Genomic DNA, 144,179 nt, shown 5'->3' with positions numbered 1-144,179 from the left:
AGACACTACAGGAATAAGGTTTTTCTCCTTTGTGTATGCGCATGTGCACGGTAAGGATATCACTACGACTGAATGATTTAAAGCATATTTTACATGAGTAAGGCCTATCTCCTGTGTGGGTATGCATATGGGTGTTGAGGGTGCCACTCTGAGAGAAAGACTTACTGCAGATGCTGCATTTATGAGGCTTCTCTCCTGTGTGTAAACGCACGTGCTGGGTAAGGTGGTCACTACGACTAAATGATTTAAAGCATATTTTACATGAGTAAGGCCTATCTCCTGTGTGGGTATGCATATGGGAGTTGAGGGTGCCACTCTGAGAGAAAGACTTACTGCAGATGCTGCATTTATGAGGCTTCTCTCCTGTGTGTAAACGCATATGCACAGTAAGGTTACTACTATGACTGAATGATTTAAAGCATATTTTACATGAATAAGGCCTCTCTCCAGTGTGGGTATGCATATGGGTGTTGAGGGTGCTACTCTGAGAGAAAGACTTATTGCATACACTACAGGAATAATGCTTTTCCCCTGTGTGTATATGCATGTGATTGGTGAGAGTAGAAGATTTAGTAAAACACTTATTACACACACTACATGAATAAGGCATCTCTCTTGCACTTGAACACTTTCCCTTTCTGATGTCTCTAGTACAAGAGGAGGAATTCGAGGACACACTTTCTACACATGGTTTAGCTTCTTTAATTGATCGTCTCCCTTTCCTAGCCTTTCCTTTCTCAGGTATTCCTTCAGCTATTTCCTTAAGAGACCCATTTCCTTTTCGCCTCAGCCCTTGTCTTTTTCTATTTGCACCTTTTATATCTGGCACATCGGATGACTCATCATCCACGACTAAATTGCTGGCACCAAAATGAGTTTCAAGGTGTTTGATGAGCTTCCTTTTGCTGCTGTATCCACTGGTACAGTGGTAGCAATTATATGAAGTTTCGTTTGAAATTTGTCCATTTACAGCAGTTTTCCTCTCACAATTACTAAACTCATCTTTGCTCCCCATGACTGCCTCTACACAACTGCTCCTCTTTTTACTTATTCTAATCATCCTGAGGGCATTAGGGATAATTGGTGCATCACAATCACTACCACACCTCGCAACAGACCTTGTGACTCTGCCTCCACTGATTTTGGATGTCTGTTTGTCCAGTATAAGGAATTGAGCAAGATATTAACTTATCAGCAAGAACAGTTCCACGATTTTCCTTATCTTCATTAATCACATTTCTTCATTCCCCTGCATGAGATGCTCCACTCTCAGATTAAATGACGGTCAGTGAGGCTGAGGCAGGAATACTTAGATGTTTCCCTAAACTTCCTTCCACCAGCTGGGAGCCCTAGAAAAGAATTTTTATGGTTCAATCACATAAATAGTTATGCTGGTCTAATTTATAATAGCACTTTGGTTAATAACCAAAGCCATTAGATAGAAGGCAATATACCTGCCTCAAAGAATCAACATGGGCCACCCCTTTTATTATGTACGCATCTTTAATTTGCTCTAACAATAAGACATTATGTCTATCAACTACAATCAAACAAAAATATGAAGCCAATGCTCGTTAAAATTGATAGCACAAACAATGAAATACATAAATAATGGTAATACAATGGGCATAGATGAGCTTCCTATTGAATTATTTACGTGCTTAGAAGGTCAACAAGAAGTAGTAGAATTGTGTAACAACACATTTAATATCGGCATACGTCCAGGGGACTATCAGAAGACGTAGGGGTACCATAGACACTATTGCACAGCTAAGAACATCGGAGGAAAATACTGGGGAAGAGGAAAAGATGTTAATTTTGGCTTTATGGATCTGGAAAAAGCATTTGACAGGATAAAATGGGATAAGCTATTGGATATTCTTAAGATAAAGAATGTAGACTGGAAGGATGGTAGGCTGATTAGGGAATTGTACAAAACCAGACAGTAGCTATGAAATTGGATGTATGAATCTGTGCCGGGCAGTAAGCCAGGGCTACTGCTTTTCACTCACAATACTTGACATATACATGGAGGAGATGGCCAGAAAAACCACGAAGAATGTAAAATGAGAAGGGAATGTAGGATGCAATGAAAAATGCATCAGGTTTGCCGATGACATGGAGATTCTGGCCAATGACAATCAGAAGCTTCAAATAATGAGAAATAGTTCAGAGGAAGGAATGAAAGAAAATGGGATGAAAGCATATGTAGTGAAAACGAAAGTTAGGAGGTTATGACGATGGAAACGTGACTGTTATCATCAATGTGGAAAAGATAAGGCAAGTTAGAAGGTATAGATATTCAGGAAGCGTGCTGATGTAAGACTGGAGAAGTGAGGCAGAGATAAAAGCAAAATACTATGGGAAGGGTAGCTACGCAATAAATTATTTTACGAAGTCGAGAAACATGTGTTAATAGATGAAAAAGGGAACGGCAACTGAATCCCGAAGGCCAGTCACAGGACTGCATCATTATAATGCTATTGTAATTGCTCGATGGTTGTACTGGGAATTGAAAATTGCATTGGGAATTGCTGATGATAAGTTGCAGATGCATTATATTGGCATCCCTGACCTCAAATTTGAAGATGCAATTAAGCAAAGCAAGGTAAAGGAATATAGCTGGGAGCAGTCTACAGCAGTGATGGCTGCCTGAGAGATGAAGAGAACCTACCAGGATTATCAAAGTATTGTGTATCTTGCTGGTTTGTTTGTGCTAAGTGAAACGACCGTGCTCATGTATAAACATTAATGGCAAGTTTCTGCAGTGAAACATACAGATATGGTTGGCTTAATGCTGAATCGGAATTATTTTCATAAGTCACGTAAAGAAGTATTTCCTTCATAAAGGCATCTGAAATATTTTCTAGTGTTGTGGTTTTTCTGTTAGTCACAGAAAAATTTGTGCTCTTCGATAATTCAAGATTGCAAAATCTGATGTAAGTTATTGTTCAGGTGCAGTGATTGTTCTGTTACTCGTGGCAAAACCTGTGCCTTTCGATAACTCTTCAAGAACTGATAAACAATTTGGAAAAGCACAATTACTTTGTCAAACTCTCCTTCAAATGAGATTTCACTGTGAATTCCATGTTTCCCAAAATTATTTCTAATGCATGAAATTGAGTTTTAAGTGCACTCTGCCTCATAAATTTGCCAAATTAGATGACTATGTATTTACATTAAGTTTTTTTCGTTAGGCTGTATTTTGTAAACTTTTTTTTCTGCTGAATCTACATCCAGATTGATGATAGAGATGTGGTATGTGAAGTTAGAAACATTGATTGAGTGCAGCTCTGTGAAACTTGGAATTGGCGGAAATAACAGGTCGCATGAGGTGAAAATCGAATCCCAAGCAAGATTCAGATTGGTATCACCATGGAAAACAGATTTGAAATAGTTAAAACTGGGAAACCAGATTCAAATCTGTTGAACAGTGGAAACCAGAGTCAAAAAACACTCATGGAAATGAGTAGGAAAACAGCCGCCATGTTGGACCTTTACAACTGATTTCCAGCTGTTTCAATCTTCAAAAAGATTCTAAGGAGTATGAAATCAGTGCGTCAAACCTGTTGGAAATCAGTGTCAAATCTGATGGAAATCTGTTTTTCTTTGCTGGGTTCAGAGTTAATTCCAGAGTAATAATAAAATGGAAAAGGTAATGAGTAAAAATGTGATGAAATCTATCAAAGGATATTGTAATGCACAGCAAGGCATCAAACAATGGCTTTTGAGGTCCATATTTTCATAATATTTATTCTGTTGATAATGTTTCAATAATAATTACCCCATATGCATCCGTTTTTACTTTTGTATTTAATTTGTTACAATTTATACTTATTATACAAAATGAATTGGTTACGGTGGGTAAGTAAATTTTTTAAGTACAAAAAAAAATTAATTAATATCAACAATTATTTTAAAATTAGGACTTTATATATGATAACATATTCAAGAATATACAGTGCAACCTCGATATAACGACACCCCACGGTGCACTAATAAACACTCGCTATAGCGAATTGTCGCTTTACCGGAGGTGGAGCAAATAATAGCCAATATACCTGTTGCGAACAGATATACAGGAACAGGAGTGGTGCGGCGACAGATAAACATCTATCCGATAAACGTAAGCATAAATCCAGACGAAAGGCGATGTTTTTTTGCATCACTAAATTTCCTTACTCAAATAACGATTAACTATTCAAACAATTCATAAGCGCTGCACTGAATAAAAATCATGCAAAGCATTGTTTCGTCAATCATTATATTTATCGAACGACAGTTTAATACATAAATTCGAGACTGAGCACTCCATTAACTTCATTCCTAACAGATCGCAAGCAGTTACAGAGGTCAAGGAGTCTCGATGAAAGTCTTCCGGCGGTGAAACCCTCGCTATGGCGAGAGCCAACACCGAAAGGGTCTCGTAAAAACGAATTTTTTAACACGCTTATTATGGGGTCAATTGACGGTGCATCGGCTATCTCTCGTTATAGCGGGGGTCTCGCTATAGCCCGTACTCGCTTTAACGAGGTTCCACTGTATTTGGTTGTTTCCCCAATTCAAGTTTTTTAACCATATATATGTAAATACTGTAATCATATCATTTTGTTTAAAACCTTCCTCCTACAAAACACTGTGAAAACATTGAGAGACATAAGTCATCAGTGAAATTCGAACACTCCAATATTCGTGACATATTCAATTGGATTATCAAATAAACTAGGCTCAGTCCTTTTATTTTCCAAAAATGCTGTTAATTTGTATACGTTTTTTGCGCTCAAACGCTCATATTCAGAAATTGAGATTTTACAATCATAGGGTAAGGGCTAAAATATGAAAAATTGGCATCATTTCACAAGTCCATCAGACATTAATTTTTTCAACAATCACCCCACTCCACCTCTGCTGCTAATTATTGCACCCTTAATTGTCCTCCTATTATGCATTGTCACACCAACTCCAACTCAAAATTAGGTGTTACAATACCAGCGTAGAATATTGTGTGTGTGTGTGTGTGTGCACGTAGTGTGATTAGGGCAATAGATAACATAATCTCAAACAAGCTTCAAATTTTTAGATTAAAATTAGAGAAACATAATGCGAAAATTAAGTGCTAAGCAGGTGATTGCTTGGTCATGGTCAAATTTGATAATGTCAAATATTGCTGTCCATAGTTAAAAATTGGAGTTAGGATTTAATTTAATGACTCTAAACCGGTGTAGAATATAGTGATTAAGGCTATTGATCATTTGCAGGAGAATTGTCTTAGCAACACTAATTTGAAACTTGGAAATGGAGGGCAATGGAAGTGTCGGGAGCATGCAAGAGCAGTGACTGCTAGTAAATCAAACATCGCACCCATCAAGAGGATTACAAAAATAGAGGACACACACATCTGCTTCCATTGCCACTGATTATGCTAAATCAATGAATGATGGGGTGCTTTTGAAAGTGGACAGTGTTCAGAGAAAAATCAAGTGTAATAATAAAATGGAAAAGGTGATGAGTAAAAATATGATGAATTTGCCTTGTTTGGCTAAAAAATTTAGTGGTAAATATATGAAAGGAGCTTGTAATGCTTTCGGGAAACTATGATTTAAGTGCAATAAGTTGAACCGTATTGGCTTTCTTATGAAAGATTTTATTTATGAAGGATGAATTGAGTTGCTTTGGCATCTCTGAAATTGTTTTTGCTGACAATAATCCCTTTGGTTCCTAAGAATTCAAAATGCTTCTATATGGTTGGACATTCGTAACAAATTCACCAAACTACCCTTGATCATACGGCAGGTGGAAAGAACTGTCCAAACTGCTCATAAAAAATAATTAAAATGTGTAGAGAAGCTAACAAAGAAGTGCATTACTTGAACACTGTAACACTATATTGCGTGAAACATACTGAACCTCCCAATTTTTACTGAATAGAAGATTTAGGACAACACTACCAACTCTAGACATCTATTAGCACCTCAAATCCCTGAAACAAGGTAGAATAAAAAATAGAGAAGTACTGACAAAGAGACTTAGAATTAAAATTATAGTGAATGAGCAAGAGGATGTGTTCGAAAAGATAAAGAAGGTTTGGGAAATAGGAATTTCAGTGGGCATTGCTGATACTCCCAGGTCAAACTTCCGACAGTGCAAAATTAAAGAGTCGTACACAGAATAAGCTACCACCTTTTGGATAGTAGGAATTACTGATACCTTCAGACCATACTTGTTTTAGATGTGTAAGAATGATAGAGATGTACTTAGATTAGGTGCTTTACGCTTCTCCCACCAGCCCATTTTGGTGGGGATGTACGAAGACTGCCTAGACTATTTTCCGGAATTACCAACATTTCAGATTTAAAAATTTTTAAGCTACTTTATTTTATTAAATAGGTCTAGATTTCCCCAATTCCTAAGATACACTTACATCTCATAACCATAGATAGATTATGGGGGTTTACATAAATTACAGCCGATGATAAGGCCACAATTACAAAAAATGTGAAATAATTTGGGTCGATAAATCAGCCCCTGGGGGGAAGTTTTTGCTTAACCGGTGAGGGTCAATATACCGGCGCGGTGGCAGTACAAGGGTAAAGGATGGAAAATAAAAAGTCTCTTTCAGCAATAAAAAAGCATGTTTAAAGGCAGAAAATGATCACGCCAAACAAAGCAGTTGCCATGAATACCCCCTAATAATGAACACTTAACCAATCATTATGAACAAAAATGGAAACAGTTATCTCCAGAATAGAAATTGAAAGATTGTCTATCAGCTCTCAAGAAGCATAATCAATAGTAAACAATGATCAAGCATATTCACAGCAGTTGCCATGATCATTCCCCAAAAATCAACACTAAAAGAAGCATTACAAAACTTGGAAATCGAATCATCGGAAGCACAAAATAATCAGGCAGCTTCAAGGCAAATGTCACCAGCATTGCACAAGTCTCAGTATTAAAATAAGCAAAATAAAAATTTTGAAATTGGCACTTCACGTGAGCAATTAAAAAGAGCATCCTTAAAAACTTGGAAAGTCAATTCATCATTGAAAATATTCAGGCTTCTTTAAAGGAAATATCATGAGCACTCCTAGTACATAACCCAGCACTTAAAGAATTTTTTAAGAACCATTGGAAAATTAAGGCACTTCAGAATGACATTTAAAAGAGCCCCTATGAGCACTAAAAAGGCTTGTTCTATAATAGAAAATGTTCTAGCAACTAAAAAAGAAGGAATGCACTGAGGGTGCCCAATTCCATCCCATTGTATTCCATTCTATTACCACTCTGGTCACATTTTAATCGACTCTAAAAAATGTTTGCTGTGATGAGCACATAGCAATCCAATTTTCCCTGATATTTTGCACAATGGAAATAGCAATTGCAAGAAACAACACTGAAGATCTACTTGATAAATAACATCATCCTGAATAGAAATTTCGGTTGACACCCCTCATTACACCTTATTTCCCCTACTTGGTGGAACTTGGTGACAGGAAACATAATGAAGACACACTTTTGTATGTTCCACAGGAGTTTTAATTACCGACCCAGGTTTCGACAGTACACTATGTCCACTATGTACTGAGAAATCTTTTGTTTGCCTACAACACTTGATAACGACATAGTGTACTGTCGAAACCTGGGTCGGTAATTAAAACTCCTGTGGGACATAAAAAATTCTATCTTCATTATGTTTACTCTGTACTATATAGAGCAACAAAGAAAAGACAACACTGACATCATGATGGCAATTAAAAAGAGTACCCAACAGCACTAATAAGGCACCTTCTAATTCTACAAAATGATCATGCAGGTTAAAAGCAATGCCATGAGCATCCCCCAAAAATCAGCACTAAAATAAATATTAAGATCAAACGAAAATAGAATCCCTATGATGGCAATAAAAGGAACGTCAATCAGAGCTCCTAAAACATATTCAATAGAACAAAATCATCAGGCAGTCAAAAGCAAATGTCGTTAGAATACCCAATACTCAACACTAATATTGCATTATGAACAAATGGAAATAGATACTTCGTGATGGCAATTAGAAAGAGCATCAACCACCACTAGAAGAAGTAAGGTCACAAGCATAAAGTAATAAGGGGCAGCTTTAAAGCAAATGTCATGGCGATAACACAAAACTCATCATTAAAAGAAGCATTGTAAACAATGGGAAATACGCACTTCATGAGGGCAACTGAAAAGAAACTCTCAAATAATTTGCCAGGAATAAACAGGCATCCTAATGCATGAAACATAGAATCGAGTCAACCATAAATTGTTTTTAATAAACAAACTTATGCACTTACCAATTACGTCATCTCTCTTTGTTATATGTTAATTGATATAAAGTCACCCATACTTTTAAACAGAATATACTATGGAACCCCAATGCTCTCCATATAAAGCATCTCGATACATTAAACCGAATATAGAAAGCTTATATTTCCATGAATTATACTCAGACTTATGCACTTAGTCGTCCTAAACCATGTCACTCATAAAAATGTCGAGGTTAAAACCAAATTTTCGGAGAAACAGATATCAACGTTCACAACAAACTCGAATTATATTTTATGATGTGACACCCCTAAACAGATCCTACGTTCTTACAAACCTCTATGCAATAAACAAAAGATGCAGATCTGAAACTTCTCATAGATAACTACGCCTCTAATCAATTATATTTGCTGAAGTTAGAGATTTCCGGTTTAGAATTTCATGCTTCCGCTACTTTTCCCAAGGATATTACAAAGCAAATATATACAAATATATTAGGTTTTAAAGCCTTAAATTGGGAGAGTTTAAATATATCCACAACAATGACAGAGGAGCATGTGACACATGAATCGCCAGGTGAGGATTTTACACACCGTATTCCTACCAAAAATGTTATTTAATGACACAAATGATGATAGGACAAAACCGTATTATAGCATCATGAAGTACATACCTGCGAACATTTAGAACACATAATATCATTACGACAGGGCCAAAAAACTCCGAAATGCATATAACATTACCTAGAAGACGCAATACTTGCTATCACACCAAGAAAGCAATCTTGATAAATGAGAGCCCACTTGCATGATGTTACTATGCGGTGTTGTCATGAAATTAAGCATTTCTAATGAGATCCATAAACAACAAAACACACTAGCAAGTCGAGCAGTGTTCCTCACCATAAATATGGATATGATGAAGAACCCTGCGTGAAGGGTTCTTGGTTATGATACATGAATAAGGAGTCGGTGACGATTTCATTAAATTACTTGATTATCTAACAATATCTACAAATATTAACAAAAACGACTGAAACAGCACCACCTCAATATCTATTTTGCTAATAAGTCGGATATACTAAGTTCTCCTTTTTAAAGACAAAATAAACACACGAATAGAATTATGCTAACGTCTAACATCTTTACCCACAAAAACAACTAACATCGACTTGAAGGAAGTCCTAAACCAATGGCTGTGTCTAATTATGAGAACACTACATCTATAATGCACACCAAAAAAACAGAGTTTGTTCTTCTCCGGAATACACAATGCTACTTCATGTTACCTTTCATAGCGTAATCGAACCGTCGCTGAATGTTTATATCGTACCCATACATATACTACAGAAACTTCCTATTCACACCAAGCAAAATAATCTTTGTACAAGATTAATTGTACACTTGACATTACTATGAGGTTCTTACATGAAATTGTATATTGTTAGAGGCCCATCATCACTCAAACACACTAGCAAATCGCACATTGCTCTCCGCCAACAATATGGATATTATGCACGAATACAAATTCAGGCCGAGGGCCTCACAGTAAAAAAATTATCCAATAATATTCTAAACTTACTTGACAGGAAACAAAGGATCCAGCAGAACTTAAAACCTATTTAGCAAATAAGCAGGTTAACGTCTTTAGTTTAGGGACAACAACAACACAATGTAGGTACTTACATTGCTTAACCACTAACTTCTTACAAACAAAAAACTACTAACCTCGACAAGAAATATTTCCGGAATCAAAATAAATCCAAAAGGAATGTTTAATAGCGAGAATACTACCTCTCAAAGCACACAAAATTGAGAGTTGTCTACTTTCCGTCATCAACACAATCTTCCGGCATGCTCCCGCTCATCAACTAATCGATTGGCAACTCGACTCAAAAGACGAATTCAAATCGCATCGACACATCGATATTAGAATTCGTGCGGCGGTTATTTCAGAATGGATATACATTGCAGCTCCAAAACAAACTAAAGATAGCCTGGGTTCTAGTATCTGTTATTACAAAACCTTCGGTTAATTCAACAATTATTTGTTTCATAAATTTCAAGACCTATGTATTTGACGGAGATTATACATTTTAATAACTTATGGTTACTTTTCACACCCGTCGTATTTAGATATTCGAAGCTTACCATACATTCGTAAAAGTTTTTAAGGTGGTTTAAAATCATTATTATTTGCTTGATGAATGCTCAATCATTCTGGGACAATAGGATCAAGCCCTGGTAAGTAATGAGAATTTCCTTCTTCAGAAACATGTAATACGTATCTTGCAAAACTTTCCCCATAGGAAATCATGCAGTCGCCACTTCATTAAAAAATTTCATGGCATCAACTTTTACCTATATCCTATACTTGGTACTCTTAATGTAGCTATACTTCTACTATGCTCATTCATACACCATCTCCAAGATCATTACACCTACATTTGTGACCATATTAATTAGAACCATCATCTCAACATTAATTAATCCTTTAGCCATTGGTATTTCATTGAGTATTTAACATTCTCTGTTGCCCTCAAGTCATCAAAAGAACATCATGAATTTAACATTAACTCACAGATTCTTTTCATTAAATGTACTCAAATGGTTGGATGAATTCAATAGCTGTAACTCAATGTATTGAACAATGCCAATATAATTTGACATTTTCTCCATCAGCTTTTCAACTTAACAAATGTCTAAAATTATCATATTAATTTTTTTTTGCATGAATATTTATCATTACATTAGTTCTACTATTACCATGTCTCTACAATTTACCTCTGCTAATTGCTGCAAAAATAAAATTACAGCTAATGAACGTTTACGTCATAATCATATAGCATTGATGATAACCATCTCAGTACTGATCTAGGGCATTTTGGTTAGATACCTTAACTGTGCCTACATGATCCATAGTGATTTTTTTGCATCTTTAACACCATTCTCATCGGATTATCGGCAGCTTTAAAATCCAACATGAACCCATGATAACCGTTTGATATAAACTATGAAAAATAGCTCCTGTAGATTAATGAGATCCACCAGAAAGTTCAACTAATACTTATATGCTCTTCGGTGGTTATTCATCCACTAAAAGGTGAAGAAGCGACTATGATAATTTCTTAAAGCGGTATATCACTTTGTCTTAAGGAAGATGAGTTTTTTTAATGATAAAAAAGAGCCAGGAGAAGTTCACATTATGATTGAGGGAGTGAAGAGAGAGCTGTTGTTTCCTTGAAAGGAGGCAAATTGAGAAGGAGCAGCAGGAGATGACACAAGTAGACACAGGAAAGGAGTTCATTCGTGGCACAGGTGGAAGGGCCGAGGCATAAATAGAACAGTGCAGATGTTCATCTTAACCCTCCGCCAGGCACAAAGGATCTGACAGGCACAGCGACACTTTGTTTTTGTTTTTCCACGAGACTAGATGGCATAGACCATTGACGCTTACAGTAGCTTTTTTTTAATCGCCCTTTGCAGCCTATTACTTCTCGAAGCTGACAGAAAAGCCTGAGGTGCCGACTCCGTGGGACCTGAGCCCCCTCAAAACTTCATTATGTGTGCGAGGAAATGTGTCAGGGTCGTTGATTTTCCCCGTAGTGACCAGATATCGATATTCAAGCTATCCAAGTGCTAACGTTGATCATATGACTCTTCCAAAATGCTTAAAAAGACTTTAAACTCACTACTTATAAAATTTCTTGGGGCAAGATTGGGCCCCCGTTTGGGCCCCCCCAATATTTTTTGTAAGTCAGCATCCTCGAGAAAGGCTGCATAATTTTCAGCATTACAAAGCTAAGTAATAGCACAATAAAACAAAATTAAAGAATTATTTGATAAATTACATAGAAAATGAAGAAACACTGATCTTGTATGCTTAATTACATTACACAAAATAAAAAATTATAGCCAAAACACCACATCAAATCGCACCTTGCTGGATCAGTCCGGGGCTATATGACTGTGTCTGAAGGGGTATTTACAAAGTAGATAAGGCATAAATTAAGTGTTTCTTTGCACTAATAATGGTGCATTACACTTACCTTGAAGGCATACCACTGAGCCATGCCATGAGTTAATGTTTTTTTGCTTCCGTCAGGCACACTGCACCTGACGGAAGGTAAAATAAGGAAAGCCGAATAGCCGTGTAAGTAGGCAGGGTCGTTTCTTTTGCTGCTTGTGCACGCAGTTGGTTCCAGATTGGCAATAGAGCAGATATGTGAATAGGACACCACCAAAATGTGAGCAAAAGGGTTGGGAAAGTATTGGGTTAACAGTGAGAAGGTCATGAGTTCATGCTGATAAACAACCACATGTATTCCCCTATGAAAAATTTGAAACAGGGTTATACAATTTTTTCATAGGGGTTAGTTTTCCTAGTGTTTCACTTTTGGACAAAAACTTTTTAAAGAACTATCAACAATGGTGGTTACTCTGAGCTACTCTTGGGCATCGTCAAATTATTTTTATTTACTATACTTATGAACCCTGCAAACGTTCAGCTGGTAGGGAAAGCCAAATAGCCGTGGTAGTTGGCTGGGTTAAATTGTACTCCCTAGCAGTTTGCTCTCATAGATGATTCTGATTTCACGACACAGAAGGAGGTGTATATATGAAACCACAACAGCTTATGCAGCTGAACAGCTAGCCACAGGTCTTATACGCTTGAGCAATGCACTGGCATTTCTTCACTGAGGTGTCCCCACAGATGGATTGTACTGCTCAATATTGACTCCCATGAGGCATTAGTTGCTTTTGGCTTTCTATGTATACTCCTCCATAGATTTCATTTTTTTCTGGAAGAATGGAAGATTTCTTGTGATAGGTGGCTTATGATGGGGTGCATGTCCATATTTTACCCAGTGGTTGGGGTAAGGGATGGGCACCTAGTTGAATTCAAGTCCCAAATCTGAGGGACGAAAATAACAGGGTAACTTCACCCTAAAGAAGAAGTCAGCACAGAGAGGTTTAAATCATTTTAATTCCACTCGTAGCACAGAGAATGTCTAGCTATTGTAGGCACTGGCAAGAAAGGCTTAATAATAAGTTGTTATTATTGGTGGAGGGAAGATATGACATCTTTTTTAAGGCCTTAGAAGCATGCAAAATCAAATGATGTACTGGATAGACGAAGATAGGCTTCGACTTATGCATGGAAACAATATAAGAGTACAAATTACTCTACAACAGTCTTTAAAATAACTGTCCCCACAGTTGGATATGCATTAGTTATCCTGTTTGAAATGTGTACCCTCCTACCTTTTATTTCACGCTATTAAATGTATATGAGCTGAAGGAGAATTAATCTTTAAAGTAACTTTATGATCAATGGCTACATCCAAGTTGAATTCCTTGTAATCATAGGTCACTACCAGTAGACAAGCGGAACAAGTGCAGAAACATATACCGTAAATGTCTGAATATAGGCCCCCCTTTTTTTCCAAAAAATGTCCATGGTAAAAGTAGCTTTTTAACTTTTCCCGAAACTAAACCTCAACATTAGGGGGGGGACTATATTCGGAGAAATACAGTATCTTGAAGTATTGAAGGGGGTAATTGCATTTCGGTGGAGAAGAGTGGCATGTTTTCAAGTTTCATGCTTGTTAGAGGGACTTTGTTCATACAGCCAGGGTTAAGTTACATCTGCAGAGTTGGAAATTCATAAATTTTGTAAAGGTTTGAATCTTGATTTACAAGAGAGCTGGATGGTCTTGCAGATTATTTGCCAATGTGGTTTCTCGTATACGAGGAAGCTGACGCATTTTTTGGGGAGTTTTATTTTCCGTGGTTTATTTCTTGTGTGTGTGCTTTCGCTGACGTAAGCCAAACTGCTTATTTGCAAGTCGGAAGAGGTTTCAGTGGTTGCCCCTTTTGGACTGGCAATGCAAAAAGTCCTTTAGCAGATATGTACTTGAAAATGGTGGCCAGAAACAAAAGACTTAAAACGGGAGTTACATTGCTCGTAGTGAAGGCAACATCATATATCTCAGAGGTTCTTCAAGTGTAATATGTTGTGAAGTTAGATCAACTGCATTACTAATATTACTTTGCAATGAAAAGGAATTCCCTTTAAGAAACAGTCATCATTGAAGCTCCCCAGAAGATGTGCTTTGGATTAAAGTCAACTCTGTTAAAGGAACACTCACCAAACATTAAAAATCTTCAATGCTGATTTGATATCGTCGGTGGCATATGGAGCAGACATGTTGGTCTCAAATCCTCATTGCATTAGCCCATACAAAATCCTTAACTTCGAGATCTGGATGCAGCAGTTGGGTGTAGCGAAGAGAGGTTTTGGTCAATGCAAGTATGCCATGGCTGCCTTCTCCTGTGTATCTCATCAAAACTGCTTTTATCCAGGGTTATAGATGTTTTGGGATGAGGTTAGCATAGTGCTCTGAATTTAAATAATAACCATTACATGTTTATGAAAATGATTTTAGTTGTTAATTAGTTAAGAAAATGTTTGCATGCCTTCCCGTGGCTCTCCGTCATTAACAAGTATTGAAGTGACTATGATGATTTCTTAAACTACTATTTCTCTTTATATGAAGACAAAATATTTATTTAATGAGAAAGGGGAGCCAGGAAAAGTTTATACTATGACTGAGGGAGGGAACAAATAGCTGTCTTTCCTTGAATGGAGGCAAGTTGAGAAGAAGCAGCAGATGGTACAAGTTGACACAGGAGGGAGGCAGTGGATTCAAAACCTGAAGCTGTCTGAAGCAATAAGCTTATCACCTCTGCACCACAGAAGGGAGTGGACAGGCAGGAAAAAGGACGGAGGCGCTGCCACAATAGGAGCACGAGGACGCCCCCTGGGACGGGATAGGGAAGGAAGGGATGGGATGAGGAATCCTGCACGGTCACAAAGGCGAGAGGGTCCTACCACTAGCGAAACCAGGAAAACCAAGGGTATCCAATTTACTAAGACACAAGGGCCACATTCCAAGTTCCGATTCGCCCCACGATTAAATTTGCCGATTACTGAAGTATACGATATTCTATACTTGAAACGAGTGTGCAGACCACATTTTGGAGAACCCTGATTTAAACCATTGTGGTGACAGCGATTTTAGAAGATTACTCTGGGAGGATCAAATCGCTAGATACAGGAGGGAGACAAAGGCTTAGAGGGTTCTGGGCGAACCCTCTCTCGGGATACAACACACCGGGGCCCGGAACCAAGCCCGAGGCTTATACACCAGGACACCCGGGGAGGGGGCGGAGAGGAAGGAAAAAGGATAGAGACGCCGTCGCGATCGGAGCCCGCCGGCGCCTCCAGGGAAAGGAAAGGGTTGGAAGAGGGATAAAACACTCCAGTGCTATGGAAGCAAAGGAGGCCCAATCTAGCGAAACCAAGCGATGCTATTTCTCTGCCACCATCCCGGGGAGATTCTTCTATAAGGAAGAAAAATCCCAATATAGGGACAGTGGGAAACAGGAGGGAGGCAGTGGAGTCAATGCGTGGCACAAGAGGAATATCCAAGAAACAATGTTATCTGTGCAAACGTTCAGCTGTATCTAAAAGTAGTGTAAGCCAAAAATCCACAGAAGTAGGCTGGGTCATTTCCTTTACAGTTTGTGCATGCTAATGGTTCTAATAAGACGATGCAGAAGGTGGTGTACGTACAAAACCACAACAGCGTACACATCTGCACAGCAAGCCACAGGTCATATTTGTTTGAGCAATGCACTGGCATTTAGCTAGTCCTCTATACTCCGTGGTGGGTAAGGGAAGAGGACAATCCTTCATGTACCCTTCCTGGGAACTCCTTCCCTTAACATTCGTCTATCCTTCTTCCAACATCTATTAAGTGTAAGGCAAGGGTAGGTCTATACTTCATCTACCCTTCCTCGGAACTACTTTGCTTACCATTCTTATATCCTTCGTCCAACATCTATTAAGGGTAAGGGATGGGTAGGCCTATAATTCATCTACCCTTCCTGGGAATGACTTTTCTTACCGTTTGTCTATCCTTTGTCCAACATCAGATTTGCATAATTGTCCAGTTAGTGGTTCAATGAGACGTGACCGATTTGAAACAATATTATCAAATTTGCATTTTGTTGACAATTCTAACGTTAACCACATGGACAAGTTTTCCAAGCTGCGGCCATTAATTGAGCATCTGAATGACCGATCTATGAAATTAGTATCAAATGAAATATACTTCAGCTTTGATGAGGCCATGATTACCTATTTCGGTGGTCACAGGTGGCTGGTGGGAAAGGGAGACCACCTATGAATGGTGAACTTGGCCCATGTCATGACGGCATTAATCTATTAGATTGTAAAGCAGGGATAGCAGACTTGCTGTGTCCAGTGTCACAAAAAAACAAGTTTTCAATGTTAAAATTGAAATGTATCCTTGCATGTTAAGTGTTCACCTGGATATCATTCTTAGAAGTGTGTCAATAAAAGCCTTATTCAAATTCTTTGCATGTTATCAATGAGTAAGTCATAGTAGAGGATTTGCCTAGTGTTCCATTTTTGGAACACCTCGTAATTATTAATTGACAAGAAAAACGTTGTTATTTCTTCCGGATATGTTTTATATGTATTTTTATCTATGATATGTAAAAAACAGAATAAAATTAGCATTTTTCGAACCTTTGGAATAAATGGGTTAAAGGGCTTAAATTTGTCATTTAATTCCAACGACAGATGGTGGATGAAGTCTTTTTTCTTCTTTGTTTCCCTTGGCTTTCCTCAGGTGGCATGATGCCTGCTTCAACCACTCTCCAGCAAAATCTTGGAAAACACACCTACCGACATTGGTGTAAATAGTGCGACACCACAGAGCCTCTGTACAGAAAAATGAACAGAAAACAGCATTTCCCACTTAAAGGAAACTACTTAGGAACCATCGTACTTATATAACCTCTAAATGGTGATTATTCTCCTCTTTCATGAATTGTTTACTATCATTCACCTGCAAATTGTAGAATTTACAGGTGTCAAACTTAGAAAAGAAGTAGTAGCAGGTGATATGTATATTGCATCTAAAGTGTAAAAAATTATGAGCCACAAAACATTTTATCAAGTGTACACACATTGCTGTTAAATATCTACAGTTCTAATGAATATTTCTCAGGTTGGCAGCCAGGTTAATGTTTTTTATCCTATCTATATACAGCCGGCGTGGTGACTGACTGACTCATGGATACAAATTCCCAGCCAATTCCAGAAGTGCTGGAGAGCTGAAATTTGGCACGCGTGCGGGGATCCCGAAATGATCCGGAGGAAAAATCCGAAAACCGGAAGTTTCCGCCACGTGTCGTCGCTAGGTCGACAAAATGGCCGAAATCGCGCCTTTTCCGGGGGCCGTCTTTCGGTTTTTATTTTACTGCGCGGGAACCGTGCGTGCCACCCGAATCAATAATGCATTTTTTAAAAGCTGATAAACGTGGCCATGTGACTGTGTAATGTTCTTAGTTTCATTTTAAGAAAATTGCAGCCAAAATGGCGTCCAAAAAGTGGTTTTTCGAAAATATTTTCATAACTTCCGCTCCCCTCGACTTAATTTCAGGTGTAAGATAACGAAAATGATTATTATATATGGTCATAACATCGTTTACGAAATTATGTTAATAATTCTTTTTCATCGTCCTTGGTTACTGAGAAAAAAATTAAAATATTCCGAAAATCACCGAAAATTACGATTTCTAAAAGATCAACACAACATTTTGTCTATTTCAACCTAACCGATTTCTTTCAAACTTTGTAGTTACATACAACTATGCATTGTCTTTCAGAAAACATAAACATTTGATAAATAATTCAATGTAGTTAACCGCGAAAAATTAAAAATGGCGGACACTACTCACTTTTTTCAGGGACTGGTTTGCATTTTTATTGTATTACTCTCGAAATATGGTTGTCATAGGGCACACTTCTTTTAGACATGACAGTAAATTAATGTCACCATATAGTATCGTCATCTTTAAACCCCCTGAAACCCCTTAAAAAATTAAAATTTCCATATAAGTAGCCTTTTCGGGTACTCTTCGTCCCAATTCCGCCGCTTTTCCAATCCTTACCACTCATCGCTACGGAATTGATGTGGACGATTGATGACCGCTGGCAGTAAAAACTATAAACCCCCTGTAAACCCACATACACCCCCCACCCCCAAAAAATAAAATTTTGCATATAAGTCTACTTTTTGGGTACTTTTCGTGACTATTCCACCGCCCCACACGACTCATCCCCACGGAACTTATGTGAACGGATGGTGACCGCCAGGAGTACACACTTTAAAACCCCCGGTATCCCCCTGAAATCCCCCCCCAAATGTAAAATGTGTCATTTAGCCTCCTATTGGGGAACTTCTCGAAAACATTACGCCGCACTACCCGTCCTCTCTGAGCTCTAGATCCGGAATATTTGGTGAGAGCAAGCCACCGTAAACCATACAGGAAAAATACCAGAAAACCCCCGATCACCTCCTGGAACATCGCCGAAAAAAAAAATTTTTAAGTCGCCTTTCCGAATAGTTTTCGTCACAATTTAACCGGTGCCCCTACCACCTATTAAAACCCCCGATAACCCCGTGAAACCTCCCAAAATAAATCGCCGCTCTAGGTAAAAGAATCGTCAGACCACTGTTCCGGACCCCTAGGACATATCGGCACGGAATTTATGAGAACGATTTGTGACCACTGGTTTAACACAAGTATAAAACCCCCGGTATTCCGTTGGAACCCCCCGCAAAAAATGAAAAACTTGCCATTAAGTCTTCTTCTATGGGTACTTGTCGCTACTATCACTCCGCATTGCACTACCCTTTACAATCATCGCTACGTGATCACTGTGGACGATTAGTGACCGCATGCATAACACATTAAAACCCCCGAATCCCCCTGGGCACCCCTCTCGGTGGAGAAGAGCATTAATGAGGACTAAGCGGAGCAGCCGCGGGGGGCTCCTCAACCCCAAGGCGGCGAAGCCGCCCCGGTGTTCAAGCGGCGCAGCCGCTGTAGTGTCCCCCATCTCAACTCACATTCAACCCCTGGGCGGCGAAGCCGCCCTTCAGCGAGGAACGGCGAAGCCGTTTCGAGGAATGAGTGGGGCGCCTCCCTACCCCTAGGCCGGCGTAGCCGGCCCCTAGCTGAGGTGAGATTATTCGAACTTTAAAAGTCTTCGAGCGACCACAAATGTAGACGGCGAAGCCGGAACCGGGGTTTTTAAGGGGCGGAGCCCCTTAACGAGCGCGCGGAGCGTGCGAGTCTCTATTATATACAGCCCTTGAGGTAACTGACTCACTCATGGATACAAATTCCCGACCACTTCCAGAAGTGCTGGAGAGCTGAAATTTGGCACGCGTGCGGGGAACCCGAAATGATCCGGAGGAAAAATCCGAAAACCGGAAGTTTCCGCCACGTGTCGTCGCCAGGACGACAAAATGGCCGAAATCGGGCTTTTTCCGGGGACCGTCTTTCGGTTTTTATTTTACTGCGCGTGAACCGTTCGTGCCACATGGATGTTTAATGCATTTTTTGAAAGCTGATAAACGTAGGCACGTAAATATGTAATTTTGTTAGTTTCAATTCAAGAAAATTGCAGCCAAAATGGCGCCCAAAAATTGGTTTTTCGAAAATAATTTCATCCCTTCTGCTCCCCTCGACTTAATTTCAAGGGTATGATAACAAAAATGATTATTATATATGCTCACTTGATTCTCCATTTAATTTAGGCAGCAATATTTTTTGTCACCATTGGCTGCCGAGGAAAAAATTAAAATATGCCGAAAATCGCCAAAAAGTACAATTTCCAAAAGATTAACACGACATTTCGTCCAGTTTTGCACGACCGATATCGTTTAGACTTAGTATATGCATAAAAATATTCATTTTGTATTAGATAATTTAAACATTTTTACAATTTTACCATCGATAAACCAGCAAAAAATTAAAAATGGCGGACACTTCCCATTTTTTCCCGGGAGTCCGTTTACTATTTATCGTTATACAGGCGATACATTTCTGTTACACGAACCGTTGATGCATATTATGAAAGCCAATAAATGTTGCCTCCTACTTATGTAATTTTTTAAGTTAATTTCCAAGTTAAACGCTTTCAAAATGGCGTCAAAAATTGATTTCTCGGAAAATATTTCATACTTTCCACTGCCGTCGGCCTTATTTTGTGAGTTGGGCAACGAAAATGATTATTTTATATGTTCATTACATCCTCTACGAAATAAAGGTAACAATTTTCTTTCGTCGTTCTTGGTTACTCGGAAAAAAATTCAAAGATTCCGAAAATCACCAAAAATTACGATTTCCAAAAGATGAACACAGGATTTGTCAACTTTTACATCTCCGATTTCTTTGAAATTTAATAGTTATATACACCTATGCATTATCTTTTAGAAAGCATAAATATTTAATAAATGATTTAATTAATATAACCGCGAAAAGATAGAAATGGCGGGCACTACTAATTTTTTCCGGGGAGAGATTTACTTTTTATTGTATTACTCTCGAAGTATGGATGTCATAGGGGCAACTTCTCTTAGATATGATAGTAAATGAATGTGACCATATAATGTTGTCATCTTTAAACCCCCTGAAAACCCCTAAAAAATTAAAATTTGCATATATGTAGCCTTTTCGGGTACTTTTCGTCAGAATTCCGCCGCATTTCCAAGCCTTACCACTCATCGCTACGGAATTGATGTAGACGATTGATGACCCCTGGCTGTACAAACCTATAAACCCCCGGTAAACCCACATACACCCCCCAAAAAATAAAATCTTTCATATAAGTCTACTTTTTGTGTACTTTCCGTGACTATTCCACCGCTGGTTCTTACCCCAACGACTAATACCTACGGAATTTATGTGAACGGATGGTGACCGCCAGGAGTACACTCATATAAACCCCCGGTATCCCCCTAAAATCCCCCCAAATGTAAAATGTGCCATTAAATCTCCTATTTGGGAACTTCTCGCAAAGATTAAATTAAAATTTTTAAAGTCGCCATTCCGAATAGTTTTCCTCCCATTTTAGCCGGTGCCACTACTACTTATTAAAACCCCCGATAACCCCGTGAAACCTCCCAAAATTTTAATATCCCCTCTCCAAGTAAAAGAATCGTCAGAATTCCGCCTCTATTTTAGACCCCTAGGACTTATCGGCACAGAATTTATGAGAACAATTTGTGACCATTGGTTTAACGCCAGAATGAAACCCCCGGTATTCCGTTGGAACCCCCCGCAAAAAAATGAAAAAGTTGCCATTAAGTCTTCATTTATGGGTACTTGTCACCACTATTACGCCGCATTGCCCTACCCTTTACAATCATCTTTACCTTCATAATCACTGTGGAGGATTGGTGACCGCATGCATAACACATTAAAACCCCGAATCCCCCGGGGCACCCCTCTCGGTGGAGAAGACCATTTATGAGGACTAAGCGGAGCAGCCGCGGGGGGCTCTTCATCCCCAAGGCGGCGAAACCATTCCGAGGAGTAACTGCCGTAGGCGAGGGGAAGCTTCAGTAACCCCCGGGCGGCGAAGCCGCCCCGATGTTTAAAGCGGCGCAGCCGCTGTGGGCTCCCTCCGCCCTTTGGCGGCGAAGCCGCCCCTTAATCGAATACCGGTGAAACAGTTCCGAAATGCCCTTGCCCTCTGGGCGGCTATGCAGACGCCAGACGATGAACGGCGAAGTACTTTTTGGGTAATTTTCGTGACTATTCCACTGCTGGTTCTTACCCCAACGACTCATCCCCACGGAGTTTATGTGAACGAATGGTGAGCGCCAGGAGTACACACTTATAAACCCCCGGTATCCCCCTGAAATCCCATCCCTGAAATGCCATTAAGTCTACTATTTGAGAACTTAAAACGAGCATTACGCCGCACTACCCGTCCCCTCTGAGATCTTGATCCGGAATATTTGGTGAGGGCGAGCCACCGTAAACCATACGGGAAAAATACCAGAAAACTTATGAAACCTACTTGAACATCGCCGAAAATAAAATTATAGTCGCCTTTCCGAGTAGTTTTCGTCATAATTTAACCGATGCCCCTACCACTTATTAAAACCTCGGTAACCCCGTGAAACCTCCCAAAAACATTTCTAATAAATCGCCTCTCCAGGTAAAAGAATCGTCAGACCACTGTTCCGGACCCCTAGGACTTGTCGTCACAGAATTTATGAGAACGATTTGTGACCACTGGTTTGTCACAAGTAAAAAACCCCGGTATTCCGGTGGGAACCTCCCGCAAAAAAATGAAAAACATGCCATTAAGTCCTCTTTTATGGGTTCTTGTAGCTACTATTATTCCGCATTGCACTACCCTTTACAATCGTCGCTACGTAATCACTGTGGACGACTGGTGATCGCATGCATAACACATTAAAACCCCCGAATCCCCCTGGGCACCCCTCTCGGTGGATAAGACCATTTATGAGGAATAAGCGGAGCAGCCGCGGGGGGGCTCCTCAACCCCAAGCCGGCGAAGCCGCCCCACAACGAGAAACGGCGAAGCCGTTCCGAGGAGTAACTGGCGAAGGCGAGGTGGAGCTTCAATAACCCCCGGGCGGCGATGCCGCCCCGACGTTCAAGCGGCGCAGCCGCTGTGGGCTCCCCCCACCTCTTGGCAGCGAAGCCGCCCCTTAAACGAATAACGGTGAAACAGTTCCGAAATGCCCTCGCCCTCTGGACGGCTATGCCGACCCCAGACGAGGAACGGCGAAGCCGTTCCGAAGAAGGAGTGCGGCGTTTTCCTACCCCCTGGCCGGCGAAGCCGGCCCCTAGCTTAGGTGAAATTATTTGAAATAAAATTCTTCGAACGACCACAAATGTAGACGGCGAAGCCGGAACCGGGGTTTTAAGGGGCGGAGCCCCTTAACGAGCGCGCGCAGCGCAGCGAGTTGGCTTGTATAAAACCAATAACCTGGCTGAAAACCCGAGAAAGATTTGTGAGAGGTATTCACCAGGAAAAATCTAAATCTATATCTAGAGTTCTATTTTGTATTTAATAGTATATCATCATTATGGAGTCATTATGATGCCAAATGCCTATAAAATTCATATAATCCATACTTAGGTACTTAATGAACATTGCAGAACATAATTGGGTGGAACAGAATCCATTTTTATCCTTTTTCAGTCCATTAAAAGTGAACGTAGACCCCACATCATCTGTCATTCAGAAGTTCAGCATATTGTACAGACTTCCCCACACTGTTTAGCTTTTGCACCTGAAATTTTTGGATTTCAAGAAGCTGACTTTCAAGGTGGACACTAGTTCATTCAACAAGCATAAAATAATAAAATAAAAACCTACCACTTTTTTCAAAAATTCCGGATCACTTCCCAGGGAACATTCCAGTTTTTCAAAATCCAAATAACAGTTTTCAATGGGAAGGTCTAGCTTGATCACCCACTTGCTTGTTTGTAATAGTAAATCATTATTATAGAGATATTGTGATGCAAAATGCCTATGAAATACATATATTCCATACTTAGTTACTTAATGAACATTGCAGAACCTAATTGGGTGGAAAAAAAATCCCTTTTTATCCTTTTTCAGTCCATTAAAAGTGAACTTAGACCCCAGATCATCCGTCGTACAGAAGTACAGCATATTGTACACTGACTTCCCCACACTGTTTAGCTTTTGTACCCGAAATTTTTGGATTTCAAGAAGCTGACTTTCAAGGTGGACACTAGTTAATTCAACAAGCATAAAATAAAAAAATAAAAACCAACCACTTTTTTCAAAAATTCTGGATCACTTCCCAGGGAACATTACAGTTTTTCAAAATCCTTAACAGTTTTCAATGGGAAGGTCTAGCTTGATCACCCACTTGCTTGTTTGTAATAGTAAATCATTATTATAGAGTTATTATGATGCAAAATGCCTATATAACACATATATTCCATACTTAGTTACTTAATGAACATTGCAGAACCTAATTGGGTGGAACAAAATCCCTTTCTCCAGCCCCTTTAATGTGAACATAGACCCCACGCCATTTGTCACCCAAAAGTACAGCATATTATACACTGCCTTCCCCATGCTGTTTAGCTTTTGTACCTGAAATTTTTGGATTTCAAGCTGACTTTCAAGGTGGACACTAGTTATTTCAATAAGCATAAAATAAAAAAATACCACTTTCGAAAATGGATTAAGCCTTTTCCTGCTCTTCGTTTCCCTTGGCTTTCCTCAGTAGGTATGATGCCTGCCTCAGCCACTCCCCAGCAAAGTCTTGAAAGACACATTTATCGACACTTGCGAACATGGCGTGATACCGCAGAGACTCTGTACATGAAAATCAACAGAAAAAAACATCATACACTAAAAGGAAACTAAACTGTGGTACTTAATTAACCTATAAATGGCGATGATTCTCCTATTTCATGAATTGCTTATGATCATTTACTTGCAAAATGTAAAATTTGCAGTGTCAAAATTAGAAAAGGAGTAATATGTAGCAGGGGATGTATTGCATCTTAAGTGGAAAAATTTTGAGCCACAATTCATTTTATCATGTGTACATACTGTGGCATTTTTTAGTGTTCCCCACCAAAAATTTCTGTTTAGCTTTTGTACCTGAAATTTTACCCCCCCCCCCCAAGAAATTCCTCGAACTTCCTCCGAACTTATCCGTAGAACTTCTCCCGCTAAGGACTTTTCGCGCTAAGGTTTTTCGCACAATGGATTTTCACGCAAAAGGCCCCGTCTCGCAAAATCCTGTCACTGGAAACCCTGCCTCTGGAAACTCAGCCTCTGGAAACAGCCTCTGAAACAGCCCCGAACCAGCCTACCTGCAATCCAAGACTTATATAGGACTACTGCGGAGGAATACTTACTTCTTGGCAAGCAAGGGGAAATCGGTGCTAAGGCCTTAGTATTGCACTTTGGAGTGAGAAGTTTTACCATTGTCCTATCACAACTCTCTCTCCCTCCAACACCTCACCCCAGTATCTCCTTCCCCTCCATGTGTTCCAATGAATTATCCCTCTGATTCGACTGATGTCTCAAACCCAGAAGTTGAGGGGAAAATTCTGGGTGGTATGCTGTTGACTCAAAACCAGGGAATGATGTTTTGCGGAGCGGCCGTTCTACAGGGGCAGTGACGCAGTAGTTGAATTCGCCTGGAGTACCCCCTCCGCCGCTTGGAAAAACCCCTCCCCTCAAATCCTGTCTCGTCTTGCATAGGCAAGCTCTCTTCTGCTCGTGGCCTGGTCGGGGACACATGTCTAGTAGGACATGGCAAATTTAGACCAATTGTTCTGCGGGTATTTAGCTGGTAATGTTTCCTTTGGGATCATGAAATACTATCATTGTTTTCTGTAATACTTGTGATTTTGAATACTCTACTTTTGAATAGATATCGAACGATAATAACTCGTAAATTGTTTTTTGGAATTTTTTTTCTTGTTAGCTGATTTTCTTGTTTGTGGAGTCTTTCCCTGATCCAGCTTGTGACTGACGGTTGGAGTGTTTCCCTATGTCTGGGCTTACGTGAACAATCAACTAGATTTACGACGTAACGCCACAATACATTGATGTTAAATATCTATAGCTCTAATATATTTGTAATAGTAAATCATCATTACAGTTGTTTTGATGCCAAATGTCTATAAAATACATATATATTCCATACTAAGGTACTTACTGAAAATTGCTGAGCATAATTGGGTCGAACAAAATTCCTTTTTCTCCTTCTTCAGCCCCTTAGAAGAGAAGTTTGACCCCACACCATCCGTCATACAGAAGTACAGCATATTGTACACTGCCTTCCCCACGCTGTTTAGCCTTTGCACCTGAAATTTTTGGATTTCAGGAAGGTGACTTTCAAGGTGGACACTAGTTAATTGAACAAGCATAAAATAAAAAAAGCAAAAACTACCCCTTTTTCCAAAATTTCTGGATGCATTCTAAGGGAACATTCCAGTTCTTCGAACAGCTTCACATTTTTCAATGGGAAGGTCTTCTCGATGGAATGGGTTATCTAAAGTAGTGAATTACCACCCTCCTTTGTCAGCAATGCTAGCAAGCTAGCTTGCTCACCCATCTGCAGTTCCATTTTCACCAGTTTGCCTATAAGAGGTAACAGGCTATTGATGAATTTGAGGAATATTTTCAGTGATTTAAAGGGATTATTAAGGGCACTATTTCACAAATTTCCAGACTTAGTAGATTTTTCTGGGAAGTGCATATTACGAAACACTAATATTTCAGTAAAGTGTCTCCACATTGCTGATTGATTAGCATGAGAAACATACAATCATACAGTCAACTGAAAGACTACAACATGTTTCTTTACTCATCATTATTCATATCAATTTCTCAAGTAAAATGTCATATTAATTGCTAATACTGAGAATAGCATTTAATTTTCATTTTTTCAGAGTTCATTTTTCATGGCTGACTCCTAATTCACTCCAAACAGCTAACTGATCCAAAATATGTTCATTCCTTCTGGCCTCTAATTCATCCTCATTGCTGGACGGCAAAGGAACATTACAATCTGAAGTGGGACATATGGAGGAGAGATTCAATTCCTCATGTTTGCTGGAGACACTGTGAAATTGTCGTCGAGGCTTAATAGAGCACTTAGGATGAATGATCACACTCCATTACAGATTTTGGTGAATTATCTTTAGTGGCAACTAGGGTAGTGGAAGAACTAACAATAGTACGAGCCATGCACACTTCTTGAGCCTTCTCAATTCGTATCCTATGCCTTTTCTGCCTCGTTCCCACATCTGAGAGTAATGCAACTCTTCAACCACCATTCCAAGCGTGACTACTCATATTTGCTGTTGGCATTTTAATTGCGATAATTATTCACAAAATAATTCATACATTACACTGTAAATTGATACCTTGAAAGAGAAGGCAGAACATTTATTAGAATTGATAAAATTAACAGTGTTATCAAATTTTTATAGCCTTGTTTCAATTTCAGTAAGAACCGTTACGAGCTTATAGAATGAACTCGAGGCCTGGCTACACGATAATTTAACAAGTACGATTTTAAGGCTAAAGGCCTGTTTACACATTACATTATATACATGTAAAAGTAAATAGATGAATGCATGAACATGAGAATTAGCGAGAAAATTCACCGTGCAACTAGGAAGTAAGATCTGATTCTTTCCAGGCGAATATAATGAAAGAAGGCTATTTGGGCTTCCAGCCGGGTGGTCGCACCCTATTCTGCCGATGTTTCGGGACTCAAGTCGTGGGAAATTGAGCGTTGGCAGAATGAAGAGAGAACTCCCGGCAGGAAGCCCGAATAGCCTTCTTTCACCGTGTAACCACCCCAAAATTTGGATGCATGAACGCGTGATGTTGACCAGTAGTAAAGGCCTGTTTACACGATACATTAACACGTATGAGTTCATATCCGTTTGCACATATGATTTTAGTCAAACGGAACATGTTCGAATGCATGAACCATATTGGAACAGGTTCCACTTCACGTTCATGCTTTCGCACAAGAAATGCATTCGGAAAACAGAACCTGTTCCAGTTTGGTTCATATATTCGTACAAGTTCTTTTCCGGTCCACAAAAGTAGTCCACAAACTGACTAACATGGACGTGTAACCAGACCCTCAGAAATGAAATGCAAACAGGCTCCAGATTCTTCATTTAACATATTAGCACTTATTCAGCTTCATGTATATTATATGTACGATCAGTTCATTAGAAGCAATTACACGAGAACTTCTACGAAATACCACACAATAAAAGTACTAATCCTTATGTCAAATATTAATAAACATATCTACTTACCTTCAGTGTGTGTGTGATACTTACCTTCAGAGTGATACCTTCATCCTTCGATGTTCTGGCAACAGTTCAACACAACTCTCGTTCTTTCTTTCTCACCCCATGTACAGTCACTGAACTCAAAACCATAATACTTCGGTTGGGCTCTAATCACAGTCCTGGTAATGATGGTATTCCTGGTAGAATCATTTCAGCATCCTATCCTTATATTCTGGACCCCTTGTTGTTCCTAGTCAATGAATCCCTTCGATTAGGTATATTTCCAAAGGCACTAAAAGAATCTTAAGTCATTCCAATCTTCAAACGGAAGGGTAATACCAATGATTTGAGTAACTATTGCCCAATTTCTCTGCAGTCACTGTTTGCCAAAATATTTGAGAAAGTTTTCTATGCTAGACTTGTGTCATTTCTAGAATCACATAATCTAATCTCGTCAAGCCAGCATGGTTTTAGAAAAAATAGATCCACCTCAACAGCTGTGCATTTCATACTTGCATCACTAGATAACAAATGAGATACCGTGGGCTTATTTATTGACTTCTCACAGGCCTTTAACAATGTTAACCATCACTTACTGTTAAAGAAACTGGTAAAGTTAGGCATTCGTGGTATACCAAATAACTGGATGCAATCCTATTTATTTGATAGATCTCAAAGAGTTAGTTTGAATGTTGAAGGTTCTGTGTACAACTCCATGCCTAAAGATATTTATTGTGGAGTCCCTCAGGGATCTATTTTGGCCCCTATATTATTCCTGATATATATTAATGATCTCCTTCATAATCTACAAACAGACTGTTCAAAGATTGTCCTTTATGCTGATGATACTAACATTCCAGTTTCATCCACATCACTACGGTGCACAATTGAGAAAAGTGAAATACTTCTTCAGCAGTTGAGCGACTGGTGTTCTTTAAATTGCTTAGATATAAATGTTGATAAATCCCTAGCCATGCACTTTAATCTCAGGAGAAAACATGGTGTTGACCTTAATCTTGCCCATGATGGTCAATTCATGCGCCAAGCTCAAGATGTTAAATTCCTATAGGACTTATCATCTTGTCAAATCTATCTTGGGAAGAACATATCTGTTATCTACTTAAAATTCTATGCTCCACTTGTTTTCTTATACGTTTCATTAGATTTTCTGTTAGTTCTGAAGTGCTGTTAACACTTTATTATGGCCAATTTTACTCTCGCATCATTACTAGCATTATTTACTGGGGATCAACACATGCTTCAGTTAAGCTTTTTAGGCTGCAAAAGAAAATTGCACGACTTATGGTCTTTGCTCCTTATAATGCCCCATGCCGACCTATGTTTAAAAGACTCAATATTCTCTCACTCCCATGTGTGTATATTCTTTCTGTCCTCATGTTTATCAAAACTAATTTCTATGAGTTCCCTAAAAACTGTGATGTCCATGATTATTACACAAGAGGTCATGATACCATTCATTATAATTATGTCAGGAATAAATCAGCAATTCTAGGCCCAAAACCTATAGAGTTACGCCTGTACAATAAATTACCATCCAGATTAAAAAATTGTAAAACTTCTGGTTCATTTAAAATACAAGCTAAACGCTTTTTACTAGAAAAATTATATTATTCTGTAGATGAATTTCTTCAGGGTAATAGTGTATAATTATTTGTCTATTATATTTTTTTATGTACCTGTGTTATATTTTTTATGTACCTGTGTTATATATTTTATGTACCTGACGACTCCTATATCAGTGTAATCTGGTCTTCGGATAATAAAATATATACTATACTATATACTTACATTTCTGTTATATTGTTGATTCCCAGGTATCTAGGCTCTTTTCTGATGTATGATTTTTTTCCAAACGTAAAACAATATAAGTTGTTAATGGCTATGACCTGGAACCGACGTAACAATGTATCTTAATGTGTGACCAGAAATACACAATACAATGCGAGCTAAATCAACAGGTTTAGCAGCAGGAGAACAATAATTCAAAATAAGGGTATATTAATAGCATACACTTACCTATTAAAAGTTCCTGCAAAAGCTGGCAGTGGAGTCCAGCAAATGTGATACACAAAATGAACACGTGTCTGCAGTAGAATGAAATTCAACCGTTAAAACCAAAGTGAATATAACTCACGAAAAACAAATGTGAAAATCACACACAGCAATTCACGAATACGTAAATGAAATTAGAGATGAAACGTGACCGATGGAAATGAAAAATGCAGATGGAAGTGGAATCAAATTGAAGGCAAAAAACATGAAGTTTGATGAGAGTGAATGAATGTTTGATAAGTGAGTAATGAAATAAATGAGTAAAGGATGATAATATGATAATGAATTATGAGAGTTCTTATGAGAACTGATTATATATTCAGTGAATGGTAACCACTACTACACCACGAAGATGTCTGAGCAGGAAGGCAGAGAAACAAAAGGTGACAATGCGCTTAAGATTGCGGCCCATACTCCTATAGTATTAGCGGCAAGGCGACCAATCAGGGAGAACATACACCACACGGCTGCATGTATAATTGTGGCCAGAACACGGCATAATCACTTCCACCTGAAGACGCCTGCTGGAATACTGGAGAAACTGCTGTCTCCCACACAACCACGACGTGGTGAAACCCAGAAAATGCAGCCTACATTACCAGCGCACCGCGCAAGCCTTCCATAATCTCCATAATAATTCTAATTAAGCTTATAATTAACCTACCTACCAAATGATTATAGGTCAGCTATTGCAGATTACTCTAAAATATACTGAATATGCTCAGAAAATACGAATATGCTCCAAATATTCTACATGACATGACTGTGCTTGTACGAGGCCTATCGTATCATGCATGTTTTGAGAATGATGCAGTGAACGTGATGAAGGAAGTACATATCATTGAAAAAAAGGTACATATCATCCTGAATGTATGCCCTCAATAAGTCGTAAAAAAAAATTCTGAACACATTTTTCACATATTCCCTTGAAAATATGCTCAACATATTTCTCTGAGCACAAGTTGAGCAAATTTCGATGAAAATATGCATACATGAAATAAATTACATTTATGCCAAACACACTCAAATAGTCAAAAAAGGAAAGGGTAGGAATTGGGACAAGTGCTACTCATAAATGATAATTAGCGCTGCCGTTACAATACAGAATCTTATTTTCAGTTGATTAACAAGGATAGTAGCATCATTAAAGTAATGTACAATTCATCCAAAAACACAACAATGACTAAGCTAATGAGAAGCATATAGTAGCAGCAACCATAAAGCACATCCATAAGTCAAGTGCCTGAGGTTTCACACTTCGTCAATCCTAATCTACCATCAAATTGATCTAAAATGAGAAAAATATTCTGAAGATAGTTTGGAAAATTTAAATGACAGGCATACAAAGGATTGATTATATTTAAATTATTACGATGAGGCAAAAGATAAATTTTTGCAGTAATAGAAAATTGTGACATTAGTGTGACAATATTTATCAATAGAAAATGATATTTTACGATTAAAAAATTGGCAGAGCAAACATATTTGAAAATCATATTAATAATTTCTTTTAATACAACACATCTATTCATTAATGTCACTATATCTTTTTCTGCTATGGACACAATTTCCACGATTTCAACCCATCAAACCTTGTATTCATAATAAATCAACATTGAGACATATTAAGGATATGATAAAGGAAATTACACCTTAAAGAAGACAATATTGAGTAATAGTTACTCGCATACTGCCTTTATTCAGAGTGTGGCAGTGGGTGGCCTTGCACTTTATTGCTAAATATCAGAGTAAAATTGCAAATCAGAAATGCACCACTACTTTGAGCATTCATTACACTGTGTTGCAATCCATATACATGGAATTTAGTCATCACAATAAAACACTACTTGCAAAAGTGAGAATTAATTATGCGGGTCCTCAATAGTGATTTTCTTAAGGTAAAATTAGAACAATCATGAAATCTATAAGACCTTTCCTTCCTGCAAATATGCATGATGCGTGCATATAAGCAATGAATCTGGGTTTACCCATCATACAACTGGAAGAATAATGTCCCTCACATGTGTGTTCGGAAATGTCTCACGAGGTTGCCTTTCTGAGAGAAAGATTTCCCACAATCGCTGCATGAAAAGGGTTTCTCCCCTGTATGGGCACGAAAGTGAAGGTCAAGGGTGGACTTGCGAGAATAGGACTTGCTGCAGACATTGCATGCATACGGTCTGTCTCCATTGTGGGTACGCATGTGTACAGTGAGGGAGGAACTAAGAGGGAAAGATTTGCAGCAAATGTCACATGAATAGGCTTTCCTTCCTGTATGTGTTACCATATGGTTGTTGAGGTGGCCACTCTGAGAGAAAGACTTACTGCAGACACTACAGGAATAAGGTTTTTCTCCTTTGTGTATGCGCATGTGCACGGTAAGGTGATAACTACGACTGAATGATTTAAAGCATATTTTACATGAGTAAGGCCTCTCTCCTGTGTGGGTAAGGATATGTTTGTTGAGGTTGCTACTATGAGAGAAAGACTTACTGCAGACACTACAGGAATAAGGCCTCTCTCCTGTGTGTAAACGCACGTGCTGGGTAAGGTGGTCACTACGACTAAATGATTTACAGCATATTATACATGTATAAGGGTTCTCTCCTGTATGTGTAAGCATGTGGGTGTTGAGGTTGCAACTCTGAGAGAAAGACTTATTGCAGACACTACAGGAATAAGGTCTATCCCCCGTGTGTAAACGCATATGCACAGTAAGGTTACTACTATGACTGAATGATTTACAGCATATTTTACATGAATAAGGCCTCCCTCCTGTGTGCTTACGCATATGAGTGTTGAGGGTACCACTCTGAGAGAAAGACTTATTGCATACACTACAGGAATAAGGCTTTTCCCCTGTGTGTATTTGCATGTGATTGTTGAGAGTAGAACTAAGAGTGAAACACTTATTACACACACTACATGAATAAGGCCTCTCTCTTGCACTTGAACACTTTCCCTTTTTGATGTCTTTAGTGCAAGGGGGGGAATTTGAGGAGACACCTACACATGGGTCAGCTCCTACAGCATATCTTCTCCCTATCCTACCCTTTCTTTTCTCCTGAGTCCCTCCGGATATTTCCTTTAGATGCCCATTTCCTTTTCGCCTCAGCCCTTGTCTTTTACTGTTTGCACCTTTTATATGTAGCACATCACATGACTCTGCAGAAACGTCCAAATTGCTGTCACCAACATGAGTTTCGAGGTGTTTGATGAGCTCACTTTTGGTGCTGAATCCACTTGTGCAGTGGTAGCAATTATATAAAGTTTCGTTTGAAATTTGTCCCTTTACAGCAGTTTTCCTCTCACAATTACTAAACTCATCTTTGTTACCCATTACTGCCTCTGTGCAACTCCTCTTTTTACTGACTCTAATCATCCTGAGGGCATTAGGGATAATTGGTGCATCACAACCACTTCCACCCATCACCTCACACATTGTGACTCTGCCTCCACTGATTTTGGATCCTTCTTTGTCCATCATAAGGAATTCAGAAAGATGTTAACTTATCAGCAAGAACAGTTTGACGTTTTTCGAAGACTTCATTCATCACATTCCTTCATTCCCCTGCATGAGATGCTCCACCCTCACGTTAAATGACAGTCAGTGAGGCTGAGGAAGGAATAGTCACCAGATAGATGTGTCCATAAAGTTCCGTCCACCACCTGGGAGCCCTAGAAAAGAATTTTTATGTTTCAATCATAAAAATAGTTATGCTGGTCTAATTTATAATAGCACTTTGGTTAATAACCAAAGCCATTAGATAGAAGGCAATATACCTGCCTCAAAGAATCAACATGGGCCACCCCTTTTGTTATGTATGCATCTTTAATTTGCTCTAACAATAAGACATTATGTCTATCAACTACAATCAAACAAAAATATGAAGCCAATGCTCGTTAAAATTGATAGCACAAACAATGAAGTACATAAATAATGGTAATACAATGGGCATAGATGAGCTTCCTATTGAATTATTTACGTGCTTAGAAGAAGGTCAACAAGAAGTAGTAGAATTGTGTAACGACATATATAATAAAGGTATATGTCCAGGGGACTATCAGAAGACATAGGGGTACCATAGACACTATTGCACAGCTAAGAACATTGGAGGAAAATACTGGGGAATAGGAAAAGATGTTAGCTTTGGCTTTATGGATCTGGAAAAAGCATTTGACAGGATAAAATGGGATAAGCTATTGGATATTCTTAAGATAAAGAAAGTAGACTGGAAGGATGGCAGGCTGATTAGGGAATTGTACAAAACTAGACGGTAGCTATGAAATTGGATGTATGAATCTGTGCCGGGCAGTAAGCCAGGGCTACTGCTTTTCACTCACAATACTTGACATACTCATGGAGGAGATGGCCAGAAAAACCACGAAGAATGTAAAATGAGAAGGGAATGTAGGATGCAATGAAAAATGCATCAGGTTTGCCGATGACATGGAGATTCTGGCCAATGACAATCAGAAGCTTCAAATAATGAGAAATAGTTTAGAGGAAGGAATGAAAGAAAATGGGATGAAAGCATATGTAGTGAAAACGAAAGTTGCGAGGGAAATGACGATGGAAACGTGACTGTTATCATCAATGAGGAAAAGATAAGGCAAATTAGAAGGTATAGATATTCAGGAAGCGTGCTGATATAAGACTGGAGAATTGAGGCAGAGATAAAAGCAAAATACTATGGGAAGGGTAGCTACGCAATAAATTATTTTACAAAGTCGAGAAACATGTGTTAAATAGATGAGAAAGGGAACGGCAACTGAATCCCGAAGGCCAGTCACAGGACTGCATCATTATAATGCTATTGTAATTGCTCGATGGTTGTACTGGGAATTGAAAATTGCATTGGGAATTGCTGATGATAAGTTGCAGATGCATTATATTGGCATCCCTGACCTCAAATTTGAAGATGCAATTAAGCAAAGCAAGGTAAAGGAATATAGCTGGGAGCAGTCCAGAGCAGTGATGGCTGCCTGAGAGATGAAGAGAACCTACCAGGATTTTCAAAGTATTGTGTATCTTGCTGGTTTGTCTGTGCTATGTGAAACGACCGTGCTCATGTATAAACATTAATGGCAAGTTTCTGCAGTGAAACATACAGATATGGTTGGCTTAATGCTGAATCGGAATTATTTTCATAAGTCACGTAAGGTAGTATTTCTTTCATAAAGGCATCTGAAATATTTTCTAGTGTTGTGGTTTTCCTGTTAATCACGGAAAAATGTGTGCTCTTCCATAATTCAAGATTGCAAAATCTGATGTAAGTTGTTGTTCAGGTGCAGTGATTGTTCTGTTACTCATGGCAAAACCTGTGCCTTTCGAATACTCTTCAAGAACTGATAAACAATTTTGGAAAAGCACAACAAGTTTGTCAAACTCTCCTTCAAATGAGATTTCACTGTAAATTCTGTGTTTCCCAAAATTATTTCTAATGCATGAAATTGAAATTTTAAGTGCATTCTGCCTCAGAAATTTGCCAAATTAGATGACTATGTATTTACATGAAGTTTTTTTCTAAGGCTGTATTTAGTAAACTTTTTTCAGCTGAATCTAAATCCAGATTGATGATAGAGATGTGGTATGTGAAGTTAGAAACATTGGTTGAGTGCAGTTCTGTGAAACTTGGAATTGGCGGAAATAACAGGTCGCATGAGGTGAAAATCGAATCCCAAGCAAGATTCAGATTGGTATCACCATGGAAAACAGATATGAAATAGTTAAAACTGGGAAAACAGATTCAAATCTGTTGAAAAGTGGAACCCAGAGTCAAAAAACACTCATGGAAATGAGTAGGAAAACAGCCGCCATGTTTGACCTATACAACTGATTTCCAGCTGTTTCAATCTTCAAAAAGATTCGAAGGAGTATGAAATCAGTGCATCAAACCTGTTGGAAATCAGTGTCAAATCTGATGGAAATCAGTTTTTTTTTGCTGGGTTCAGAGTTAATTCCAGGGTATTAATAAAATGGAAAAGGTAATGAGTAAAAATGTGATGAAATCTCTCAAAGGATATTGTAATGCACAGCAAGGCATCAAACAATGGCTTCTGAGGTCCAAATTTTCATAATATTTATTCTGTTGATAATGTTTCAATAATAATTACCCCATATGCATCCGTGTTTACTTTTGTATTTCATTTGTTACAATTTATACTTTCTATGTAAAGTAACTTTGAAAGAACAATCTAATCCAATTATATTCGATTTTCTTCCAATCTTTTTAGTACTTGCTGACATTATACAAAATGAATTGGTTACGGTGGGTAAGTAAATTTTTAAGGTACAAAAAATAAATTAATATCAACAATTATTTTAAAATTAGGACTTTATATATTATAACATATTCAATAATATATTTGGTTGTTTCCCCAATTCAAGTATTTTAACCATATTTATGTAAATACTGTAATCATATCATTATGTTTAAAACCTTCCTCCTACAAAAAACTGAAAACATTGAGAGACATAAGTCATCAGTGAAATTCGAACACTCCAATATTCGTGACATATTCATTTGGATTATCAAATAAACTAAGCTCAGTCCTTTTATTTTCCAAAAATGCTGTTAATTTTTTTACATTTATTGAGTTCAAACGCTCAAATTCAGAAATTGAGATTTTACAATCATAGGGTTAGGGCTAAAATATGAAAAATTGGCATTATTTCACAAGTCCATCTGACATTAATTTTTTCAACAATCACCCCACTCCACCTCTGCTGCTAATTATTGCACCCTTAATTGTCCTCCTCTTATCCATTGTCACACCAATTCCAACTCAAAATTAGGTGTTACAATACCAGCGTGGAATACTGTATGTGTGTGTGTGTGCACGTAGTGTGATTAGGGCAATAGATAACATAATCTCAAACAAGCTTCAAATTTTAAGATGAAAATTAGAGAAACATAATGCGAAAATTAAGGGCAAAGCAGGTGAATGCTTGTTCATGGTCAAATATGTTTCTAAAATGGTCAAAAATAATTGGAGTTAGGATTTAACTCTTTCTAAACTCTAGACTCTAAACCAGTGTAGAATATAGTGATTAAGACAATTGATCACTTGCAGGAGAATTGTCTTAGCATCACTAATTCTAAACTTGGAAATGGAGGGCAATGGAAGAGTGTCGGGAGCATGCAAGAGCAGTGACTGCTAGTAAATCAAACATCGCACCCATCAAGAGGATTAAAAAAACAGAGGACACACACATCTGCTTCCATTGCCACTGATTAAATGCTAAATCAATGAAGGATGGGGTGCTTTTGAAAGTGGACAGTGTTCAGAGAAAAATCAAGTGTAATAATAAAATGGAAAAGGTGATGAGTAAAAATATTATTAATTTGCCTTGTTTGGTTTAAAAAATGTTGCGATAAATATATAAAAGGAGCTTGTAATGCTTTCGGGAAACTATGATTTAAGTGCAATAAGTTGAACCGTATTGGCTTTCTTATGAAAGATTTTATTTATGAAGGAAGTATTGAGTTGCTTTTGCATCTCTGAAATTTTTATTGCTGATAATAATCCCTTTGGTTCCTAAGAATTCAAAACGTTTTCAAATGAATAGAAATTTGTAACAAATTCACATCACTACCCTAGATCATATGGCCAGGTGGAAAGAACTGTCCAAACTGCGCATTTAAAATTATTAAAATGTGTAGAGAAGCTAACAAAGAAGTGCAGTACTTGAACACTGTAACACTATATTGCGTGAAACATACTGAACCTCCCAATTTTTACTGAATATAAGACTTAGGACAACAATACCAACTCTAGACATCTATTAGCACCTCAAATCCCTGAAAGTGGTAGAATAAAAAATAGAGAAGTACTGACAAAGAGGCTTATAATTAAAATTATAGTGAATGAGCAAGAGGACGTGTTCGAAAAGATAAAGAAGGTTTGGGAAATAGGAATTTCAGTGGGCATTGCTGATACTCCCAGGTCAAACTTCCAACAGTGCAAAATTAAAGAGTCGTACACAGAATAAGCTACCACCTTTTGGATAGTAGGAATTACTGATACCTTCAGACCATACTTGTTTTAGATTTGTAAGAATGATAGAGATGTACTTAGATTAGGTGCTTAACGCTTTTCCCACCAGCCCATTTTGGTGGGGATGTACGAACACTGCCAAGACTATTTTCTGGAATTACCCACACTCCAGATTAAAAAATTTTTAAGCTACTTTATTTTATTAAATACGTCTAGATTGTTTTACCAATTCCTATGATACATTTATATCTGATAACCATAGATATATTATGGGGGTTTACATAAATTACAGCCGATGACAAGGCCACAATTACAAAAAATGTGAAATAATTTGGGTCGATAAATCGGCCCCTTGGGGGGCAGTTTTTGCTTAACCGGTGAGGGCCAATGTATCGGCCCGGAGGCAGTAAAAGGGTTATGGATGGAAAATAAAAAGTCTCTATCAGCAATAAAAAAGCATGTTTACAGGCAGAAAATGATCATGCCAAACAAAGCAGTTGCCATGAATACCCCCTAATAATGAACACTTAACCAATCATTATGAACAAATAGATACAGCTTTCAAGAAGCATAATCAAGAGTAAACAATGATCAAACATATTCAGAGCAGTTGCCATGATCATCCCCCAAAAATCAGCACTAAAAGAAGCGTTACAAAACTTGGAAATCGAATCATCGGAAGCAAAAAATAATCAGGCAGCTTCAAGGCAAATGTCACCGGCATCGCCCAAGTCTCAGTATTAAAAGAAGCAATATGAAAATTTTGAAATAGGCACTTCTTGTGAGCAATTGAAAAGAGTATCCTTAAAAACTTGGAAAGTCAATTACTCATTCAAAGTATTCAGGCTTCTTTAAAGGACATATCATGAGCATTCCTAGTAACTCAGCACTAAAAGAATTTTTTAAGAACAATTGGAAAATAAAGGCACTTCAGAGTGACAATTAAAAGAGCCCATATGAGCACTAAAAAGGCTTGTTCTATTATACAAACTTTTCTAGCAACTGAAAAAGAAGGAATGCACCGAGGGTGCCCAATTCCATCCCATTGTATTCCAGTCTATTCCCACTCTGGTCACATTTTAATCGACTGTCAAAAATGTTCGCTGTGATGAGCACATTGCAATCCAATTTTTCCTGATATTTTGCACAATGGAAATAGCAAATGCAAGAAATAACATTGAAGATCTACTCCATAAATAACATCATCCTGAATGCAAATTTCTGTTGACACCCCTCATTACACCTTATTTCCCCTACTTGGTGGAACTTGGTGACAGGAAACACAATGAAGACACACTTTCGTATGTTCCACAGGAGTTTTAATTACCGACCCAGGTTTCGACAGTACACTATGTCCACTATGTACTGAGAAATCTTTTGTTTGCCTACAACACTTGATAACGACATAGTGTACTGTCGAAACCTGGGTCGGTAATTAAAACTCCTGTGGGACATAAAAAATTCTATCTTCATTATGTTTACTCTGTACTATATAGAGCAACAAAGAAAAACACAACACTGACATCATGATGGCAATTAAAAAGAGTATCCATCAGCACTAATACGGCACCTTCTATTTTACAAAATGATCATGCAGGTTAAAAGCAATGCCATGAGCATCCCCCAAAAATCAGCACTAAAATAAATATTAAGATCAAACGAAAATAGGAACTCTATGATGGCAATAAAAGGAACGTCAATCAGAACTCCTAAAACATATTCAATAGAACACAATCATCAGGCAGTCAAAAGCAAATGTCGTTAAAATACCCAATACTCAACACTAATATTGCATTATGAACAAATGGAAATAGATACTTCGTGATGGCAATTAGAAAGAGCATCAATCACCACTAGAAGAAGTAAGGTCACAAGCATAAAGTAATAAGGGGCAGCTTTAAAGCAAATGTCATGGCGATAACACAAAACTCAACATTAAAAGAAGCATTATAAACAATTGGAAATACGCACTTCATGATGGCAACTGAAAAGAAACTCTCAAATAATTTGCTAGGAATAAACAGGCATCCTAATGCATGAAACATAGAATCGAGTCAACCATAAATTGTTTTTAATAAACAAACTTATGCACTTACCAATTGCGTCATCTCTCTTTGCATGTTAATTGATATAAAGTCACCCATACTTTTAAACAGAATATACTATGGAGCCCCAATGCTCTCCATATAAAGCATCTCGATACATTAAACCGAATATAGAAAGCTTATATTTACATGATTTATACTCAGACTTATGCACTTAGTCGTCCTAAACCATGTCACTCATAAAAATGTCGAGGTTAAAACCAAATTTTCGGAGAAACAGATATCAACGTTGAAAACAAACTCGAATTATATTTTATGATGTGACACCCCTAAACAGATCCTACGTTCTTACAAACCTCTATGCAATTAACAAAAGATGCAGATCTGAAACTTCTCATAGATAACTACGCCTCTAATCAATAATATTTGCTGAAGTTAGAGATTTCCGGTTTAGAATTTCATGCTTCCGCTACTTTTCCCAAGGATATTACAAAGCAAATATATACTAATATATTAGGTTTTAAAGCCTTAAATTGGGAGAGTTTAAATATATCCACAACAATGACAGAGGAGCATGTGACACATGGATCGCCAGGTGAGGATTTTACACACCGTATTCCTACCAAAAATGTTATTTAATGACACAAATGATGATAGGACAAAACCGTATGATAGCATCATGAAGTACATACCTGCGAACATTTAGAACACATAATATCATTACGACAGGGCCAAAAAACTCCGAAATGCATATAACATTACCTAGAAGACGCAATACTTGCTATCACACCAAGAAAGCAATCTTGATAAATGAGAGCCCACTTGCATGATGTTACTATGCGGTGTTGTCATGAAATTAAGCATTTCTAATGAGATCCATAAACAACAAAACACACTAGCAAGTCGAGCAGTGTTCCTCACCATAAATATGGATATGATGAAGAACCCTGCGTGAAGGGTTCTTGGTTATGATACATGAATAAGGAGTCGGTGACGATTTCATTAAATTACTTGATTATCTAACAATATCTACAAATATTAACAAAAACGACTGAAACAGCACCACCTCAATATCTATTTTGCTAATAAGTCGGATATACTAAGTTCTCCTTTTTAAAGACAAAATAAACACACGAATAGAATTATGCTAACGTCTAACATCTTTACCCACAAAAACAACTAACATCGACTTGAAGGAAGTCCTAAACCAATGGCTGTGTCTAATTATGAGAACACTACATCTATAATGCACACCAAAAAAACAGAGTTTGTTCTTCTCCGGAATACACAATGCTACTTCATGTTACCTTTCATAGCGTAATCGAACCGTCGCTGAATGTTTATATCGTACCCATACATATACTACAGAAACTTCCTATTCACACCAAGCAAAATAATCTTTGTACAAGATTAATTGTACACTTGACATTACTATGAGGTTCTTACATGAAATTGTATATTGTTAGAGGCCCATCATCACTCAAACACACTAGCAAATCGCACATTGCTCTCCGCCAACAATATGGATATTATGCACGAATACAAATTCAGGCCGAGGGCCTCACAGTAAAAAAATTATCCAATAATATTCTAAACTTACTTGACAGGAAACAAAGGATCCAGCAGAACTTAAAACCTATTTAGCAAATAAGCAGGTTAACGTCTTTAGTTTAGGGACAACAACAACACAATGTAGGTACTTACATTGCTTAACCACTAACTTCTTACAAACAAAAAACTACTAACCTCGACAAGAAATATTTCCGGAATCAAAATAAATCCAAAAGGAATGTTTAATAGCGAGAATACTACCTCTCAAAGCACACAAAATTGAGAGTTGTCTACTTTCCGTCATCAACACAATCTTCCGGCATGCTCCCGCTCATCAACTAATCGATTGGCAACTCGACTCAAAAGACGAATTCAAATCGCATCGACACATCGATATTAGAATTCGTGCGGCGGTTATTTCAGAATGGATATACATTGCAGCTCCAAAACAAACTAAAGATAGCCTGGGTTCTAGTATCTGTTATTACAAAACCTTCGGTTAATTCAACAATTATTTGTTTCATAAATTTCAAGACCTATGTATTTGACGGAGATTATACATTTTAATAACTTATGGTTACTTTTCACACCCGTCGTATTTAGATATTCGAAGCTTACCATACATTCGTAAAAGTTTTTAAGGTGGTTTAAAATCATTATTATTTGCTTGATGAATGCTCAATCATTCTGGGACAATAGGATCAAGCCCTGGTAAGTAATGAGAATTTCCTTCTTCAGAAACATGTAATACGTATCTTGCAAAACTTTCCCCATAGGAAATCATGCAGTCGCCACTTCATTAAAAAATTTCATGGCATCAACTTTTACCTATATCCTATACTTGGTACTCTTAATGTAGCTATACTTCTACTATGCTCATTCATACACCATCTCCAAGATCATTACACCTACATTTGTGACCATATTAATTAGAACCATCATCTCAACATTAATTAATCCTTTAGCCATTGGTATTTCATTGAGTATTTAACATTCTCTGTTGCCCTCAAGTCATCAAAAGAACATCATGAATTTAACATTAACTCACAGACTCTTTTTCATTAAATGTACTCAAATGGTTGGATGAATTCAATAGCTGTAACTCAATGTATTGAACAATGCCAATATAATTTGACATTTTCTCCATCAGCTTTTCAACTTTACAAATGTCTTAAATTATCATATTAATTTTTTGTTTTGCATGAATATTTATCATTACATTAGTTCTACTATTACCATGTCTCTACAATTTACCTCTGCTAATTGCTGCAAAAATAAAATTACAGCTAATGAACGTTTACGTCATAATCATATAGCATTGATGATAACCATCTCAGTACTGATCTAGGGCATTTTGGATAGATACCTTAACTGTGCCTACATGATCCATAGTGATTTTTTTTGCATCTTTAACACCATTCTCATCGGATTATCCGCAGCTTTAAAATCCAACATGAACCCATGATAACCGTTTGATATAAACTATCAAAAATTGCTCCTGTAGATTAATGAGATCCACCAGAAAGTTCAACTAATACTTATATGCTCTTCGGTGGTTATTCATCCACTAAAAAGTGAAGATGCGACTATGATAATTTCTTAAAGCGGTATTTCACTCTGTCTTAAGGAAGATGAGTTTTTTTTAATGATAAAAGAGAGCCAGGGGAAGTTCACATTATGATTGAGGGAGTGAAGAGAGAGCTGTTGTTTCCTTGAAAGGAGGCAAGTTGAGAAGGAGCAGCAGGAGATGGTACAAGTAGACACAGGAATGGAGTTCTTTCGATGGAGTTCATTCGTGGAATAGGTGGAAGGGCCGAGGCATAAATAGAACCGTTCAGATGTTCATCTTAACCCTCCGCCAGGCACAGCGACAATTTGTTTTTATTTTTCCACAAGACTAGACGGCATAGACCCTTGATGCTTGCAGTAACTTTTTGTTTTCAAATGCTCTGTGCAGCCTATTACTTCTCGAAGCTGACAGAAAAGCCTGAGGTGCCGACTCCATGGGGCCTGAGCCCCCTCAAAACTTCATTATGAGTGCGAGGAAATGTGTCAGGGTCGTTGATTTTCCCCGTAGTGACCAGATATCGAGTTTCAAGTTATCCAAGTACTAACGTTGATCATATGACTCTTCCAAAATGCTTAAAAAAAACTTAAAACTCACTACTTATAAAATTTCTTGGGGCAAGATTGGGCCCCCGTTTGGGCCCCCCCAATATTTTTTGTAAGTCAGCATCCCTGAGAAAAGCTGCATATTTTTCAGCATTATAAAGCAAAGTAATAGCACAATAAAACAAAATTAAAGAATTATTTGATAAATTAGATAGAAAATTAAGAAACACTGATCTTGTATGCTTAATTACATTACATAAGATAAAAAATTATAGCCAAAACACCACATCAAATCGCACCTTGCTGGATCAGTCCGGGGCTATATGGCTGTGTCTGAAGGGGTATATACAAAGTAGATAAGGCATAAATTAAGTGTTCCTTTGCACTAATAATGGTGCATTACACTTACCTTAAAGGCATACCACTGAGCCATGCCATGAGTTAATGTTTTTTTGCTTCCGTCAGGCACACTGCACCTGACGGAAGGTAAAATAAGGAAAGCCGAATAGCCGTGTAAGTAGGCAGGGTCGTTTCTTTCGCTGCTTGTGCACCCAGTTGGTTCCAGATTGACAATAGAGCAGATACGTGAATAGGACACCACCAAAATGTGAGCAAAACGGTTGAGAAAGAGTTGGGTTAACAGTGAGAAGGTCATGAGTTCATGCTGATAAACAACCACATATGTGGTTGTTTATCAGCATGCACTCATGCCAGGGCATGTATTCCCCTATGAAAAATTTGAAACAGGGTTATACAATTTTTTCATAGGGGTTAGTTTTCCTAGTGTTTCACTTTTGGACAAAAACTTTTTAAGGAACTATCAACAATGGTGGTTACTCTGAGCTACTCTTGGGCATTGTCAAATTATTTTTATTTACCATACTTATGAACCGTGCAGACGTTCAGCTGGTAGGGAAAGCCAAATAGCCGTGGTAGTTGGCTGGGTTAGATTGTACACCCTAGCAGTTTGCTCTCATAGATGATTCTGATTTCACGACACAGAAGGAGGTGTATATATGAAACCACTACAGCTTATGCGGCTGAACAGCAAGCCACAGGTCTTATACGCTTGAGCAATGCACTGGCATTTCTTCACTGAGGTGTCCCCAGAGATGGATTCTGCTGCTCAATATTGACTCCCATGAGGCATTAGTTGCTTTTGGCTTTCTATGTATACTCTTCCATAGATTTCATTTTTTTCTGGAAGAATGGAAGGTTTCTTGTGATGGGTGGCTTATGATGGGGTGCATGTCCATATTTTACCCAGTGTTTGGGGTAAGGGATGGGCACCTAGTTGAATTCAAGTCCCAAATCTGAGAGACAAAAACAACAGGATAACTTTACCCTAAAGAAGAAGTCAGCACAGAGAGGTTTCAAGCATTTTAATGCTACTCTTAGCACAGAGAATGTTTTTCTATCGTAAGCACTGGCAGGAAAGGCTTAATAATAAGTAGTTATTTTGGTCGAGGGAAAATATGGCATCTTTCTTAAGGCCTTAGAAGCATGCAAAATGACAAAATTAGTTGTTTGATACTATATATAAATTTACTTTTTTAATTAATTAATTTCATAAAAACTGATAAATTTATTCAGTCTTGGTGATAAATTTCCTCATTTCCGAATCTGCTGTTCTTTTTAAACGAATACGCTTATTCATTTGAACTAGAGTTTGATCAAAACAATAGGAACAAAAGATCCAACTAGGATGAGTTTGACCGTGGGAGACAGTGCACATTGGTTGTGTTAAAATTTAATGCAAATGTTATGACGCAAATTTGATTGTGAGACAAAAACTAAGCTACCTTTGTGGTTAGGGCTTATGCAATATTTATTTTCATATCTTTTGGTTTTTCTCATACCCTAACTTACCCTCTGCTTAATTTCAGATGTTTTAAGTTTCCAACACGATTTTAAAACATTAATTTTTTCGTTTATAATTGTTTGATTGGGCAGGCATTTATTTTAGACTGACTAAATACCTTATTTCTATGCAATTCACAAAGGAACACCCAATACTAGGTATGTACTACCATATTCACTACATTTGTGTTTAAATACAATACAAATTCTTAATAAAAAGGTTTCTCCGTCAGCAAAAATGTAAATTCAGATACTAAGAGTAAGCAGAAGCAATACGAGTAGTAAGATTTTCCTTCTTCAGAAACATGCCAAACATTTATCTTACCAATCTTTCCCCACAAAGGATTACGCAGACACCACTTCATAAAATCACCTCAAATCCAGCACTTTATACCCTTGATGGAACAGAATTCTTACCTTGTTCAATCCAAAGACATTTTCATGATTATTTCTCTTACACTTTCACCATATTCATCAGAACCATCTCAACACTATGCAGTCCCTTAGCCATTCTTATGAGATTGTGTATAATAATTTGCCCTTGGCCCTTAATCATAAAAAGAACAATGTATTCAAACACTATCTCTCAGGCTATTTGTCATTAGATGCAATCAAATGGTTGGATGGATTCAATGAAGTTAATATTCATTCCTTCTTTTGCCTATCAGCTCTATAGAATTGTGCCTCTCTACATTTATCTTATTGTTTTTTTTGCATGGCATGAATATTTAGGACTACATTATTTGTATGCATCTACAATTTGCTTCAACTTTTTCATCAACGTATGATCAATGAACACTGAGGATATATATCATGATTCTAGCGTTGCTTATCCAAATAATTAATAGTGATAATAGGCTGACAGAGATATGGCTTTATAAAAAAGCCTTTTAAGCAAATGAAAGGTTCTATGTACACGACAGATAAGCATTAAAGTAGTAAATTGTAAAGACGAATTATGCCACTATATTGTATGGTAATGGCTCCCACAGTAGAAAACACATTAGTAATCATGATACAAATGTGAAAACTTATACCATTAATGTCACGTTGTTGGAAGTATTTCAGCTGAAAGAGAATGATTTTCAAAATAACTTAATTAACCACGGTTATTAAATTATACTATTTATAGTATTACTCGCAATCAATTGCCACAAATGGTAGATTGAAAAATAGTGTAGAGAAACAATTATTTTGAAGTGCTGAAATGAGATTAATGAATTTTGGGGGGAAGAGTGGCAGGGGCGCTGCTAGGAATTAAGGCTGAAGGGGGGGAATGGGGTGCAACTAACACCGGGGTGTTTGGGGGTATGGTATACCCACCAAGATAAGCGGTAGGTACGAGATTAATAAATTGAGGAATTTTAAAGATAAATGGTGCAAAATGGTAGGTTTTACGGTTTTCTGAGTGATATTTTTATTCATCCTTGTACTAATGTATTAGTAATATCAATCTAATTAATTAAATGGATAAAACTTAAACATTACTCTGGGGAGCTCTGGGGGGGAGGGGGGGGGTTATCTCCCGAAATCCCCCCCTCGCTGCGACACTGAAGAGTGGCATGTTTCTGTGTTTCTTGCTTGCTAGAAGGACTCTGTTCTTACAGCCATAGTTTAGTTAGGATCGCAGTGCTAGTGGATGCCATAGATTTCCCAAATTTTGGGAAGGTTTACCTTGATTTTCTTGAGAGCTGAACGGATGTGCAGATCATTTGCAAATTGCGGTTTGTGATAGACTAGGATGCTGATGCAATTTTTTGGAGATTTTTATTTTCTGCGCTTTGAATTTGATGTAGGTGTTTTCTAGCTGTCAAAAGCCAAAATTTTGATGACCACTTCAGGTGTGATTTCAGCAATTGCGGTGATCAGGATAGAGACTAAAAGAGGCTTCTGGTGAATTGATATCAGATGGATTTAATGGAAGCAGTACTGTTTCAAGCAATATTCAATGAGTGATGGTGTGAGTTTGAACAGTGAAAGATGATGCGTGGAAAGAATACTGTATGTACCCTATTATTTAACCCCTCAAGCCTGACTTTAAATGCCAGTGGTCTCTCCATCAGCATGTGCGATGCACCCTCTCCCCCCCTGCAGGATGTGTCTGCATCCTCTGAATGCCATACCTCAAGCATGCACGACACACCGTATGCATCCAAATCTTTCATTTAAAATTCCTATCTCTGAGGCTTCCATAAATATTTTTTTCAGTGAGTACATATGCAAGAAATATCTACCTGCCTTTGTTCTGTGCCTCTTCATTACCTTTGATTGTGCGTTCGTATTTTTGTTAGAATACTATTTCCAGTTGCGTCAGGATGCTTTCTGTAAGAGAAATATCTGATGGGTGCTCTAGGGAGATATTCTTCCATTCACGCTCCTATTTATATATTTCCTCAGCGATTTTGTGTTGTGTGTGTGGGTTCTGCATGTTCCTCTCCCAACTTCATTATCATCTGCGTTTCTGCCTTATCGTTTCCCTTCTCTTTCATCATGGCAATGATAGAGAAGAAACAGACCGTCTAGAAATTGCCAATGCTTCTTGTACCCTAGAAGACCTATCAGCATCTGGTATCTTAGAGCATAGATTTACCGGGCGATGGTTTGATCTCTGCGTTTCTTCAGGGTTTTCTTCCTTCCTTCACAGGGCCTGGAAAAGTCATCAAAGAGAGTGCCAATCACAGAGAAGCGCCAAGTCAAACAGCCAATCACAGTGCAGCTCCAATCCAGCCAACAGTATACAAACGAGGCAGAAACCAACAGCCAACACCTTTGACCTGAAGATGCTGGCAGGATAGCCAGCGAAACTGTTGTCTAAAAACAAGCTGACGTGGAAGAAAACCCTGAAGAAATGCAGAGATCATCCGGTATCTTATTTACGAGGTTTGAAGGTTAGGGTTGGGATAATTTCACGTCTACCTTTGCTTTGGTGGTTTTATTTTTTTCGGCCATGGGTCCCTTCCATATCTGATCCCCTCATTAGTTGATCATGCTTTCTGGCTCTCATGAGTTGTCCGATGAGGGGGTTTTTGATGCTCTGGAAGAAAAGAGTGCAGAATGTCTTGATACCACTTTGGAGGTTTCAAATGGATACTCCCTTGACTCCAGGTTTAAAGATTTCCACCATCTCATTCTTCTGTGAAGATTCAAGAAAATAATTGGGAACAGATCAGCAGTGAAGACATGCATCTGATCTTTGCATGTGATTTAGTCGAAAAACTAATATCACCTGTTCTGTGTAAAGATGATCCCGTAGCATATTTTGAGATAAATTTTGATAATGAAATAATTACAATTATAGCATAGTTTCTTGAGTATTTACAAAGAAAACTACCCAGCAAAAAATATCTCAGTCTCAAAAGTGGGTTTCCTCAACTCTGGAGGATTTTTCAGATTATTTTTAGGTTTAAGACTTAAATTTAGATTAAGCTTGAGACTTAGATTTCAGAATTTTAATGAAAAATTGCGTTTTAAATTCAATTTTTTCTAAATGTAATGAGCAAGGAAAGGTTTTCATTGCTCACAAATTTCTCAGTTTTGTCGATAGAAAGAGGAAGGAATTTGTAAAAAAAGATCCTTAGCACTATAAAATTTTTCTACTTAAATATTAGTGGACCAAATCACTGCGGGACAAAATTTAGATTAGTGCAAACAACGGACTGATTGGAAACATGCTTGATCGAGCAGATAGCATTTTGTTCAGCAAAACTCACAGAATGAAATATTTAAGTTCAAAAGAAGAAATTGTGCATTAAATCAGGAAAATAAAAAGAGAAATGAGACAAGGTACTGATGTAAAAACTGCTCAGGAAACTGTTTCAAGAAACACAGGTCTAGTACTAACCACTGGACACGGAGTAGGCAAAAGTAAACGACTCATTAAATCGTATGTACATATTATTAATTATCAAGTTTGAAATTCTTTCATACAATAAACCGTTTTGGAAGTTTTTTGGAGAGCGATTACTATGCTAAAATTTTGTTTCAATGTTTGCACCAGTGGCACAGCGAGGGGGGGGTTTAGGGGGGTAATCCCCCCCCCCCCCCAAGAGCTCAAACAAGTTTTTCTAAGTTCAATCCATTTTACTTAATTGGATTAATATTACTCACAAAATAGTGTAAATATTATTAATGTATTATTAAATATCCCTCCGAAAGCTGCAAAACTCACCATTTTGAACTATTTATCTTGAAATTTTTCTCAAGGAGTGTCCCCGCACCTCCCGCTTAACCTGGTGAGTATTCCAATTATGCAAGAACTTTTACAATACCACACAATACGAGTACGAATCGTAATGTTGAATATTAATAATTGTATCTACTTACATTTCTGCTATATAGTTGATTCCCAGGTATCTAGGCTCTTTTCTAGCCTACGATTTTTTCCAAACGTTAAACAATGTATGTTGTTAATGGTTATGACCTGGAACCGATGTAATGATGTAAATTCTTAATGTGTGACAAGAAATACGTTATACAATGCAAGCTAGATCAACAGTTTTAGCAGGAGGAGAAAAATAATTCACAATAAGGTTATAATATCCCTCCCCCCGAAAAACCCCAGTATTAGTTGTGCCTAAAACCCTCCCTAGCCTTAATTCTACAGAATCTTTAGTGCTGCCAAATTTAAGCACCCCGAATTGAATACCCACCATTCAAGCACTGTATAGGAACAGAATTGAAGGACGCATATGATGCGCTACACAGAGTTGGGAGGTTTAAGTGTGTTAAGGCAAATTTATAAGGTACCTAAACCTTGATAAAAATATGATGCCTATGTGCATATTCGATTTGTTTACATTAGTTTATAGTGAAGGGAGAGTCAAAAAGGAAGAGCAATGGAATTAGTTGAAAAAGTATAGTGATTATTGCCTAGAAGTAGTAAAAATGTGCAATACCACATGGACACAGGGCTAGTTAAAAAGTGAACATGGAGAGTTGTTGGATTGAATAATAACATGCAAATTAATGAGTCAAGCAGATGGATTTGAGCAATTACTGAAAGATAGGTGGAAAAAATGATATCATCTGTGGAAATAAATGAGTGATAGTGTTGAAATAAATATATTTTTTATGCTCTAGAGTAAGGTGAAAGGGATGATTTCTACCCACTCCAATGATCAACTATGCATAAAATATTCTTCTATCCAGCAATTCATGAATTCAAAAGAAAATGAGGAAAGGTGGCACAAGAAGGAATTGGGGCTTCAATGGTATTATCCAAGAATATGGTTAAAAATTGTTTGGTGGCCTCATCCAAATTTTTGCTTCTTTTTAAAGGAAGCGGTCAGTCCCATACAAAGTTTCTTGAAAAGCAGGCTAATACAAAGATTCTCCAACACAATGGGACAAAATATATGAATCAACAATTAATGGAAAATAATTTTTATTGATGAAGCGAAAATATACAGGAAGAGGGCCATGTTATGGAAACATATAGTGGTGTTAGGTCCACTGCATTTTTGCTCCTGATATCCCATCCTGAATACACATCAATTGTGTTTGATATCAGTAAATAAGATTTGTGCATTGAATTTTAAGATTTAAATGTGAAAGAATAGTAGGCAGATCAAATCTTTTTCTTAAAATTTGACCTCCTATCATACTTTACTTCAGCCATTCATAATTGGGATTTTTAAGCCCTAAAATAAGTTTTGGCATTTCCAAAGCAAAGGGGAAAAGGTATGAGCCAGCAGCCAATCACAGCAATTTGGTATGGCAAATGAAATAAAAATATATTGACTGAAAAACTGTGGTAATCATGAAAAAAGGTGAGCTTAAGGGCCGAGTAAGTTTGGCATTAATTTCAAGAGTAGGTAAATGAGAAGGCTAAAAGTTAAACATCATTACTTAATCACATGTTTTGCTTTCAAGTTTTTTATTTTAGCAAGAAAGAAGATTTTGTACAAGAATCAACAACGCCTGTGCTTTGAAGCATACTTATATTATTTCTTACTTCACATACCTACTTTGGCTACTAATACTACTTTTAAGTTGATCTGTAAAATATAAAAAAAACCTCCGTAGGAGTCATACCATTTTCACTAATACAAATTGGAAATTAGGCTTAAATCAAGAGTAACCAATTTTCTAATACAAGAGTGATCTATGGAATAGAAAAAAACAAGAGTTCTTGAAAATTCTTTGGAAAATAAAGTTCCCTATATTTTCGGTGGATTCACTTTTAAGTACTAACATTGCCTGGCAATGTTTTGTATACATAAGCAGTTTACTTTCATTTGATTAACAAGGGTAGTTGCATCATTAAGGCAGGACACAATTTATCCAAAAACACAACAATCACAAAGCTACCGAGAAGCATATAGTAGCAGCAACAATAAACCATATCTGTAAGTCAAGTGGCTTAGGTTTAACACTTTCTTTTTCAATAATACTTTATCGACTAATAACAACCTATCAAGAGAAAAGCATTCTTGAAATTCAGTTCGTAGATTTTAAATGATAGGCTTAGGCTTATTAGAATGATTTCATTTAAATTACTATGGTGAGGCAAAAGGAAAATTTTTGCTGTGAGAAAAAAATGTCACAGCAGTGTGACAATATTTTACAATTGAAAACGACAACATTTTACCACTAAAACATTGGTAGAGCAAATATATTTGAAAATCAGATTCATGAAATATCTTTCAATACAATACATCTATTCATTACAGTGATATGACAATATTTTACAATAGAAAACACAATATCTAACCTTAATTATTGGTAAAGTAAACATATTTGTATATCAAATTCAGCAACACACCTTTTAATACAAAATATCTAATAACTACTGTCACATTATTTTTAGGCTATAGACACAATTTCACCGATTTCAACACGGCAAAATTCCTTGCCTTCACTATTTAATCATATTGAGGAATTAGAAGGATATTACTATGGAGAATAGACCTTTTAGCAGTCAACTTTTAGTGAAAGCTACAGGCAAACTGCCTTCATTGAGTGTGTGGCAAGTGGGTGGCCTTGCACTCTTTGCTACTGATCTCCATGAAACTGCAAATCAGAAATCCACGACTTCTTCATACATTCCCCAATATGTGTCAACATCCCTATTGTGTATTTCCTAATGATTGTTAAACTTTATTTCCATGAGTGAGAATTAATAATGGGGCTCCTCAATAAATATTTGCAACAGATAAAATGAGAACAATCATAAAATCTATATGACATATATTTTTGCTGCGGGTATGCATGAAATGTGTGTACAAGTAGGGAATATGAGTAATCCCTTCATACCAAAAAAAATATTGTATTTAGATGTATTCGTTGCCACGCATAAGCAAAAATCTAAAAAACATACCTTCTAATGCAGTAGGGATCGATGAAACTGAGATACCAGGGAACTGTTGGAAATTCTTCTGAAAATGAAGTTCCCTGCATCTCTCAATGGAATCACTTTAAAGTACTTAAATTGGTTGGTTAAGTGTTGAAAACATGCGGTTTATTGTCATTTGTTTAACATTGATAGTTGCATCTTTAATATAAGACAGTTTATACCAAAACAAACCAATCACAAGGATATAGAGAAGCATATAGTAGCAGAAACAATCATGTCCACTCATTAATTCAGTTGGCTGACGTAAGACTTCCCTTGTCAATCATAATTTATCGCTTAATTGATCTCTAAAGAAAAAAGTATTCTTGATATGCAGTCATGAAAATTTAAATGATAGACTGACAAAGGATTGATTGCATTTATATATCTACGATTATCCGCAAATGGAACATTTTTCCAGAAAAAAAGGTTAAGAAACATGACGTTAATTTACCATTGAAAAATTGGTATAGCAAACATTATTGTACATCAACTTCCATTACATATTCCCCAGTACAAATTATCTATTCACTGCATTCACAATATTTTAAAGTTATTGGCACAATAAGAACAATTAAATACCAGTAAAAAACCTCCTCGCATTCATTCTTAATTCACAATAATACATACATGTTAAGGATTAAGAAAGGTATCGTAAAAAAGGAGAGTACTCCTTCAAGGGACAATTTTGAGTAAAAGTTACTAGTATACTGCCTTTTTCAGAGAGCCGTAAGTGGGCAGCCATTCAATTTTTTGCTATAAAGCTACATCAAAGTACAAATTAGAAGTCCATGACTTCTTTAGCATGCACTACAATGTGTTGCCATCCCTATTGAATATTTCCTCATCATAATGAAACACTACTTCTGTAAGCGAGAATGAATTACTAGGCTCATCAGTACAGACTTTCTTAAGGTGAAATGAAAACAATTGTGAAATCTAGAAGACCTATCCTTCCTGTGAGTTTGCATGACGCGTGCCTGTAAGTAATGAATCTGAGTGAACCAATTATACCCGTAGCTGGAAAATTAATGTCTCTCACATGTGTGTACGGAAATGCCTCACGAGGTGACTCTTTCCAGAGAAAGATTTCCCACATTCGCTGCACGAATAGGGTTTCTCCCCTCTATGAGCACGCAAATGATAGTCAAGGGTGGACTTGTGAGAAAAGGACTTGCTGCAGACATTGCATGAATACGGTCCGTCTCCTGTGTGTATACGTGTGTGTGTGGTTAGGTTGTAACTCTTAGAGAAAGATTTACAGCATATTGTACATGAAAAAGGCCTCTCTCCTGTGTGGGTACGGACATGCATGTTGAGGGTGCTACTTTGAGTGAAGGATTTCCTGCAGATACTACAGGAATAAGGTTTATCTGCTGTGTGTATGCGCATGTGCACGGTAAGGTTATTACTACGACTGAATGATTTACAGCATATTGTACATGAATAAGGCCTCTCTCCTGTATGTGTACGCATATGCTTGTTGAGGTTGCCACTCAGAGAGAATGACTTATTGCATACACTACAGGAATAAGGTTTATCACCTGTGTGTATGCGCATGTGGTGGGTAAGGTTACCACTTTCAGTGAAGGACTTCCTGCAGATACTACAAGAATAAGGTTTATCTTCTGTGTGTATGCGCATGTGCACGGTGAGGTCATAATTACGACTAAATGATTTACAGCAAATGCTACATGAAAAAGTTTTGTCTCCTGTGTGTGTAAGCATATGGGTGTTGAGGTTGCTACTCTGAGAGAATGACTTATTGCATACACTACAGGAATAAGGCCTCTCTCCTGTGTGTATGCGCATGTGTTTGTTGAGAGTAGAACTAAGAGTGAAACACTTATAACACACACTACATGAATAAGGCCTCTCTTTTGCTCCTGAACACTTTCCCTTTTTGATGTCTCTATCACCAGGGAAGGATTTTGAGGAGACACTTTCTACACATGGGTCAGCTCCTACCGCAAATCTTCTCCCTTTTCTATCCTTTCCTTTCTCCTGAGTCCCTCCGAATATTTCCTTTAGACGCCCATTCCCTTTTTGCCTCAGCCCTTGTCTTTTACTATTTGCACATTTTACATCTAGCACCTCGCATGACACAGCATCAATGTCCAAATTGTTGGCAGCAAAATGAGTTTCAATGTGTTTGATGAGCTCACTTTTGGTGCTGAATCCACCTGTGCAGTGGTAGCAATGATATGAAGTGTCGTTTGATCTGTGACCCTTTACAGCATTTTTCGTCTCACAATAACTTAACTCATCTTTGTTCCCCACGACTGCCTCTGCACAACTCCTCCTTTTACTGACTCTGATCATCCTAAGGGTATTAGGGATAACTGGTGTATCACAACCACTTTCACACCTTGCAACAGACCTTGTGCCTCCGACTCCACTGATTAGGGATGCCTGTTTGTGCATCATAAGGAATTCAGCAAGATGTTAACTTATCAGCAAGAACAGTTCCACGATTTTCCAAGTCTTCATTAATCATATTTCTTCATTCCCCAGCATCAGATGCTCAACTCTCACATTAAATGACTATCAGAGAGGCTGAGGAAGAAATACAGTCACCACTTCGATGTTTCCCTTAACTTCCTACCACCAGCTGGGAGCCCTAGAAAAGAATTTTAATATTTTAATTTCAAAAGAAAGGTATGCTGGTCTAACTTATTAAAGCCATTTTGTTGATAACCAAAGCCATTCATTGGAAAGCAATATACCTGCCACAACGTATCAAGGGGCCCCCTTTCATTATGTTCATTTTCCATTTGCTCGAACAATAAGTCATTGTGTCTATAAACAGTAAAACAAAAATGTGGAGGCAGTACTCGTTAAAATTGATGGAAAAAACAATGAAGTTCATAAATAATGGTAATACAATGGGCATAGATGAGCTTCCTATTGAATTATTTATGTGATTAGAAGAAGGTCAACAAGAAGTAGTAGAATTGTGTAACAAAATTTACAATATGTTACGGTATACATCCAGGAGACTCCAACAAACATTAGAGACGGAAAAAGGGATAAGCTATTGGGTATTCTTAAGATAAAGAAAGTGGACTGGAAGGATGGTAGGCTGATTAGGGAATTGTACAAAACCAGATGGTGGCTATGGAAGTTGAATGCATGAATCTGTTCCGGGCAGCAAGACAGAGCTACTGCCTTTCACTCACAATACTGAGCACATGCATGGAGGAGATGGTCAGAAAAACCAAGAAGAGTGAATATTGAGAAGGGAATGGAGGATGCAATGAAAAATGCATCAGGTGTGCCGATGACATGGAGATTCTGGCCAATGACAATCAGAAACTTCTAATAATGAGGAGGAACAGCTTAGAGGAAGGAATGAAAGTATGTGTAGTGAAAACTAAAGATGTGAAAGTTAATGATGATGGAAATTAGACTGTCATTATCAATGGGGAAAAGATAGAGCAAGTAAGATGGTATAGATATTAAGGAAGCATGCTGATATAATACTGAATAAGTGAGGCAGAGATAAAGAGAAAAAACTATAGGAACAGTAGCTATGCAATAAATTATTTTACTAAATCGAAATACTTGTGTTAAATAGTTGAAAAAGTGAACAAAAACCGAATCCCGAAGGCCAGTCACAGGACAACATCATTATAATGCTATTGTAATCGCTTGATGGTTGTACTGGGAATTGAAAATTGCATTGGGAATTGCTGATGATAAGTTGCAGAAGAATTTTAGTTGCATCCCTGATCTTAAATTTGAAGATGCATTTAAGCAAAGCAAGATAAAGGAAGAAAGCTGGGAGCAGTCTAGAGCAGTGATATCTGCTATTGGGAAAAACGAGACAGAGGACACACGCTATCTGCAAACTTTACCATTGATTATACTGAATCAATGAGGGTGCTTTTTAAAATGGACAGAGTTTAAATTCCAGGGTAATAATAACATGGAATAGGTAATGAGTAATAATGTGACGATATCTATCATAGGATATTGTAATGCATCAACCGATGGCCTGTGAGGCCCAAATTTTCAAAATATTTTTTCCGTTGATAATAATGTTTCAAAAATAATTACCCTGTATTCATCAGTGTTCACCATTGTAATCAATTTATTACAATTTAAACTTTCTATGTAAAGTATCTTCAAAAGAACAATCTAATCCTATTATAAACGGTTTTCTTTGATTTGTTTTAGTAGTTGCAGACATTATATGAAATGAATTGGTTAAGGTGGTTAAGTCAATTTTAATAGTACTAAAAATAAATTATTTCAACAATTATTTTAGAATTAGGACTTCTTACATTATAACATATTCGACAACATATTTGGTTGTTTTCCCAATTAATTTCTGAAGATCTTGTCTGTGAAAACAGGGCTGATGTGAGGTAGAAAGGACAATGAGCAATTACTTTGTGCTTTTGTAAGTTGAGAAAGTAATTGTATGTTTTTCAGTATTTGTTGTTTTTTCAGTATTTCTTCATGTCGTTTAATTCAACATTAATTTACAAGTGTTGAAGTTATTATGTTACAATCAAGTTGAATGTTAGTTTATTGTTAGATGTAGAGATGGCGCTGCAACGTCGATTTTGTAGTTATGTACGTTAATAAGAGAGTCAACAAACAGAGAGAACCTAAAAAAGAGAAAGACTAGTATCTGCAGTTAAAACAGAGTTATTGTAATGTTTCTCTAATAAATTAATGCGCTCAAGAATATATAAAATTCAATATAAAATACTTAAGTAATAACCACAATTGTATACATATGCAACTAGAACAAATCTTATGAAATCATGATTGTTTCACCAAGAACTAAGACATCATATGTTCATTATTTCCATACTTTGTACATCATTCCCACAAAACATATACCAAAAATATTAAGAGACCAAAAAGTTCATTTTCTATAAGTGGTACCATGACAGAAACAAGAGTTAAGCACAAAAAAGAGACTAAATATTATATTTTGAGTGAATGAGAGTTTGATAAGAAAAAGAAGGCTTGGGAAATAGGCATGACAGTGGGGATATCTTATGGCGATTTTCCAAAGGTCAACTTAGTTAAGATGGGTGAAAATGATACAGTTGTGCGCAGAACAGGCTCAAAGTTTTAAAAATATTCATATAGACAATAATTTAAAATTGTATCAAATTCACCAAACTACTCTAGAGCAAATGGTCAGGTGGAAATAACTTTCCAAACACCTAAAAAAGTTCATTAAAAAAGAAAAGAAGCAAATAAAGATATACCAAGAGCATTGCTTAACTATTGTAACACTCCAGTGGTTGGAACCAACTCAATCTTCGAATTATTAATCAATTAAAGGTTATCAACTTGACTAACAATCCCTAAACACCTATTATCCCCAAACACCCCAAAAAAGAAAGGATATGAAATTTATGTAATGCAAGTACAAAATATCTCAAAGTAGTTCCGTGACAGAAACCAACATGATGTACAGATAAAAAGACTCAATATTAAATTAAAAGTGAATGAAAAAGTGTATGTGTGTGACAAGATAAAGAAGGTTTGGGAAATGGGCATGACAAAGGGAATTGCTGATACAACAGGACCTTAAATTAAGTTAGTTTGCATACACTTGGTGAGATGTTGTGCACAGAACAAGCTACTACCATTGGGATGGAGGGGATTACTGATACCCCCAGACCATACTCCTTTAGTATATATACATAAAATGTAAAGGTTAAGACCTAAATTACCAATCTCAAAACACCAGCTGCCCTTGGTGGCAGCAGCTTATGCTCTCACAAGCTAAACAAGAGGTCACCAGTTCAAGTCTCGCCTCAGCAAGTTTCTCCTTTCCAGAGCATGGTTGTTTGTGTATGTATAATAGTTAAATTTGTTGAAAACCCCGAAAGAAAATGGCTAATATGAACTGTATTTAGTGGGTTGGAATTAATAAAAATTAAAAAATAAATATAAATAAAACCAGTACACTTTAATATGAATACACTCAGAACAAACCACCACCTTTGAAAGCGTGAAGTTAACAACAGCTACAAATTTGTTGAGGAGTTGGATGTAGGTGTCCCCTATGTGAGTGCTAACTCTCAGGTCAAAAACAGTAGAAAAAGTCAGTCAGACAGTGTTGTACTAAGACCTAACAAATGTAATAATTAACTACGCTATTAGCATTGTAAAATGTTATACATATATGCTTACTTATGATTGGCATGAAAAATAGTAGGAACGTGACAATATTAATATTTATTTAGTTAAAAAAAAGTGCTGTTAATTTGATTTGGTTTACATAGTCACTATTTTGTATTCAGTTCATCATCGAGCTGTATAAAGATTATCTTCCTGAGGAAAGGAGATACAGTGTTTCGCTAAATTGTTATTGTAGCTATTTGACGATTACTGATTAGCAATAGTAATTTACTGTTAAACAGCAATACAGAGCAGTAATGGTTATAAGGAATTTGCCATAACAGGCACCTGGCGAGACCAATTAAAGAGGGCATTTATCAGCATTAGGAATAAAAATTGATTAGCACAAAATAATTACGCAGCTTCAAAACATACATCATGAATATCATCCAACTACTGCACTAAAAGTAGCATTTAGAACAAATAAATACTATAACTTCATTAGGGCAAAGAGAGAGAGAGTATATCTGAACTCAAAAGGATATTCACAAGCACAAAATAATCAGGGAGCTTCAAAGGGATTCTCACGATAATTCCCAAAATCTCAACGTAAAAAGAAGCATTATGAACTAATAGAAATAAATAGTACATTTTTTCAATTAAAGAGCAACACTCAGCGTTAGAAAAACATGGTCAGAAGCACAAAACAATCAGAGGGCTTAAAAATGTCTTTAGAACACCACAGATTTCGGAACCTAGCATTATTATTAATTGGAGATAGGAAGTACTTGATTGCCATTCAAGAGACAGTGATATCAACATGCCTAAAGCAAACTCATAGGCACAAAATGATCAAACAGTTTTAAAAGAATGTGAAGACCATTCACCAATACTCAGCACTAGAAGAATCATTATAAACATATGGAAATAGGCAGTACATAATCGCATACAATAAGAGGGCTTGATAGCACTCCAAAAACATGTTCATAAGTACAAATTAATCAGGGAGCTACAAAGGAAATACCATGAGTATCATTCAATGGAGAGCACTTACAAAAAAATACAAATGGAAATAAACTCTTCATGGTGACCATTAAAGACAGCGACTATGGTATTCATGACAATTGAAAAGAATTTTCACAAGCACAAAACCATTAGCCAATATCAATAATATTAACATTCCCCAATGGTCACCAGTAAAAACTTTCTGAACAAATGGAAATTGGAACTTTATCAACACCCAAAAAGAGAATCTAGAAGAACAACGCAAAAAGGAATCTTCAAAGTATATGTCATGATAATCCCCCAAAACTCAGTGTTTAAAGAAGCTTTACAAACTACTTTAAATAGGTGCTTCATAATGGCAATGAAAGAGAGCGTTTATCAGCACTCGAAAAGGATTTTCAAGAGCAGAAAGTAATCAGGTAGCTTCAGAGCATATATGTCAAGAATTCCCCACTAATTTGCACTGAAGGAAGCATTATAAAGAAATGAAGCTATGCACTTTAAAATGGCCGTAAAAGTTATCATTCATTTGAACTTTAAAAAATATTCACTGGCACAAATAAATTAGGGAGCCTGAAAGGAAAATTCAAGAGATTCTCGCAATACTCAGCACTTGTAAAGCATTGAGAAAAATGGAAATAGGCAATTAGTGAGATCGTCTATGAGCAATAGAAAAGCTAACTCACAAGCAAAACAATCAGGAAGTTCCAAAAAAATTGTCATGAGCATTCACCAATGCCCAGCACTGAAGGAACCGGTAGGAACAAATGAAAAGAGATACATAATTCATGATAGCAATTACAAAGGGCGTTCATGAGCACTCATTTAACTTACCAGCATTACACCTAATGAATAAAACATAGGATGAGTCAAACAGTACCCTGAATTGTTTACGATAAACGAACTTATGCTTATATCGATTACGTGAACACTCATGTCATGTTATTTGATATCGAGTCAGCGTGAATTATTAACAGAGACATCGAACAGAAACATGATTGCCTCCAACGAAATAATGTTGATACATTAGGCAGGATACATAAAACTTACATTTTCATTGGTGATGAGCAGACTTTAGCATTACGAAATCCAAAACGCAGCGTCACTCATACATTTGTCAAGTAAAAAACCAAATTTTAGGAGCTATCAGATATAAACGTTCGAAACAGGGTCGTAAATTATTTTTTCTTATTTGACATCACATACCAGAACAGATCTTTTGCTTTCACAATCCTCTACATTACAAACGGAAAGTCAAATTTTAAATTTCAAGTGAATTAATACGTTGATGTTCAATTGTAATTGCAACCGTTAAGAGGTTTCTAGCCTTTACACTTATGATCATTTTATTTTATCGCTAATTTTCTCAAATATTATACATAGCCAATACCTACACATACTAAAACTTTAAACGATTACATTGTGAGAGAGAAAAGATTTCCGCGACACTGACTGAGAAGAATGAGAAACTGGAATCGTCACAAGAGGCACTTAATACAAATGGTATTCCTATCATTCATCGGGAGAAAAAACACAAAAGATTCATGGTAGGTAGCATGCTTTAAATACCAGCGAACGTTTAGAAAACATAATCAAAATAACCAGAGGACAACAGAGAAATGTATGTAGCAAACTCACACATGTAGACTAGCTATTTACCCCAAGAAAATAATAGTTGTACAAGAGAAACTATATGCATGACGTTACTGTGAGGTTCTTATGTGAAATCGAGCATTTTAAGAGACCCAGCATCACAAAGGCACACTAGCAAATCGCTCATTACTCACCGTCAAAAATATGGATTATAAACACGAATACGTATTCCGTGCTAGGGCATTTAGAATTCAAGATTATGTTATTATTTCCTCAAATTATGACAGGCATTAATGAGCCAGCACTCAACCACCTGCCAGCAACCAAAACCATAGCGAATAAGCGTGTCTGTCGATTAAGGCCAACATAAACATGTTAATATAAATAGCATAACCACTATCTTGTTTACAAACAGAAACTAACCTCGAGTAATAGAATGTCCGGCATCGATATAAATCCAAAAGGATTGTTCAATTATGAGAACAATATCCCTAAAAACACACAAAACAGAGAATTATCACTCTCCAGGGTATACACGATGCCTCTGTATGCGCCCGCTCAGGAAATAATCGACGGTCGCTTGGCTCGACACTATCGACTCAAAAGTCGAGATGCAAAGACATCAACAGAACGATATCAAAATTCGCGCGGCGGTAACTTTGAAATGGATATACCTTGAAGCGTTGATTTCACATACAAGTCATGATTTCTTCAGTCTAACAATTCAAGTACGTATTAGTTATTTAAATGCACTAAAATTTAATCGTGCTGTCATAAAAAATGGTTTCGAAATGAATCATAAGCCAGACTGATCCCAGACGAACAAAAGATGAGGTCGATACTATATATAAATTTACTTTTATAATTAATTCATTCCATAAAAACTGATAAATTTATTCAGTCTTGGTGATAAATTTCCTCATTTCCAAAACTGCTGTTCTTTCTACAATTATGCATATTTAAACGTATATAACGCTTATTCATTTGAACTAGAGTTTGGTCAAAACAATAGAACCAAAAGATCCAACTAGGATGAAATTTTGATCGTGGGAGACAGTGCACATCAGTTGTATTAAAATTTAATACAAACTTTATGATGCAAATTTGATAGTGAGACAAAGGCTAAGCTACCTTTAAGCTTAGGGCCTATGGAATATTTATTTTTATAACTTTTGGTGTTTCTCATACCCTAACTTACCCTCTGCTTAATTTCAGATCATTTAAGTTTCCAACACGTGATTTTAAAACATTAATTTTTTCGTTTATAAATGTTTGATTGGGCAGGCATTTATTTTAGACTGACTAAATACCTTATTTCTATGCAATTCACGAAGGAACACCCAATACTATGTACTACCACATTCACTACGTTTGTATTTAAATACATTACAAATTCTTAATAAAAAGGTTTCTCCGTCAGCAAAAATGTAAATTCAGATACTAAGAGTAAGTAGTAGTATACAAGTAGTAAGATTTTCCTTCTTCAGAAATATGCCATACATTTATCTTACAAACCTTTCCCAACAATGGATTATGCAGACACCACTTCATAAAATCACCTCAAATCCAGAACTTTATACCCTTGATGGAACAGAATTCTTACCTTGTTCAATCTAAAGTCATTTCCATGATTATTTCTCTTACACTTTCACCATATTCATCTGAACCATCTCAACACTAAGCGGTCCCTTGGCCATTCTTATGAGATCGTGTTTAATAATTTGTCCTTGGCCCTTAATCATTAAAAGAACAATGTATTCAAACGCTATCTCTCATGCTATTAGCCATTCAATGCAATCAAATGGTTGGATGAATACAATAAAGTTAATATTCATTCCTTCTTTTGCCTATCAGCTCTTTAGAATTGTGCATCTCTACATTTATCTTATTAATTATTTTTTGCATTGCATGAATATTTAAGAGTACATTATTTTATGCATCTATAATTTGCTTGTTCAAACTACTGCAAAACAAAATCAGAGCAAATGAAAGGATGAGGTACTATATGCCACAATCACACGGCATTAACATCCACGGTCTCAGTACTAGGTCTCTACACTTAACATTTGGCAATGACCTCAACATGTCATATTACCGAGCCCATGTAAATACTCCTTATGGACAGTAATTTTTCTATTTATCCATAACATCATTCCCATCAGATGAAAAATCTTGCCTTTCTTTCTGTAGCTTAACACTCCAACATAAACCCATGATAGTCACTGAATATAAACTGCATTGAATATTTCAACTTCAAAATAATGAAATCCACCAATAAGTTTCACCAATACCATTTTGTGATTTGTATGCAACCGCAAAGAAAGCCATGCCAACACAGACACATATTTCAGTTAATAGCAATAAATTCATGTTGCAGTCAAAACCACAACTCAAAACCATGATTAATCACTGAAGATAAGGAGCATGAATTATTCTCCCACAAAATAATGAAATCCACCAAAAAGTTCAACTAATACCATTTTCATTTGTATGCAACCACAAAGGAAACCATATGGCAACATATACACATGACTCAACTGAAAATAATTGTCAAAGCATGAGCAAAGAAATCTGCATAATATGCTTTTGTAAAATATCTCAGGTACAAAAATGACATTCACAAAAAAGTGCTACTCACATAATTTTTTTTTGCATGCGTCCTTAGAGAATGACAGAGACAAGGATGACCAATACTTCAGTTTAAAATTTTCATCAACGAATAATCAATGAAGACAGGATATACATCATGATTCTAGCGTTGCTTATCTTAATAATTAATAGTGATAATAGGCTGACAGAGAAATGGCCTTATAAAGAGACTTAGAGTTCAGAATTTTAATGAAACATTGTGTTATAAATTCAATTTTTTCTAAATGTAATGAGCAAGGAAAGGTTTTCATTGCTCAAAAAATTTCTCAGTTTTGTAGATAGAAAGAGGAAGGAATTTGTAAAAAAAAGATCCTTAGCACTATACAATTTTTCTACTTAAATATTAGTGGACAAAATCACTGCGGGACAAAATTTAGATCAGTGCAAAGGAAGGACTGATAGGAAACATGCTTGATCAAGCAGATGGCATTTTGTTCAACAAAACCCACAAATTGAAATATTAAATTTTAAAATAAGAAAGGGTGTATTAAATCAGGAAAATAAAAAGAGAAGAGACAAGGTACAGACATAAAAACTGCTCAGGATCCTGTTTGAAGAAACACAGGTCTATTACTAACCACTGGACACAGGGAGCAGGCAAAAGTAAACGACTCATAAAATCGTAAGTACGTATTAATAATTATCAATTTTGAAAATCTTTCATACAATAAACGTTTTTGGAAGTTTTTAGGAGAGCGATTACTATGCTAAAAATAATGTACTCAATGTTTGCAGCAGTGGCACAGCGCTGGGGAGGGGGGTGGGGGGGGGGTTTTCGGGGATAAATGCTCAGAAATTTTTGAAGTTCAATCCATTTTACTTAATTGGATTAATATTACTTACAGAATAGTGTAAATATTATTAATGTATTATTAAATATCCCTCTGAAAGCTGTAAAAGTCACCCTTTTGAACTACAGTGGAACCTCGTTAAAGCGAGTACGGGCTATAGCGAAACCCCCGCTATTACGAGAGATAGCCGATGCTCCATCAATTGACCCTATAATAAGCGTATACTAATAACTATACTAATATTATTTTTAAGTTGATCTGTAAATAAAAAAAACTCCATAGGAGCCATACCATTTTCACTTATAAAAATTGAAAGTTAGGTTAAAATCAATAGAAACCAATTTTCTAATAAAAGAGTGATCTATGGAATAGAAAAAAACCAAGAATTCTTGAAAATTCTTTGGAAAATAAAGTTCCCAATATTTTTCAGTGGATTCACTTTTAAGTACTAACATTGCTTGGCAATGTTTTGTATACAGTTATACAGTTTGCAGTTATCTTTCATTTGATTAACAAGGATAATTGCATCATTAAATTAGGGCACAATTTATCCAAAAACACAACAATCACAAACCTACTGAGAAGCATATAGTAGCAGCAACAATAAACCATATCCATAAGTCAAGTGACTGAGGTTTAACACTTTCCTCTTCAATCATACTTTATCAACTAATTGACCTATCAAGAGAAAAGCATTCTTGAAATTCAGTACGTAGAATTTAAATGATAGGCTTCGGCTTATTAGATTGATTCCATTTAAATTACTATGGTGAGGCAAAAGGGAAATTTTTGCAATAAGAAAAAAAAATGTGACAATATTTTACAATAGAAAATGACAACATTTTACCACTAAAACATTGGTAGAGCAAACATATTTGAAAATCAGATTCATAAGATATCTTTCAATACAACACATCTATTCATTACAGTGGTATGACAATGTTTTCCAATAGAAAACGGCAATATCTAACCATAGAATTATTGGTATAGTTAACATATTGAATATAAAATTCAGCAACACATCTTTTAATGCAAAATATCTAATGACTACTGTCACATTATTTTTAGGCTATGAACACAATTTCACCGATTTCAACATGGCAAAATTTCTTGTGTTCATTATTAAATCATATTGAGGAATAAGAAGGATATGACTATGGAGAAAAGACCATTTAGCAGTCAACTTTGAGTGAAAGCTACAGGCAAACTGCCTTCATTCAGTGTGCTGCAAGTGGTTGGCCTTGCACTTCTTTGTTTCTGATCTCCATCAAACTGCAAATCAGAAATTCATGACTTCTTCATGCATTCCCCAATGTTTCACCATTCCTATTGTGTATTTCCTAATGATTATTAAACACTATTTGTGTGAGTGAGAATTAATAATGGGGCTCCTCAATAAATATTTGCTACAGGTAAAATGAGAACAATCGTAAAATCTATATGACATATGTATTTGCTGCAGGTATGCATGAAACGTGTGTACAAGTAGGGAATATGAATAATCCCTTATGGCCAGTAGCTGGAAGAATATTGTTTCTCACATGTGTGTACGGAAATGCCTCATAAGGTCGCCTTTCTGAGAGAAAGATTTCCCACAATCGCTGCATGAATAGGGTTTCTCCCCTCTATGAGCACGCAAATGATAGTCGAGGGTGTACTTGCGAGAAAAGGACTTGCTGCAGATACTACAGGAATACGGTTTGTCTCCTGTGTGTATGCTCATGTGCACGGTAAGGTTAGAACTCTGACTGAATGATTTACAGCATATTGTACATGAAAAAGGCCTCTCTCCTGTGTGGGTACGGATATGCATTTTGAGGGCGCTACCATGAGAGAAAGACTTACTGCAGATGCTGCATTTATGTGGTTTCTCTCCTGTGTGTGTAAGCATATGTTTACTGAGGTTGCCATTCTCAGAGAAAGACTTCCTGCAGACACTACAGGAATAAGGTTTATCTCCTGTATGTATACGCATGTGCACGGTAAGGTTACTACTATGACTGAATGATTTACAGCAAAATTTACATGAATACGGTCTGCCTTCTGTGTGCGTTTGCAAATGGGCTTTGAGGCTGCAACTCTGAGAGAATGACTTATTGCAGATGGTGCATGTAAAAGGTGTCTCCCCAGTGTGTATACGCATGTGATTCTTGAGAGAAGAAGCACAAGTGAAACACTTATTACACACACTACATGAGTAAGGCCTCTTTCTTGCACTCAAACACTTTCCCTTTTTAATGTCTCTCTCACAAAAGGATGCATTTGAGGACACACCTACTACACACGGGTCAGCTCCTACAGCAAACCTTCTCCCTTTTCTACCCTCTCCTTTCTCCTGAGTCCCTCCTGATATTTCCTTAAGAGGCCCATTTCCTTTTATCCTCAACCCTTGTCTTTTACTGTTTGGCCCTTTTATGCCTACCACAATGGATGACTGATCATCCTCCACTAAATTGCTGGCACCAAAATGAGTTTCAACGTGTTTGATGAGCTCAATTTTGGTGCTGAATCCACCGGTGCAGTGGTAGCAATTATATGAAGTTTCATTTGACATTTGTCCCTCTACAACATTTTTCGTCTCACAATTACTAAACTCATCTTTGCTACCCACGACTGCCTCTGCGCAACTCCTCTTTTTACTGATTCTGATCATCCTGAGGGCATTAGGAATAATTGGTGCATCACAACCACTTCCACCCCTCACCTCACACATTGTTACTCTGCCTCTTCTGGTGGTGGATGCTTGTTTGCCCATCAGCAGAAAATGGGTAAGATGTTAACGAGTGAGCATGAAGAGCACCACAATTTATCAAGTCTTCTTTCATCACATTCCTTCATTTCTCCGCATGGGATGCTCCACACTTGGATTTAATGACTGTTGCTGAGGCTGAGGAAGCAATACATTCATCGTTTCAGATGATCCTTAAACTCCTTTCTGCTACCTGGGAGCCCTAGAAAAGAATATGATATTTTAACTACAAAAGAAAGTTTTCCTTACATAATTTATAATAACTGTATGGTAGATAACCAAAGCTGTTTTACACAAAGCAATATAGCTGCTTCAAACAATCTGCAGGTACCACCCCTTTAAATATGTGTTCATTTAGAAGTCAAAATGTGAGATAAATGCTATACTAATTCATTGAACAATTGCAAAAGAAGACACCCCACAACGAAGTGCCACCTGCATTAAGTTGGATACATTGATAAGATAATGATTGTTCTTAGAGTTAACAAAGCAGATTGGAAGGATAGGAGGCTGATTGGGGAATTGTACAAAACCCAGGTGGCAGCTATGAAAGTTAATGGAAATTGACGGAATGGATGAATCTGGGCAAAGGAGTAAGGCAGAGCTTCTGCCTTCCACACACCCTATTCAACACATACATAAGAGGTGATGGTCAGTAAAATCAAGAAGAGCGAAAATGACATTGGGATTGTTGGACGCGAGATAAAATGCAACAGGTTTCCCTATGACATGCAGACACTTGCCGATCACTATCGGAATGTTGAAGAATGAAAAAAAGTTTAGGAATGAAAGTAAACGATGAGATACTTAAGTGATTTTCTTTTTCTAATTTTTAAAGTGTCTCTCCTTTTACTGACTCTGATCATCCTAATGGCATTAGGGATAATTGGTGCATCACAGCCACTTCCACACCTCTAAACAGATCGAGTGACTCTGGCTCCACTGATGATGGATGCTTGTTTGTCCATCGTCAGGAATTGAGCAAGATGTTAACTTATCAGCCAGAACAATTCCACATTTTTCCAAGTCTTCATTCATCATATTCCTTCATTCCCATGTATCGGATGGTCCACTCTCAGATTGAATGACTGTCAGTGAGACTGAGTAAGCAATACAGTCACCACTTAGATGTTTCCCTAAACTTCCTTCTACCAGCTGGGAGCTCTGGAAAAAAATTTAATATTTTAACAACAAAAGAAAGTTATAATGATCTAACTTATTAAAGCACTTTGGTTGATTACCAAAGCCATTTTATAGACGGCAATATACCTGCTTCAATGATTCAAGATGGTCCGCCTCTTTTAATATATATTCACTTAGAATTAAAAATACGAGTTAAATGCTAATCTAATATAAAGAACAATCACAAAAAGAGAACATGAAGCGTTACCTGTATCAAGTTAGGTAACCAGAATTAGAAATAAGCTCAGCAATAGCAATTCATAAATGGTGTGAGCACAAAAGAGGAAAGGGGCAATGGATGAGGAAAAGAAGCACGCTATCAACTATTCAAGAAACAAAGATCTGGATTGAATAAAATGAGGGAGTCATAGGACGGACATCCAATCTAGCACTTGAAATTATGCTACTTAAAGGGAAAGCAAACCAATCTGTGGGATCTATGAAGTTATGAGTTTCTATCATTCTTGTGAGATAGAGGTGAGCAAATACACTTCTCTTTCACTGTACTACGTGGATATTTATTATGGATTAGAAAGAGCACAGGATTAAAAAAAAGTCACTTGTCATTTCAAAAGGTGACAATAAAACAATAAATTATAGAGATTACAACAAAATAAATCATGCTGTTATGTTCTGAAGTTCCTTCTGAGCCAATGCAGGGGCTAGCAAGTCATCTAGAGGAGTAATTTGTTTTGGAAACTGTTGAAAGGATACTGAAATATTCAAGTCAGCAAGCAGAATGTAAGTCCTGTTGCAGAAATGTCATATCCTACCATCCTCAATTAAACTATCCTTTTCTAGATACATAAGGCTATTTTATCTGGGATTCTTTTCATCAGTGGTGATCACCCAGTCCTCCCATTAATAATTTACTCTGGTTTACTCTGCACATGGTACCACCACAGAATAGGACCTTGGGAATCATACTTATGACTTAAAGAATACAACATGTAAACCGCTGTGGTCAAGATTCTATGTAGTGAGCAGAGGAGGAACTGTGACCACCATACCTAGGAGAGTGAAGCACATGACTGACTGTGACTCTTGGCTCCTCAAGACTTCCTTTCTGAGGGATATCCCGTTTTTAAAAATCAATACATTTTTATTAGAAATAAGTCGCAGTCAACTTTTCACTTGACAAGAAGCATTGTCCAGTTTAAAGGCAGTATCAGAAAGTGTTCTAACATGCCAGGTTATGAGTGTAGGTACGCAATTAAATTGTAAATTACTGGTAGTGATATATACTAAAACAGTAAGTATAAGTTAGTATGTAATCTTAGAATGCAGAATTGAGTCAAAATTCATAACAATGGAAGCGGAGATGGCCCACAGGTATACATCAGTAATCCATGTAAACATTAAAAACTACTTGACACCTATCGTGAAACATAGTACTAGTTGATATATCTATACTTAAAATGCCAAATTTAGCAAAATTCAAATGATATTGCAAGAAGGGATAACTTTCAGACAAACCACAGTCATTCACATAACATGAAAGCATAATTAACATGTTTACCTTATTACATAATGCAAGATTAAAACAGAAATCATCATATTGTTGGCACGGGTAACGTTCAGGCATACCTCAGTATATCATATAATTATGAATACCAAATTGACAGAAGTACCTAATATTAGAATGCAAGCTGTAGTCAAAATTCATCATATTCGAGGCAGGAATGACTGCCAGGCGTAGCTCAGTCCTTCATGCAAACAATAAGCCCTAATTAACGTATATATTTTAAAATGAAAAAAGTCACAGTTATTGTTATCCGAGGCTTGGAAAACCCACCAGGCATACCTTAGTTCTCCATGTAAATATAAAAACCTATTTCAGATACCTTACCCTAGAATGCAAAATCAATCAAAACTCTTAATATTGGAGGCTGGGATAACATTCCAGGCCTATCTGTCCTCTATGGAAACAAAAATAAAACCTAATTCACATATGTACCTAATCTTAGAATGGGACATTGGGTCACAGTTCCAGGATTGGTTAACCCAACAGGCCCAGCTCAGTCTTCCATATAAGCATTGAAACCTATTTGACACACCTTGCCTTTTATTCAGAGGTTAATAGGTATCTCTTAGATGGATGTATACCTAAAAAGTTATCTCTTCTTCCAATAATCTAAGGTGATTCTTTTACTCCCATAGTACAAGTACACTGCAGAGATAAATATATACATTTTCGTCTGAAGATTTTCACAGCTTCTTTTATCTATGTTGGTGGTGGTTTTCGGGTATTGCTGAGTAGAAAACATTTTCACTCAACGTTTTACCCCTCCTACTGGGAGTGTTATCAAGAGAATGGAAGGAATTTATTCTCGTCCCGAGCTGATATATGTTTTTCGCTACCCATTGTTGTGCCGGATTTGAATTTTAGGCGATAGCCGTTGGTCATTATATTGTGCTAGGAACCCTCTCCATATACGGCTGAGGTTATACCCATCCTCCCTATTAAAGTTATTAGGCCTTTTCGCTATCTCGATGGATTCATATATAAGACGCGGATGATATTCTTCCGTCTTCGCCAATACCCGTGCAGCGTCAAACATTATTCTATGCCCAGGGCTGGAGGCAAAATGTTCAGCAACAGCTGATGCGTCCCACTGATGTAATTTTAATGCCCTTTCGTGCTCCTTAAGCCTTTGGGAGATTGAACGCTTGCTCTGTCCCACGTAGCTTCTGCCGCAGCAGCAGGGAACCTCAAACACTCCCATAGATTGAAGGGGAGGGTGGCTATCTTTCGGTTTTCGGTGAAGGTAGGATATTCTGATTCTTCTTCACGGTGCAATAATATAATGACCAAAGGCTATCGCCTAAAATTCAAATCCGGCACAACAATGGGTAGCGAAAAACATATATAAGCTTGGGACGAGAATAAATTCCTTCCGTTCTCTTGATAACGCCCCCAGTAGGAGTGAAACGTTGAGTGAAAATGTTTTCTACACAGCAATACCCGAAAACCACCACCAACATAGATAAATATATACACCCATTAGATGGATGCATGCATAAATAGTCATCTGTTACTAACATAATCTTTTAAGTTGATTATGCAGACCAATGCTCATTAGGTTTTTTCTCTCTCCAGGAACAATAGCAATGATTTACTTCCAACTTTAAATTCAGATTTTCCTGCAATGGTAGGTTTAATATCTATAATGACATAACATTTTATTGTCTTGGTTGCATTACTTCCTTTGCTTTTTACTCTAGAGTTTTAATGATTTTCCATTGCCATCCTTCCTTTCAATGTGATAAAACAACTTTTTCAAAAGTCCCATAAATGCAGGTTGTAGAAAGGAAAATTATTACGAAAAATTATAACAGGGATATTACGTACAAGATTAAGCAAAAACAAGCTGATATACAGTGCAGCAGTTTTCTACGTGGAAACATGTCCACTTAGGAAGAAGGACAATGGAAGACTGAAGGCATTCAAGACATGGGAGTGGAGAAGAATTGGAAAGGTAATTGGACGGAGAAGAGGATGAAAAGTAATGAACACGGTGGGTGATAAGTGGCACCTTCTAGATGAGATATGGAGGAAACAGAAGATATGGATGGAGTGAGTACATATTGAGCTGGGAGAAGATGTTGAAAACAGTTTTAGAGGGTAAAATGCTGGGTAAACGAGGAAGAACAAGGAAGAAGTTAGGGAAGATAAGTGAAATTACGCAACAAAATTTAATTATAAAGTATAATTTAGGGGATGACGCATTGACAAAGCTTAAGAAACCACTAAAACTATTACGAACAATACAACATAGGCACTTAATCATGGCAAATAAAGAGAACATATAGCAGTCTATATAGCACTCAAAAAGCATATTCACAAGCATAAAATAATAAAGGAGCCACAAGGGAAATGACAAGACAATCCCCCAAACTCGGTGCTTACAGAAGCACGACTAACAAATTTAAGTAGGTGTTTCATGATGGCAATGTAAGAGCTTTAATCAGCAATCGAATAGATAATTCAAAAGCACAACATAAACGGGCAACTTCAAAGCATGCGTGATGAGCATTCCCAAATAACTGCACAAAGAAAGCATTAAAAATGAAATGAAACTCTGGACTTAATAATGGCAGGGTCATTCCATTTCAAATCAACCAGGCTATGACACCCTACAACTCGGATTTTCATGAAACTTGCCATGGTCATACATTCTGGTATAATTAGAAATTTTGTACAATTTTAGCTTCCCATTGTCAATTGTTAATGAAATATGAGCTATTAAAATTTGGGTGTGACCCCTAAAGTGCTGCAACGCATGGTGATTTTTATTTTCATCCATTACTCCATTCCTGTGAGATGAAAAGGCATGATTTTTTTTCCTGAAGGTAAGCGGTCCATAATGATCCCACGATTATCATTAAATATTCACTGCATGGAGTAATGCAGCTGCAAAAAAATAAAGTTAACAAAAGAATCTCCCTTGTACCATTTTTCATTGTCAGCATCCACAGGGAAAGGCCATGCGAATACAGACTCATTGTTCAGTTTAAAGTAATCGTTAATGTATGAGCACAATTAAATAAATAAATGAAACTCTGGACTTAAAAATGGCAGGGTCATTCCATTTCAAATCAACCAGGCTATGGCACCCTACAACTCGGATTTTCATGAAACTTGCCATGGTCATACATTCTGGTATAATTAGAAATTTTGTACAATTTTAGCTTCCCATTGTCAATTGTTAATGAAATATGAGCTATTAAAATTTGGGTGTGACCCCTAAAGTGCTGCAACGCATGGTGATTTTTATTTTCATCCATTACTCCATTCCTGTGAGATGAAAAGGCATGATTTTTTTTCCTGAAGGTAAGCGGTCCATAATGATCCCACGATTATCATTAAATATTCACTGCATGGAGTAATTCAGCTGCAAAAAAATAAAGTTAACAAAAGAATCTCCCTTGTACCATTTTTCATTGTCAGCATCCACAGGGAAAGGCCATGCGAATACAGACTCATTGTTCAGTTTAAAGTAATCGTTAATGTATGAGCACAATTAAATAAATAAATAAATTGTAAATTGTACACAATTTCAAATTAAACCAAAACGTTTAACCATGGCAAGTTTCATGAAAATGCGAGTCGGTGGGTGTCATTTGGTCAAAATATCGGTTGATTTCACATGGAATGACCCGGCATTTAAAGATGTCATTAATAAAAACTTACAAAAAATGTTCACTAGCACATATAAATTAGAGAGAGCAAAAGGAAATGTCAAGAGATTCTCAAAATACTCATAACTAAATGAAGCACTATAAAAAAACGGAAATAGAGAATTAATGACTTCGTCGATCAACACAACAAAAGCAAAATTACAAATACAAAACCATTAGACAGCTTTAAAGGAAATGTCATGATCATCCAGCAATACTCAGTGCTGAAAGAAGCATAATTAAAATTATAACATAGGCGCTTAACCATGGTAATTAAAGAGTGTGTCTACAGTCTATATAACACTCGAAAAGTATACCCAGAAGCGCAAAATATGTAATGTAAAAAATATGTAATGTAAAAAAATATGTAACGTAAAAAAAGAAGCTACAAAGTATGTAATTTTATGATAATCCCGCAAAACTCAAGAGCTAAAAGAAGCAAGACCAACAAATTGAAGTAGGTGTTTCATGATGGCAATGCAAGAGAGCTTACATCAGCAATCGAAAAGATAACTCAAAATTACAATATTATCGGGCAGTTTCAGAGCCTGAGTCATGAGCATTCCCAACTAACTGCACTATGAAAGCATTAAAAAAATATGAAACTTTACATGTTATAATGACAGTTCAAGATATCATTAATAAGAACTTCCGAAAAATGTTCACTATCATAGGTACATGAATTAGATAGAGTGAAAAGAAATGTCAAGATTTTCTCCTAATACTCAGCACTAAACAAAGCACAATAAACAAACCGAAATAGAAAACTAATGACATTGTCGATCAACACTACAAAAGCAAACCCAAGAGCACAAAACTGTTAAAGGAAATGTCACAAGCATACACCAATACTCAGCAGGAAAAAACTTTTCTGAACAGGGGCGGATCCAGGATTACTTTCTGGGGGGGGGCACAAGCAAGGCTGTAGCCAGGATTTTGTTCTGGGGGGCACACGGGTACCCCGTAATACAAAACGAACGCAATGATAACGGGGCCGTATTAAAATTATTGCATATTTTTTTAGGGTCTGGGGGCGGGGGGCACGTGCCCCCATGCCCCCCCTAGATCCGCCTATGCTTCTGAATATATGCAAATGGGTACTCTAACAGTACTCGAAAAGGACATTGTAACATAACATAAACAAGCCACCACATTGTTTTTATATAATTTAAAACTGACAATGGTAGTGAGGGATTGTTGTGAAGGAAAAGGGGAGTTGTGTATAGATAGTTGAAGGAGGCAGACGTGTTTAAAGGAAGGATCGGGATAAGAACTATGAAAGGTGGCGGTGTAGCAGAGAAAGGAAGAGAAAGCAGAGAAGGGGAGGCGCCTACGAGAGGAGAAGAGAGCGGGAGGAGAGGACTATAGCGGAACTCATGATCCACGCTGATGCAGTTCATGGCGGTGGTTCAGAAGAGTGGTGGTGGTAGATATAAATGGAATTGTGATATCATGGTGGCTTTTGATGTTGGTTTTATGCTCTAAGTTTGAAAATATAGTTTGTTTAGAATTGTATTGTAATTATTTGTTTATAAAGCATCGAAGAGAGGAGATTTTTAAAAAGTTACAACATTCACAAGCGAAACACAATAAGGAACCTCCAAATGATAAGTATGAGCATTCCCCAATACCCATCAACAAAAAAAAACTATGAGCAAATGATAATATGCAATGCATGATGGCTATTAAAGGGAGCATCCATGAGAACTCAAAAAGAAAACCCACAAGCATATTATAAGCAGGTAGATTTAAAGGAAATGTCTTGATCATCCAGCAACACTCAGGCCTAAAAGAAGGATTATGAAAAAAGACACAGACACTTCATCATGGCAGTTAAAGAGTGATTCTACAGTCTGAATATAACAATGGAAAAGCTTACCCAGAAGAACAAAATAAGAAAGGAGCCACAAAGAAATGTCATGATAATCCCCAAAAACTCGAAGCTAAAAGAAGCAATATGAACAAATGGAAATATGTGCTTCAGGGTGGCAATGAAAGAGAGCATTTCTCGACACTTGAAAAGGAAACTCAAAAGCACAACGCAATAGGACAGCTCTAAAGCATGTATGATGATCATTCCGCACTAATTTGGTCAAAATATAAAGAAATAAAGCTATGCACTTAATACTGGCAGAGATATCATTCATCAGCACTTAAAAACATGTTTACTAGAACATATGAATCAGAGATAGTGAAAGGAAAGATCAAGAGATCCTACAAATAAGCAGAACTAATAGAAGCATTGAGGAAAAATATGGAAATAGGCAAGGAAATCATCTATCAGCACTACAAATGCAAACTCACAAGAAAAAAATAATCGGACAGCTTCAAAGAAAATGTCATGAGCATCCACCAATGCTCAGCACTAAAAGAACCAGTTTGATCAAATAGATAGAAATACATACCTCATGAGAGCAATTACAAAGGGCGTCTAAGAACACTCAAATAAATGTACAGGATTGAAAAGGTATAACAATATATGACATGTAGAATCAGTCAACCACCACCCTGAATTGTTAACGACAAATGAACTTATGTTCATATCGATCAAGTCATCTCTCATGGCATGTTATTTGATATTGAGTCAGCCTATATTATTAACAAAGACATGGTAATGAATACCGATGCTCTCCAAAGTAAGGAATGTTCATACATTAAGCCAGATATAAAAAAACTTAAATTTTCAATGTTGTTAAACTTAATGTTGTTATTGAAACTTAGCTAAAATGGGTAAAAGTTATACCTTTGAATGCAGAACAAGCTCATAATTTTAAAAAATTTCAAATTAACAATAATTTAAAATTGTAACAAATTCACCAAACTACTCCAGAGCAAATGGTCAGGTGGAAATAACTGTCCAAACACCTAAAAAAGTTAATTAAAAAAGATAAGAAGCTAATAAAGTTATACCAAGAGCACTACTTAAGCATTTTAACACTCCAGTGGTTGGAACCAATTAGACCTTCCAATTATCAATCAATTAAAGGCTAACTACTTAACTACCAATCTCTAAATTCCTATTAATCAAGTAAAGGTTAACGGTTTAAGTACTAATCTCTAAACACCTATTACCCCCAAACATCCCAAAAAAGAAAGGATATGAAAACTTATGTATTGCAAGTACAAAATATCTCAAAGTAGTACCATAATGGAAACCAAAATGATGTACAGACAAAAAGGCTCAATATTAAATTAAAAGTGAATGAGAAAGTGTATTTGTGTGACAAGATAAAGAAGGTTTGGGAAATGGGCATGACAGTGGGAATTGCTGATACACCAGGACCTTAAATTGAATTAGTTTGAATACACTTGGTGAGATGTTGTGCACAGAACAAGCTAATACCATTGGGATGGAGGGAGTTACTGATACTCCCAGACCATACTCGTTTAATATATATACAATACAATGTAAAGGTTAAGAACTAAATTACCAATCTCTGAACACCAGTTGGCATTGGTAGCAGCAGCTTATGCCCTCCCAACCCAAACAAGAGGTCACCAGTTCAAGTTCCGCCTCAGCAAGTTTCTCCAATCTAGAGCACGGTTGTTTGTGTACGTATAATTGTGAAATGCGTTGAAAACCCTGATATAAAATGGCCAATATGAACTGTATTTGGTGGTTTGGGATTAAATAAAAATAAAAAATAAATAAAATCATTACTTTACTTTAATATGAATACACTCAGAACAAACCACCACCTTTGAAAGCGTGAAGTTAACAACAGCTACAAATTTGTTGATGAGTTGGATGTAGGTGTCCCCTATGTGAGTGCTAACTCTCAGGTCAAAAAAAGTATAACAAGTCGTTCCGACAGTATTGTACTAATTTTACGTACCTCTCGACATACGTAAATCCGTACTTACGTAAGTGATAACCGTATTTCAGGTGATTACATCAATTTTCGAATGCGAGCACGATGAAGTAGATATTCACTCGTATACCCAATGGCAGAAAAAATATCGAATAGTTAACGAGTTTTTTACATGCTAAAAAAACAAAGTGACCCATTTTTATCATTCCTCGAAGGAATTTTCATTAATTTCTGCAGAAAAATCACTTATAAATCCCAAGTAACCAATCAACGTGAAAATATTGAAGAAACAGTTGACACAGGATATTAATTGCGTATTTGTTTACATGTTTATGGCGACTGGGTTACTGTATTTATTTTGCAAAGATTTTATGAAGCTGCATTTTCTCGTTCTCTCATATTGTGTGCCAATGGAAATGAATTCTGCATTAATGAAAGCTTTTCCCCACTAACTTTGTTAGAAGTTAATGACAGAGTTGGCTGAATAAAAGCTCACTTTTAATGAGCTTCGTGCATTAGAAATACTCTTCGATGTTACCAGCGAAGCAAATATTCCAATGATGATATTTTCGCGTCATTTTATTGAGATATGAGAGAATGAAAGTATGTTTCCGTGCATGAAAGATTGAGAGCATGTGCTTGTGAATGTATCTAAGAATTTCTTGTGTTATTTGCTCGTAATCCTCAACACCCCTCCTACGTGTATAAACTGCAACAGTGAAACTACCAGATTCATCAATCAACATAATATATATAAGGCAGAAATATAATGACTAAAGGCAAGTAGACAATACATACTATGGGCCCTTAGATCGCAATTAACCAATTTAAGTATTCAGTTTCGTAATGTAGCGTTGAGATACTGTACTTTCCCAAATCAAAACGCGATCGGTCAATTCGAAGAATAATATTATGCATTTTGATATAAAATGCTCAAGATACAACTCCTAGACTATATTTATCATCATCGTGCTATATAAAGATTATCTTCCTGAGGAAAGGATATAGTGTGAATCACTATATTGTTACTGTAGTTAGTTGATGGTTACTGATTTGCTATAGTAATTTATTGCTAAACAACAATACAGAGCAGTATTGGTAATAGGGCAATGCCATAACAGGCACCTGGTGAGACCAATTAAAGAGGGCATTTATCAGCATAACCAATGAAAATTGATTAGCACAAAATAATTAGGCAGCTGCAAAACATACGTCATGAACATCCCCCAACGACAACACTAAAAGTAGCATTTAGAACAAATGAATACAATCACTTCATTGATAGAGGCAAAGAGAGAGAGAGTATATCGGAACTCAAAAGGTTATTCACAAGCACAAAATAATCAGGGAGCTTCAAAGGGATTGTCACGATAATCCCCCCAAATCTCAACGTTAAAAGAAGCATTATGTACCAATAGAAATAAATAGTACATTATTTCAATAAAAGAGCATCTATCAGCACTAGATAAACATGGTCAGAAGCACAAAAAAATCAGAGGGCTTAAAAAATGTCTTTAGAACATCACAGATTTCGGAACTTAGCATTATTATTTATTGGAAATAGGTAGTACTTGATTGCCATTGAAGAGAGAGCCAAATCAGCATGGCTAAAGCAAACTCATAGGCACAAAATGATCAGACAGATTTTTAAGAATGTTAGGAGCATTCACCAATACTCAGCACTAGAAGAATCATTATAAACATATGGAAATAGGCAGTACATAATTGCATACAATAAGAGGGTTTGATTGCTCTCCAAAAACATGTTCAGAAGTACAAATTAATCAGGAGGCTTCAAAGGAAAAACCATTAGCATCACTCAAAGAAGAGCACTTACAAAAAAATTATCTACAAATGGAAATAAGCTCTTCATGGTGACCATTAAAGACAGCAACTATGGTATTCAAGACAATTGAAAAATTTTTCAGAAGCACAAAACCGTTATGCAATTTCAAAAATATGAACATTCCCCAATGGTCACCAGTAAAAAATTACTGAACTAATGCAAATTGGAACTTTATCAACACTCAAAAGAAAAATTAAAAGAACAACACAATAAGGAAACTTCAAAGGATATATCATGATAATACCCCAAAACTCAGTGTTAAAAGAAGCTTTACAAACAACTTGATAGTGGTGCTTCATAATGGCAATGAAAGAGTTTATGAAAACTCTCTCGAAAAGCACACGAAAAGGATTTTTATGAGCACATGGTAATCGGGCATCTTCAGAGCATATGTGTCGAGAATTCCCCACTTATATTCACTGAAGGAAGCATTATAAAGAAATGAAACAATGCACTTTAAAATGGCAGTCAAAGTCATCATTCATCAGCACTTTAAAAAATGTTTACTAGCACAAATAAATTAGGGAGCCTGAAAGGACAAGTCAAAAGATTCTACCAATACTCAGCACTAATCAAGCATTGAGATGAAATGGAAATAGGCAATTAATGAGATCGTCTATGAGCAATAGAAATGCTAACTCATAGCTAAACAATCAGGAAGTTCCAAGAAGTTGTCATGAGCATTCACAAATGCCCAGCACTAAAAGAACCAGTACGAACAAATGGAAAGAGATACATAATTCATGATAGCAATTACAAAGGGCGTTCATGAGCACCCATTTACCTCACCAGCATTGCACCTAATCAATGGAATACACGATGAGTCAACCATCACCCTGAATTGTTTACGATACACGAACTTATGCTTATATCGAATACGTCAACTCTCATGTCATGTCAATTGATACCGATCCAGCGTAAATTATTAACCGAGACATCGAAGAGAACCATGATGCTCTCCAACGAAATAATGTTGACACATTAGGCAGGATACATAAAACTTACATTTTCATTGGTGATGAGCAGAATTCAGCATTACATCATCCTAAACCGCAGCGTCACTCATACATTTGTCAAGTAAAAAACCAAATTTTAGGAGCTATCAGATATAAACGTTCGAAACAGGGTCGTAAATTATTTTTTCTTTTTTGATATCACATACCAGAACAGATCTTTTGCTTTCACGATCCTCTACATTACAAACGGAAAGTCTAATTTTAAATTGCAAGTGAATTGATACGTTGATGTTCAATTGTAATTGCAACCGTAAAAGGTTTCTTGCCTTTACACTTATGATAATTTTATTTAATCGCTAATTTTCCCAAATATTATACGTAGCCAATACCTACACATACTGAAATTTTAAACGACTACATTGCGAGAGAGAAAAGATTTCCGCGACGCTTACAGAGAAGAATGAGAAACTGGAATCGTCACAAGAGGCACTTAATACAAATGGTATTCATATCATTCATCGGGAGAAAAAACACAAAAGATTCATGGTTGGTAACATGCTTTAAATACCAGCGAACGTTTAGAAAACATAATCAAAATAACCAGAGGACAACAGAGAAATGTATGTAGTACACTCAAACATGTAGACTAGCTATTTACACCAAGAAAATAATCGTTGTACAACAGAAACTAGATGCATGACGTTACTATGAGGTTCTTGAAATTGAGCATTTTAAGAGACCCATCATCACAAAGGCACACTAGCAAATCGCTCATTACTCACCCTCAAAAATATGGATTATACACACGAATACGTATTCCGTGCTAGGGCATTAGAGTTCAAGATTATGTTATTATTTCCTCAAATTATGACAGGCATTAATGAGCCAGCACTCAACCACCAGCCAGCAACCAAAACCATAGCGAATAAGCGTGTCTTTCGATTAAGGCCAACAAAAACATGTTAATATAAATAGCATAACCACTATCTTGTTAACAAATAGAAACTAACCTCGAGTAACAGAATGTCAAGCATCAATATATATCCAAAAGGAATGTTTAATTACGAGAACAATATCCCTAAAAACACACAAAACAGAGAATTATCACTCTCCAGGGTATACACGATGTCTCTGCATGCGCCCGCTCAGGAAACAATCGACGGTCGCTTGGCTCGACACTATCGACTCAAAAGTCGAGAAAGACATCAACAGATCGATATCAAAACTCGCGTGGCGGTAACTTTGGAATGGATATACCTTGAAGCGTTGATTTCACATACAAGTCATGATTTCTTCAGTCTAACAATTCAAGTACGTATTAGTCGTTTAAATGCACTAAAATTTAATCTTGCTGTCATTTAAAAATGGTTTCGAAATCAATCATAAGCCAGACTGATCCCAGAAGAACAAAAGATGCATCTTAAAATCATCCGTTTAAAAATTCAAGACTGTAATTCCTAAGCTACCCTCAAGGACTAGGGCCTAATATTTGACGCAGATTATATATTTTAATGAATTATGTGTCTTTTTCATACCCATAGTATGTAGTCACCCTAAGCTTAATTTAAAATAAAAAAAATCTTCAGGATGAATTGATCTCATTGAACAGATCTCATTTTCATGTAATTTTCAAAGGAAACACGACACTAAGTGATATATTAACAACATTAGTTGGTAAATAATATATATAAATTTACTTTTATAATTAATTCATTTCATAAAAACTGATAAATTTATTCAGTCTTGGTGATAAATTTCCTCATTTCCGAAACAGCTGTTCTTTCTACAATTATGCATTTTTAAACGGATATAACGCTTATTCATTTAAACTAGAGTTTGGTGCAAACAATAGGACCAAAAGATCCAACTAGGATGAAATTTTGACCGTGGGAGACAGTGCACATCAGTTGTATTAAAATTTATTAGAAACTTTATGACGCAAATTTGATTGTGAGACTAAGGCTAAAGCCCGTATGACACTTGCCAATTTATTGGCCAATCCATTGGATATTGGATTGTGGACCCACTGACACACACCAATTTCTAGCCCAATCTCCGTTTCACAATATTGGGCACAATTTCTTGGCCAATCTAGATTTTAGAACGGGTTCTATTTTCTCGAGGCCAATCTCCAATCAGAACTCAGTCTTGTCGACTCCTAGTGGCCAAATCTAGAAGCTCGTTGCAAAACATTTCACCTCGGAATTTTAATATCATATATAAAAACTTTAGAAGCATAGCAATCCATGGAATAGCTCAAATAATTAATGTGTACTTTGAGAGCATATAAATTCACAAACATCAACTGTCTAAAGTGGGTAATTCGGAAATAACATTTCAGATATTTAATGAATAAAAACGTCGTGATTCTCCTCGATTGCGTCTATATTTTGTTTAAATTACAATTATTAAACTATTTTTCATGATTTGAGCGCTAAAGTTTCGGGTGAAAGTCCCAATTGATGACACAATCTCTGTTTATTCGATGAACATATTCCAGCCAAAACGAGCCGCTACGTTACCTTGGCTCACCTATGAGATCACAATATTTCCTATCTCTCATCATTCAAGGAACTCACCCGAATGAAATTTCGAGCAATTCGAGAATATCTTTGCAGCCCCTCGAAATAGTTATTAAATTTACAATTATTATGCCACCTCCCATTCTGTAGCTCATTGGCAATCAATCTGCGTCTTGAGATGCTCTTTTGTCATTTTGTGTTATGTGGCGTTCTCTAGTGGGGGACAGACGGAAATGTCCAAACTTAAGGATACAATTTTTAAATAGTTGAAAGTCGTAGTTCATGTGTGTATGCTGTGTAAAAAGCTGTATCATATGGGAGTGAGCGCAGCCACTTCCATTGCTAAAACTGCAAATTTTCACGTTGTTACTTGGGATTTATAAGAGATTTTTCTACAGAAATTAATGAAACATCCTTCGAGGAATGATAAAAATTTGTCACCTTGTTTTCTTAAGCATGTAAAAAAATTGATAACTATTCAATATTTTTTCTGCAATTGGGTAAACGAACGAAAATCTACTTCATCGCGCTCGCATTTGAAAATTAATATAATCACTTGAAATATACAGTTTTCACTTACGTAAGTACGGATTTACGTAAGTCGAGACATACTTCACTCGGGGGATGCCTGTACCTGCTTCAAAGAACCAAAATGGGCCACTCTGTTTATTATATGATGATAAGAATGTGAGTTTAATGCCTAACTTATATCTTGAACAATTACAAAAGACCTGTATTAAGTTAGGTAACTAGGATAAGAAAACAGCTCAGCAACAGAAATGGGTAAATGGTCTAAGCACATAGAAAATAGTGGCATTGGAAGGAAAGGAAAACACACTATCAACCTTCCAAAAAGCTAAGTTCTAGAGAGGATAAAATGAGGGAGTCAAGGAACGAATAATTAATCTAGCAATGGTCAATAATGCTTCTTTCACGGAAAAGCAAAGCAATCTGTGGAATCTATGAAGTTTGAACTGCTATAATTCTTGTTAGATATAGTCAAGCATTCACTCCTCTTTTGCTGAACTACACAGATATTTATTATGGATTTGAAAGTATAGAGGATTTAAAAAAACATTCACGTATCATTGCATAAGGTAACAATAAAATGATCACTTATAGACATTACAACAAAATAGATCATGCAGACATGTTCCGAAGTTCCTTCAGAGCCAATGCAGGGGAAGGCCAGTCATCTAGAGGAGCGCAATTTTTTGGAAGCTGTTAAAAAGTTTCTGGATTATATTCAAGTGAGCAGTATACCAGTCCTGTTGCAGAAATTTTGTATCCCACCCTCAATAAAATGGTCATTCTCTAGATACATAAGGGTCTCCCATCTGCGATTATTTTGGTCGGTGGTGATCAGTGACTCCTCCCATGAAGATGTATAATGGTTTATTCTGCGTATGTTTGGACCAAAGAATAGGGAAATGGGAACCATGATGGTCACTTGAAGAAATCAAGCATGCAAATTGCTGTGGCCAAGATTCTACCTGAATTTTATAGATCCGAGGGACGGATAACCTTTTTGGCATAGCTGACACTAGCATCACTGTGAATTGAAGAATATGGCCAGCGTCAAACAATTATTACAAATACACCTTCAGCTGTTTTCATTTACTGGCTGGCAGAGTTTCGTGAATAATAGGGTGCAGCGGTAAAAAGGCGATATAAATGTAGTTAATGTGATCAGTATAGATTTACTATTTATAAATAATAATAGGTAAATAAAATTTAAATTAACATTGACCAATCCGGTCAATCCCATAAAATGCAAATAGGAGACACAAAAAAATCGGGAATAAACAAACATAGTAATAACATTTCCGGCATACCTCAGCCCTCAGATTCCACAATTAGAACGAACAGTTCTGATTCCGTGGGGTCCGATTCCGTGGCACAAATATTCACATATTGCCGTTGGTAACAGCCAGGAATCCTTCCTTTCAATGAGATAAAACAATATTATCAACAGTCACATAAACATAGGTTGAAGAAAGGAAAAGTTTTACGAAAAATTATAAGAGGGACATTACGTACAAGATTAAGCAAACACAGGCTGATATACAGTGTAGCAGTTTTCCACATGGAAACATGTCCACTTAGGAATAGGGAAAATGGAAGACTGAAGGCATTCAAGATATGGGAGTGGAGAATTGAAAAGGTAATTGGATGGAGAAGAGGATGAAAAGTGTTGAACACGTGGGTGATAAGTGGCATCTTCTACATGAGATATGGAGGAAACAAGATATGGATGGAGTGAGTATTGAGACAGGGGAAAATGTTGAAAACAGTTTTAGAGGGTAAAATGCTGGGTAAACGATGATGAACGAGGAAGAGTATAAGATTTTTTCTTTCTTTCGCAAATTGATGAGAGGACAGCCATAGGGTAGGGGAGACTCCCAGAATACTCCATGGAAACATGCCTTATCAGTAAAATGTTGAAGTTATTATGTAAAAATCAAGTTGAATGTAAGTATATTGTTTGATGCAGGGATGGCGCTGCGACGTCGGTTATGTAGTTATGTACGTTACTAAGAGAGTCAACAAACATAGAGAACCTAGAAAAGGGAAAAACTAGTGTCTGCAGTTAAAACAGAGTTATTGTAATGTTTCTCTAATAAATTAATGTGCTCAAGAATATATCAAATTCAATAGGTTATGGACGCAGCACGCCCAGCTCACGCTAGTTGTTTTTTAAATACGTATGGAGTTGCAAGCAAGATAGTGATAATTACGTCGAGTCAAAGTTTGCTGTAAGGTCTGGTTAATTCAGCATTCTTTAAGAATGGAAGCACATCAAACCCCTGGCTGGAGAGGCGGACTGGCCAATATGGAAGGGGAAATTGCGGGACTTGATAGATTACCACAAAGGAGCCCTAGATGCCATTGATGGAAAAATGGCGAAACCCGAGCGTCTGTCGCCTTATGCTACGGAAGATGAAATCAAAGAGCACAAGAAGGTCAGCGGTTTATTCCGTAAGGCAAATAGTTACTCAAAGTCAATCATTTCAAGTTCAGTGACTGCCGCAATTTATGAGAAAATCATGGACAAAGAAACAGCGAGAGAGGCGTTGGAGGCATGAAAGTCAAATTTTGAGGCATCATCCAAAGACCAGCTGTTCAAAATATGTACCGAGTTTTTTGTGTTTAGCTGGATAAATGGAGAGGATGTTTCGACTCATACCACGAGCTTAAAAAATTTGTGGTTCGAGCTATATAATGGCTTGAAAGCTAAAAATGAAAATGCGCTGCCAGACCTGATGTTAGTTAGTAATGTCTTGCAAATTTTACCGGGTGAATACGAGAATTTCAGATCCAGCTGGATGTAATTGTCGAAAGCTGAAGAAAAGACTTTTGAAGAGCAGATCACCCAGTTGTGTATGTACGAGCGAAATTTTAGGAAGAGCGCTAGCACAGAGGGAGACGTTACTAAGGTTGCACACAGCAATGAAGTTGACACCAAATGTGCAATAACTCTAGAGTGCAACGAAGTGTTTGCAACAGAGATGCATTCAACAGATTGGTGGATTGACAACGGAGCAACAAAACACATAACAAATTCTTTTGCATATTTTAGTGAATTTAAGGACTTCAAGATTTCAAATTCAGTTAAAGCAGCGGGCAAAGAGAACCTTCAGGCTGTTGGCAAAGGGACTTTAAAGATTTTGTCCAAAGTGGAGGGCAAAGTTTTGCAATTGGAGCAACGAGATGTTTGGTACGTTCCTGAAATTTCGAAAAACTTGTTTTCTGCTCTTTCAGCTCATGACAGAAATAAGAACAGTAAGTTTTGGTCATTTGCAACAAAGTGTTGGTTTCAAGTGAACAACCAAACCATTGTTTGTGGATCAAGAAAAGTCGGAGGAACTCTCTTCAAAGCAGAGATAACCGCGATTCTTCCAGAGAGTGAAGAAGGCGTAAATGTTGTAGCTGATGGTTCGGTACTGCAATTGTATCACGAAAGGTGGGGACAGCAAGATAAGCGACATGTGAGAGAGATGCTCAAGAGAGAGTTGGGTATCACTGAGAAGATGATGAAAGAATGTTGTGAGCCCTGCATTTTCGGCAAGTTACATCGTCTCCCGTTTGGCACTCGGAGAAAGCAACAAGACCTGGAAAACTTTTTTCTTCTGATGTTGTAGGCCCATTTTGCGAATCTTGTAGTAAAAATCGATTTCTAGTTGTGTTCAAGGATAGGTTCACAAAGTTTCGTTATGGCTTCGTAATTAAACATAAGTCAGATGTCAATATTGTGTTAAAACAGGTCTTAGCACATGCAAAGACACTTGGCCATAACATTAAAGAGCTACTCAGTGACAATGGAGGAGAATTTGAATGTGAAGAGATTAAGCACATTCTAGCAGAGAGTGGAATCACACAGAGACTGACAGCGCCATACTCACCTCAGCAGAATGGCGGCAGTGAGCGTGAGAATAGAACAATCGTCGAGACGGCAAGGACCTTCAAGCACTCAAACAGTGAAGTTGAATATCCTGATGCAATATGGGCAGAGCTAGAGACAACAGCCATTTACATTCTTAACAGAACACCAAAATCGTCAGAAGATGGAGTCAGTCCATATGAACTGTGGATGGGAAAGAAACCAAGAATCAAACATCTGCGTATCATTGGATCTTCCTGCTATGTTCACATTCCATCCCAAAAGAGGGGAAAGATGGATAAGAAGACAGCGAAAGGATTCCTAGTAGGATATGAGGGAGATGAGCGATACAGAGATGTACAATTCCAAGAGAGAATTAAAGAATGTAAGGACGAAGTCAAGCTACCATTCAAAGAATTCGGGCCTAGAGACGAATTAGAGGAAAAGCAAGAAGAGCCACAGATCGACATTGAGAAAGAATCATCAATGAGTGATGTAGAATCACTTGGTGAAGGTGAATCAAATACAGATAAGGAAGAAAACTCGGAGCACGTATCTGAAAGAATTTTGAGAAATAATTCAACCTTGAAGAGACCGAAACATCTTGAAGACTACACCATGAGAGTGGAGGAGTTCTTCAACCAAGTGATGGAGGATCCTGAGACCTTTGAAGATGTACTGAGAAGGGAGGATTCAGTCCAGTGGAAGAAAGCCATGGATCCCGAAATTGCCTCATTGAAAGAGATTCAAAACTGGATCTTGACAGAACTTTCACCAGGTGCAAAGGCAATTCCATTTAATGGCATTTCGACTCAAGAAAAATCCAGACGGCAGCATTGACAAGTACAAGGGGAGATTGGTTGTTAAGGGATTCAGTCAACGTTATGACATCGATTATAGCAAAACTTTCAGTCTGGTAGCAAAGATGGGAACTATACGCTCAATGCTAAGCATTGCAGCAAGTAAGAGGATGCACCTGACACAATTTGACGTGTGGACAGCATTCCTTTACGCAGAACTTGAAGAAACCATTTTCATGAAACAGCCTCAAGGATATGAAGATGAAATAAGCAAGGTTTGTCTGCTGAAGAGAAGTCCTTATGGACTTAAGCAAGCACCCAGATGCTCGAATAAGTGACTCGGATCATTCCTACATCAACATGGGTTTAAGGCCAGTGATGCCGATCCATGTTTATACATTTGAGAGAGGAATGGTAAGAAGATCATACTAGTGATCTATCTAGATGATGACTTGATGGCAGCAACAAATGTGCAAGAAATGGAAGATTTTATTGAAGAATTGAAGAAAGAGTTCAAAATTATTTCAAAGCAAGCAAGCTATTTTCTGGGCCATGAAATTCAACAAGAAGAGAGGTTCATTAAGATAAGTCAAAGAGCAAAAGCAAAGAAAATTTTAGAACGCTTGAATTTTTCCCAATGTAGGCCAGTATCAACCCCAATGCTGAAAGGTGCGGAACTTTCCACATCAGGGAAAGATGACGAGGCACCAAGGTTTTCCTACAGGCAGGCCCATTGGAGCTCTGATGTATTTGATGCTTGGCACAAGACCAGACTTGGCTTATAGTGTCGGATTCCTTTAGGGGACACTCGAAAATCCAACTCAGCAGATGTGGTAAGAGTAAAGAGAGTTTTATAGATACATAGCAGGGACATTGGATCTGGGGATAGTATATCGAAGCAATGTAAATGAGGGTTTCCTGGATGTCTACAGTGATGCAGATTTTGGAGGATGCATTTCAACGGGTCGTTCAACCTCTGGAGTCATCGTTAGGTATGCAGGGGGAGAGATTTCATGGATGAGCCAACGACAAGCTGTTGTAGCAACTTCAACAACGGAAGCAGAGATCATTGCAGAAATAAAGGAGCCAAAGAGGCAATTTGGCTTAGCAGACTGTTCACAGGAACAATACAACTTAAAAAAGTTCCAGTCATTCAAGTTGACAACTCAGCAGCAGTGAGACTGGCTAAAAACCCAGAGTTTCATCACAGGACAAAACATATTTCCATTAAGCACTTTTTCATCAGAGAGAAAGTGACGGAAGGCAAGCTTGAAGTTCAACAGATCTCCACAGAACATCAAGTGGCTGATATCATGACGAAGCCGTTGCCAATGAAACGTCTGATGATCTTGTCTGTGAAAACAGGGCTGATGTGAGGTAGAAAGGACAATGAGCAATTACTTGGTGCTTTTGTTAGTTGAGAAAGTAATTGTATGTTTTTCAGTATTTCTTCATGTCGTTAAATTCAACATTAATTTACAAGTGTTGAAGTTATTATGTTAAAATCAAGTTGAATGTTAGTTTATTGTTTGATGTAGAGATGGCGCTGCGACGTCGATTTTGTAGTTATGTACGTTACTAAGAGAGTCAACAAACAGAGAGAACCTAAAAAAGAGAAAGACTAGTATCTGCAGTTATAACATAGTTATTGTAATGTTTCTCTTATAAATTAATGTGCTCAAGAATATATAAAATTCAACATAAAATACTTAAGTAATAACCACCTATGTATACATATGCAATTAGAACAAATCTTATGAAATCATGATTATGTCATCAAGAAATAAGACTTAATAATTATAATAAGACATATGTTTATAATTCCATACTTTGACCATCAGCCCACAAAATATTTACCAAAAATATTAATAGACCAAAAATTTAATTTTCTATAAGTAGTACCATGATAGAAACAAGAGTTAAGCTTAAAAAAGACAATATTAAGTTCGGAAAGACAGAGAGTTTGATAAGAAAAAGAAGGTTTGGGAAATAGGCATGGCAGCGGGGATTTCTGATGGTGATTTCCAAAGATCAAACTTAGCTAAAATGGGTCAAAGTTATACATTTGTATGCAGAACAAGCTCATAATTTAAAAAAAATTCAAATTAACAATAATTTAAAATTGTATCAAATTCACCAAACTACTCCAGAGCAAATGGTCAGGTGGAAATAACTGTCCAAACACCTAAAAAAGTTAATTATAAAAGATAAGAAGCTAATAAAGTTATACCAATAGCATTACTCAAGCATTGTAACACTCCAGTGGTAGGAAGCAACTCAACCTTCCAATTATTAATCAATTAAAGGCTAACTACTTAACTACCAATCTCTAAACACCTATCAATCAAGTTAAGGTTAACGGCTTAAGTACTAATCTCTAAACACCTATTACCCCCAAACATCCCAAAAAGGAAAGGATATGAAGACTTATGTATTGCAAGTACAAAATATCTCAAAGTAGTACCATAATAGAAACCAACATGATGTACAGACAAAAAGACTCAATATTAAATTAAAAGTGAATGAAAAAGTGTATGTGTGTGACAAGATAAAGAAGGTTTGGGAAATGGGCATGACAGTGGGAATTGCTGATACACCAGGACCTTAAATTGAATTAGTTTGAATACACTTGGTGAGATGTTGTGCACAGAACAAGCTAATACCATTGGGATGGAGGGAGTTACTGATACTCCCAGACCATACTCGTTTAATATATATACAATACAATGTAAAGGTTAAGAACTAAATTACCAATCTCTGAACACCAGTTGGCATTGGTAGCAGCAGCTTATGCCCTCCCAACCCAAACAAGAGGTCACCAGTTCAAGTTCCGCCTCAGCAAGTTTCTCCAATCTAGAGCACGGTTGTTTGTGTACGTATAATTGTGAAATGCGTTGAAAACCCTGATATAAAATGGCCAATATGAACTGTATTTGGTGGTTTGGGATTAAATAAAAATAAAAAATAAATAAAATCATTACTTTACTTTAATATGAATACACTCAGAACAAACCACCACCTTTGAAAGCGTGAAGTTAACAACAGCTACAAATTTGTTGATGAGTTGGATGTAGGTGTCCCCTATGTGAGTGCTAACTCTCAGGTCAAAAAAAGTATAACAAGTCGTTCCGACAGTATTGTACTAATTTTACGTACCTCTCGACATACGTAAATCCGTACTTACGTAAGTGATAACCGTATTTCAGGTGATTACATCAATTTTCGAATGCGAGCACGATGAAGTAGATATTCACTCGTATACCCAATGGCAGAAAAAATATCGAATAGTTAACGAGTTTTTTACATGCTAAAAAAACAAAGTGACCCATTTTTATCATTCCTCGAAGGAATTTTCATTAATTTCTGCAGAAAAATCACTTATAAATCCCAAGTAACCAATCAACGTGAAAATATTGAAGAAACAGTTGACACAGGATATTAATTGCGTATTTGTTTACATGTTTATGGCGACTGGGTTACTGTATTTATTTTGCAAAGATTTTATGAAGCTGCATTTTCTCGTTCTCTCATATTGTGTGCCAATGGAAATGATTTCTGCATTAATGAAAGCTTTTCCCCACTAACTTTGTTAGAAGTTAATGACAGAGTTGGCTGAATAAAAGCTCACTTTTAATGAGCTTCGTGCATTAGAAATACTCTTCGATGTTACCAGCGAAGCAAATATTCCAATGATGATATTTTCACGTCATTTTATTGAGATATGAGAGAATGAAAGTATGTTTGCGTGCATTAAAAGATTGAGAGCATGTGCTTGTGAATGTATCTAAGAATTTCTTGTGTTATTTGCTCGTAATCCTCAACACCCCTCCTACGTGTATAAACTGCAACAGTGAAACTACCAGATTCATCAATCAACATAATATATATAAGGCAGAAATATAATGACTAAAGGCAAGTAGACAATACATACTATGGGCCCTTAGATCGCAATTAACCAATTTAAGTATTCAGTTTCGTAATGTAGCGTTGAGATACTGTACTTTCCCAAATCAAAACGCGATCGGTCAATTCGAAGAATAATATTATGCATTTTGATATAAAATGCTCAAGATACAACTCCTAGACTATATTTATCATCATCGTGCTATATAAAGATTATCTTCCTGAGGAAAGGATATAGTGTGAATCACTATATTGTTACTGTAGTTAGTTGATGGTTACTGATTTGCTATAGTAATTTATTGCTAAACAACAATACAGAGCAGTATTGGTAATAGGGCAATGCCATAACAGGCACCTGGTGAGACCAATTAAAGAGGGCATTTATCAGCATAACCAATGAAAATTGATTAGCACAAAATAATTAGGCAGCTGCAAAACATACGTCATGAACATCCCCCAACGACAACACTAAAAGTAGCAGTTAGAACAAATGAATACAATCACTTCATTGATAGAGGCAAAGAGAGAGAGAGTATATCGGAACTCAAAAGGTTATTCACAAGCACAAAATAATCAGGGAGCTTCAAAGGGATTGTCACGATAATCCCCCCAAATCTCAACGTTAAAAGAAGCATTATGTACCAATAGAAATAAATAGTACATTATTTCAATAAAAGAGCATCTATCAGCACTAGAAAAACATGGTCAGAAGCACAAAAAAATCAGAGGGCTTACAAAATGTCTTTAGAACACCACAGATTTCGGAACTTAGCATTATTATTAATTGGAGATAGGAAGTACTTGATTGCCATTCAAGAGACAGTGAAATCAACATGCCTAAAGCAAACTCATAGGCACAAAATGATCAGACAGTTTTAAAAGAATGTGAAGACCATTCACCAATACTCAGCACTAGAAGAATCATTATAAACATATGGAAATAGGCAGTACATAATCGCATACAATAAGAGGGCTTGATAGCACTCAAAAACATGTTCATAAGTACAAATTAATCAGGGAGCTTCAAAGGAAATACCATGAGCATCACTCAATGGAGAGCACTTGCAAAAAAATTATCTACAAATGGAAATAAGCTCTTCATCGTGACCATTAAAGACAGCGACTATAGTATTCATGACAATTGAAAAGAATTTTCACAAGCACAAAACCATTAGCCAATATCAATAATATAACATTCCCCAATGGTCACCAGTAAAAACTTTCTGAACAAATGGAAATTGGAACTTTATCAACACCCAAAAAGAAAATCTAGAAGAACAACGCAATAAGGAATCTTCAAAGTATATGTCATGATAATCCCCCAAAACTCAGTGTTTAAAGAAGCTTTACAAACTACTTGAAATAGGTGCTTCATAATGGCAATGAAAGAGAGTGTTTATCAGCACTCTAGAAGGATTTTCAAGAGCAGAAAGTAATCAGGTAGCTTCAGAGCATATATGTAAAGAATTCCCCGCTAAATTGCACTTAAGGAAGCATTATAAATAAATGAAACTATGCACTTAAAATGGCCGTCAAAGTAGGCAATAAGTGAGATCGTCTACCAGCAATAGAAATGCTAACTCACAAGCAAAACAATCAGGAAGTTCCAAGAAACTGTCATGAGCATTCACCAATGCCCAGCACTAAAAGAACCAGTAGGAACAAATGAAAAGAGATACATAATTCATGCTAATTAGCAATTACAAAGGGCGTTCATGAGCACTCATTTAACTTACCAGCATAGCACCTAATGAATGAAACATAGGATGAGACAACCATTACTCTGAATTGTTTACGATAAACGAACTTATGCTTATATCGATTACGTGAACACTCATGTCATGTTATTTGATATAGAGTCAGGGTAAATTATTAACCGAGGCATCGAACAGAACTATGATGCGCTCCAACGAAATAATGTTGATACATTAGGCAGGATACATAAAACTTACATTTTCATTGGTGATGAGCAGACCTTAGCATTACGTCATCCTAAACCGCAGCGTCACTCATACATTTGTCAAGTAAAAAACCAAATTTTAGGAGCTATCAGATATAAACGTTCGAAACAGGGTCGTAAATTATTTTTTCTTATTTGACATCACATACCAGAACAGATCTTTTGCTTTTACAATCCTCTACATTACAAACATAAAGTCAAATTTTAAATTGCAAGTGAATTAATACGTTGATGTTCAATTGTAATTGCAACCGTTGGAGGTTTCTTGCCTTTACACTTATGATAATTTTATTTTATCGCTAATTTTCCCAAATATTATACATAGCCAATACCTACACATACTGAAATTTTAAACGATTACATTGTGAGAGAGAAAAGATTTCCGCGACACTGACTGAGAAGAATGAGAAACTGGAATCGTCACAAGAGGCACTTAATACAAATGGTATTCCTATCTTTCATCGGGAGAAAAACACAAAAGATTCATGGTTGGTAGCATGCTTTAAATACCACCGAACGTTTAGAAAACATAATCAAAATAATCAGAGGAAAACAGAGAATTGTACGTAGCAAACTCAAACATGTAGACTAGCTATTTACACCAAGAAAATAATCGTTGTACAAGAGAAACTAGATGCATGACGTTACTATGAGGTTCTTATGTGAAATTGAGCATTTTAAGAGACCCATCATCACAAAGGCACACTAGCAAATCGCTCATTACTCACCGTCAAAAATATGGATTATATACACGAATACGTATTCCGTGCTCGGGCATTAGAATTCAAGATTATGTTATTATTTCCTCAAATTATGACAGGCATTAATGAGCCAGCACTCAACCACCTGCCAGCAACCAAAACCATAGCGAATAAGCGTGTCTTTCGATTAAGGCCAACATAAACATGTTAATATAAATAGCATAACCACTATCTTGTTAAAAAACAGAAACTAACCTCGAGTAATAGAACGTCCGGCATCGATATAAATCCAAAAGGAATGTTTAATTATGAGAACAATATCCCTCGAAGCACACAAAACAGAGAATTATCACTCTCCAAGGTATACACGATGTCTCTGCAAGCGCCCGCTCAGGAAATAATCGACAGTCGCTTGGCTCGACACTATCGACTCAAAAGTCGAGATAGACATCAACAGATCGATATCAAAATTCGTGCGGCGGTAACTTTGGAATGGATATACCTTGAAGCGTTGATTTCACATACAAGTCATGATTTCTTCAGTTTAACAATTCAAGTACGTATAAGTTATTTAAATGCACTAAAATTTTATCTTGCTGTCATAAAAAATGGTTTCGAAATGAATCATAAGCCAGACTGATCCCAGACGAACAAAAGATGCATCTCAAAATCATCCGTTTAAAAATTCAAGACTGAAGTTTCTAAGCTACCCTCAAGGACTAGGGCCTAATATTTGACGCAGACTATATATTGTAATGAATTATGCGTCTTTTTCATACCCATAATATGTAGTCACCCTAAACTTAATTTAAAATAAAAAAATTCTTCAGGATGAATTGATCTCATTGAACAGATCTCATTTTCATGAAATTTACAAAGGAAACACGACCCTAAGTGACATATCAACAATATTAGTTGGTCGATACTATATATAAATTTACTTTTATAATTAATTCATTTCATAAAAACTGATAAATTTATTCAGTCTTGGTGATAAATTTCCACATTTCCGAATCTGCTGTTCTTTTTAAACGAATACGCTTATTCATTTGAACTAGAGTTTGATCAAAACAATAGGACCAAAAGATCAAACTAGGATGAAATTTTGACCGTGGGAGACAGTGCACATCAGTTGTATTAAAATTTATTACAAACTTTATGACGCAAATTTGATTGTGAGACAAAGGATAAGCTACCTTTAGGGTTGGGGCCTATGGAATATTTATTTTTATAACTTTTGGTTTTTCTCATACCCTATAACTTACCCTCTGCTTCATTTCAGATCATTTGAGTTTCCAACACGATTTTAAATTTAATTTTTTTCCTTTTTAATGTTTGATTGGGCAGGCATATATTTTAGACTGACTAAATACCTTATTTCTATACAATTCACAAAGGAACACCCAATTCTATGTACTACCATATTCACTACATTTGTGTTCAAATACATTATAACTTCTTAATAGAAAGGTTTCTCCGTCAGCAAAATTGTAAATTCAAATACTAAAAGTAGCAGTAATACAAGTTATAAGATTTTCCTTCTTCAGAAACATGCAATACATTTATCTTACCAACCTTTCCCAACAAAGGATTACGCAGACACAACTTCATTAAATCACCTCAAATCCAGAACTTTATACCCTTGATGGAACAGAATTCTTACCTTGTTCAATCCAAAGCCATTTCCATGATTATTTCTCTTACACTTTCACCATATTCATCAGAACCGTCTCAACACTAAGCAGTCCCTTGGCCATTCTTATATATGAGATTGTGCATAATAATTTGCCCTTGGCCCCTAATTATAAAAAGAACAATGTATTCAAACGCTATCTCTCAGGCTATTAGTCATTAATTGCAATCAAATGGTTGGATGAATTAAATGAATTTAATATTCATTCAATCTTTTGCCCATCAGCTCTTTATAATTGTGCATCTCAACATTTATCTTATTAATTATTTTCTGCATTGCACGAATATTTATGACTACATTTTTTTATGTGTCTATAATTTGCTTGTTCAAACTACTGCAAAATAAAATTAGAGCAAATGAAAGGATGAGGTACTATATGCCACAATCACACAGCATTAACGTCCATGGTCTCAGTACTAGGTCTCTGCACTTCACATTTGGCAATCACTTCAACATGTCATATCACGGAGCCCATGTAAATATGTACTCCTTATGGACAGTAATTTTTCTTTTTATCCATAACACCATTCCCATCAGATGAAAAATCTTACCTTCCCTTCTGTAGCTTAAAACTCCAACATAAACCCTTGATACTCACTATATATAAACTGTATTGAATATTTCAACTTCAAAATAATGAAATCCACCAATAAGTTTCACCAATACCATTTTGTCCTTTGTATGCAACCGCAAAGAAAGCCATGCAAACACAGACTCTTATTTCAGTTAATAGCAATGGATGCATGCTGCAGTCAAACCCACAACATGAATCCATGATAATCACTGAAGATAAGCTGCATGAATTATTTCTCCCACAAAATAATTAAATCCACCAAAATATTCAACTAATACCATTTTCATTTGTATGCAACCACAAAGGAAGCCATGGCAACATATAAACATGATTCAATTGAAAATAATTATCAATGCATGAGCAAAGAATTCTGCATAAAATCCTTTTGTAAAATATCTCAGGTACAAAATGACATTCACAAAAATGTCTACTTATATCATTTTCTTTTGCATGCATCCACAGAGAATAACTATAACAAGACTGACCAATACTTAGTTAAAAATATTCATCAACGAATGACCAATGAATACTGAGTAAATTACATCATGACTCTAGTGTGGGTTATCTTAATAATGATAATAGGTGGACAGAGAAATGGCTTTATATAAAGGCCTCAAAAGCAAATGTAATGTATTATGTACACGACAGATAAGCATTAAAGTAGTAAACTGTAAAGAGGAATTATGCCACTACATTGTATGGTAATTGCTCCCACAGCAGAAAACACAATAGTAATCACGATGCAAATGTGAACACTTATGCCATTAATGTCATGTTGTTGCAAGTATTTCAGCTGAAGGAGAATAATTTTCAAAATAACTTAATTAACCACGGTTATTTAATCCTACTATTCATAGAGTTACTCGCAAACAATGGTCACAAATTGTAGATTGAAAAATAAAGTACAGAAACAATTATTTTGAAGTGCTGAAATGAGATTAATGAATTTTGGTGGGTAAGGGTGGCAGGGGCACTGTTAGGAATTAAGGCTGAGGGGGTGAATGGGGTGCAACTAACACCGGGGTGTTTGGGGGTATGGTATACCCACCAAGATAAGCGGTAGGTACGAGATTAATAAATTGCTGAATTTTGAAGATAAATGGTTCAAAAGGGTAGGTTTTACGGTTTTCTGAGTGATATTTTTCTTCACACTTGTACTATTGCATTAGTTTTACCAATTTAATTAAGTAAATGGATAAAACTTAAAAATTACTCTGGGGAGCTCTGGGGGTGTTTTATCTCCCAAAATCCCCCCCTCGATGAGACACTGACGAGTGGCTTGTTTTTGAGTTTCTTGCTTGCTAGAAGGACTCTGTTCTTACAGCCATAGTTTAGTTAGGGTCGCAGTGCTAGTGGATGCCATGGATTTCCTTAATTTTGGGAAGGTTTACCTTGCTTTTCTTGAGAGCTGAATGGATGTGCAGATCATTTGCAAATTGCGGTTTGTGATAGACTAGGATGCTGTTGCAATTTTTTTGAGATTTTTATTTTCTGCGCTTTGCATTTGATGTAGGTGTGTTCTAGCTCTCAAAAGCCAAACTTTTGATGACCACTTTAGGTGTGGTTTCAGCAATTGCTGTGAGCAGGATGGAGACTAAAAGAGCCTTCTTCAGAATTGATATCAGATGGATGTACTGGAAGCAGCACTGTTTCACGTAATATTCAATGAGTGATGGCGTGAGTTTGAACAGTGAAAACGATGCATGGAAAGAATACTGTATGTACCCTATTATTTAACCCCTCAAGCCTGACTTTAAATGCCAGTGGTCTCTCCATCAGCATGTGCGATGCCACATCTGCATCCAAATCTTTCATTTGAAATTCCCATCTCTGAGGCTTCCATATATGTTTTTCTAGTGAGTACATATGCAATAAATATCTACTTGCCTTTGTTCTGTGCCTCTTTATTGCCTTTGTTTGTGCGTTTCTATTTTTTCAGAATATTATTTCCAGCTGCGCAAGGATGTTTCCTTTAGGAGCAGCATCTGATGGGCACTCTAGGGAGATATTCTTCCATTCACGCTCCGATTTATATATTTCTCAGCGATTTTGTATTGTATGTGCAGGTGCTGCATGCTCCTCTCTGTACTTCATTATCATCTGCTTTTCTGCTTTATCATTTCCTTTCTCTTTCATCATGGCAATGATAGAGAAGAGATGGACCGTCTAGAAATTGCCAATGCTTCTGGTACCTTCGAAGACCTATCAGCATCTGGTATCTAAGAACATAGATTTCCACGGCGATGGTTTGATCTATGCATTTCTTCAGGGTTTTTTTCTTTCCTTCACAGCCCCTGGAAAAGTCATCTAAGAGAGTGCGCCAAACACAGATAAGCACCCAGTCAGACAGCCAATCAAAGTGCAGCTCCAATCCCGCCAACAGTAAATAAACGAGGCAAAAACCAACAGCCAACACCTTTGACATGAAGATGCTGGCAGGATAGCCAGCGAAACTGTTGTCTAAAAACAAGCTGACGTGGAAGAAAACCCTGAAGAAATGCAGAGATCATCTGGTATCTTATTTATGAGGTTTGAAGGGTAGGGTTAGGATAATTTCACGTCTACCTTTGCTTTGGTGGTTTTTTTTTTTTTCGGCCATGGGTCCCTTCCATATCTGAACCCCTCATTAATTGATCAAGCCTTCTGGCTCTCATTAGTTTTCCGATGAGCGGGTTCCTGATGCTCTGGAAGAAAAGAGTGCAGGATGTCTTGATACCACTTTGGAGGTTTCAAATGGATACTCCCTTGACTCCAGGTTTAAAGATTTCCACCATCTCATTCTTCTGTGAAGATTCAAGAAAATAATTGGGAACAGATCAGCAGTGAAGACATGCATCTGATCTTTGCATGTGATTTATTTGAAAAAAAATAATATCACCTGCTCTCTGTAAAGATGATCCCATGACATATTTTGAGATAAATTTTGATTATGAAATAATTACAATTATAGCATAGTTTCTTGAAAATTTACTAATAAAACTACCCAGCAAAAAATATCTGTTTCAAAACAGGGTTCCCACACCTCTGGAGGATTTTTCAGTGTATTTCTAGGTTTAATACTTAAATTTAGATTAAGTTTGCGACTTATATTTCAGAATTTTAATGAAAAATTGCGTTATAAATTCAATTCTTTCTAAATGTAATGAGCAAGGAAAGGTTTTCATTGCTCAACAAATTTCTCAGTTTTGTAGATAGAAAGAGGAAGGAATTTGTAAAAAAAGATCCTTGGCACTATAAAATTTTTCTACTTAAATATTAGTGGACCAAATCACTGCGGGACAAAATTTAGATTAGTGCAAACAACGGACTGATTGGAAACATGCTTGATCGAGCAGATAGCATTTTGTTCAGCAAAACTCACAAAATGAAATATTTAAGTTCAAAAGAAGAAATTGTGTATTAAATCAGGAAAATAAAAAGAGAAATGAGACAAGGTACTGATGTAAAAACTGCTCAGGAAACTGTTTCAAGAAACACAGGTCTAGTACTAACCACTGGACACGGAGCAGACAAAAGTAAACGACTCATTAAATCGTATGTACATATTATTAATAATCAAGTTTGAAATTCTTTCTTACAATAAACCGTTTTGGAAGTTTTTTGGAGAGTGATTGCTATGCTAAAATTTTGTTTCAATGTTTGCACCAGTGGCACAGCGAGGGGGGGGTTTAGGGGGATAATCCCCCCCCCCCCCAAGAGCTCAAACAAGTTTTTCTAAGTTCAATCCATTTTACTTAATTGGATTAATATTACTCACAGAATAGTGTAAATTTTATTAATGTATTATTAAACATCCCTCCGAAAGCTGTAAAACTCACCATTTTGAACAATATATCATGAAATTTTTCCGAAGGAGTGTCCCCACACCTCCTGCTGTGCCTGCGCCCCAGGTCTGCACAGAATCTTTAGTGCCGCCAAATGTAAGCACCCCGAGCCATTTAAATACCCACCAATAAAGCACTGTATAGGAACAGAATTGAAGGAAGCATATGCTGTGCTGCACAGAGTTGGGAGGTGTGTTGAAGCAAATTTATAAGGTATCTATGTTACCTTGATAAAAATGTGATGCCTACGTGCATATTCGATTTGTTTACATTAGTTTATAGTGAAGGGAGAGCCAAAAAGGAAGAGCAATGGAATTAGTAGAAAAAGTTTAGTGATTATTGCCTAGCAGCAGTAAGAATGTGCAATACCACATTTTCACAGGGCTAGTTAAAAAGAGAACATGGAGAGTTGTTGGAATGAATAATAACATGCAAATTAATGAGTCAAGCAGATGGATTTGAGCAATTACTGAAAGGGAGGTGGAAAAAATGATATCATCTGTGGAAAGAAATGAGTGATAGTGTTGCAATAAATATATCTTTTATGCTCTAGAGTAAGGTAAAAGCGATGATTTCGACCCACTGGAATGTTCAACTATGTATAAAATATTCTTCTATCCAGCAATTTATGAATTCAAGAGGAAATCAGGAAAGGTCGCACTAGAAGGAATTGGGGCTTCGATGGTATTATCCACGAATATGGTTGAAAAATTGTTTGGTGGCATTATCCAAATTTAGGCTTCCTTTTAAAGGAAGCGGTCAGTCCCATACAAAGTTTTGTGAAAAGCGGGCAAACACAAAGATTCTCCAATACAATGGGACAAAAAAGTAGGAATCAACAATTAATGGAAAATAATTTTTATTGATGAAGCGAAAATATACAGGAAGAGGGCCATGTTATGGAAACATATAGTGGTGTTTGGTCCACCGTATTTTTGCTCCTGATATCCCATCCTGAATACACATCAATTGTGTTTGATATAAGTAAATATGATTTGTGCATTGAATTTAAAGATTTAAATGTGAAGGAATAGTAGACAGATCAACTCTTTCTCTTAAAATTTGACTTCCTAACATACTTCACTTCAGCCATTCATAATTGGGATTTTTAAGTCCTAAAATAAGTTTTGGCATTTCCAAAGCAGAGGGGAAAAGGTATGAGCCAGTGGCCAATCACAGCAATTTCATATGGCAAATGAAAAAAAAAATTGACTGAAAAACTGGTAATCATGAAAAAAGGTGAGCTTAAGGGCTGAGTAAGTTTGGCATTAATTTCAAGAGTAGGTATATGAGAAGGATACAAGTTCAACATCATTTCTTAATCACATGCAATGCTTTTAAGTTTTTTATTTTAGTAAGAAAGAAGGTTTTGTACAAGAATGAACAATGCCTGTGTGTCCAAGCTTACCTGGCACATTGACATACTATTTCTTATTTCACATTCCAACTTTGGCAACTAATATTATTTTTAAGTTGATCAGTAAAATAAAAACAACTCCCTAGGAGCCATACCATTTCCACTTATACAAATTGGAAGCTAGGTTAAAATCAAGAGTAACCAATTTTCTAATACAAGAGTGATCTATGGAATAGAAAAAAACAAGAATTCTTGAAAATTCTTTGGAAAATAAAGTTCCTTATATTTTTCAGTGTATTCACTTTTACCTACCAACATTGCCTGGCAATGTTTTGTATACATAAGCAGTTTACTTTCATTTGATTAACAAGGGTAGCTGCATCATTAGGGCAGGGCACAATTTATCCAAAAACACAACAATCATAAAGCTACTGAGAAGCATATAGTAGCAGCAACAATAAACCTCATCCATAAGTCAAGTGGCTGAGATTTAACACTTTCCTTTTCAATCATACTTTATGAACTAATTGACCTATCAAGAGAAAAGCATTCTTGAAATTCAGTTCGTAGATTTTAAATGATAGGCTTAGGCTTAATAGAATGATTTCATTTAAATTACTATGGTGAGGCAAAAGGAAAATTTTTGCTGTGAGAAAAAAATGTCACAGCAGTGTGACAATATTTTACAATTGAAAACGACAACATTTTACCACTAAAACATTGGTAGAGCAAACATATTTGAAAATCAGATTCATAAAATATCTTTCAATACATATATTCATTACAGTGGTATGACAATATTTTACAATAGAAAACACAATATCTAACCATAATTATTGGCAAAGTGAACATATTTGTATATCAAATTCAGCAACACATCTTTTAATGCAAAATACCTAATAACTACTGTCACATTATTTTTAGGCTATGGACACAATTTCACCGATTTCAACACGGCAAAATTCCTTGCCTTCACTACTTAATCATGTTGAGGAATAAGAAGGATATGACTATGGAGAAAAGACCTTTTAGCCATCAACTTTGAGTGAAAGCTACAGGCAAACTGCCTTCATTGAGTGTGTGGCAAGTGGGTGGCCTTGCACTCTTTGCTACTGATCTCCGTAAAACTGCAAATCAGAAATGCACGACTTCTTCATACATTCCCCAATATGTGTCAACATCCCCATTGTGTATTTCCTAATGATTGTTAAACATTACTTGCGTGACTGAGAATTAATAATGGGGCTCCTCAATAAATATTTGCTACAGGTAAAATGAGAACTATCGTGAAATCTATATGACATATATTTTTGCAGCGGGTAAGCATGAAATGTGTGTACAAGTAGGGAATATGAGTTATCCCTTCATACCATAAAAAATATTGTATCTATATGTATTCGTTGCCACACGTAAGAAAAAAATCTAAAAAACATACCTTCTAATGCAGTACGGATCGTTGAAACTGAGATACCAGGGAACTGTTGGAAATTCTTCTGAAAATGAAGTTCCCTGCATCTCTCAGTGAAATTACTTTTAAGTACTTAAATTGGTTGGCTAAGTATTGAAAACATGCAGTTTATTGTCATTTGTTTAACACTGATAGTTGCATCTTTAAAATAAGACAGTTTATACCAAAACACACCAATCACAAGGATATAGAGAAGCATATAGTAGCAGAAACAATCATGTCCACTCAGGTGGCTGATGTAAGACTTCCCTTGTCAATCATAATTTACCGCTTCATTGATCTCTAAAGAAAAAAGTATTCTTGATATGCAGTCCCAAAAATTTAAATGATTGACTGACAAAGGATTGATTACATTTAAATATCTACGATTATCCGCAAATGGAACATTTTTGCAGAAAAAAAGGTTAAGAAAAATGACGTAAATTTACCATTGAAAAATTGGTAAAGTAAACATTATTGTATATCAACTTCCATAACATATCCCCCAGGACAAATCATCTATTCACTGCATTCACAATATTTTAAAGTTATTGACACAATAAGAACAATTAAATACCAGCAAACCTCCTCGCATTCATTCTTAATTCACAATAGTACATACATATTAAGGATTAAGTAAGGTATCGTAAAAAAGGAGAGTACTCCTTCAAGGGACAATTTTGAGTAAAAGTCACTTGTATACTGCCTTTTTCAGGGAGCCATAAGTGGGCAGCCATTCAATTTTTTGCTATAAAGCTACATCAAAGTACAAATTAGAAATCCATGACTTCTTTAGCATGCACTACAATGTGTTGCCATCCCTATTGAATATTTCCTCATCCTAATGAAACACTACTTCTGTAAGCGAGAATGAATTACTAGGCTCATCAGTACAGACTTTCTTAAGGTGAAATGAAAACAATTGTGAAATCTAGAAAACCTATCCTTCCTGTGAGTTTGCATGACGTGTCTCTGTAAGTAATGAATCTGAGTGAACCAATTGTACCCATAGCTGGAAAATTAATGTCTCTCACATGTGTGTACGGAAATGCCTCACGAGGTCACCTTTCTGAGAGAAGGATTTCCCACAATCGCTTCATGAAAAGGGTTTCTCCCCTGTATGAGCACGCAAATGATAGTCAAGGGTGTGCTTGTGAGAAAAGGACTTACTGCAGACATTGCATGCATACGGTCTGTCTCCTGTGTGTATACGTGTGTGTGCGCTTAGGTTGTGACTGTTAGAGAAAGATTTGCAGCATATTGTACATGAAAAAGGCCTCTCTCCTGTGTGGGTACGGACATGCATGTTGAGTGTGCCACTCTGAGTGAAGGATTTCCTGCAGATACTACAGGAATAAGGTTTATCTGCTGTGTGTATGCGCATGTGCACGGTAAAGTTATTACTTTGACTGAATGATTTACAGCATATTGTACATGAATAAGGCCTCTCTCCTGTATGTGTACGCATATGCTTGTTGAGGTTGCCACTCAGAGAGAATGACTTATTGCATACACTACAGGAATAAGGCTTTTCCCCAGTGTGTATTCGCATGTGATTGTTGAGAGTAGAACTATGAGTGAAACACTTATTACACACACTACACGAATAAGGCTTCTCTTTTGTGTGAGTACGCATATGCTTGTTGAGGTTGCCACTCAGAGAGAATGACTTATTGCATACACTACAGGAATAAGGCTTTTCTCCAGTGTGTATGCGCATGTGTTTGTTGAGAGTAGAACTAAGAGTGAAACACTTGTAACACACACTACATGAATAAGGCCTCTCTCTTGCACTGTAACACTTTCCCTTTTTGATGTCTGTATCACAAGGGGAGGAATTCGAGGAAACACCTTCTACACATCGGTCAGCCACTACAGCAAACCTTCTCCCTTTTCTATCCTTTCCTTTCTCCTGAGTCCCTCCGGATATTTCCTTTACACGCCCATTCCCTTTTTGCCTCAGCCCTTGTCTATTACTATTTGCACGTTTTACATCTAGCACCTCGCATGACACAGCATCAATGTCCAAATTGGTGGCAGCAAAATGAGTTTCGAGGTGTTTGATGAGCTCACTTTTCGTGCTGAATCCACCTGTGCAGTGGTAGCAATGATATGAAGTGTCGTTTGATCTGTGACCCTTTACAGCATTTTTCGTCTCACAAAAACTTAACTCATCTTTGTTCCCCACGACTGCCTCTGCGCAACTCCTCCTTTTACTGACTCTGATCATCCTAAGGGTATTAGGGATAACTGGTGTATTACAACCACTTCCACACCTTGCAACAGACCTTGTGCCTCCGACTCGACTGATTAGGGATGCCTGTTTGTGCATCATAAGGAATTCAGCAAGATGTTAACTTATCAGCAAGAACAGTTCCACGATTTTCCAAGTCTTCATTAATCATATTTCTTCATTCTCCAGCATCAGACGCTCAACTCTCACATTAAAGGACTGCCAGTGAGGCTGAGGAAGAAATACAGTCACCACTTTAATGTTTCCCTTAACTTCCTACCACCAGCTGGGAGCTCTAGAAAAGAATTTTAATATTTTAATTTCAAAAGAAAGGTATGCTGGTCTAACTTATTAAAGCCATTTTGTTGATAACCAAAGCCATTCATTGGAAAGCAATATACCTGCCACAACGTATCAAGGGGCCCCCTTTCATTATGTTCATTTTCCATTTGCTCGAACAATAAGTCATTGTGTCTATCAACAATAAAACAAAAATTTGGAGGCAGTACTCGTTAAAATTGATGGCAAAAACAATGAAGTACATAAATAATGGTAATACAATGGGCATAGATGAGCTTCCTATTGAATTATTTATGTGATTAGAAGAAGGTCAACAAGAAGTAGTAGTGAATTGTGTAACAAAATACACAATATGTAACGGTATACATCCAGGAGACTCCAACAAAAATTAGAGACGGAAAAAGGGATAAGCTATTGGATATTCTTAAGATAAAGAAAGTGGACTGGAAGGATGGTAGGCTGATTAGGGAATTGTACAAAACCAGATGGTGGCTATGAAAGTTGAATGCATGAATCTGTTCCGGGCAGTAAGACAGAGCTACTGCCTTTCACTCACAATACTGAACACATGCATGGAGGAGATGGTCAGAAAAACCAAGAAGAGTGAAAATTGAGAAGGGAATGGAGGATGCAATGAAAAATGCATCAGGTTTGCCGATGACATGGAGATTCTGGCCAATGACAATCAGAAACTTCTAATAATGAGGAGGAACAGCTTAGAGGAAGGAATGAAAGTATGTGTAGGGAAAACTAAAATGTGAAAGTTAATGATGATGGAAACGAGACTGTTATTATCAATGGGGAAAAGATAGAGCAAGTAAGATGGTATAGATATTCAGGGAGCATGCTGATATAATACTGAATAAGTGACGCAGAGATAAAAAGAAAAAACTATAGGAACAGTAGCAATGCAATAAATTAATTTACTAAATCGAAATACTTGTGTTAAATAGTTGAAAAAGGGAACAGCAACCGAATCCCGAAGGCCAGTCACAGGACTGCGTCATTATAATGCTATTGTAATCGCTTGATGGTTGTACTGGGAATTGAAAATTGCATTGGGAATTGCTGATGATAAGTTGCAGAAGAACTTTAGTTGCATCCCTGATCTTAAATTTGAAGATGCAATTAAGCAAAGCAAGATAAAGGAAGAAAGCTGCGAGCAGTCCAGAGCAGTCATATCTGCTATTGGGAAAAACGAGACAGAGGACACACGCTATCTGCAAACTTTACCATTGATTATGCTGAATCAATGAGGGTGCTTTTTAAAATGGACAGAGTTTAGAGTAAATTCCAGGGTAATAATAATATGGAAAAGGTAATGAGTAAAAATGTGATGATATCTTTAAAAGGATATTGTAATGCATCAATCGATGGCTTATGAGGTCAAAATTTTCAAAATATTTTTTCCGTTGATAATAATGTTTCAATAATACCTAATTACCCTGTATGCATCAGTGTTTACCATTGCCATCAATTTATTACAATTTATACTTTCTATGTAAAGTATCTTAAAAAGAACAATCTAATCCTATTATATACGGTTTTCTTTGATATGTTTTAGTAGTTGCTGACATTATATGAAATGAATTGGTTAAGGTGGTTAAGTCAATTTTAATAGTACTAAAAATAAATTAATTTCAACAATTATTTGAAATTACGACTTCTTATATTATAACATATTCAACAACATATTTGGTTGTTTTCCCAACTAATGCTTCTTAACCATACTTATTGATTTTTTTTTGTTTATAACCTTCCTTCCATAAAACGCTTTGAAAACATAGAGATACATAAGTTGTCAGTGACACTCGAAAACTTCAATATTAGTGACATATTCATTTGGATTATCATAGTAACTAGTCTCAGTCCTTTTATTTTCTAAAAATGCTGTTTTTAATTTGTTTAAGTTTTTTGCATTCACTCGTTCATTTTCAGAAATGGAGATTCTACAATCCTAGGAAAAGGGCTAAAATATGAAAAATTGGCTACAATTCACAAGTTCATCTGTAATTAATTTCATATTTATCTACAATACACAAATATTCAATTCAAAACCATCTCTCATCCCTTATATAACCGTGGTTACTAATATAACAGATAAAAAGGTTTTATAATTTATATCCTGGTGCTTAACTATGACTTAACAGGAGTATACATGTGGAAAAAGAATTTCTAAGTGTGGAACACTGCAATAACAAGTTTCTCAACATGGACATCCATTTTTAGTGTGTACCAGGGGTGCAGCCAGGAATTAGGGCTAGGGGAGGCTTTAGGCACAACTAATACTGGTGTGTCTGGGTGTATGGCATACCTGCCAGGGTAGTTGGGAGGTGCGAAGGCCCTCCACCAGAAAACATTAAGATAAATGGTTAAAAATGGTGAAATTTATGGCCTCTGAGGAATATTTTATTAATCCTTTCACTATTCCATACTTAATATTAATCCAAATAAATAAAATATATTAAACTTCAAAAATTGTCTGAGCTCTGTGGGGGGGGTTATCCCACAAAAACACCCCCTCCCTGCACCACTGGTATGTACTGACTACATACCAGTGTAGAATATAATAATTAGTGCTATTGACTAAATAATCTCAAGCAGGCATCAAAGTTTAAGATTAAAATTAGAGAAATATAATGCGACAATCAAGTGCAAAGCAAGTGAATGCTTGGTCATGGTCAAATTTGAAAATGTCAAATATTGCTGTCAATAGTTAAAAAATTGGAGCTAGGATTTAATTTAATGACTCTAAACCGGTGTAGAATATAGTGATTAGGGCCATTGATCACTTGCAGGAGAATTGTCTTAGCAACACTAATTTGAAACTTGGAAATGGAGGGCAATGGAAGAAAGTCAGGAGCATGCCAGAGCAGTGACTGCTAGTAAATTAAACATCGCACACATCAAGAGGATTACAAAAACAGAGGACACACACATCTTTTATTCCCTTGCCACTGATTAAATGCTAAATCAATGAAGGAGGGGGTGCTTTTGAAAGTGGACAGTGTTCAGAGAAAAATCAAGTTTAATAATAAAATGGAAAAGGTAATGAGTAAAAATATGATTAATTTGCCTTCCTTGGGTAAAAAATGTTGCGATATATATATGAAAGGAGCTTTTAATGCTTTCGGGGAAACTATGATTTAAGTGCAATAAGTTGAACCGTATTGGCTTTCTTATGAAAGATTTTATTTATGAAGGATGTATTGAGTTGTTTTGGCATCTCTGAAATTGTTATTGCTGACAGTAATCCCTTTGGTTCCTAAGAATTCAAAATGTTTTCAAATGAATGGAAATTCACATAACTACCCTAGATCATATGGCCAGGTGGAAAGACTGTCCAAACTGCTCATAAAAAAATAATTAAAATCTATAGAGAAGCTAACAAAGAGGTGCATTACTTGAGTACTGTAACACTATATTGCGTGAAACATACTGAACCTCCCAATTTTTAATGAATAGAAGATTTAGGACAATACTACCAACTCTACACATCTATTAGCACCTCAAATCCCTGAATGTGGTAGATTAAAAAAATAGAGAAGTACTGATAAAGAGACTTATAATTAAAATTATAGTGAATGAGGAAGTGTAGGTGTTCGAAACGATAGTGAAGGTTTGGGAATTAGGAATTTCAGTGGGCATTGCAGATACTCCTAGATCAAACTTGTGTAAGTTGCCGACAGTGCAAAAGTTTTAGTCGTACACAGAATAAGCTACCACCTTTTGGATAGTAGGAATTACTGATACCCTCAGACCATACTTGTTTTAGATGTGTAAGAATGATAGAGATGTACTTAGATTAGGTGCTTAACGCTTTTCCCGTCAGCCCATTTTGGTGGGGAAGGGCCAAGACTGCCTAGACTATTTTCCGGTATTACCCACATTTCAGATTTAAAAATTTTTAAGCTACTTTATTTTATTTACTATGTCTATATTTCCCCAATTCCTAAGATACACTTATATCTCATAACCATAGATAGATTATGGGGGTTTACATAAATTACAGCCGTTGATAAGGCCACAATTACAAAAAATGTGAAATAATTCGGGTCGATAAATCAGCCCCTGGGGGGAAGTTTTTGCTTAACCGGTGAGGGTCAATATACCGGCCCGGTGGCAGTACAAGGGTTAGGGATGGAAAATAAAAAGTCACTATCACCAATAAAAAAGCATGTTTACAGGCAGAAAATGGTCACGCTAAACAAAGCAGTTGCCATGAATACCCCCTAATAATGAACACTTAACCAAGCATTATGAACAATTAGAAACAGTTATTTCTAGAACAGAAATTAAAAAGAGAGTCTATCAGCTTTCAAGGAGCCTAATCAAGAGAAAAAAATGATCAAGCATATTCACAGCAGTTGCCATGATCATCACCCAAAAATCAACACTAAAAGAAGCATTACAAAACTTGGAAATCGAATCATTGGAAGCACAAAATAATCAGGCAGCTTCAAGGCAAATGTCACCAGCATTGCACAAGTCTCAGTATTAAAATAAGCAAAATGAAAATTTTGAAATAGGCACTTCACGTGAGCAATTAAAAAGAGCATCCTTAAAAACTTGGAAAGTCAATTCATCATTCAAAATATTCAGGCTTCTTTAAAGGAAATATCATGAGCACTCCTAGTACATAACCCAGCACTTAAAGAATTTTTTAAGAACAATTGGAAAATAAAGGCACTTCAGAGTGACAATTAAAAGAGCCCATATGAGCACTAAAAAGGCTTGTTCTATTATACAAACTTTTCTAGCAACTGAAAAAGAAGGAATGCACCGAGGGTGCCCAATTCCATCCCATAGTATTCCAGTCTATTCCCACTCTGGTCACATTTTAATCGACTCTCAAAAATGTTCGCTGTGATGAGCACATTGCAATCCAATTTTTCCTGATATTTTGCACAATGAAAATAGCAAATGCAAGAAATAACATTGAAGATCTACTCCATAAATAACATCATCCTGAATGCAAATTTCTGTTGACACCCCTCATTACACCTTATTTCCCCTACTTGGTGGAACTTGGTGACAGGAAACATAATTAAGACACACTTTTGTATGTTCCACAGGAGTTTTAATTACCGACCCAGGTTTCGACAGTACACTATGTCCACTATGTACTGAGAAATCTTTTGTTTGCCTACAACACTTGATAAAGACATAGTGTACTGTCGAAACCTGGGTCGGTAATTAAAACTCCTGTGGGACATACATAATTCTATCTTCATTATGTTTACTCCGTACTATATAGAGCAACAAAGAAAAACACAACACTGACATCATGATGGCAATTAAAAAGAGTATCCATCAGGGCTAATAAGTCACCTTCTAATTCTACAAAATGATCATGCAGGTTAAAAGCAATGCCATGAGCATCCCCCAAAAATCAGCACTAAAATAAATATTAAGATCAAACGAAAATAGAATCTCTATGATGGCAATAAAAGGAACGTCAATCAGAGCTCCTAAAACATATTCAATAGAACACAATCATCAGGCAGTCAAAAGCAAATGTCGTTAGAATACCCAATACTCAACACTAATATTGCATTATGAACAAATGGAAATAGATACTTCGTGATGTCAATTAGAAAGAGCATCAACCACCACTATAAGAAGTAAGGTCACAAGCATAAAGTAATAAGGGGCAGCTTATAAGCAAATGTCATGGCGATAACACAAAACTCATCATTAAAAGAAGCATTGTAAACAATGGGAAATACGCACTTCATGAGGGCAACTGAAAAGAAAGTCTCAAATAATTTGCTAGGAATAAACAGGCATCCTAATGCATGAAACATAGAATCGAGTCAACCATAAATTGTTTTTAATAAACAAACTTATGCACTTACTAATTACGTCATCTCTCTTTGCATGTTAATTGATATAAAGTCACCCATACTTTTAAACAGAATTTACTATGGAACCCCAATGCTCTCCATATAAAGCATCTCGATACATTAAACCGAACATAGAAAGCTTATATTTCCATGAATTATACTCAGACTTATGCACGTAGTCGTCCTAAACCATGTCACTCATAAAAATGTCGAGGTTAAAACCAAATTTTCGGAGAAACAGATATCAACGTTCACAACAAACTCGAATTATATTTTATGATGTGACACCCCTAAACAGATCCTACGTTCTTACAAACCTCTATGCAATAAACAAAAGATGCAGATCTGAAACTTCTCATAGATAACTACGCCTCTAATCAATAATATTTGCTGAAGTTAGAGATTTCCGGTTTAGAATTTCATGCTTCCGCTACTTTTCCCAAGGATATTACAAAGCAAATATATACAAATATATTAGGTTTTAAAGCCTTAAATTGGGAGAGTTTAAATATATCCACAACAATGACAGAGGAGCATGTGACACATGAATCGCCAGGTGAGGATTTTACACACCGTATTCCTACCAAAAATGTTATTTAATGACACAAATGATGATAGGACAAAACCGTATGATAGCATCATGAAGTACATACCTGCGAATATTTAGAATACATAATATCATTACGACAGGGCCAAAAAACTCCGAAATGCATATAACATTACCTAGAAGACGCAATACTTGCTATCACACCAAGAAAGCAATCTTGATAAATGAGAGCCCACTTGCATGATGTTACTATGCGGTGTTGTCATGAAATTAAGCATTTCTAATGAGATCCATAAACAACAAAACACACTAGCAAGTCGAGCAGTGTTCCTCACCATAAATATGGATATGATGAAGAACCCTGCGTGAAGGGTTCTTGGTTATGATACATGAATAAGGAGTCGGTGACGATTTCATTAAATTACTTGATTATCTAACAATATCTACAAATATTAACAAAAAACGACTGAAACAGCACCACCTCAATATCTATTTTGCTAATAAGTCGGATATACTACGTTCTCCTTTTTAAAGACAAAATAAACACACGAATAGAATTATGCTAACGTCTAACATCTTTACCCACAAAAACAACTAACATCGACTTGAAGGAAGTCCTAAACCAATGGCTGTGTCTAATTATGAGAACACTACATCTATAATGCACACCAAAAAAACAGAGTTTGTTCTTCTCCGGAATACACAATGCTACTTCATGTTACCTTTCATAGCGTAATCGAACTGTCGCTGAATGTTTATATCGTACCCATACATATACTACAGAAACTTCCTATTCACACCAAGCAAAATAATCTTTGTACAAGATTAATTGTACACTTGACATTACTATGAGGTTCTTAAGGCCTGGTTACACGGTGCATTAACCCGTACGGGTTAATGTCTAAATGTATGAACGCGAGAATGAACGGAAAAATTCACCGTGTAACCACCCCAAAATGTACAAATGCATGAACGCGTGAACGGAAAATAGAACCTGTTCTAATTTCGTTCATGCATTCGCACAAGTTGATAACAGAGCCACCTGGTGGGAAACGACACATTTAGTTGTCATCTGCAGGGCTATTCCACGGCCGTCTTGGCTATTCAGTAACTCTTTACGCGTATTTTTTCATTTGTACTGTATCGTAAGTGCTTGAATCCTACCAAAAACTCACCATTTGCATCTACACTAATATTCTTATAGATTATCCCTGTATGTATTCCGGACATACCAAGTTTATGCCTATGGTATCTTATTGGTTGTATTATGCCGGAACAAAACAATCGATGAGGTTGTCACAGTTTTTAACACGACATTTGTGAAATACAACGGCTATCATACGACTTATAGAACACATTTAAACATAATTAATATCATATGAATTAACGAAAATTCTACCTTTTATACGTCCGATATGGGAATGCGCTGGCCCACCACAAAAATACGACATTACGCAAGTTCATAAATCGACAAGACCTCTAAACCAACATCTTTTCCATCAACAGAAAATATCTTCTTAACTTTATAACCGTCCCGGACAAAAGTAGAACAAAGTGTTAAAAATATCTACTCTCATACATCATCTACACTTAGTGAAACAGATGACAGAAAAATGTCTAGTAAACACGGCTTAAAAACAAGATGCGTCTACAAATTTTCAGCCTAAGTATTAACTTTGATAACGGTTTGAAATAAATAGAGTACTATTGAGATATAGCATTAAGCGAGCGATAACGATAAATATTAAATATAAATAAATATTACTGGCACGAAATGAAACAACTTCGGATACTACAATGAAAAACACTGTTTACACGGCAGCGCAAATATATTACCAGTATGTAAAATTTCCTGGTCCTACAGAAAACAACGAAAAGGGAATTATTTTCTGGTAGGTATCGTCTGCTTCCTACCTAATGATACTTTTTTCACATTTAAATTTTGCGCACTGTAAAGGGAATAAACAAAAACTAAACGCCTCGCGTTACGAGAAAATGTGTGAAAACTTGTGCGAACGCATGTACCGTGTAACCGCTCATTCATGCTCCTCGTTCACGCAAACGTCCATGAATTCAGACATGCAAACAGACACGCATTCATACATTAACCCGTACGGGTTAATGCACCGTGTAACCAGGCCTTTATATGAAATTGCATATTGTTAGAGGCCCATCATCACTCAAACACACTAGCAAATCGCACATTGCTCTCCGCCAACAATATGGATATTATACACGAATACAAATTCAGGCCGAGGGCCTCACAGTAAAAAAATTATCCAATAATTTTCTAAACTTACTTGACAGGAAACAAAGGATCCAGCAGCAACTTAAAACCTATTTAGCAAATAAGCAGGATAACGTCTTTAGTTTAGGGACAACAACAACACAATGTAGGTACTTACATTGCTTAACCACTAACTTCTTACAAACAAAAAACTACTAACCTCGACAAGAAATATTTCCGGAATCAAAATAAATCCAAAAGGAATGTTTAATTGCGAGAATACTACCTCTCAAAGCACACAAAATTGAGAGTTGACTAATTTCCGTCATATACACAATTTTCCGGCATGCTCCCGCTCATCAACTAATCGATTGGCCACTCGACTCAAAAGTCGAATTCAAATCGCATCGACACATCGATATTAGAATTCGTGCGGCGGTTATTTCAGAATGGATATACATTGCAGCTCCAAAACAAACTAAAGATAGCCTGGGTTCTAGTATCTGTTATTACAAAACCTTCGGTTAATTCAACAATTATTTGTTTCATAAATTTCAAGACCTATGTATTTGACGGAGATTATACATTTTAATAACTTATGGATACTTTTCACACCCGTCGTATTTAGATATTCGAAGCTTACCATACATTCGTAAAAGTTTTTAAGGTGTTTTAAAATCATTATTATTTGCTTGATGAATGCTCAATCATTCTGGGACAATAGGATCAAGCCCTGGTAAGTAATGAGAATATCCTTCTTCAGAAACATGTAATACGTATCTTGCAAAACTTTCCCCATAGGAAATCATGCAGTCGCCACTTCATTAAAAAATTTCATGGCATCAACTTTTACCTATATCCTATACTTGGTACTCTTAATGTAGCTATACTTCTACTATGCTCATTCATACACCATCTCCAAGATCATTACACCTACATTTGTGACCATATTAATTAGAACCATCATCTCAACATTAATTAATCCTTTAGCCATTGGTATTTCATTGAGTATTTAACATTCTCTGTTGCCCTCAAGTCATCAAAAGAACATCATGAATTTAACATTAACTCACAGACTCTTTTTCATTAAATGTACTCAAATGGTTGGATGAATTCAATAGCTGTAACTCAATGTATTGAACAATGCCAATATAATTTGACATTTTCTCCATCAGCTTTTCAACTTTACAAATGTCTTAAATTATCATATTAATTTTTTGTTTTGCATGAATATTTATCATTACATTAGTTCTACTATTACCATGTCTCTACAATTTACCTCTGCTAATTGCTGGAAAATTAAATTAGGGCTATTGAACGTTACGATGAGCACAAGATGCCATAATCATATGGCATTGATGATAACCATCTCTGTACTGATCTAGGGCATTTTGGAGATACCATAGAGCTTACATGATCCATAGTGATTTTTATGTATCAATAACACCATTCCCATCAGATTATCCGCAGCTTTAAAATCCAACATGAACCCATGATAACCGTTTGATATAAACTATGAAAAATAGCTCCTGTAGATTAATGAGATCCACCAGAAAGTTCAACTAATACTTATATGCTCTTCGGTGGTTGTTCATCCACTAAAAAGTGAAGAAGCGACTATGATAATTTCTTAAAGCGGTATTTCACTCTGTCTTAAGGAAGATGAGTTTTTTTTAATGATAAAAGAGAGCCAGGGGAAGTTCACATTATGATTGAGGGAGTGAAGAGAGAGCTGTTGTTTCCTTGAAAGGAGGCAAGTTGAGAAGGAGCAGCAGGAGATGGTACAAGTAGACACAGGAATGGAGTTCATTCAGATGGAGTTCATTCGTGGCCTAGGTGGAAGGGCCGAGGCATAAAAAGAACCGTGCAGATGTTCACATCTTAACCCTCCGCCAGGCACAGCGACACTTTGTTTTTATTTTTCCACGAGACTAGACGGCATAGACCCTTGATGCTTGCAGTAACTTTCTGTTTTGAAATGCTCTGTGCAGCCTATTACTTCTCGAAGCTGACAGAAAAGCCTGAGGCGCCGACTCCATTGGGCCTGAGCCCCCTCAAAACGTCATTATGAGTGCGAGGAAATGTGTCCGGGTCGTTGATTTTACTCGGAGTGTCCAGATATCGAGATTCAAGTTATCCAAGTACTAACGTTGATCATGTGACTCTTCTAAAATAGTTAAAAACCTTAAAACTCACTACTTTTAAAATTTCTCCGGGCAAGATTGCCCCCCCCCTAATATTTTTTGTAAGTCAGCATCCCTGAGAAAAGCTGCATATTTTTCAGCATTATAAAGCAAAGTAATAGCACAATAAAACAAAATTAAAGAATTATTTGATAAATTAGATAGAAAATTAAGAAACACTGATCTTGTATGCTTAATTACATTACATAAGATAAAAAATTATAGCCAAAACACCACATCAAATCGCACCTTGCTCGATCAGTCCGGGGCTATATGACTGTGTCTGAAGGGGTATATACAAAGTAGATAAGGCATAAATTAAGTGTTTCTTTGCTCTAATAATGGTGCTTTACACTTACTTTAAAGGCATACCACTGAGCCATGCCATGAGTTAATATTTTTTCGCTTCCGTCAGGCACACTGCACCTGACGGAAGGTAAAATAAGGAAAGCCGAATAGCCGTGTAAGTAGGCAGGGTCGTTTCTTTCGCTGCTTGTGCACGCAGTTGGTTCCAGATTGACAATAGAGCAGATACGTGAATAGGACACCACCAAAATGTGAGCAAAACGGTTGAGAAAGAGTTGGGTTAACAGTGAGAAGGTCATGAGTTCATGCTGATAAACAACCACATGTATTCCCCTATGAAAAATTTGAAACAGGGTTATACAATTTTTTCATAGGGGTTAGTTTTCCTAGTGTTTCACTTTTGGACAAAAACTTTTTAAAGAACTATCAACAATGGTGGTTACTCTGAGCTACTCTTGGGCATTGTCAAATTATTTTTATTTACCATACTTATGAACCGTGCAGACGTTAAGCTGGTAGGGAAAGCCAAATAGCCGTGGTAGTTGGCTGGGTTAGATTGTACACCCTAGCAGTTTGCTCTCATAGATGATTCTGATTTCACGACACAGAAGGAGGTGTATATATGAAACCACTACAGCTTATGCGGCTGAACAGCAAGCCACAGGTCTTATACGCTTGAGCAATGCACTGGCATTTCTTCACTGAGGTGTCCCCAGAGATGGATTCTGCTGCTGAATATTGACTTCCATGAGGCATTAGTTGCTTTTGGCTTTCTATGTATACTCTTCCATAGATTTCATTTTTTTCTGGAAGAATGGAAGGTTTCTTGTGATGGGTGGCTTATGATGGGGTGCATGTCCATATTTTACCCAGTGTTTGGGGTAAGGGATGGGCACCTAGTTGAATTCAAGTCCCAAATCTGAGAGACAAAAACAACAGGATAACTTTACCCTAAAGAAGAAGTCAGCACTGAGGGGTTTCAAGCATTTTAATGCTACTCTTAGCACAGAGAATGTTTTCCTATCGTAAGCACTGGCAGGAAAGGCTTAATAATAAGTAGTTATTTTGGTCGAGGGAAAATATGGCATCTTTCTTAAGGCCTTAGAAGCATGCAAAATGACAAAATTAGTTGTTTGATACTATATATACATTTACTTTTTTAATTAATTAATTTCATAAAAACTGATAAATTTATTCAGTCTTGGTGATAAATTTCCTCATTTCCGAATCTGCTGTTCTTTTTAAACGAATACGCTTATTTATTTGAACTAGAGTTTGATCAAAACAATAGGAACAAAAGATCCAACTAGGATGAAAGTTTGACCGTGGGAGACAGTGCACATCGGTTGTGTTAAAATTTAATGCAAATGTTATGACGCAAATTTGATTGTGAGACAAAGACTAAGCTACCTTTGAGGTTAGGGCTTATGCAATATTTATTTTCATAACTTTTGGTTTTTCTCATACCCTAACTTACCCTCTGCTTAATTTCAGATGTTTTAAGTTTCCAACACGATTTTAAAACATTAATTTTTTCGTTTATAATTGTTTGATTGGGCAGGCATTTATTTTAGACTGACTAAATACCTTATTTCTTTGCAATTCACAAAGGAACACCCAATACTAGGTATGTACTACCATATTCACTACATTTGTGTTTAAATACAATACAAATTCTTAATAAAAAGGTTTCTCCGTCAGCAAAAATGTAAATTCAGATACTAAGAGTAAGCAGAAGCAATACGAGTAGTAAGATTTTCCTTCTTCAGAAATATGCCATACATTTATCTTACCAACCTTTCCCAACAATGGATTACGCAGACACCACTTCATAAAATCACCTCAAATCCAGAACTTTATACCCTTGATGGAACAGAATTCTTACCTTGTTCAATCAAAAGCCATTTCCATGATTATTTCTCTTACACTTTCACCATATTCATCAGAACCATCTCAACACTAAGCAGTCCCTTAGCCATTCTTATGAGATTGTGTATAATAATTTGCCCTTGGCCCTTAATCATAGAAAGAACATAATGTATTCAAACGCTATCTCTCATGCTATTAGCCATTAAATGCAATCAAATGGTTGGATGAATACAATGAAGTTAATATTCATTCCTTCTTTTGCCTATCAGCTCTTTAGAATTGTGCATCTCTACATTTATCTTATTAATTATTTTTTGCATTGCATGAATATTTAGGACTACATTATTTGTATGCGTCTAACATTTGCTTGTTCAAATTACTTCAAAATAAAATTAGAGCAATTGAAAGTATAAGGCACAACATGCCACAATCACTCGGCATTGTCTCAGTACTTGTTCTCTGCAATTCACATTTGGCAATCACCTCAACATGTCATATTACCGAGCCCATGTAAATACTCCTTATGGACAGTAATTTTTATTTTTATCCATAACACCATTCCCATCAGATGAAAAATCTTGCCTTTCTTACTTTAGCTTAAAAATACAACATAAACCCATGATAGTCACTGAATGTAAACTTTATTGAATATTTCAACTTAAAAATAATGAAATCCACAAAAAAGTTCAACCTATACCATTTTAATTTGTATGCAACCACAAAGGAAGCCATGCAAACATAAACACATGATTCAATAGAAAATAATTATCAATGCATGAGCATAGAATTCTGCATAAAATCCTTTTGTAAAATATCTCGGGTACAAAAATGACATTCACAAAAAATGTCTACTTATATCATTTTCTTTTGCATGCATCCACAGAGAATGACTATAACAAGACTGACCAATACTTAGTTAAAAATATTCATCAACGAATGACCAATGAATACTGAGTGAATTACATCCTGACTCTAGTGTGGGTTATCTTAATAATGATAATAGGTGGACAGAGAAATGGCTTTATATAAAGGCCTCAAAAGCAAATGTAATGTATTATGTACAGGACAGATAAGCATATGAGTTATCAATTGTAGAGAGCAATTATGCCACTGTATTGTAAGGTAATGGCTCCCAGAGCAGAAAACACATTAGTAATCATGATGCACTTATACCATTAATTTCATTTTGTTGGATGTGCTTCAGTTAAAGGAGAATATTTTTTTAAAATAACATAAAGAACTATGGTTATTAAATTATACTATTCATAGAATTACTCTTCATCAATGGTCACAAATGGCAGATTGTAAATTAAAGCACAGAAAAAATTATTTTGAAGTGTGGAAAGGTGATAAATGAAATATGACAAAAGGTGATCTAAATGGCTGAGTAAGATTGGCATTTATTTCAAGAGTACATGAGAAGGCTACGAGTTCAACATCATTACCTGATCACATGTATTGCTTTGATCTTTCAAGAGAAAAGCATTCTTGAAATTCAGTCTGTAAAATGTCAAAGATAGGATTACAAAAGATTGACTTCATTTAACTTACTACGGTGAGACAAAAGGAAAAGTTTTGCAGTACCTATGAAAAAATGTGACTGTAGAGTGGCAATATTTTACAATAGAAAATGACAACATTTTACCATTAAAAAATTGAAAGAGCAAACATATTTGAAAACCAAATTCATAATATATCTTCTAATATAACACATCAATTCATTACAGTGGTATGACAATATTTTAGAAAAGAAAACGACGATATTCAACCATAGAATTATTGGTATGGTTAACATAATTGAATATTAAAATTCGGCAACACATCCTTTAATACACAACATCTAATCACTACTATCACATTATTTCTACGCTATGGACACAATTTCACCGATTTCAACATGGCAAAATTCCTTGCCTTCATTATTAAATCATATTGAGGAATAAGAAGGATATGACTATGGAGAAAAGACCTTTTAGCAGTCAACTTTGAGTGAAAGTTACAGGCAAACTGCCTTCATTCAGTGTGACCTTGCACTCTTTGCTACTGACCTCCATCAAACTGCAAATCAGAAATCCACGACTTCTTCATGCATTCCCCAATATGTGCCAACATCCCTAAACTGTACTTCCTAATGATAATTAAACACTATTTGCGTGGGTGAGAATTAATAATGGGGCTCCTCAACAAATATTTGATACAGGTAAAATGAGAAGAATCGTAAAATCTTTATGACATTTTTGCTGCGGGTATGCATGAAACGTGTGTACAAGTAGGGAATATGAGTAATCCCTTCATACCAGTGGCTGGAAGAATAATGTCCCTCACATGTGTGTACGGAAATGACTCACGAAGCGACTCTTTTGATAGAAAGATTTCCCACATTCGCTGCATGAATAGGATTTCTCCCTTCTATGAATACGTAAGTGAAGGTCGAGGGTGGACTTGCGAGAAAAGGACTTGCTGCAGACAGTGCATGAATGAGGTTTATCTCCCGTGTGTATGCGCATGTGCACGGTAAGGTTAGAACTCTGACTGAATGATTTACAGCATATTGTACATGAAAAAGGCCTCTCTCCTGTGTGGGTACGGATATGTTTGTTGAAGTTGCTACTCTGAAAGAAGGACTTATAGCAAACACTACAGGAATAAGGTTTATCTCTTGTATGTATACGCATGTGCACGGTAAGGTTAGAACTCTGACTGAACGATTTGAAGCAAAATTTACATGAATACGGTCTCTCTCCTGTGTGCGTATTCACATGCTTTCTAAGGGTGTTACTCAGAGAGAATGACTTATTGCAGATGGTGCATGTAAAAGGTTTCTCCCCAGTGTGTATACGCATGTGATTCTTGAGAGAAGAAGCACAAGTGAAACACTTATTACACACACTACATGTATAAGGTCTCTCTCTTGCACTTGAACACTTTCCCTTTCTGATGTCTCTCTCACAAGGGGAGGAATTTGAGGAAACACCTTCCACACATGGGTCAGCTCCTACAGCAGACCTTCTCCCTTTTCTATCCTTTTCTTTCTCCTGAGTCCCTCCGGATATTTCCTTTAGAGGCCCATTTCCTTTTCGCCTCGGCCCTTGTCTTTTACTGTTTGGCCCTTTAACATTTAGCACCATGGATGACTCATAATCAACGACCAAATTGCTGGCACCAAACTGAGTTTCAACGTGTTTCATGAGCTCACTTTTGGTGCTGAATCTATCTGTGCAGTGGTAGCAATTATGTAAAGTCTTGCTTGATCTTTTACCTGGTACAGCATTTTTCACCTCACAATTACTGTACTCATCTTCGTCCCACATAACTGCCTCTGTGGAACTCCTCTTTTTACTGAGTCTGATCATCCTGAGGGTATTAGGGATAATTGGTGCATCACAACCACTTCCACCTCTCGCAACTGACCTTGTGAATCTCACTCCACTGATATTGGATACTTGTTTGTCCATCATCAGGAGCTGAGCAAGATTTTCACTTATCAGCACAAAGAGCACCACAGATTTCCAAGTCTGATTTCCACTGATACTGATGAAGGAATACAGTCTTCCATTAGCTGAATCCCTAAACTTCTTTCCACCAGCTAGGAGCCCTAGAAAAGAATTTTAATAGTTTAAACACTTTAATAGTTTAGTTAGCCATTTCATAGAAAGTAATATGAGGGCATCCCCCGAGTTACGCAAGAGATGTGTTCAGGCAGACTCTGCGTAAGTCGAAATTTACCTAAGTCCAACATTCTGCATCATAGATTTTGTAGGGTGAATTCTCAGCAGAGAAACGCACAATAAATTCTCAGTGAAGTTTCATTCAATTCACTGCGATGTTCATGAACACTTCCCCGTATTTTTACATTCATAGATACAAAATCAATTAACATTAATAAATATAGAGAGTTGCTTCTCCAGCATTGCCAATCAAAATGCCTAACATTATTCCCCAAATTGACCGATCGAATGGATTTGGGAAAGTATGGTATCTCAACGCTACATTACTTAACTGAATACTTAAATTGATACATTATGTTACATTGTGATCTGAGTTTAATCATTATATCTTCTGCCTATTATATATTACGTTGATTGATTAACCTAGTGGTTTCACTGTCACAATTAATATAGAAAGGGTGACGAGTATTACTCGCAAATAACTCATAAAAAATACCAATTATCACTAGAGTAGACTCTCGTTAATACGAACAACGTTGTTACGAAGTTCTCGTTATTACGAAGCAAATCGTTGGTCCTGTCGAAAAGGCCTATCCAAGCTATAGTAAAAGAAACGTTATTACGTATTTTTCGTTTTTACGAAATTACGAACCTAAGTCCCGGTTCCGGCGGTTACAATATGAACTTTATTACGAAGTTAGACGCACAAATCACGGCATTTAGGTGGATATTCAATGCACTTAAGTTTTAATAATCGCGCCACGTTAAAGTTATTCTCGTGTACTGTGCCTACGAGCGTCAATTATGGTTCTTTATTCAGTTTACGCGTTACATCATATAACAGCCTTCATTACTGTGAAGTCGTGGTGACCCACTCATAACCATTAGTAAATTGGATGTACAGTCAATCCTCTTCCTATGCACATTCGATGTACGAATTTTCAGAGATACGAGCATTCATAACTTTCAAATTTCAAATTTGGCGCCTTTCGATTTGACCGATACTACGCGGTTTGGCGCTGTGAAACTCACTGTAATCACCATCTGAATAAGGTATCATTGAATCTGGTGTGAATTTAGGAACTGTTCAGCGTTTCGCCCGTTCTTCGTTACCGCGGGGAGACATTTTTTCGGCTCCGGATGCATCGCAGGCCCCGATGGATCAGGTCGCCACAATCGTGAGTTAGCGCATACGTGTAATGCAGTGTTGCATCCCGCAGGATAACCGTACTCCTCGATAACTTACATGCAGTCCGGTTGGCGAGGGGTGTCCGATTACGGCACAATAGGAGGGGTGGATAATCCTGCGTCAGCACGGTTTAAAGCCAATCGCTGTCCCCCAAACGCACCTCACACCCTCGTCTAGTCATACAACGTTGTCAAATGCACATTCGAGCACCGAAATAAGCCTGACCAACCAAAATAAGCCCATTCTTCGAATCACAAGAACAAGTAATTATCCCTCTAGGTCCTTCACGCTCGTCGTCCCTTCCGGTTATTTTCTTCATGGAACAATTCGCGAGCGTTTCCCTTTCTTACCTGGCTCCCATACCCCCTACCCAGCCCATTGTCTGTTACTGGACAACTCTCGGTGGCCGGACTGTAATTTTATCAACCTTGGAACAAGGTCTTGGGACGCATCTAGTTTGAACATCGGAGTTCATGTGTTCGGGAAGATATCAACCATCGATTGCGTCATGGCGCAGTCTTCTGTTGAAAAACTGAAACGAATTTTCTTGTTTATATATATTTCCGCGTAATTTAATAGCGTTTATAATACACTATTTCTTTCGACGATTCTTAAAAGAAACGTTCTTACGAACTTCGTTATTACGAACATCCAATTTTTCGGCCCCGTGAACTTCGTAATAACGAGAGTCTACTGTATATTCTTAGATACATCACACGCATATTCACTCAATCTTTCATGCACCCAAACATACTTTTATTGTCTCATATCTCAATAAAATGACATGAAAATATCATCATTTAATATTTACTTCATTGGAAACATAGAATGGTATTTCTAATGCACGCAGCTAATTAAAAGTGAGCTTTTATTCAGCCAGCTCCGTCATTAACTTGCAAAAAAGTTGGAGGGGAAAAGCTTTCAATAACGCTGTATTTATTCGCATTGGCACTCAATATGAGAGAACGAAAAAATGCAGCTTTGCAAAATACAACAAGGTAACCCAGTCACCAGAAACATGTAAACAAGTACGCAATTGCCAAAACTCAACATTTCAAGGCATTTACGTGGGTACTAAACAATTCTTTTCCGCAATAGAGATTTCTGCTCGGACTTCATTTTCTTTTAATTCCACAGACGGAAATGTCCAAACTTAAGGATACAATTTTTAAACAGTTGAAAGTCGGGTGTGTATGCTGGGTAACAAGCTGTATCATACAGGAGTGAGCGCAGCCACTTCCATCACTAGAACTGCAAATTTTCACGTCGATTGGTTACTTGGGATTTATAAGTGATTTTTCTACAGAAATTAATGAAACTTCCTTCGAGGAATGATAAAAATGGGTCACCTTGTTTTGTTAAGCACGTAAAAAAATTGATAACTATTCGATATTTTTTCAGCCATTGGGTATATGAACGAATATCCACTTCATCGCGCTCTCATTCGAAAATTAATGTAATCCCTTGAAATAGAGTTTTCACTTACGTAAGTACGGATTTACGTAAGTCGAGACATAATTAACTCGGGGGATGCCTGTACCTGCTTCAAAGAACCAAGATGGGCCACCCTGTTTATCATATGCTCATTTAGAAGTAGGAATGTGAGTATAATGCCTAACTTATATCTTGAACGACTACAAAAAGACCTGTTTTAAGTTAGGTAACTAGGATTAGAAAACAGCTCAGCAACAGGAATGGATAAATGGTCTAAAAACATAGAAAATAGTGGCATTGGAAGAAAGGAAAACACACTATCCACCTTCCCAGAAACTAAGATCTAGAGAAGATATAATGAGGGAGTCAAGGGACAAATATTTAATCTAGCAATTGTCAATAATGCTTCTTTCACGGGAAAGCAAACAATGTGTGGATTCTATGAAGTTTGAGCTGCTATAATTCTTGTTAGATATAGTCGAGCAAACACTCTTCTTATGCTGTACTACACATATTCATTATGGATTTGAAAGCATTAAGGATTTAAATAAACATTCACTTATCATTGCATAAGGTAACAATAAAATGATCACTTATAGACATTACAACAAAATAGATCATGCAGACATGTTCCGAAGTTCCTTCAGAACCAATGCAGGGGAAGGCCAGTCATCTAGAGGAGCGCAATTTTTTGGAAGCTGTTAAACAGTTTCTGAAATATTCAAGTGAGCAGTATACTAGTCCTGTTGTAGAAATTTTGTATCCCACCCTCAATAAAATGGTTATTCTCTAGATACATAAGGGTCTCTCATCTGCGATTCTTTTGGTCAGTGTTCATCAGTGAGTCATCCCATGAAGATGTACACTGGTTTACTCTGCAACATGGTAGGACCACAGAATAGGGACATGGGAATCATAATGGTCACATAAAGAAAAAAAGCATGCAAACTGCTGTGCCCAAGATTCTACCTGAGTTTTATAGATCGGAGGGAGAGATAACCATTTAGGCATAACTGACACCAGCTTCACTGTGAATTGAAGAATACGGACAGCATCTAACTATTATTTTAAATACACCTTCAGCTGTTTTTATTAACTGGCTGGCACGGTTTCGTGAATAATGGGGTGCAGCGGTAAAAAGGCGATATATATGAAGTTAAAGCGATCAGTGTAGATATACTATTTATATATAATAATAGGTAAATAAAATTTAAATTAACGTTGATCAATCCGGTAAATCCCAAAAAATGCAAATAGGCGACACAAAAAAATCAGGTACAAACAAACATAGTAATAACATTTCAGGCATACCTCAGCCCTCCGATTCCACAATTAGAACGCACAGTTCTGATTCCTTGGGGTCCTATTCTGTGGCATATATATTCATATATTGCCGTTGGTAACAGCCAGGAATCCTTCCTATCAATGAGATAAAACAATATTATCAACAGTCATATAAACGCAGGTTGTAGAAAGGAAAATTATTACGAAAAACTATAAGAGGAACATTATGTACAAGATTAGGCAAACACAGGCTTATCTACAGTGTAGCAGTTTTCCACATGGAAACATGTCCACTTAGGAACAAGGACAATGGAAGACTGAAGGCATTCAAGATATGGGAGTGGAGAAGAATTGAAAAGGTAATTAGATGGAGAAGATGATCGAAGTGTTGAACACGGTTTGTGATAAGTGGTGTCTTCTAGATAAGATATGGAGGAAACAGAAGATATGGATGGAGTGAGTACACATTGAGCCGGGAGAAAATGTTGAAAACAGTTTTTGAGGGTAAAATGCTGGGTAAACGATGAAGAACGAGGAAGAGTATAAGATTTTTTCTTTCTTTCGCAAATTGATGAGAGGACAGCCATAGGGTAGGGGAGACTCCCAGAATACTCCATGGAAACATGCCTTATCAGTAAAATGTTGAAGTTATTATGTTAAAATCAAGTTGAATGTAAGTTTATTGTTTGGCGCTGCAACATCAATTTTGTAGTTATGTACGTTACTAAGAGAGTCAACAAACAGAGAGAACCTAGAAAAGATAAAACAGTTATTGTAATGTTTCTATAATAAATTAATGTGCTCAAGAATATATAAAATTCAATAGGTTATGGACGCAGCACGCCCAGCTCACGCTAGTTGTTTTTATACACGTATGGAGTTGCAAGCAAGATTGTGATAATTACGTCAAGTCAAAGTTTGCTGTGAAGTCTCGTTAATTCAGCGTTCTTTAAGAATGGATTTGGCAAAGCACTTCAAACGCCTGGCTGGAGAGGCGGACTGGCCAATTTGGAAGAGGAAATTGCAGGATTTGAAAGATTACCACGAAGGAGGCCTAGATGGCATTGATGGAAAATTGGTGAAACCCGACCCTCTGTCGCCTAACGCTACGGAAGATGAAAACAAAGAGCACAATAAAGTAAGAGATTTATTCTGTAAGGCAAATAGTTACTCAAAGTAAATCATTTCAAGTTCAGTGACTGACGTAATTTATGAGAAAATCATGGACAAAGAAACTAAGCGAGAGGCGTGTGAGGTATTAAAGTCTAATTTTGAGGCATCATCCAAAGACCAGCTGTTCAAAATATGTACCGAGTTTTTTGTGTTTAGCCGGATTAATGGAGAGGATGTTTCAACTCATGCCCAATTTCATTACCCAGTTGTTTATATACGAGTGAAATTTTAGGGAGAGCACTATCACAGAGGGAGACTCTGCAGGAGACACATTTTTCGTGAAGAGCGGAAAACCAAGGTCAAGTCAAAGTTGGAAGAGGTCAAAAGGAAATGACACTTGCAACTACTGCAAGAAGAAAGGGCATTGGGTTAAGAATTGCGAGAAAAGGATTGCAGATGGAAGACCGGTGAAGAAGAACGTCACAAAGGTTGCACACAGCAATTATGTCGACACCAAATGTGCAATAACTCTAGAATGCAATGAAGTGTTTGCAACGGAGTTGCATTCAACAGATTGGTGGATTGACAACGGAGCAACAAAACACATAACAAATTCTTTTGTGTATTTTAGTGAATTTAAGGTGTTCAAGATTCCTAATTCAGTAAAAGCAGCGGGCAAAGAGAAGCTTCAGGCTGTTGGGAAAGGGACTATAAAGATTTTGTCCAAAGTGGAGGACAAAGTTTTGCAATTGGAGCAACGAGATGTTTGGTACGTTCCTGAAACTTCGAAAAACTTATTTTCTGCTCTTTCAGCTCATGACAGAAATAAGAACAGTAAGTTTTGGTCATTGGCAACGAGGTGTTGGTTTCAAGTGAACAACCAAAACATTGTTTGTGGATCAAGAAAAGTCGGAGGAACTCTCTTCGAAGCAGAGATAACCCCGATTCTTCCAGAGAGTGAAGAAGGCGTAAATGTTGTTGTAGCTGATGGTTCGGTACTTATCACGAAAGGTGGGGACAGCAAGATAAGCGACATGTGAGAGAGATGCTCAAGAGAGAGTTGGATATCACTGAGAAGATGATGAAAGAATGTTGTGAGCCCTGCATTTTCGGCAAGTCACATCGTCTCCCGTTTGGCACTCTGAGAAAGCAACAAGACCTGGAAAACTTTTTTCATCTGATGTTGTAGGCCCATTTTGCGAATTTGTAGTAAAAAACGATTTCTAGTTGTGTTCAAGGAAAGCTACACAAAGTTTCCTTATGGCTTCGTATTTAAACAAAAGTCAGATGTCAAAATTCTTTTGAAACAGGTCTTTGCACATGCAAAGACATTTGGGCATAACATTAAAGAGCTACTCAGTGACAATGGAGGAGAATTTGATTGTGAAGAGATTAAGCACATTCTAGCAGAGAGTGGATTCACACAGAGACTGACAGCGCCATACACACCTCAGCAGAATCGCGGCAGTGAGCGTGAGAACAGAACAATCGTCGAGATGGCAAGGACCTTTAAGCACTCAAACAGTGAAGTTGAATATCCTGATGCAATATGGGCAGAGCTAGTGACAACAGCCACTTAAATTCTTAACAGAACAGGAAAATTGTCAGAAGATGAAGTCAGTCCATATGAATTGTGGATGGGAAAGAAACCAAGAATAATTATCCGCGTATCATTGGATCTTCCTGCTATGTTCACATTCCATCCAAAAAGAAGGGAAAGATGGATAAGAGGGCAGTGAAAGGATTCCTCGTAGGATACGATGGAGATGAGCGATATAGAGTTTACGTTCCAACTAACAACAGATATCCTGTCCAGAGATGTTCAATTCCAAGAGAGAATTAAAGAATGTAAGGACGAAGTCAAGCCACCATTCAAAGATATCCGGCATAGAGACGAATTTGAGGAAAAGAAGCAAGAAGAGCCACAGATCGACATTGAGAAAAAATCATCAATGAGTGATGACTTGGTGAAGGTGAATCAGATACAGATAAGGAATAAAAACTTAGAGCACATATCTGAAAGAATTTTGAGAAATAGATCAACCTTGAAGAGACCGAAACATCTTGAAGACTACACCATGAGAGTGGAGGAGTTCTTCAACCAAGTGATGGAGGATCCTGAGACCTTTGAAGATGCACTGAGAAGGGAGGATTCAGTCCAGTGGAAGAAAGCCATGGATCCTGAAATTGCCTCAATGATAGCATTTCAAACCTGGATTTTGACAGAGCTTCAACCAGTTGCAAAGGCAATTCCATTAAATGGCATTTCGACTCAAGAAAAATCCAGACGGCAGCATTGACAAGTACAAGGGGAGATTGGTTGTTAAGGGATTCAGTCAACGTTATGACATCGATTATAGCAAAACATTCAGGCTGGTATCAAAGATGGGAACTATATGCTCAATGCTAAGCATTGCAGCAAGTAAGAGGATGCACCTGAAACAATTTGACGTTTTGACAGCATTCCTTTATGCAGAACTTGAATAAACCATTTTCATGAAACAGCCTCAACATATATGAAGATGAAACAAGCAAGGTTTGTCTGCTGAAGAGAAGTCTTTATGGACTAAAGAAAGCACCCAGATGCTTGAATAAGCGACTCAGATCATTACTGCATCAACATGAGTTTAAAGCCAGCGATGCCGATCCATGTTTATACATTTGAGAGAGGAATAAGAAGATCATACAAGTGATCTATGTAGATGATTGTTTGATGGCAGCAACAAATATACAAGAGATGGAAGATTTTATTAAAGAATTGAAGAAATAGTTCAAAATTATTTCAAAGCAAGCAAGCTATTTTCTGGGCCTTGAAATTCAACAAGAAGAGAGGTTCATTGAGATAAGTCAAAGAACAAATGCAAAGAAAATTTTAGAGTGCTTCAATTTCTCAGAATATCGGCCATTATCAACCCCAATGCTGAAAGGTGCAGAACTTTCCACATCAGGGAAAGATGACAAGGCACCAAGGTTTCCCTACAGCCAGGCCATTGGAGCTCTGATGTATTTTATGCTTGGCACAAGACCAGACTTGGCTCATAGTGTCAGATTCCTTTCGAGGACACTCGAAAATCCAACTCAAGCAGATGTGGCAAGAGTCAAGAGAGTTTTCAGATACATAGCTGGGACATTGGATCTGGGGATAGCATATCGAAGCAATGTAAATGAGGGTTTCCTGGATGTCTACAGTGATGCAGATTTTGGAGGATGCATTTCAACGGGTCGTTCAACCTCTGGAGTCATCGTTAGGTATGCAGGAGGAGCGATTTCATGGATGAGCCAACGACAAGCTGTTGTAGCAACTTCAACAACGGAAGCAGAGATCATTGCAGAAATGAAGGAGCCAAAGAGGCAATTTGGCTTATTAAACTGTTCAGAGGAATAATACAACTTAAAAAAAGTTGCAGTCATTCAAGTTGACAACTCAGCAGCGGTGAGACTGGCTAAAAACCCCGAGTTTCATCGCAGGACAAAATATATTTCCATTAAGCACTTTTTCATCAGAGAGATAGTGACGGAAGGCAAGCTTGAAGTTCAACAGATCTCCACAGAACATCAAGTGGCTGATATCATGACGAAGCCGTTGCCAATGAAACGTCTGAAGATCCTGTCTGTGAAAACAGGGCTGATGTTAGGTAGAAAGGACAATGAGCAATTACTTTGTGCTTTTGTTAGTTGAGACAGTAATTGTATGTTTTTCAGTATTTCTTCATGTCGTTAAATTCAACATTAGTTTACAAGTGTTGGAGTTATTATGTTAAAATCAAGTTGAATGTAAGTTTAGAGATGGCGCTGCCACGTCGATCTAGTAGTTATGTACGTTACTAAGAGTAAACAAACAGAGAGAACCTAAAAAAAGAAAGACTAGACTGTGCAGTTAAAACAGATTTATTGTAACATTTCTCTAATAAATTAATGTGCTCAAGAATATATAAAATTCAATATGAAATACTTAAGTAATAACCACCTATGTATACATATGCAATTGGAACAAATCTAATGAAATCATGATTATCTCATCAAGAAATGAGACTTAATAATTATAATAACACACATGTTTATAATTCCATACTTTGACCATCAGCCCACAAAATATTCACCAAAAATGTTAATAGACCAAAAATTTCATTTTCTATAAGTAGTACCATGATAGAAACAAGAGTTAAGCTTAAAAAAGACAATATTAAGTTCTGAAAGACAGAGAGTTTGATAAGAAAAAGAAGGTTTGGGAAATAGGCATGGCAGCGGGGATTTCTGATGGTGATTTCCAAAGATCAAACTTAGCTAAAATGGGTAAAAGTTATACATTTGTATGCAGAACAAGCTCATAATTTTAAAAAATTTCAAATTAACAATAATTTAAAATTGTATCAAATTCACCAAACTACTCCAGAGCAAATGGTCAGGTGGAAATAACTGTCCAAACACCTAAAAAAGTTAATTATAAAAGATAAGAAGCTAATAAAGTTATACCAATAGCATTACTATCAATTATTATCAAGAATACATAATAAATTCCATGTCCCAGCACTCTCAGGTTGATTCAATCTATACAGATTTTTCAAAGGCATTTGATAAAATTAATCATAAAATTCTAATTGCTAAACTAAAAGCATATGGCATAAGTGGTCAACTTCTAGCCTGGGTTGAAAGTTACCTACATGATAGGAACTTGTATGTTAAAGTGAGCGGAGTTCTGTCCTCTGTCTTCACTGCCAATTCTGGTGTACCACAAGGGTCGCATTTGGGGCCACTTCTGTTCCTAATGTATATTAATGATATCAACTTCCCCCTGCATCCATTCAAGTACTTACTATATGCTGATGATTTAAAAATTTATGGCTGCATCCGATCACTTGAGGATTGTAACAAATTGCAAAATTGTCTCTACAAATTTGAAAAATGGTGTAATGATAACCTCATGGCACTAAACGCATTAAAATGTAATGTAATAACCTTTCATAAAATTAAGTCTCCAATTATGTACGACTATAGCTTAAATAATGCTACTATCTCTAGAGTTAGTAGAATATGTGACTTAGGTGTTACATTTGATTCATCCCTGACATTTCAGTATCATATCCAATCCATAGTCATAAAAGCTACTAAAACAATGGGTTTCATATTCAGAATTTCAAGAGATTTTGATAATATTCATACTTATAAGATCCTCTATTGCACTTTAATCCGCCCTATTCTTGAGTATGCCTCTATTGTATGGTCCCCGTTCTATAACATTCACATCAAAGCTATTGAGAGTGTGCAACGCAGATTCATTAGATTAGTATCCTACAGATTTAATATCCTCCCTATTATTTATGACTTAACACTATCCCTTCTTAATCTGTTACCTTTGGCAACCCGTCGATTACACCTGGACATAACATTCCTTCACCGTCTACTGCATGGAGACATTGACTCTGTTCATCTGGTAGAAATGATCCCTTTCCATGTCCCCATTTTAAACACTAGGCAAACATTCATGTTTTCACTCCCTCATTCTAATAGAAATTACGCCTTCCACTCACCCTTAACCAGAACTATGCGGAGCATTAACTACAAATGTAGTAACATTGACCTTTTTAATTTAAATCCAAAGAATTTAAGGAGGAAGCTGCCTTTGTTTGTGCAATGACTTGGATGATTTGTTCTTGTGCATGGTGATAGTGTCTGTTTCCACTGTTTGAGAGATGTGTGACTGTTCAATCTGTTATTCTTGACTGCTGTGTTTGTTTTTTCTATTGTTGGTTTTTGCAGCAAGTTTGTGCGATTGTTCCTGTATTTTTGGGAGCATTGGAAATGTTTCAATCTTGTGTTAATTTGTGCATTTTTGTAATTGGGTGGTTTTCCCGTCAATAAACTATTATTATTATTATTACTTAAGCATTGTAACACTCCAGTGGTAGGAAGCAACTCAACCTACCAATTATTAATCAATTAAAGGCTAACTACTTAACTACCAATCTCTAAACACCTATCAATCAAGTTAAGGTTAACGGCTTAAGTACTAATCCCTAAACACCTATTACCACCAAACATCCCAAAAAGGAAAGGATATGAAAACTTATGTATTGCAAGAACAAAATATCTCAAAATAGTACCATAATGGAAACCAACATGATGTACAGACAAAAAGACTCAATATTAAATTAAAAGTGAATGAGAAAGTGTATTTGTGTGACAAGATAAAGAAGGTTTGGGAAATGGGCATGACAGTGGGAATTGCTGATACACCAGGACCTTAAATTGAATTAGTTTGCATACACTAGGTGAGATGTGTACAAGTGAAGAGTTGTGCATTGGGATGGAGGGAGTTACTGATACTCCCATACCATACTCTCTTAACATATATACAATACAATGTAAAGGTTATACTCGTTTAATATATATACAATGCAATGTAAAGGTTAAGAACTAAATTACCAATCTCTGAACACCAGTTGGCCTTGGTAGCAGCAGCTTATGCCCTCCCAACCCAAACAAGAGGTCACCAGTTCAAGTCCTGCCTCAGCAAGTTTCTCCTACCTAGAGCATGGTTGTTTGTGTACGTATAATTGTGAAATGCGTTGAAAACCCCGATATAAAATGGCCAATATGAACAGTATTTGGTGGTTTGGGATTAAATAAAAAAATAATAAAATAAAAATAAATAGAATCATTACTTTACTTTAATATGAATACACTCAGAACAAACCACCACCTTTGAATGCGTGAAGTTAACAACAGCTACAAATTTGTTGATGAGTTGGATGTAGGTGTCCCATATGTGAGTGCTAACTATCAGGTCAAAAAAGTAGAACAAGTCGTTCCGACAGCATTGTACTAATTTTACGTACGTCTCGACATACCTAAATCTGTACTTACGTAAAGGATAACCATATTTCAAGTGATTACATTAATTAAATCATTTTAAATTATTACAAAATTGGCGAAACCCGAGCCTCTGTCGCCTTATGCAACGGAAGATGAAATCAAAGAGCACAAGAAGGTCAAAGATTTATTCCGTATGGCAAATAGTTACTCAAAGTCAATCATTTCAAGTTCAGTGACTGACGTAATTTATGAGAATATCATGGACAAAGAAACAGCGCAAGAGGCGTTGGAGGTATGAAAGTCAAATTTTGAGGCATCATCCAAAGACCAGCTGTTCAAAATATGTACCGAGTTTTTTGTGTTTAGCTGGATTAATGGAGAGGATGTTTCGACTCAAACCACGAGATTAAAAAATTTGTGGTTCGAGCGAAATAATGGCTTGAAAGCCTAAAATGAAAATGCGCTGCCAGACCTGATGTTAGTTAGTAATGTCTTGCAAATTTGACCGGGTTAATACGAGAATTTCAGATCCAGCTAGATGTTATTGTCGAAATCTGAAGAAAAGACTTTTGAGGAGCTGATCACCCAGTTGTGTATGTACGAGCGAAATTTTAGGAATAGCGCTAGCACAGAGACGAAGTGTTTGCAACAGAGATGCATTCAATAGATTGGTGGATTGACAACGGAGCAACAAAACACATAACAAATTCTTTTGCGTATTTCAGTGTATTTAAGGAGTTCAAGATTCCTAATTCAGTTTAAGCAGCGGGCAAAGAGAACCTTCAGGCTGTTGGGAAAGGGACTTTAAAGATTTTGTCCAAAGTGGAGGGCAAAGTTTTGCAATTGGAGCAACGAGATGTTTGGTACGTTCCTGAAATTTCGAAAAACTTGGTTTCTGCTCTTTCAGCTCATGACAGAAATAAGAACAGTAAGTTTTGGTCATTGGCAACGAGGTGTTGGTTTCAAGTGAACAACCAAACCATTGTTTGTGGATCAAGAAAAGTCGGAGGAACTCTCTTCAAAGCAGAGATAACCCCGATTCTTCCAGAGAGTGAAGAAGGCGTAAATGTTGTAGCTGATGGTTCGGTACTGCAATTGTATCACGAAAGATGGGGACAGCAAGATAAGCGACATGTGAGAGAGATGCTTAAGATAGAGTTGGGTATCACTGAGAAGATGATGAAAGAATGTTGTGAGCCCTGCATTTTCGGCAAGTCACATCATGTACCGTTTGGCACTCGGAGAAAGGACACAAGACCTGGAGAACTTTTTTCTTCTGATGTTGTAGGCCCATTTTGCGAATCTTTTAGTAAAAAACGATTTCCGTTTGTGTTCAAGGATAGATTCACATAGTTTCGTTATGGCTTCGTAATTAAACAAAAGTCAGATGTCAAAATTGTGTTTAAATAGGTCTTAGCACATGCAAAGACACTTGGGCATAACATTAAAGAGCTACTCAGTGACAATGGAGGAGAATTTGATTGTGAAGAGATTAAGCACATTCTAGCAGAGAGTGGAATCACACAGAGACTGACAGCGCCATACTCACCTCAGCAGAATGGCGGCAAAGAGCGTGAGAATAGATCAATCGTCGAGACGGCAAGGATCTTCAAGCACTCAAACAGTGAAGTTGAATATCCTGATGCAATATGGGCAGAGCTAGTGACAACAGCCATTTACATTCTTAACAGAACACCAAAATCGTCAGAAGATGGAGTCAGTCCATATGAACTGTGGATGGGAAAGAAACCACGAATCAAACATCTGCGTATCATTGGATATTCCTGCTATGTTCACATTCCATCCCAAAAGAGGGGAGAGATGGATAAGAAGGCAGTGAAAGGATGCCTAGTAGGATATGACGGAGATGAGCGATACAGAGTTTACGTTTCAACTTACCACAGAGTAATCCTGTCCAGAGATGTACAATTCCAAGAGGGATAAAGAATGTAAGGACGAAGTCTAGCTACCATTCAAAGATATCGGGCCTAGAGACGAATAAGAGGAAAAGAAGCAAGAAGAGCCACAGATCGACATTGAGAAAGAATCATCAATGAGTGATGTAGAATCACTTGGTGAAGGTGAATCAAATACAGATAAGGAAGAATACTCCGAGCACGTATCTGAAAGGCAATTCCATGTAAATGGGTATTTCGACTAAAAAAAATCCAGACGGCAGCATTGACAAGTACAAGGGGACATTGGTTGTTAAGGGATTCAGTCAACGTCATGACATCGATTGTAGCAAATCTTTCAGTCCGGTAGCAAAGATGGGGACTACACGCTCAATGCTAAGCATTGCAGTAAGTAAAAAGACGCACCTGACACAATTTGACGTGTCGACAGCATTCCTTTACTTGTAGAAACCATTTTCATGAAACAGCCTCAAGGATATGAAGATGGAACAAGAAAGGTTTGTCAGCTGAAGAGAAGTCTTTATGGACTTAAGCAAGCACCCAGATGCTCGAATAAGCGACTCGGATCATTCCTGCATCAACGTGGGTTTATGGCTAGCGATGCCGATCCATGTTTATACATTCGAGAGAGGAATAAGAAGATCATACTAGTGATCTATGTAGATGATGGCTTGATGGCAGCAACAAATATACAAGTGATGGAAGATTTTATTAAAGAATTGAAGAAATAGTTCAAAATTATTTCAAAGCAAGCAAGCTATTTTCTGGGCCTTGAAATGCAACAAGAAGAGAGGCTCATTACGAAAAATGAAAGAGCATAGGCAAAGAAAATTTTAGAACGCTTCAATTTTTCAGAATATAGGCCAGTACTCTCAGGTCAAAAAAAGTAGAACAAGTCGTTCCGACAGCATTGTACTAATTTTACGTACGTCTCGACATACGTAAATCCGTACTTACGTAAGTGATAACCGTATTTCAGGTGATTACATTAATTTTCGAATGGGAGCACGATGAAGTAGATATTCACTCGTATACCCAATGGCAGAAAAAATATCGAATAGTTAACGAGTTTTTTACATGCTAAACAAAACAAAGTGACCCATTTTTATCATTCCTCGAAGGAATTTTCATTAATTTCTGTAGAAAAATCACTTATAAATCCCAAGTAACCAATCAACGTGAAAATTTGCATTTCTAGCGATGGAAGTGGCTGCGCTCACTCCTGTATGATACAGCTTTTTACATAGCATACACACCCGACTTTCAAGTATTTAAAAATTGTATCCTTAAGTTTGGACATTTCCGTCTGTGGAATAAAAAGAAAATTAAATCCATGCAGAAATCTTTATTGCGGAAAAGAATTGGTTAGTACCCACGTAAATGAATTGACATTTTGAGTTTTGGCAATGAACGCTGCAAATATTGAAGAAACAGTTGACACAGGATATTAATTGCTTATTTGTTTACATGTTTATGGCGACTGGGTTACTGTATTTATTTTGCAAAGATTTTATTAAGCTGCAGTTTCTCGTTCTCTCATATTGTGTGCCAATGGAAATGAATTCAGCATTAATAAAAGCTTTTCCCCACTAACTTTGTTAGAAGTTAATGACAGAGTTGGCTGAATAAAAGCTCACTTTTAATTAGCTTTGTGCATTAGAAATACTCTTCAATGTTACCAGCGAAGTAAATATTCCAATGATGATATTTTCACGTCATTTTATTGAGATATGAGAGAATGAAAGTATGTTTGCGTGCATGAAAGATCAAGAGCATGTGCTTGTGAATGTATCTAAGAATTTCTTGTGTTATTTGCTCTTAATCCTCAACACCCCTCCTACGTGTATAAACTGCAACAGTGAAACCACTAGATTCATCAATAACATAATATATATAAGGCAGAAATATAATGACTAAAGGCAAGTAGACAATGCATACTATGGGCCCTTAGATCGCAATTAACCAATTCAAGTATTCAGTTTCGTTATGTAGTGTTGAGGCACTGTACTTCCCCAAATCAAAACGCGATCGGTCAATTCGAAGAATAATATTATGCATTTTGATTGAAAATGCTCAAGATACAACTCCCAGACTATATTTATCATCATCATGCTATGTAAAGAATATCTTCCTGAGGGAAGGATATAGTGTGAATCACTATATTGTTACTGTAGTTAGTCGATGGTTACTGATTTTCTATAGCAATTTATTGTTAAACAACAATACAGAGCAGTATTGGTAATAAGGCAATACCATAACAGGCACCTGGTGAGACCAATTAAAGAGGGCATTTATCAGCATAACCAATGAAAATTGATTAGCACAAAATAATTAGGCAGCTTCAAAACATACATCATGAACATCCCCCAACGACAACACTAAAAGTAGCATTTAGAACAAATGAATACAATCACTTCATTGATAGAGGCAAAGAGAGAGAGAATATATCGGAACTCAAAAGGTTATTCACAAGCACAAAATAATCAGGGAGCTTCAAGGGGATTGTCACGATAATCCCCCCAAATCTCAACGTTAAAAGAAGCATTATGAACCAATAGAAATAAATAGTACATTATTTCAATAAAAGAGTGTCTATCAGCACAAGAAAAACATGGTCAGACGCACAAAAAAATCAGAGGGCTTAAAAAATGTCTTTAGAACACCACAGATTTCGGAACTTAGCATTATTATTTATTGGAAATAGATAGTACTTGATTGCCATTGAAGAGAGAGCCAAATCAGCATGGCTAAAGCAAACTCATAGGCAAAAAATGATCAGACATTTTTTAAAGAATGTTAGGAGCATTCACCAATACTCAGCAATAGAAGAATCATTATAAACATATGGAAATGGGCAGTACATAATCGCATACAATAAGAGGGCTTGATAGCACTCAAAAACATGTTCATAAGTACAAATTAATCAGGGAGCTACAAAGGAAATACCATGAGCATCACTCAAAGGAGAGCACTTACAAAAAAATTATCTACAAATGGAAATAAGCTCTTCATGGTGACCATTAAAGACAGCAACTATGGTATTCAAGACAATTGAAAAGATTTTTCAGAAGCACAAAACCGTTACGCAATTTCAAAAATATGAACATTCCCCAATGGTCACCAGTAAAAAATTACTGGACTAATGCAAATTGGAACTTTATCAACACTCAAAAGAAAAATTAAAAGAACAACACAATAAGGAAACTTCAAAGGATATGTCATGATAATACCCCAAAACTCAGTGTTAAAAGAAGCTTTACATAGAACTTGATAGTGGTGCTTCATAATGGCAATGACAGAGAGAGTTTATGAAAACTCTCTCGAAAAGCACACGAAAAGGATTTTTATGAGCACATTGTAATCGGGCAGCTTCAGAGCACATATGTCGAGAATTCCCCACTAATTTGCACTCAAGGAAGCATTATAAAGAAATGAAACTATGCACTTTAAAATGACAGTCAAAGTTATCATTCATCAGCACTTAAAAAAATGTTCACTAGCACAAATAAATTAGGGAGCCTGAAAGGAAAAGTCAGGAGATTCTACAAATACTCAGCACTAATAAAATATTGAGAAAAAATGGAAATAGGCAATTAATGAGATCGTCTATGAGCAATAGAAATGCTAACTCACAAGCAAAACTATCAGGCAATTCCAAAATATTGTCATGAGCATTCACAAATGCCCAGCACTAAAAGAACCAGCACGAACAAATGGAAAGAGATACATAATTCATGATAGCAATTACAAAGGGCGTTCATGAGCACCCATTTAACTTACCAGCATTCCACCTAATGAATGAAACAAAGGATGAGTCAACCATCACCCTGAATTGTTTACGACAAACGAACTTATGCTTATATCGATCACGTCAAGTCTCATGTCATGTTATTTGATATCGAGTCAGCCTACATTATTAACCGAGACATCGAACAGAACCATGATGCTCTCCAACGAAATAATGTTGATACATTAGGCCGGATACATATAACTCACATTTTCATTGTTGATGAGCAGGCTTTAGCATTACGTCGTCCTAAACCGCAGTGTCACTCATAAATTTTTCAAGTGAAAAACCAAATTTTAGGAACTATCAGATATAAACGTTCAAGACAAGGTCGCAAATTATTTAGATATATTTAAATATTCTTATTAGACACCACATACCAGAACAGATATTTTGCTTTCACAATCCTCTACATTACAAACATAAAGTCAAATTTTAAAATGCAAGTGAATTGATACGTTGATGTTCAATTGTAATTGCAACCGTTAGAGGTTTATTGCCTTTACACTTATGATAATTTTATTTTGTCGCTAATTTTCCCAAATATTATTCATAGCCAATACATACAAATGTTGAAATTTTAAACGATTACATTGTGAGAGTGAAAAGATTTCCGCGACACTGACTGAGAAGAATGAGAAACTGGAATCGTCACTTAATACAAATGGTATTCCTATCATTCATCGGGAGTAAAAACACAAAGATTCATGGTTGGTAGCATGGTTTAAATACCAGCGATCGCTTAGAAAACATAACCAAAATAACCAGAGAACAACTGAGAAATGTATGTAGACATACTCAAACATCTAGACTAGCTATTTACACCAAGAAAATAATCTTAGTACAAGAGAAACTAGATGCATGACGTTACTACGAGGTTCTTATTAAAATTGTGCATTTTAAGAGACCCATCACCACAAAGACACACGGGCAAATCGCTCATTACTCACAGTCAAAAATAAGGATTATATACACGAATACGTATTCCGTGCTAGGTCATTAGAACACAAGATTATGTTATTATTTCCTCAAATTAAGACAGGCATTAATGGAGCCAGCACTCAACCACCAGCCAGCAACCAAAACCATAGCCATGAACATGCATGTTCATGACCATAGCAAATAAGCGTGTCTTTCGATTAAGGCCAACAACAACACGTTAATATAAATAGCATGACCACTTACTTGTTTATAAACAGAAAATAGCCTCGAGTAATAGAATTTCCGGCATCAATATGATTCCAATAGGAATGTTTAATTATCAGAACAATATCCCTCGAAACACACAAAACAGAGAATTATCTTTCTCCGGGGCATACACAATGTCTCTGCATGCGCCCGCTCAGGATGTAATCGACGGTAGTGATGAGCGATATATCGCTAACTGTGATTGAATCACCGTTACTGAAAAGTAGCAGTCACTGTCGGTGATTCAATATTCGAAATCACCGTGATCGGTGATTCAATCACTGGATTCGGTGATGATAGCGCTGGCTACTAACAAGTGATATGCGATATATCGCCACCTGTGATTGAATAGAAGTAGCCGATCACTGCCGGTGACAAAATCACCGAATGCCCGAAATCACTGCCCGTCACTGCCGGTGATTGAATCACCGAATGCTCGAAATCACTGCCGGTGACTAAATCACCAAATACTCGAAATCACTGCGACTGTGAATACGGTGAAGTTAGCTTCGGCAGCTACCATGATGCTACCAACAGTAAAATAACGACGTCTTATTCATATTTAATGATAAATAAGACATTCTGTGCGAAATATACAGCTGAAGCTTTGAATTATGATGGTTTGATTATAAATACGTACAAAAAATGATTGCCCCTTATCAATTCTTCTACCACATCAAATTTACTTTATTGTTGTAATATAAACTCGGAATCAGAACTATTCCCTCAAAAAAATATTTTGTCTAATTTTACAACTTTCTATAAGTTTATTTGTTCCTATTGAGAAGAGCTCATTCCTTGGAATTGGACAAAGTAGCAGGAATAGCAGCGCCACAAATCACCGATGACTTTAAAGAGTGATTCACCTCGGTGATCGCAATCACAGTTAAGAATCACCGTTACTGATGAGTAGCAGTCACAGGTAACGAAGTGATCCGAAAATCACAGTTCCGCTCATCACTAATCGACGGTCGCTAGGCTCGACACTATCGACTCAAAAGTCGAGATGCAAGGACATCAACAGATCGATATCAAAATTCGATCGGCGGGAATTTTTGGAATAGATATACCCTGAAGCGTTGATTACACATACAAGACATGATTTCTTTAGTTTTACTATTAAAAAACATATTAGTTGATTAAAAGCACAAAAATTTAATCTTGCTGTCATATAAAAGGGTTTCGAATTAAATCATAAGTAAGACTGTACCCAGAGGAACAAAAGATGCATCATAAAATCATCCGTTTAAAAATTCAAGACTTTAGTTGCTAAGCTACCCTCAAAGACTAGGGCCTAATATTTGACGCAGACTATATGTTGTATTGAATCATGTGTCTTTTTCATACCCATCGCATGTAAGAAGGAGGTTCCCATCGTATGTAGAAACCCTTAGCTTAATTTAAAATAAAAAATTCTTCAAGATGAATTAATCTCATTGAACCATCTTATTTTTATGTAATTCACATAGGAAACACGACACTAAGTGATATATTAGCAATATTAGTTGCTCGATACTATATATAAATTTACTTTTATAATTAATTCATTTCATAAAAACTGAAAAATTTCCTCATTTCCGAAACTGCTGTTCTTTCTACAATTATGTATTTTTAAACAGATATAACGCTTATTCATTTGAACTAGAGTTTGATCAAAACAATAGGAACAAAAGATCCAACTAGGATGAAATTTTGACCGTGGGAGACAGTGCACATCATAGTTGTATTAAAATTTATTACAAACTTTATGACGCAAATTTGATTGTGAGACAAAGGCTAAGCTACCTTTAAGGTTAGGGCCTATGGAATATTTATTTTTATAACTTTTGGTTTTTCTCATACCCTAAATTACTCTCTGCTTAATTTCAGATTATTTAAGTTTCCAACACGATTTTAAAACGTTATTTTTATCCTTTATAAATGTTTCATTGGGCAGGCATGTATTTTAGACTGACTAAATACCTTCCCAGACGGCACAGAACCCTCCGTATCTAATTCGTATGTACATAGTACCCATTGACTAAAGCCCGTATGACACTTCCCAATTTATTGGCCAATCCATTGAATATTGGATTGTGGACCCACTGATACACACCAATTTCTAGCCCAATCTCCGTTTCACAATATTGGGCACAATTTCTTGGCCAATCTAGATTTTAGAACGGGTTCTATTTTCTCGAGGCCAATCTCCAATCAGAACTCAGTCTTGTCGACTCCTAGTGGCCAAATTTAGAAGCTCTTTGCAAAA

General features: G+C 36.7%; 5 protein-coding genes and 1 long non-coding RNA gene across 7 annotated transcripts in view; all 6 read right to left on the bottom strand.

The window, feature by feature from the left end:
• LOC124172928 (zinc finger protein OZF-like) overlaps positions 1–9,902 on the bottom strand; it is an 11,488-nt gene extending 1,586 nt beyond the window's left edge. The window contains exons 1-2 of the mRNA XM_046552447.1: positions 9,865–9,902; positions 1–1,349 (exon numbers count right to left, since the gene is read on the bottom strand). The exon at positions 1–1,349 is cut by the window's left edge and continues 1,586 nt beyond it. Coding sequence (XP_046408403.1) covers positions 1–1,060 — 1,060 coding nt within the window. The 5' untranslated portion in view covers positions 1,061–1,349; positions 9,865–9,902. The remainder of the gene's footprint in view (positions 1,350–9,864) is intronic.
• The window catches only part of LOC124172925 (zinc finger protein OZF-like), an 89,159-nt gene extending 79,021 nt beyond the window's left edge, over positions 1–10,138 (bottom strand). Inside the window, exon 1 of the mRNA XM_046552445.1 lies at positions 10,011–10,138. The gene's annotated coding sequence lies outside the window, so the exon portion shown is untranslated. The remainder of the gene's footprint in view (positions 1–10,010) is intronic.
• A 17,926-nt stretch (positions 10,139–28,064) lies between these two features.
• Positions 28,065–30,115, bottom strand: LOC124172932. Its single transcript, XR_006868324.1, has 3 exons — positions 30,072–30,115; positions 29,844–29,941; positions 28,065–28,284 (listed from the first exon to the last, which is right to left on the bottom strand). It is a non-coding gene; the product is annotated as an uncharacterized LOC124172932 (long non-coding RNA).
• Positions 30,116–31,196: 1,081 nt separating this feature from the next.
• Positions 31,197–142,101, bottom strand: LOC124172971 (zinc finger protein 268-like). Its single transcript, XM_046552500.1, has 6 exons — positions 141,929–142,101; positions 85,224–85,331; positions 68,802–69,053; positions 66,682–68,091; positions 54,051–55,455; positions 31,197–33,606 (listed from the first exon to the last, which is right to left on the bottom strand). The coding sequence occupies exons 4-6, from the start codon at positions 67,893–67,895 to the stop codon at positions 32,125–32,127; spliced, it is 4,101 nt and encodes a 1,366-aa protein (XP_046408456.1). The 5' UTR covers positions 67,896–68,091; positions 68,802–69,053; positions 85,224–85,331; positions 141,929–142,101; the 3' UTR covers positions 31,197–32,124.
• On the bottom strand, positions 102,557–115,544 carry LOC124172929 (zinc finger protein 501-like). Of its 2 annotated transcripts, XM_046552449.1 has the most exons (3): positions 115,402–115,544; positions 115,255–115,291; positions 102,557–106,556 (listed from the first exon to the last, which is right to left on the bottom strand). In XM_046552449.1, exon 3 carries the CDS (start codon positions 106,361–106,363, stop codon positions 105,125–105,127), a length of 1,239 nt encoding a protein of 412 aa, XP_046408405.1. In that variant the 5' UTR covers positions 106,364–106,556; positions 115,255–115,291; positions 115,402–115,544; the 3' UTR covers positions 102,557–105,124. The 2 variants fall into 2 exon arrangements, with proteins under 2 accessions (XP_046408405.1, XP_046408406.1); XM_046552450.1 differs by lacking the exon at positions 115,255–115,291.
• LOC124172931 (zinc finger protein 239-like) lies at positions 120,916–136,765 on the bottom strand. The gene is made up of 3 exons (XM_046552453.1): positions 136,590–136,765; positions 127,142–127,249; positions 120,916–123,134 (listed from the first exon to the last, which is right to left on the bottom strand). Exon 3 carries the CDS (start codon positions 122,995–122,997, stop codon positions 121,861–121,863), a length of 1,137 nt encoding a protein of 378 aa, XP_046408409.1. The 5' UTR covers positions 122,998–123,134; positions 127,142–127,249; positions 136,590–136,765; the 3' UTR covers positions 120,916–121,860.
• Positions 142,102–144,179: the final 2,078 nt, after the last annotated feature.

This window comes from Ischnura elegans, assembly GCF_921293095.1.
Source record: "Ischnura elegans chromosome 13 unlocalized genomic scaffold, ioIscEleg1.1 SUPER_13_unloc_3, whole genome shotgun sequence".
In the NCBI taxonomy this organism is placed as follows: domain Eukaryota; kingdom Metazoa; phylum Arthropoda; class Insecta; order Odonata; family Coenagrionidae; genus Ischnura; species Ischnura elegans.
Note: the sequence above shows the minus strand (reverse complement) of the source record. Positions and strands in the feature narration are given on the sequence as shown.

Bases quoted from the DNA above. Each gene is read 5' to 3' on its own strand.
- LOC124172971 (XM_046552500.1), bottom strand. From the start codon at position 67,895: ATGGGCAAACAAGCATCCACCACCAGAAGAGGCAGAGTAACAATGTGT. The intron at 55,456-66,681 runs GTGAGAAACAAT...GCTGATAAGTTA, and splicing joins AGGCATTTCCGTACACACAT to ACATCTTGCTGAATTCCTTA. The intron at 33,607-54,050 runs TGAGAGACATTA...AGTTAACATCTT, and splicing joins GGCATTTCCGTACACACATG to TCTGAATTCCTTATGATGGA.
- LOC124172929 (XM_046552449.1), bottom strand. From the start codon at position 106,363: ATGATGCACAAACAGGCATCCCTAATCAGTCGAGTCGGAGGCACAAGG.
- LOC124172931 (XM_046552453.1), bottom strand. From the start codon at position 122,997: ATGATGGACAAACAAGTATCCAATATCAGTGGAGTGAGATTCACAAGG.